Genomic DNA, 142,272 nt, shown 5'->3' with positions numbered 1-142,272 from the left:
GGAGAGATCTGTTGCACCATATGGGTAGCTCCCTGGCCGGGAATTGAACTCATGCTGCAGTGGCTGCGGTCAGCTTCATAGGTTGCGTCTTAACCCCTTGCGCCACCAGGGAGGCCCAATAACATGATTTTTAAATATAATAAACACACAAGGAATTGATAACATTGGCTGCCTCTAAGAAGTAAGAAACAGTTCACCATATACTCTTTTATGCCTTTCGAATTTTGCACTTCAAGCACCCATTATCTATTCAAAAAATAAATGATTTTTTAAAATTCAGTGTGGCAACCAAATAAAATGAGGGAGGGAGCTGATGGAGAAGCCCCCCAAAGGACAGCAAACCCTGATCTTCCGGGGAATCTATAAAATCCCTCAAGTGGTGGGTTACAGTTTCTGAATGTGCTCTGGATTCACTCTGATAGCGCTAGCCTCTTTCTGTCTCACCAGACAAGGAATGAGGCCTATACCCTGGAAGAAATGAGGTAGGGTCTAAAATAAACCAGGCTGCCAGCCAGAAATAACTTCATAATAATTTACAGCACAGCAACAGTAATGGCTCAGTTGAGTCCGTTTTCATACTTTTCAAAGTACTTTTCATCTCCCTTTGCTTCTCCAAATTTTCCTTGAGGCTACCTGCTGCTGTCAGGTTCCTGGGCAGGAGTGGATGGGGTCAAGGACTTGTCTAAAGAGCCATTGTTTGAAGCCAGTCTGAAAGATCCATGTTCCCCCAGGGTGAGGGATTGGGTCCCAGACAAGGGCCCTCTCTCTCTCCTTCCCTACTCCCATCTCTTCTGTCAGCACCCAGCTCCTATTGCCTGTCTCTGAGCCTGAGATTCCTAATTTGTAAAAGGACTGTCATCAGCCTTGCCCCAGAGACTGGCTGTGAAATGCGGGCAATGGTTGATGGACTATGTGGCAAAGGCACTGCCCAGTCAGAACAGTGAAACCCCAAAGCTGGAGCAGCTTTCTGGAGTACACAGTGGGTGGGGGAGGATCAGGACAAAGGGATGCAGGGGAGGGGGGTGTCTGAGGCCTGGGGCAACCACTATCAACCAGTGACAGATAGTTTCAACAAAATGTAGAACTAATATAAATGAGATGGTGTATGACTGTGTATGAAGACACAGGTAGCCCAGCCAGCTTAAAATGTGTTCCATAAAGCATCTACTCCCTCCCCAGAAAAACCTCCTCCCCTGACCCCCTCCAGCCCTGCCAGTTACCTCTTCTTCTCTGGGTTGCCCCAAGCTTCTGCCACTCATATATCTCCCGATATTGTAATCATATGCTTGTTTGAGAACACGGTCTTTCCAGACTGAGTTCCTTGAGAGCAGGATTTGTGACCAAATCATTTTGTATGTCACATAGTAGGTCCTCAGAAACTATTTGCTAAATGAGGAAGTGAGTGTTATTTATAGGCCACCTCTTTTTCCTGGACCCAGAGGCTGTCCGAAGACCTGAACTCACTCCAAACCAGACCAGAGAAGGTAGGGACGTAGAGACTGGGTGCACAGCATAGCGTGGGGGGAAGTGGACAGGGCCATGGTCCTGACCATGGACACTCAACTGCTCTGGGCTTAGTTCCTTCATCTACATATGATCACTATCTGGACCAAGGAATGACAAACCAAATGCCTAGAGAAGCCAGGAAAATAATAAAGAAAAGGAAGCACAAAGGAGGGGGGAACCAAAGCTAGGGAGTGGGCACTGCCCTTTAGTGCCAGCAGATCATGGTTAATTGAGTATAGGTCGAGTGTAGCAAGATCCTCTGAATTTTCAAAAGGAGACAGAAATCTAGGATTTTATGTGAAGTCTGAGGAGGTCAAACCCAAATCAATAGGCTATTTACAGTCTGGAGGCCACCAGCTTATGATCTGAACACCAGCTGACCCGTTACCTCCCTCCCAGCTCTTAAATTCTGTGTGGTCAAGAAAAGTGGGCAAAAGACTCATATCTTTCGGGGTAACAGTTTAAGGGCAAGACCAAATGCCCAAGTCTCATTCTGGTTTGCAGGACTCTGGCAACTGCTACCCTGATCCCCAAAATGCCGTTTTATGAAGTGCCGTGCCTCCTGATACCACTTCAAAACCCAAGTCTCTCTCTCACACACACATACACACATGCACTCGTGTGGAAACAAGGAGCCAATGATCATTTGCCCTTCAAGTTCTGCGCTTTAAAAAGCACCTGCCGCCTCCCCGGTGGCACAAGGGGTTAAGCACCACACTATGAATCAATCCACAGCCTCTGCAGCATGAGTTCCTTCCCCAGCCAGCCAGGGAGCAACCCACATGGCAAGGCAGACCTCTCCTGACTCGCCTGCTGCTCCCCTCAGCAGTGTATTTCAGTCAATCCGCCTGTTCTGTTCCCCACTCTCTCTCTGGTGAATCCTCTCACCCCCCGCATCCTAGCCTGTACCCCAGCTCTTGTGTGCATAAATGAATAAATCTTTAAAAAATAAAAATGAAAAATAAAAAGCACCTGCCCAGCCTCCCTGGCAGAGCAAGGGGTTAAGATGCAGGGCTATGAAACTATCAGCAGCCACTGCAGCATGAGTTCGATCCCCAGCCAGGGAGGTGACCCACATGGCACAGCAGACCTCTCCTGACTCACCCACTGCTCCCCTCAGCAGTGTATTTCAGTCAACCTGTCTGTTCTGCTCCCCACTGTCTCTGGTGAATCCTCTCACCCCCCACACCTCTGGCCTGTACCCCAGTTCTTGTAAGCATAAATAAATAAATCTTTAAAAAATAATAATAAAACAAGTGAATAAATAAAAAGCACCTGCCCTGCCCGCAGACCTAGGCCTAGGGAAAAACGTCCCACCTTCACCTTCACACACAGGGTCACACACACCCGCACCGGGGGACCCACCAGTGATACCGTCTCACCTAATAAATTCCTGTCAGAGAAGCTGTCAGGGCCTAGGAAATAAATAATGATATTTAACATTTTGTAATAACAACAATTAACCAGTAAATAATGTCCTTTAAACTGCAAACGCTGGAGTAAATTAATTCTTCTAATGAGCTGTCAGGCACGGGAAGAAAAAACGTACCCGTTTTCTTTGGTGCCACTCGGCTGGCGTGTGAGCAGCCGGGAAGCTCACCTCGGGCCCCGGGAGCTCATTACCGCCAGGCACGCGGAGCGGGTTTCCCGGGGAATCGGCCGGCCTCGCCGGCTCCCACGTGGGCACCCGGGCGCCGCCTGCCCCCGCCGCTCCCGGCGCCCGGGGGCCCGCTGCTCTCCGTGCCGCGCACCCGCCAGGTGCCTCTTGCAAACGAGCAGCGTGGAGAGCATTTCAATTAGGGACGCCCCCTCCAGAGCCTGCCCTCGCCTGGGCGGCTCTGCCTCGAGAGGGCTGGGGCAGGAGCCGGGACTGAAGAGGCGAGAAGCCAGCGCGCTTCCCTAGTCCTTGCTGCGTGACCTTGGAGAGCCTCCCTGCCCTCTCTGGGCGGTACGTTGTAAATGGAAATGTGCAGCTAATCAAAGCAGATGTGATTACTTCTGAGCTCCCGAGAAGCCTGTGACCATAAAAAGACACCTAAGAGGAAGGCAGCTCTTTATGTACTGATTCGGAGTAATCTCCAAGATATATTGTCAGGTGACAAAAGCAAGGCACAGAACAGTGTGCAGGGTATGCTACATCTTGTGTATTAAAAATAGGACTAAAGAAAGAGAATGTGTTCCTATTCGCTGTGTACTTCTAGACAGGAAGCCATAATGTTGCTCGCCTCTGGGGAGGGGAATGGGGAGACGGTAGGAGGGAGACTTCTCACTGAACAAGCTTCCATCACCCTGTTTTTGGAACCCTATGCAGGTGTTGCCTAGTCAATAAATAAAAGACAAAGCCACGCAACATCAGAGGTCATCTTGTCACTCAGTAGCTTTCAGGAGTGGGAGGGGTGGGGGCAGATGGACTGAGAGCCACCAGCATGCTGCCAGAGAGGTGTACTGCCCCCCTAATAACCTATCCAAAGACAAGATAATGAGTCAGGAAGTCCTTCCCAGTGTCGAATCCCATCCCGTTCTGCTGTAATTTGAGTTTCTCTGGTCCTGTTCTGTATTTGCTGGGTGAAAGGCCTGGTAATTCACGTAGAACAGAAGGTGGGGGGCGTTAGGAGCAGTCACTGTACTGAGAAGAGGGTACCCTGGCAATTCCAGCCATCTAGAGCTACATAGACCTGGATTTGAATCCACTTCTGGCACTTGCTATGTGGTATTGTATTATATGTCTCTGTCATTGCCTGGCTTCACAGTCCAGATGCCCCTGCTTCTCTTGGGGGGTGGGGGAGGATGGGACACAAGGTGTTGGGCCTGATGAACAGATGTTCACCTCCCACAAGAGTCAGCCTCAGGACAGGACAGGTGAGACAGAAAATGACCCCCTTCGTGATCCAGGACCATTTGACCCCAAATCTATGTTTCCCCAACCCCCAAAGGTAATGCACACATGGCCTCCCTATGGCCCACTTATCACCTAAATTGTCCTGTTCTCCATCCAGAACAGGCTCAGGGAGCTGGTGACTAAGAGATTGTGTGGGAGACAGAAATCCAGCCTCCAACACTTATGAGCTGTGTGCCTCAGGATTACTTACTTTACCTCTCTGACCGTTGGTTTCCTTCTCTGCAAAATGTGGATAATTGCTGCCTATCTCTTTGGACTGCTGTGGGAATTAAGAAGATGAGGTGTTTGAAGCACTTAGTATGGTTCCTGGACATAAAGTGAGCACCCGAGGAATGACTCTATCTGTCCTGATGGGCTTTTTCCTGCCCTGCTGAACAAACTCCATCTCCAAGACCAAGAAGGGCTATTTCTTGGTGCCTGAGGTACCTCTACAGCTCCTTGATTTGGGAGGCAGCCCAGCAGGGCCTCCAGGTTTGATTTTTGCAGAGGGCAGCAGAAAAATCAGAGCTGAAACCAGCAAAGCAAAGATCCCAGCAGCGGGTCTGAGTCAGCTTCTTGTGGGTCTGGGGGCTCAAGAGCCTTCCTGAAGGTTACAGCACTCTCTCAGTTACCCTGTCTTCCATGTGATTGCCCCCTTGGCCTGAGTCCTCCGAGGACCCTGGGCACTTGTGTGCATGGATCACCAGCCGGGAAAGAGGTGTTTCACCGGCCAGTGAGCAGAGGAAGCTGGGTCTCAGCCACACGGAAATTAAAACCAGCTTGCCCAGCGCTGAGTTACCATGTCGCTTGAAATCAGATTGATTTCTTGGGCTTGTTGTGACGGCAGTGTTGCAATTGATTCGTCTGGATGGCAGGGAGTTTATCTATTCGAAGCTGTCTGTCATTGATCTGAATAAGCTTCTAAAATAACCCAAATACCTGGTGAGGGTGAGGTCGCCACCAACCCAGCTCAATATTAATTATAATAATGAACAGGCATGAGGAGGGTTGGTTCATTGCCTGCCTTGCAGGGCTGGCCTCTGTGAGGTTTGGTGTTTAATATTCATTGCAGGGCAAACCATACAAAAGAGCTGGTAGGGCCTCCCTGGTGGTGCAAAGGGTTAAGTCAGAGCACTATGAAGCTATCTGCAGCCACTGCAGCTAGTTCAATCCCCAGCCAGCCAGGGAGTTAACCCACATGGCACAGCAGACCTCTCCTGTCTCACCCACTGCTCCCCTCAACAGTGTATTTCAGTCAATCCGCCTATTCTGCTCCCCAGTCTGTCTCTGTTGAATCCTCTCACCCCTAGCACCTCTGGCCTGTACCCCAGTTCTTGTGCGCATAAATAAATAAATCTTTAAAAAAAAAATAAAAAAGAGCTGGTAGACATCCCTAAACTGAGGGAAGTTTTGCAGGGGTGGTGCGGCTGTTCTCTGCTTCCAGAGAAGGAACTGGTCCTGCTGAAACAAGAAAGCTTTCAGTTACAGGCCTCCCTGGTGGCACAAGGGGGTAAGCACCGCAGTATGAAGCAATCTGCAGACTCTGCAGCACAAGTTCGATCCCTGGTCGGCCAGGGAGCAACCCATATGGCGAAGCAGACCTCTCCTGTCTCACCCGCTCTTGTATGCATAAATAAATAAATCTTAAAAAAAAAGGAAAAAGAAAAAAGAAAGGTTTCTGTAAGATCTCAAGAAGGACTTCCTAATCGCCAAAAGTGATTAGGATGAACATACAGCATCTTATTCACTTATCAGCCTGGGCAAGTTATTTCTCTCTATTTCTTCCTCTTTGAAGTGGTGGTTATAATACTTCTCAAAGCTGTCGCTTCTGCTGCTCCTAAAACATAAGACAAAACAACACTAGGGGCTTCTTCTGGGCTGTTTTCTGGTTCTGGGAGAAACAAAGGTGTCCTACACCTACATGTTACCTTTTGTCCTACAAAGGGTAACATAGCATCACCTTTCTCAAAATTTTTTAACATTTTTTATTTTTTTTTATTTATTTATACAAGAACTGGGGTACAGGCCAGAGGTGTGGGGGGTGAGGAGATTCACCAGAAACAGAGTAGGGAGCAGAACAGGCAGATTGACTGAAATACACTGCTGAGGAGAGCAGCGGGTGAGCCAGAAGTCTGGGATCGAACTCATGCTGAAGAGGCTGCAGACAGCCTCATAGGTTGCATCTTAACTCCTTGCACCACCAGAGAGGCTCAGGTTGCATCTAAACCTCTTGCACCACCAGGGAGGCCTGCCCTTCTCAATTTTGGCACAGAGTAAGAAAGAATTCAATCAATGGAGCTATTATTATTACTGTTGTTGCTGCTGATGTTACTATTACTATTATTATTGATTCAATGAATACTTATTTAGTGCCTGCTACATGCCTAACCCTGAGCAAAAAGAACTGACACCAAACGATGGTCGCCTGCCCTTGAGCAGATGACATCTGTTACATACGGGCAGGCATCCCCCTTGCTGGAGTCTCTCAGGAATAATGGGAAGCCCTATTTCTGAGAAACAGCTGGGAAACTGCTTCTGGAGACAGGCATATGGTCCTGAGGACCTCATGAGGGGGCTGCAGGTCCCAGGCAGTGTCACCTAGCAGAAGACAGCTCCCTGGAAATCAGTCAAAAAGAGCCCCTCCAGAATAACATTCTTCCAGGAAAAAGAGGATCCAGCCCTTAAAGGATCCAGACTTCAAGTCTGCAGGTGCAAAGATAACCAGCTGACTCCCACTGCCCTTGAAGCCAACAAATGAAATTGCAGCAAGAAACATGAGATTAAACCCACATGACATCCTGACAGAGGCCAGGAGAGCAGCAAAGGAGACCCTGGCTGGAGAGGCTCCCTCGTCTGCCTGGGAGCCTGATCTGCTGCCTCCTTTGTGACATTTCTTCCTCTGTTCCCACAGAGCTCTCCTCTCCCCTCCAGCTCAGCCGCACGGGAGACCCCCATGGCCAGCCTTAAGAGAAACATCAGAAGAAAGCTAATAGCGAAACGCTCTGGCGGATCTAATTGATTTTTTTCCTATTGGTTCCCTAATATAGGCAACACTGTTCCTGCCGCTTTTCTGGGCTGGAGATTATGTCATAAATAAAGAGATTTGCTCCCTATTTCCATGTGCTTATCTTTAATAAGTTAAGAACTCAACAAGCTTTAGGAGGACTTGAAATAAGCAAGAGATCCGGTGGTGGCTTCAGCTATGGAGGTGGGGGTGGCAGCTGCAGCTTTATTTCACTGTAGGGAGGAGGCAGATAACTGAGGCGGGTAAGGGGAGGATTTGCATTCTCTTGGCTGCATTGGGCCCAGGCTCAGAAGAAAAGAGGGCCAGGAGGGAGAACTGGAAGAGAATTCCATGGTGACTATTGTGACAAAATGGATGAACAGGGCTCTTGCGACCGGGGGTCCATGGATCAGTTTCTAGAACCAGGCAGCTAAGTTCGGATGTAAGCCCAGTCTTGCTTACTGGCTGTGTGACCTTGGGCAGGTTGCGTAGTCTATCTCCTTGCTTTAAAAATGCCTGATAGCATCACCTCATGGGTGATTGTGAGGATCAACAACAAGCAAAGTGCTCAAAACAGTACCAGTCATAGGGTATGTATAAAATATGCAGCCGTACAGTCCGTGGGTGTTGGGGACATTCTGCAGAGTCACCTGCACACCTTCAAGCCATCAGAGAACAGAAACTGAATGGCATGTGCAGAAACAGTCACTCAGGTCTGAGCATCCTGTCACTGTCCACTGTGTACTCCACGTGGGCCAAGCTGTGTTCTCTGCGGGCCTTGTTTAGTCCTTAGCTACCTAGGAGGACATTATCATTTCCCATTTTACTGTTAAAGAAACTGAGACAAAAAGAGTTTCGGTGATATGCTCCAAAGCCCACAGCTGGTAAGTATCAGGATTTGAACCCAGGCCCACTGACTTTACCCTGCTGGAAACCCTGCCCGTGTTCCTCACACTGTACCTACAAGCACAATGTAGCATACATAATATGGAAAAGTCTAGGCTAAGGACTGAGAGGACAGAAAAATGAATATGACCTGCATTTACGGAGCACCCACTGTGTGTCAAGTCTTCCTACTGGTTATCTCATTGAATATTTCTCAGAAAGGCCAGTGTTACCACTTTCCTGTTCTAGGCCCAGAGGTTCAAAAACTACCCTAAATCCTGGGCCTCCCTCATGGCGCAAGCACTACACTATGAAGAAATCCGCAGACTCTGCAGCATGAGTTAGATCCCTGGCCAGGCAGGGAGCAACCCACATGGCACAGCAGACCTCTCCAGTCTCTCCACTGCTCCCCTCAGCAGTGTATTTCAGTCACTCTGCCTGTTCCGCTCCCCACTCTGTCTCTGGTGAATCCTCTCACCCACGCCCCCACCCCGCCACATCTCTGACCGATACCCCAGCTCTTGTATGCATAAATAAATAAATCTTTAAAAAAAAAAAAAACTACCCTAAATCCAGAGGAAGACTGGGTGACTGGAATCCAGACCTGACTTTGAGCATGGACAGTGTCCAGGATGCCCCTCAGCCTCTGGATTAGCAGTATCCCTTTCCTGCTGTCATGCTTTTGCAAATCATGAACATGGCCTCAGAGCCCTTGCAGTCCTACCCACAAACACTCTGGGCACACATCTCACCCCTCTCTACTCCCAGCAACTTCTCTCTTATAAAAGCTGTGCAGGCCTAACAACATTAAGTCAATCTGTATAAGTCAGGAAACAACTTCTTAGCACCTTCACACCCTTCCTCATTCCTGATGGAGAAATCACAGTTCAAGTATGGGCCAGCCCCACCAAGTCAAGGGTCTGAGACCAGAGCCACGCTCCTACAGCCCCTTGCCAGAAGGACATGGGCCTAAGTCAGTAATCCCCTGTGGCAGACATGACTAAGTATATCCCTTTCATCTCTGTAGCCTCTCTGAGTCCACCTATATGAAGTTGTCCCTTCAGAAGCTGTTTCACAGGAGCTCAGTGTCAGTGTCGAAACTTGTCAGTGAGGGACAAGAACAAGAAGCTGGGCAAGAAGTGGAGCCCCTCCTCCCTTCTGTAGGCCCTGGGTGGCCTTCCCCATTTCCAGCAAGAGATGATTTCCATCTCAAGTCCCATTTTGTATTTTCCCTTGCTCCTCTAGGCCATTGTCAGGCCCCATGGGTTCTGTTGCTTTAAGGACTGGTGACCTCACAGCCGGTTGCCATAGAAACCATTATGATGTCACAAGCAGAGGACAGTAGTTCAAGGAGGAGTGGAGGGTGGGAATGCATGACTAGAATTGAGGGACAGTCAGGATTTCTGTCCTATTTTCATGCCCCAAAAAAGGAGGTATCTGAAGCTGGATTCTGATATCTGAGGGAGACCTGCCCAAGTCTCTCCTGGGACTGAGATGCCTCTGAGACCCAAAAGAAGGGTCACTGAAAACAAACATCAGAAATACTCCCTACCTGCAGCTATAGAAACAGACTGCTTTGTCACAGAAATGAATGAGGTTAGCCACCAGGAGGAACCATTTGGCTAGAAGGTCCCCCTGGGGGGCGATGCTGCCTGGCTTTAGGAAGCTTGAAATTTGGGAGACACTTAGCCTTTAGGGGTTTTGTTGCCCTCTGTGAGTATCTGGTAGAGATAAGCTACAGTACAGGTGCTAAGACTTTATTTCCCCTCCCTGGTCTGGGAGTACCTTGAGGGCTCTGCCTTTCTCGTAGCCAACTCAGGTCTTTTTTTTTTTTTTTTTTTTAAGATTTATTTATTTATTTATTTATATAAGAACCAAGGTACAGGCCAGGTGAGAGTATTCACCAGAGACAGAGTGGGGAACAGAACAGGCAGACAGATCGAAGACACTGCTGAAGGGAGCAGCGGACGAGACAGGAGAGGTCTGCCGTGCCATGTGGGTTGCTCCGTGGCCGGCGGGGATCGACCCAACACTGCAGAGGCTGTGGACAGCTTCACAGTGCGGCGCTCAACCGCCTGCGCCACCTGCGCCACCAGGGGAGGCCCCAACTCAGGTCTTGACACTCAGAAGGTGCTCAGTAAATGTTCCCTTATTCAGTAAACAACTGTGTGAGAGAGTGACAAGTGACTGGGGCGGCAGTTGGGTGAAGGATGAGTGAATGCATGGACAGATGAACAAATGTGCTCATGGGGAAGTGGGAGGCCTGAAGATCAAGCACAGCCCCCTGGGCTTTGTTGCTCTGCACCTGCCTGCCTCTCTGACTACATCCTCACAGTTTTTGTCCTGTCTCATCCAGCCACACTGACCATCTTAGTCGTGTCTACCACAAGACTTTGCATATACACTTCTCTTTGAATGGAATGCAGTTCTCTTCGGTCAAAATAACTCACACTCATCCTTTGGTTTTCTACTCAATCACTTCCTCCTCAGAGAAGCCTTTCCCAACTAGGTCAAACCGCTAGTGTAGGTTTCCATAGTCCTGCCCCAACATGGTTTTGCATTTACTCAGGAGGTTCTCTGTAAAGTGTCCCATTCCAGATGTTGAGCTCTGACAGGGAAGAAGATATTTATCTTTGTATCCTCAGTACTTAGCACAGTGGATACTTAACCGGAGGAGAACATCTAGGCACCAGAGGTCAGAGGTCAGAAGCCAGAGGTCTAGGGAAACTGAGATCCCTCTCACATTTGCTCCTGCAAAGGCCAACTTGTATCTATGACTTTCTGTTCTGCAAGATAGTGTATCTTGGTTTTACCACCAGCTGCAAATTGCTTACCTTCCAGAGCCTCAGTTTTCTTATCTGCACAATGGGAACAGTAAACCACACCTGACTCATGGGATTGTTGTAAGGATGTAGTTAAATTACCCAGCACAATACTCAATAGTAGGAAACAATAAATTATGCTATTATTCTTATTTTTATTTTTTAAAGGTTTATTTATTTATGCATACAGAGCTGGGGTACAGGCCAGAGATGCGGGCGTGAGAGGATTCACTAGAGACAGAGTGGGGAGCAGAACAGGCAGATCTACTGAAATACACTGCTGAGGGGAGCAGCAGGCGAGAAAGGAAAGGTCTGCTGCGCCATGTGGGTTGCTCCCTGGCTGGCCAGGGATCAAACTGGTGCTGAAGAGTCTGCGGATTGCTTCATAGTGCGGTGCTTAACCCCTTGCGCCATCAGGGTGGCCCTATTCTTATTTTTAGAGGTTAGGTATAGCCAGCTGGATTTAGGAGCTCATCTCCTATACATGAGAAATATACTAAATTTTTGTGAATCTGCACTAAGCGCATATGGCAATCTTTGTAAAGAGGAAATACATAAAAGTCTCCAGCAAAACTTGAGCCAGCTATGATTCTGTCCTCTATGGATTTCCAAAGTTTCATGCCTGTGTTTGCTCAAAGGGGAAAATTGAATTATTATTATTCAAAAATTATTATTATTCAGCACAACCTTTGTCTCAGGCATTAAAAAGTTGGGGGCAGCATGAGTTCGATCCCCGGCCAGGGAGCTGACACACATGGCACATCAGACCTCTCCTGTCTCACTTGCTGCTCCCCTCAGCAGTGTTTTTCAGTCAATCTGCCTGTTCTGCTCCCCACTCTGTCTCTAGTGAATCCTCTTACCCATCCCCAATACCTCTGGCCTACACGCCGGGTTCGTGTATGCATAAATAAATAATTAAAAAATAAATAAATAAAAAGTTGGAGGGTATAGGGCAGGGAAGAATTATTTTGCCCAGTGATGACTCGACCCAGAGTGTGAATACTGTCAGATACGGGGTCAAGAGGTCAGTCTGGCCAGAACATTTTGCTCACACGTTCCCCATCCAGCCTTAGTCCTTGGGAGGGAGAGGGGCTTGGGGGGCAGGTGGAAAGCTGGCTCTAGAATTCTGCAGGGTGAAAGGGCTTTGCCTGACAAAAGAAGAACAGCTTTTCCGTACTTGTCCTTCCCATAAATACTCTCAGACCTAGTGCCCAAGATTCGAGGTCAGAGCAACCAGGCAAGAAGCCAGTGGACCATCCCAGCTAACTCCACATGGAAAAAAAACTAAGATGCCTTTGAGGGGCATCCCAACCAGCCTGGGAAGCTCCCACCCCCAGCCCCAGTCACTGTAGCCCCCTCTGCCATGGGCAACCCACAGGATACCCCCTGAGGCGTGTCCCCATCTCCCAGGAGTTCACCCCACCTGGTAGCCCACTCCCTATCACTTGGTCATCATCTGGGTACCAAGTCCCCAGCCCCAGAACTGCACCACCATAAACCCAGTGCCTCTAGACAGATGTATTTTATGTAAGTTCAAGCACTGGAATTATTGAGTTCAGAGAATTTTATTTCTAGAGCCCTCTATATTTCTCTGGGATTATCACCTGTCTTTGTTTCGTCCCTCTCCTGGTTATTATCTTTGGACTCTTTCCAAGCCAAGCCGCTTGATTGCTTGGGGAGAAGGCTGCCAGCATCCTCCCAGAGTGTCCCTGGGTCTGATGAGAGTGACCTTGGGGGACCCTCCCTTCTTCGTCAGTGTAACTCTGCAGGTGGCCACACTGGCCACACTGCTCCGGCAGCTTTGGCTTTTTGGAGCTGACTTCACCAAGAGAACTCCCAAGTGCCTGGGAACATTGAGGGGTAGTAGAAGTGGAGGCTTCCTGATCAAAGTTAGGGAGGGCTATGGTCAGGGTAAACCTCAGGGTCCAGAGGGGAAGGTAAAGGCCAGCTGTTCTCTTTTCTACACTATGCCAAGCTAGCCGACACCAAATTAATAGCATTCAAATGAGATGCAAAGCATTATGCAAATCTAGAGAAAAAGGCCATCTCGCCAAGCCTCTGGGCTTTTGGAAGGCCAGCACCCTAAGCCCTTTTCCGGAGGACCCCAAGAACTCCCTCCAACTTCAACCCTCACTCCTGCAGCACCAGCTGTGTGAAGAATCCAGTGAGACAGGTGTGTGACTCTCTCAAGGTTTTCATATCCAAGTGTCCACTCTGGCCTTACCTGCAGGCTCTCAAGGCCTCTTCCATTTTGCAGTGATGCAGAGGCAGCACAGAAGGTGGCATAACCTCCCGCTGGATGCTAGGATTCCAGGTCCCCACTCATTAGCAATATATGCAAAGTAGATGCAGGGATTTTTTACATCTATTTAACTGTCCATTAAAAGGGTCCCATTCCCATCACCTCTGCACAGACCCAGGCTTCCAAATTGCCAGCCCCCCCTGCCTGTAAGCACCATGTGGTTCCTGTGCTTGGTAATTGCTGTGGTGTTTGTTGAGCTGTATTTGCATTTGATTGTCATTTAACTTTCCATCTTTCTCCTTCAATCAAACCGGGAGATTGGGCTTTTGCAATTGATTATTCATTTTATTTTCAGCCCCTTGGTGGGTTTTCAAAGAGTTTCCTTCAGTAGTGCTACAAACTTCAAGCCTGGAAATACTTCCTCCCACCCATCCCTGGGCTCCTACGTGAAAATAATCTAGCCAACATCTTAACTCTTAAGTCCTAGCCCCACTCTCTCTGTTCCAGCACCTGCGTCATTTCTGCCCAGCCGGTGGTATTAAAAATTTATGGAGCTGTGGAGGATCAAAGGCCTTATCTGGGGGTGGTGGCTGGCTGGAGGCCTTAGTTTGGAGATGGAAAGCAGCTCACACCAAACCACTTTCTGCTCCTCCCACCCTGGGTTTTTACTCCAACTAGTCTGCCCTGCTCCTGGAGGGGGTGTTCAGTGCCCCCAGGGTCTTCATCCTGCCTTGTGTCCTCCAGGAAGCCTGGCTGGAGTTGTAATGTCCCAGATGCTGCAAGTCTGGGAAACCCCTCGCAGGCATGGATTAAGGTGAATTGGCAGCTCTGTGCCCCTGAGAGCCTCTGGAGTAAGGTGGCAGCCCCTGCCCCTGCTTCTCTGAAACCTCCAAACCCCCTTTGTTTCACAGAAGATGTATCTCTGGTTTGAAAGCCATCTTGAAGGAAACTAATTTTCATCTCCTCTCGCTCAGAAAGCAAGTGTCATCCAGGCAGAGACTTCAGAATAAGTCACCAACGCGCCTGTAATCCAGCAAATTGATGGTTTGTTTGGAAGTGGAGAATTGAGGCTGGCTTCTCTGAGAATGTGGGCTAGATGTCTGGCACAGTCTGAGCAGAGGAGCCCCTTTTTCCCTCTCTCTAGCTCTCAGTCCTAGTGCAGTCTTTGTCACCCTGATACCCACCCCCCACCTACTGAGTCAGTAGTGAACCCTTCAGTTCCTAGCACTTTGCGGCATGCTTAAAAACCCACCTTAATAATTCCAGAACCCTTTATTTTGATGCAAATATCAAATAACCCATGATGGAATAACCCATCAGAGCAGCCACCAAGGATGCTCTGATGACCACAATCTTGGTCCCAGGATACTCCAACCCTTCTCCTATATCCCCAGGGAAGCCCTGCCCTACCAGAACTGCTCCTCTCACTAGCTCCAGTCTGTTCTGCATTTTCCAACACTTTTGCCTTGTACAAGCCACTCCCCCTACTTAGGGGGGGGCCTTTCCTTTTCCTCTCCACTAACTAAAACCTAAAACATATTTACCACTTGGTCCAGCCCACCCATCTGCTGTGTAAATCTTTCAATGAGCCTCCTCACCTCCGAAAGAAGCAATTGCTGGCCTCCCTGGTGGCAGAAGGGGTTAAGCACATCACTGTGAAGCACCCCGGCCAGGGAGCTACCCACACGGCACAGTAGACCTCTCCTATCTCGCCTGCTGCTCCCCTCAGCAGTATATTTCAGTCAATCCACCTGTTCTGTTCCCCACTCTGTCTTTGGTGAATTCTCTCACCACCTTGCACCTCTGACCTGTACCCCAGCTCTTGTATGCATAAATAAATCTTTTTTTTTTTTAAAGGCAGCAATTGCCCTCTTCTCCATTGTCTTAGAGTACTCATTTTGCATTAATGGCCTGCTTTGGACTTTAGACACTCCTATCCTCAAGTCCTGCCACATGCCATCATTTATTCACAAATATTTATTAAGCATCTACTATGTAGAGGCACTGGGCTAGGTTGGGAGTAGAGGAGACAGATATGGCCTTTGGCTTCAGAGTTGACAACAAATAGAGAAGATAGACAGTTAAGCCAGCAATTACTAGAAAAGGAAGATTTGGGATCCTTTGAGGTCAAAAATCCAGGTGGGGGACACAGAGAGAATGGGAGAAATGAGACTGGTGACAGGAGCCTTACAAGTCTCCCTGGGCTGACACTTTCAAATGTGTATATGACCTGAGCATGCCATAAACCTGCAACACAGAGCTGAATGTCCCCTAGGGCATTTTATTGTCCTCAACTTGTGGGTAATATTGAGGCCTGGGCAGAAAGAGTCCCTTGGTTGGCATGAGACGGGATACATGTCAGAACTCTACTGCCTCCCAGTTTGGCCCAGGCTCTGCCTTAACCTACTGGGAACTCATTGCTTAGAGGCCACCTTGACCATATTTAGGAAGGAAGAACATAATTCTTCCCATCATGCAATACAACCCATCCTCTGAGCTCAGGGCAGAATGCTGCATTCTGGGACTTGTAGTCTCCATTGGACCCCCCCCCCCAGACACACACCTGCACTTCTGAATGCCAAGGTTAGTTTGAGCAGTAGAGAGGGTGATATGGCAAATTCCTGGGTAGCTCCTTTTACCCTCCTTCTTGTGAGCTATTGCCCAGCCCATCAAGGAGCTTAGCTGCCAAGAGAGTCAGACAAGCCTGCCACCAGCCTCCAAATCTCCATGAATCATTCTGGCATAGGAGGTTCATCTCTGGGTCATGACTCATTCTCTGCTCAAGCTGCTTCATCCAGAAGGGTCTAGAATCAAGGAGGAGCCCAGGAATACCTTCTAAAAGGAAAGGAAGAATTTCACTCATATGCCAGTATTTCCCCCAGACTTCCCTCAGCTATTGGCAACTCTCCCCCTCCCCCCTTACAGTCTCTCCTGGCTTCCTCTCCTCACCACTGATCCTTTTTTCATCCCTCACCCCCTTCTGTCATCCTTCTGCTATGCCTTCTTTTTTACTCAGCTTCTGGAATACTGTCCAGAAATCCTCTCCCAGTGTCTCCCTCAGTTAATTCCGCATGCCACCTGCTTGCTGCCTAGGATTCTTTACAGCATTTGATGCTGCTCCCTAGAGCCTACGGGAAGGGATCTAGAAGGAATCTGATGAGCCGAGCTGGAAGACTGTGGAGGTAGTAAGGACCAAAAGATTCTCTGAGGGGTGAGACTTAGGAGCTGAATTCTTGCCACCTGCTTCCAGTGTGAGGTTAGGAAGCACATTGGACAATCACTGGGTCTGGAAGTTTTGGAGAGGAAGCAAGTTTATATGAATAGAAAACAGAAAGCTGTCCTTCCCCCTGGGGGCCACAGGGAAGTCAGAGCTCCTCTACAAGGAATAATAAAATCAGTCATTGTGCTCTCATTGTGGCCACTGAGGCTCTTCAAGTGAGTCCATGCATGGAGCCAAAACCCCCTGGGTCTAGACATCAGCTTCAGGGATGGCACAGCTGTAACTGCCCTCTTTGCTGGCCTGTGACTTGATGGGTTTCCTCAACCCAAGGAGAACCCTGGTAATTTATTTTTCCATGGCCTTGAATGTACAGCCTCCATAGCTGTTCCCCTGAGTACCTGCCAAGTCTCTATCTAATAGCCCCAGGAAAATATGCCTCCCTCTCATCATTCCCTGTGCCTGTCCCATTTTTTCGATGTGTTCCAGGAACATGGGCAGGCATAAGCATGAAGGGTCTGCTCTCACTGGTTGATACTGTGGTTTCTCTAGTCCTGAAGGCAACCAAAGTATGTATGGTCCTAGAGATCCAGGGCTACATGGAAATCCAGAATATTACCTTCCTAGGCCCAGGTTGGCCCAGGTTGCCTCCTGCCAAGTGAGGATGTCTTCCCAGGACGCAAGTACCACTGGCTTTTAACTATAATATCAGGATAATTAAGCTTTTCTGTGAGCACAGTTTGCTGCTGATGCAGCTGCCTGGAGCCCTGGCATTTATTGAGCACAAAGTAATAATTTATTGTCCTTTGTATGCTCAAAAGCCATCTTCATTATCTGCCCAGGACAGAACTGCCACAAGGGCACACAGGGTCTCACCAGCTGCCTCACTCACAGACGTCACCCTTGGAGCCCTGAGGGAAGAGAATGGGGTGGAGAGAGGTGGGGAAAGGGGTGCTCTCTCACGGAGACTCGGCTTAGAACCCCTCCTCCTTGGCAGGTTGCTAATGGGGGAGAAGGTGGCAGACTTAGCTGGGCGTAGGCGTTATAGAAGGGCGGGGGCCATGTGCCCACATTAGCAGGGCAATCCTTCCCCTTGAGCCGGCGGTGGCGCGGGAGCTCGTCCTCTTGCCGCTGGGTCTTCTGCGCCTTTGCTTGAGACTTTACGGTAAGCGCTCCTCCCGCGCCCCCGCCCCCAGCCCCGCGCGGCGATCCCCGGCGCCGACGCCAGGCGCTGGCCGTGGTGCTGATTCTGTCAGGCGCTGGCGGCGGCGGCGGCCGCGCTCCCGCTCCCTGGCCAGACCCAGCTCTGCTCCCCGCGTCCACGACCGGTCGAGCCCTCTGCCCTCCCGCCGCGGCCCCCGCCCGGGGCGCGGCCGCCACCAGCACCATGCGCCCGGCAGCCCTGCTGCTCCTTCCCTCGCTGTTGGCGCTCCTCGCTCACGGTAAGGGACCCCGGCGTCCAGCGACAGGACGGGGGCGGGGGCAGGGTCCCCAGGGGCAGGAGGAAGAACAGTTTTGGCTCACAGTTCCGCTCCTCTGGCCGCCCAGCCCAGGCACCGCGCTCCGCCGACTGTGTTGCCCCCGCGCCGGCCAAGCCGGGCGGGGCGCGGGCTCCGCGGGCGGGAAGCTGCGCGGCTCCCGCCATTCGCGCCCGGCCGAGACCTCGCCTTTAATCATCTCCCCGGATCTAATGGGATTTCTCTGCTGCAATTCATCACGCCACCCCCTCCCCGCACACACTCACGCGCCGCCCGCGCGCTACCTCGCCACACTCCAGGCGTCCAGGAGCGCCCGGGTGCGCGCGGGTGGGGGGAGGGCACCGGGCGGAGAGTCGGGACTGTCCTGTCGGAGCCCCGCGGTCCCGCCTACCGCTGCAGCCGCCAAACTTCCTCCGACTTTGCCGCCGTTTCCCGGGTCTCTCGCTTCCTCAGCGCGTAGGGACGGGGCCGACAGCGGCTGTAGCGGGATTGGAATGTTGCTCACCTCCCTCTGCTTTGGCGCTGGCACATCTGAACCACAACTTAGAATACAATTGCAGGGAGAAATTCGGGGGACCTGAGAAATTCGGGGGACCTTATCTGGTGCCTATCTCAGCCCTGGGCTGCAACTACTGAAGTCCTGGCAAAGATTCTGTCCTCCCGAAGTCCGTTCCTCGCGCTCCCCTGCACCTCCTCGCTAACGCCCAGGGCTACTCTTCCCTCTGGTCTGAGGTCCCGCTCAGCCGGGCCCACCGACAGGCCACACTCATAGCTGCAAGACCCTCACCTCACCCGTCGGCCCCGGGTCCTCGCTCACATTCCCGTCTCCACTTCACCAGTATGCGACCGGAGGAAAGCTTGGTCAGGGATTGACCAGCAAGGAGGTATTGGGGAAATGATGGGGGTTTGTGCCTCCTGGAGGGAAGGTTTCCAGCTCCCCAAGGGAACGTTCCACCCGGTGCAAACAAGCTCTCATCAACGCTCCTGATGCCGGGGCTTCTTCACTGCAGCCAGTGGGGTGGTGCAGTCTCGGGGAACTCGCTTGGAGTTGGGACCTGCTCTCTGTCAGCGTGGCTCTTAGTGCCCGACATAGAGAGGGAGAAGGTGGGAGTTTCTAACCTCCTCCTTCCATCCCTCCAGGCCAGGTCCGAGGGTCAGGACAGAGGGTCCAGTGCCAAAATTAGCCCCTGGATGGCAGTTTTCTTCGCTCTGTGTCAGGAAGGTGGAAGCTCCTCTCTGAGCCTCTAGCTCCAGTGCGTTAGAGCCTGATATTCTTGTCTCTCCCAATCCCACCCCAGAGCTGCCCAGACCGGGTCCTTCCCGAGGCACCCAGAACTCACAGCCTGTGTTGATACTGGGGAGTCCATAACCCCATTTAGCCAGGGGCAGGAAGACAGAGAAGTCGGCATACTGAACCTGCTGTTCTAGGATGACCCAGGGTGCTCAGGAACTGCCTTGGAGTAGGGCCACGTCCTTCCGCTGGACAGCTCCCCCGGGGCCTGCCTGCCTGTGTGTGTGTTGCCCCTTGACCATGTAGTTTGAAACCTCAGGTGTGGGTATTTGAGTGTGAACATAATCAAGGCCCAGGGTGTCTGGAGTGATGGGACCAAGCATGTCTGGACTTCAGGAGGTCTGGATGTTAGGAGATGCCTCAACCGGGAGTGGGTGTGAGAAGTGTGTAAGGCCAGCAGTGTGTGGTGCAGCCTCTGCCGGAGAGCGCCCTGCAGGGCTGGAGTGAGACTGCGAGTCTCCAGAAGGATGGCTGTCTTGTCCAGGAGTCCGGAGAGCCCTGCTGGGTTGGGTGTGGGTATGAGCGTTGGGAGGAATCTGTCTATTCTGTGACCAAGAGTCTGTGTCTCTCCTAGCCCCACCCAGTCCTCTCCAATGCCGTGAGGACCACCTGCCCAAGGGGTATGTGGGGTAGGTGTCTGTGTGCTGGAGAAGACCTTTATTTTCACCCTCCAAAAGAAAAAGGGAGAAGCCCTGCAGTGCCAGGCCTGAGGAGAAAGGGCCTGGAACTGGGCCAGCCCAGGTGTGCCCCTCCGTCCCAGCTGGGTTTTGAGGTCCCAGTCATTGGGGTACTGAGTCATCTCACTGGGAGGCATTGAATTCAGCCTTCCCTGGGCTGCTGGGGGCTTCAGCCTTGAGAAGTGAAGGCCTCTAGCTGTGAATTTTTGTGGGCTGGCAATACATCCGCTGCCTTGTGGCCTTGCCACGGGGCCCTCAGAGCTTTGTTCACACATAGACTGTCAAAAGCAGGCTTTGGCAAGCCACAGAGAGCATCTCAGAACCGTAGGCAGAGAAGTGGAGGACTTGGGGCAGGGGGAGATCTTGCAGGGCCTGGTTCAATCCCTGTTCCCTGCCATGGGGGTGGGGGTGCAACTGGCCTCAAGCTGAGTGACCAGTGGTCCTCCCAACCCAAGGGCAGTGTCTGGGTGATCCTGCCTTGGGGGGAGGGAAGTAATATGGGAGGGGTTGTGCCTAGCTAGCCTGCTGTGTCAGTTTAATGATTTTTAATGAGCAATTACCTTTAGTCATTCTCCTAATTTCTGAATATCAATAAAGTTAATTAAACTCTGCATGTGTGAACACGGCCTGGGGAGATTGTGAAGGTGGTAGCTGCTGAGACTGAGGTGGGGTTGGGCCTGGGGGCAAAGGCTGCCTCCCTGGCCGTGTGACCTTGGACCTCATACTCCACCTCTCCAAACTCCCTTCAAGTATACGTAGCAAGAGGCAGGGAGGAGATAGCAAGTATGGGTTGCTCATTCTGCCAAGAACACAGAGATGATGTGTGAGAGGCAAGGCCCGGAGGAAGAAAAAGAGAAGCCAAAGGATTTGGCATCTAGAGCCCCAGCACTGCAAGGGTTAACAAATCAGGGCTGCTTTAACCTAAAATGGTAATTGTTGCTTCCTGCAGACTCTGCGCAGTAGGTGCAAGAATCTGACTATACATTCCTGAGTCTGGGGGCAGCAACTAAATCTGATACCAGGTCCTGCTCCCTGTCTCCCTCCCTGGCACTTTGGGGTCAGAAAACAGGTATTGGGGACAAGGCCCATGGGAGACAATCCAGAGTCCACTTAGAACCCGGAAAAGTTGACATGGTGAGCGGGAGGCTGCTCTGGGTTTCTGAGGAAACTGGAGAACTCAGAGATTTCACGGACTGGAGGGGAAGTGTGGGCTGGCTTCTTTCTTGCCCCTCGAGCACCCAAGCTCAGAAGATTTGGCAGGCCCTGGCGGCAGTCCCAGCCTCCTCAGCAGGGTGGCAGCTTAAAAATGCCTTGGGGACACTGTGGGGTGCTAATGGGGAGTGAGGAGACACGGGGGCTCGGCTTAATTAGAAACTGGGCTTAATTAGAGCTTCCATGCCCCTCCCACCATGGCTGCCTGAATTGCAAGAGGCATATATATACTCGAAAGCCGATTTCCTTAGCCCTTGCATCCACCCATCCCTTGGTACCCAAGCCCTCCTGTCTCCTCCCACCCTCCTAGTCTCCCCCTCTCCAAGCCCTTTCAGGCCCCTTTTGCCAGGTGCTAGGCTCAGCTCAGGGATGTTGCGCCCCCACCTGGGCAGATCTGGCAGAGTTTATATCCCCCTAGAAAGAGGGTGTGGAAAAGGGTCTATAGGTAGGGGTTACTTGAATGAAGGAAACACTCAGCTCAGATGGTTCAAGACCCAGGCTCCCTGTCTACCTCAGGCATGCCTCTGCCCTCTCTGTGTCTCTACTATCAGGAGCCTTCAAAGTAAGGCTGCACCAACTTGCCAAACTGGGAGTACACCAAGGCCTCCAAGGGCTTATCAAGCCGCGTAGATTTCTGGGTCCCAGGCTTACCCACCTGCTTTCAGGGAGGAAGAACCAAGGTCTGTATGTAAGAGGCTGAGAAGGGAATGAAAGATGATGCTGAAAGCTCTGGTAGCAGTTGGGAGGTGGGGAACAGCACTAGGAGATCTCCAAGGCCCCTTCCAGACTAATGCCAGCAGGAAACTTGACTCACCAGCCAGGCCAATCCACTCCCCAAACTAGCCTTGTTTTCAAGGCTCTTGTTTCTTTGCCTGAAATTCGTTTTCATCTCTTGGGCCATCCTGGCTCATTCCTCTTCATGCTTCTCTGGCACTTCATGCAGTTCTTCAGCATGTATTTATGGGACATTTACTGTATAGTTCCTCAGGGGGGCGCTTCCCCTCCACCCTGAGTCAGGGGCCTCTTTTGTGCTCCCACAATCACCAGAAGTCCCCCAAGAGACACCCATCTTGCTTGGTAGTGAGTGCCTGATTGCTGGCTGCTCCTCTCTGGAAGCAAGACGGAACTCAGAAAGCAGGCCACCCAGTCTTTTTCTCAGCCCTCTATTTTTGGGCAGTGCTAGAATTCCTATTTGGAGGAAGTTTAGGGTCAGCTGCCTGTTTAGAAAAGAGAGGTGGGTGCATGGCAGCTGGGACTGCATTTTGAAGCTGAGTTTGCGTAGCAAGCACACTATTTTTACATAGATTGTATGTTAGGATTTTTTTTTCTTTTTCCTAACGGTTGGCCAATTATCCCAACTGTAAATTATAGCCTTTGCTTAGTTTTTTCCTTCCACAAATTAAGCTGTCATGCTGTCAGCCGGAGGTGGCTTGGGGGTGGGGTGACGGTGGCCATTCTGAGAAGGGTAAAGCCTCTCCAGCGACCCCTTAATGCCACCACTGCTTGGGTCCCCAGTGGCACAGACTTTAGCACATGTTGAATAAATAGAAGAGAGTTGTGCAGGTAGACAGTGGCAAAGTGAAGTCAGAGCCCAGGCTTCTTCCCTCCCTCCCAAAGCACTTACCCACTGCCTCTGCTGGTCGGAACTGCCCTGTATGAACTTAAGGACTAAGAAAAGGGAGGGCCAACCCCATGTCATCTGGTTTCATAGCCCCTTACCCATCTCAGCTTCAGACACCCTCACGGAACTTAGAAGGATCAATAGGAAACCCTGGGACCACCTCCCAGCCTGGCACCCTTGAATGAGATGGCAGAGGCCGAGAAGTCATCCAGGACCACACAATTCATGTCCATGAACCTTTCACAGCTCCAAAGAAAATCAGCCCTCAGGGCATCCATCCACCATTCATTCATTCTACCATTCACTCATTGATTCATTTCACAAGCATGTATGCAGATGTGAGGCCTGGCCTAGAACCTGTAGGGGTCAGGTCTTCGAGTGCCTTTTCTAATATTCCTATCAAAGACTAGTTATCCCCACTTTACAGATGGGAACACTGAATTTTCACAGAGATTCAACTCACTCTACATTTCACAGCCAATAAGTAGTAAGACTACTCCAAATTGCCCACTTTGCAAAAGCTTCAGTAAGTAAAAGCAAATGGGAACCCAAGAGAAAAAATCATTATCCTAATAATAATAACAGCAACAATAGCAAACATTTATTAGATACCAAATATCTATCAGGCAGTATACTTAGTGTCCTATAAACATCAGCTTATGTAGTCTTCATATCATCTCTATGAGATAAAAGCTATTATCTGAATTTTGTAGGCCAAGTTTAAGCCCAGATATATCTAAGACATAGATGGACCCTAACTTTCTTCTAGCATATTTCTATGGCAGTAGGTTTTCTTCCTGATGTCTAGTTTAGTCCGTACTGCTGTAGATTAGGAACACTTTACTTTGCTCACTCTTTAGTGGCAAAGGAATAAAATATTTTTCTAACACTTGGAAGTCAGTTTTCTGACTTTCTGAGCATGGGGCTGGGAGGCAAATGCACCCTGAAGTCCTGGCTCAGAGGTCAGTGACCTTGGGTGACCCTTCAGGAAACTTGGTGAAGAAGAGGAGCATTTTCTTCTGTCCTAGCTTCCTAGACTGCCCCCCTGAACTCCTCAGCTCCCACTCAGGCCCAGCCCCCAGGTGGGAAGGCCTAAAGCTCAGCTTGTGGGCAGAGCTGGGCATAAAGCCTGCCCCAGCTGCCTGCCTACCTGCTGCCCAGCTGCCAGCCCTGGGAGGGGAGGATCGATGCTGCAGCCGCCGGCAATGTTGTTGGCCATTGATTGTTGAGATTTCTCAGAGGGCTCCGGAGCAAACAAACCTGCTGCTTCTCCAACAACAATCCGGGTTTCCAGGCTGCAGAGTCTTCCAGTTGCAGAGTCTGAGACCTTGCTGGCAGGCAAGCTGGTGGGAAGGCAGGGAGGTAGGGGTTGGTCCTGACTGGCCAGCAGGAATAGGGAAGGAACATGCAGGACATGAGAAAGAAGTGAGTGGTCTGGGAAAGGACAATGGCGAGACTAGGTGAGGATTCGAGGGTGACCCTTAGACACTATGCGTGCCTTGTTTGGTCCAACATCCACATTTTGCTCAGCTTTTTTCCATACCTGGGGCCTTCTGCTTATTTCAGTTTTCCCATCCTTTCTTCTCCTGATCACCCAGCCAGAGGGTTCTCTATGTCCTCTTAACACTAGCACTCCCCAGAAACGCAGCCTGTGTCCATCCTTCATCCGCCCCTCCATTCTCCACACAACACCCCTGCTAATTCATCATCTCTCTTGGGTGCTCTCAGCCAAGAGTACAACAAAATACCTGCCCTTAAGGAACTCAGTTTGGAGGGGGAACTGCCTTCTTAATAAGCTCAGCTGTGACAGCCTCCCCAGCTATGCCAGGCACCCTCTGATATTAATTAAATGTAATACAAATGAGATGCCAAACAGCACCTACATCATATAGCCATTTGCCTTCAGAAGGACAGGAAGCTCCTGGCGGGGACTCGTTCCAAGTCTTTCTCTTCAACAGCAAGAACACTCACCTTTGGTTCTTTGAGGGCCCTGTAAGCCTCTAGATCCCTAGGTCGGTCATGCTGGGTGCTCTGCATCACCACTCTTCCCATCTCTTCTGTGTCTTGGGGTCCCCCTAAGCCTCCAACAGACATAGAAGGTGTAGGGCCCCTCGTAACACCCAATCTCCTGTGCTACAGAATCAAGCAGTGGATGTCTCCCCTCCCCCAGTGCAGCCACCACGGCCTTGACCAGAATCTTGACACTCCGGCATCAGCTTCAGCATCTCCCTCGGTCTCTCATTCCTTCCCTCCCCCTTGGGCGTCTCTTTTTATCCTCAGTACCCTCCTTCCAGCTGGTCATCACACTGGGGAGGCAGAACTGCTGGGCCCCGGTGAAAAGTGCCAGGGCCACTGAGTACCCCCCACAGATGCTCATTTGTATGCTGATTTACCCCCTTTGCTTGCTGGCTCCTTACTAAAGGCACAGAAGCAGATCCTGCCCCTCCCCACTCCCAGCCCAGATCTGAGATCCCTCCATACTCCCCCAGAGCTTCTCCCTCCCTCCCTCTCCCCGGCCTGCAGCTGAGCACCAGCTCCTTTGTCCCCCAAGCAGCCACCTGCTGAGTGTCTGGCCTGGGTCCCACCAACCAGCAGGTGCCTAGGGAGTCCCAAAGCCTGGGGGGAGGGAGGGTAAGAGGCAGTGCTGGGAGCCAAGTTATGCCTCAGGGAGGAGGGGGAAGCCCCAAAGGAAGAACTCCCACAGGGAGAATGCCAGTCAGGGAGCCAAGACCCCAGGGTTTATACCCAGTACTGGCTCTTGCTGCGGGGGTGACCTTGGGCAAATAGTGTTGCCTTCCTGTGCCTCAGTTTCCTTGGAAATTCATGGTGCCTATCCCACCTCCTTCATGGAACAGCATCAGGATCTCAGGAAATCAGAGGGGATGGTGACAGGGAAGAAACTATTGGGGACCTCCAATAGCCAGAGCTGCCTGGGACCCAGAGGGGCTGATGTTCAGCTGTTCGGTCTCCTGTGGGGCTGCATCAGAAGCCAGAGAAACCCAGGCCTGGACTGTGGAGACAGGCGTGGGGAATGAGCCCCAGCTGGCCCAGGTCTGACTAAGAAGGTGAGGCCAGCAGTACAGAGACAGAGATGAAGGCTGGGTTCAGGGTGCTCCTACACACCGCCACCGGGCCCACTGCTCTGGTGGACAGTGCTTTAGACAAGCTTGCAGCCAACAAAGGGGTGTGCTGGTGATTGGAAACATCTGGTCTGGCACTTGACATAGCCCTCCTGTTGTGTGGCCCTATTTTCTGGCTGGTTTGAGAAAATGGGAGAGAGAGACTTTTTTTTTTTTTTTGAGGATAGAAAAGCCCCTGGCATCTCCAGGCAAAGACATGAAGATGGGATCAAACAAGGCATGCAAGAGAGGCCACTTGTGCATTTACTTATCCAGCCTCATCTTGACCCCTCCCTACTGAGTACTTGCCCATCTCCCCACAGAGGCCTAGTCTGCCCTACTGGGTCCAGCCACTTTCCTCCCCTTCTCTCTGCCTGTCAGCCCCTGCTAGGAAGAGATCTGTTGCTCAGGTTGGGGTTGGATTCCTGAGGCCCCAACCACTTGGGTGGTACCCTGAGTTTTGTCCCTGTTGTACTGAATCTTCAGTGCTACTTCTGGTACTCCTAGATCTTCCTTGCCCTGGGACAAGAGGAAAACCTCTCTCACTTTTTTTTTTTTAAGATTTATTGATCTGGGCCTCCCCAGTGGCGCAGCGGTTGAGCGCTGGGTTGCGAAGCTGCCTGCAGCCTCTGCAGCGCCAGTTCGATCCCCGGCTGCTCCCCGGCCACCGGAGGAGGGTCCCACATGGCGCGCAGACCTCTCCTGCCGCCCGCTGCTCCCCTCAGCAGTGTACCTCGGTCCTTCTGCCTGCTCTGCTCCCCTCTCTGGCTCTGGTGAATTCTCTCACCCTCCCGCGCTTCTGACTGTACCCAGTGCATGTATAAACGAAACAAACAAACAAACAAATAAATACATAAATAAAAAGCATGCCTCTATAAAAAAAATTAAAAAAAAAAGATTTATTGATCTATGCATGCAAGAACTGGGGTACAGGCCAGAGGTACAGAGAGTGAGAGGCTTCACCAGAGACAGAGCAGGGAACAGAACAGGCAGATTGACTGAAATACAGTGCTGAGGGGAGCAGCGGGCGGCGGGCGAGGCAGGAGAGGTCTGCTGTGCCATGTGAGTAGCTCCCTGGCTGGCTGGGGATCGAACTCCTGCTGCAGAGGCTGAAGACAGCTTCATAGGTTGTGTTTTAACCCCTTGCACCACCAGGGAGGCCTGAGGAAAACGCTCTCATTCAAGGTGTCCACTTGGCCAACTTGGCAGGGTCCTTAGATGTCAAAGAAAGGGAGCAAGGGCGAGGCCTGAGGGGTTAGGGGCTATGGAGCCGGGTCTATGTCAGGTCTTGGGGAGAAGTCCCATGTCAGTGTGCTTCTCTGCCTGCTTTGTCCATTACCCCTAGGTATCTGTGTCCATATGTCCATACAGATCCATGTCCTTCTGTCCCTGTAACCAGGAACTGTGGTGAACTGTGGTCCTAGGCCGGGCAGTTGACATAGCCCTAGGCAGTAGGCACAGCAGGCCCCAGTTAAAGTTGTCTATCAGCCCCCACCCCCCACCACCACAGCTCCCTCTACTCTTCTTCCTCAATCTTGGGCTGCACTGACCCCTCAAGGAGATTCATAGCTTGAGCTACTGCTGCTATTTTTAACAGGACAGGATTGGGGAGCCTCACAGAATGGAGTGCTGGGCAAGTAAGACTTTTTTCTTCAATCCCACAAGGTCATGGAAGCAAGGGGGGCCGGGGCTTGTCCACAGGTGCAGGGCCCAGGCCCTGGGGCAGGTTAGGCTCCATCCCACCTGCATGGATCTGGAAGAGGTCCTAGGATGAACTGCTTCTGCACCCCTAGTCCCTAAGGGCAGAACCCAGGCCTCAAGTGACTCTTCTCCCTCTTCCATAAGGCCAGAGCACCTGGGTCTCCTCTATAGAAGTGGGAGAAAAGGTCTCAAAGTGTCAGCAGTAGCTGGGTCCAGTCGCCCCCACCAGGCTCCGGTACTCCCCCGAGGGTTTTCAGGACCCTGCTATAACTCAATTTTGCAGAAAGATCACCATCTGAGACACTTGCACTCCACAGAAAGACCACAGAATTTGGGGGCTACCGGCTCAGAGGTGGATACAGGTGCTAGGAGCAACCTCAGTGATGTTGGTTTGTCAACTTTAGGGTGAGGTCTGGGTGGGAGAGCTCAGAGATGCTGATCTGGGTCCTAGGTAGGTACCTACTCTGGCCCTGGCACCTTTTGGCCTTATCTCACTGGGCTCAGGGGTTGGAAAGGAATGTCCTTGGCAGGTCCCTGGAATAGGATGGAGGGAGCTGGGGGTGTGAGGAGTAATAAACAGGACTGGGCTGAGCTGGCCATGGTATCAGCTCAAGGGAGAATTTAGTTCCTGCCTTTGTACCCTTCCTCATCCCTCCTGAGATTTCTAAGGTCTTCCATCTGCTGCTGACAAGGTGGTGGGGGGAGCTGTTCACATTGGGGGAGACCTACCTGAACACCTAAGTCAGGGCCGTATCCCCCGCTGTCCTGGCCACACTACTTGGAGTTGGCATAATCAGCAGATTGATTAGTTACCAGGTTGGTGAAGGAGGTGATGCTAAAGGAGGGTCCTGCTGCTCCTCCCACTCCTCCTAACTTATCCCCAGAGTGGGGGTCAATTCTACTGCCCTCGCCTCCTAGGCCACCCCCCTCTCTCCCCTATGCCCCAGTTCAGGCCTCCCAGCTCCTGTAACACCTGTCCAGTCTCAGGAGCTGTGGGCAGGCAGGGCTATGGTCCAGATCCCCAGGGCCAGCGGGCAGGCAGGAGGGGAGAAGGTAGGGCCACAGGGGAAGGTGTAGAGCGCAGCAGGTGACGCTGCAGCAGAGGCCTCATTAATCACCTCTCCAGCCCCTAGCTCTGCAGTGGTGAGACCATATTAGATTTTAAATTGGAAAGTGAAGAACATGGCAGTTAGCTGGGAGCTCCCTCTACCCTGGGCCCCTGGTCACTGCCTCACAAGAGGAAGAGGGTAGTGGGAAGGAGACTGGCCCAGCTGCAGCCCAGACCCCTGTCCCCCTCTCCTGCCAGCCAGAACCTTAGGAGCTGCCCAGACCTCCCGGCTCTAGGAAAGATAGCAATAGGGCCCAGGGAGGGGGCAGAATGAAAGAGGGAGTAGAGCTGCTGTCTTGGGGAGAAGGCATCCTTTCTGGGGGGTGGGGCTTGAGGACTGTGGGAAGCCATCTCCAGGGTATGGTGTCTGTGCATGTGCTTGAAGCTGTGTGCGCACACACACACACACACACACACACACACACACACGGCATCAACCCATCACAGCAAAAAATTTGAACCCAGGACCCATCACAGCAAAAAATTTGAACCCAGGCTATGGAACAGGCAGACCCAGTTCAAACCCCTCATTTGCCACTTTCTTATATGAACAAGGATGATTTGCTTTGCCTGTCAGCCTCAGTTTCCTCATGTGTAAAGGCTGAAATACTGAATTGTGAACACCAAAGCTGCTTCTCTAGGGCAAAAACAGCTCTCTTAAGAGGGTCTATGCCTGAACCATAGAGGGTACTCAAAAGATGTGGGTGCCCTCCCCCGGCCCCAAGGCCAGGCTGCTGCAGTAGCCCAGGGGTAGGGACTGGTCAGGCACCTTCTCCTCTTCCCCCTCCCCCACTCCCACTGGACAGTGAAGTAGAGGAAGTCAACAGAGCATAGCAGGCATTGCCACAGGACAGCTTTATACTCTAGCCCGTCCTGCGCCAAATCACATGAGCCATCCCAGCTGCCCTACACCCAGAAGATCCTAAATTGGTTCTGCCTGAGCTCCTTCCCCTCAGGATACCAGTGCTGGCCCAAGGCCGGAAGCAGACATTACAGGTGGCTGGCACTAATCTTCCCCTAGGAGTGAGTGGCTGATAGGCCCAGCTCTGCTGAGGCCTTTATGGAGAACCTTAAGTACCAAGGCTCCTTGTCAACCCCAGTCCCCAGTTGTTCCAGGTCAAATGAGGCGAGCAGACACTGCCGCCCCATCTAACTCTTCTCCAGGATTCCTCACCCTGAGCTCTCATCTGAGAGGTGAATACTGCAGGGGTGACAGGTCAGGTTACTATGGAGTTGTGCTTTCCATTAAGGTTGCCACTAGCCACATGTGGCTCTTTAAATAAATTCATAGATATGAAATAAATCTTTTAAAGAGTTATATATTCATGCATACAAGAGCTGGAGTACAGGCCAGAGGTGTGGAGGGTGAGAGGATTCACCAGAGACAGAGTGGGGAGCAGAACAGGCAGATTGACTGAGATACACTGCTGAGGGGAGCAGCGGGCGAGACAGGAGAGGTCTGCTGCGCCATGTGGGTTGATCCCTGGCCGGCCGGGGATCAAACTCATGCTGCAGAGGCTGTAGACAGTTTCATAGGTTGCGTCTTAACCCCTTGCGCCACCAGGGAAGCCCCACTCTTTTTTTTTAAAAAAAAGATTTATTTATGCATGCATGCAAGAACTGGAATACAAGCCAGAGGTGCCAGGGGTTAGGGGGTGTATGAGGATTCACCAGAGACAGAGTGGGGAACAGAGCAGGCAGAATGACTGAAATACACTGCTGAGGGGAGCAGGGGGCGAGGCAGGAGAGGTCTGCTGTGCCGTGTGGGTAGCTTCCTGGCCAGGGATCAAACTTATGCTGCAGTGGCTGCAGATAGCTTTATAGGTTGCATCTTAACCCCTTGCTCCACCAGGGAGGCCTGGAGTCTTCATTCTTTAGAGCCATTGGGACAGATGCTCTCTGAGCCCCAACTTTTGAATCCCAGTCCTAACCCCAGTTTGCTGTAAGACCTGGGAAAACCCTCTGTACTCAGTTTCTCCTGCATAAGTGAGGAAGAGATGAGATGCTCACAAAGGCTAGAAGGGCTCAGATACCGGGGCCCAGCTACTTTCATGTCTGGAGGCTGGCCAGGAGGAGGTGCCCCTATTCAAGTTTACATTCCAGCCTTGACTGAACAGCCAGGGGTTGACCCAGAGAGGATGTGATGGGGGGAGGGTGGTCCTTGACAGGGAAAAGAGGGTAGTCTGGGACTAGGGGACCCACCAGCTTGTGCAAGCAGATACTTTTCATCAATTGTCAGGTGAGGCTATGCTGGGGCACTCACTGTCAAGAGCTGGCTGCCCATCTCCCAGCAGAACCCACCCTGTCCATACCAGCTGGCCAAGGGCCAGGAGCCTTGGGAAGCAGGGAGCATTTCCAGTGTGCAGGGGGCAGAATTCCAGCTTGGAAATGCTGTTCCTGAGCCCATCCTTCACTGTGCCTAGCACTAGGGGTCAGTATTGTGGGCAGATGTGGAAAGAGATGCCTAGTGCTGGATCCTCCCAGAAATATGTGCTGAGGAACCACCCACAAATGCCCCCAGAGTTCAGAGGAGAGAGCTTTTGCCACCTATCAGGGCAGGCAGGGATGGCTCTGTAGAAGGGAGAAGTTCCCCGTAAGGACTGGTAGATGGGGTGGGTTTGAAGAGATGAGTAATCTTGTAGGCAAATGGGACAGAGGGAAAACACTATTGAAGCAGAGAAGGTCCCTTTGGGTATATGTCTGTGCCCACCCAATGACTACCCCTCCAGGGCGTCACCAGGTCTTCCTTCCCATCACTCTGACTGCAGGGCTCCCAATACGAGTGCCCCTGGATAGTGGTGGCCAGGCTGGCTACAGATGAGGGTTATTCCAAGAAGTAGACAGAACTTAGCTGTAGAGTGGCCCAGCTCTAGGTTCTAGTCCCAGGCTTACCACTCATTAGCTGTGTGACTTTGGACAAGTTGTTTAATCATCTGCCCTCTGCGTCTTTATCTCTGGGGATAAAGACCTAGTCTCCCTAGAGTAAGGAAGGATAAGAGATTATGTGTAAATGTGCTGAGTGCTCTGTTGGGCCACAGTGAGCCTAAGGAGCCTAAGCTGATACCAGTCCCAGCTGCCTGGCTCGAGACCACAGAAGAATGTGTCTACTCTGGTTCTGATATATTTTCTGGGTGATATTGGAGAAGCCATACCCATGCTCTCAGCCTCAATTTCACCACCTGATATATGGGATTTATAATGATTTCCCTATTTCTACCAGTAGTTTCATAGCAGTAAACCCACCTCAGATGCGGTCACATGGTGTGGTAATTATTACAGAAGCACATGGAACTGGAAGCCTCTAAAACTAGATCTTAGGGCCTCCTTGGTGGCTCAAGGGGTTAAGACACAATCTATAAAGCTGTCTACAGCACAAGTTCTATCCCCAGGCCGGCCAGGGAACAACCCACATGGCGCAACAGACCTCTTCTGACCCGCCCGCTGCTCTCCTCAGCAGTGCATTTCTGTCAGTCTGCCTGTAGTGTTCCCTACTCTGTCTCTGGCCCCCACATCCTCTCACCCCCCACATTTCTGGCCTGTACCCCAGCTCTTCTATGCATAAATAAATAATCTTTAAAAAACAAACCTAGGGACCCATATGGGATCCCTTCTAACCTGAGATCCTTCAGAGCTGGGCCCAGTGGAATTGTCACTGTAGAGCTCAGACTCTGGTTCTGGGGGTCCAGGCACTCTCATTCCCAGGGCTTTCCTTCCCTTCTTCGGGTCCTGGGATAATGGGGTCTTACAGGGACCAGGCCCTCACTAATCCCCTATTAAAACTTGAAAGGGGCCAAAGAACCTCCAGAATAAACTCATTAACTTTTATGGGATAATAAATGGATCCCATTAAATTCTCATTCTCCCTATGCTGGGCCAGCTTAACCTCTGGAACGCTGAGGGGTGGGCTTCCCGCCCACTGTAACTCCCAGGCTCTCCTTTGTACTCACCGCTGTCACCCCCTAAGATGTGAGTTGCTGTGGCCATAATGTGGATCAAGCCTAACTTCATCTCAGAACTCTGGGCTCCATCCCTCCACTACCTCCCTTTCCAGTGCCCACCTCCAAGGGGCTATCTGTCAAGGAACACCTGGCCAGAGTGACAGGCAGCCCCTCCTGCACTAGCAGAAGATGGGGGGCTGGGGAGGCTGGCATGTCCCCACCCTGCAGATGAAGAAACAGAGGCTTGAGAATGCTGCCACCTGCCCAGGGCACAAGGCTAGTGAGCCATAAACTTGGATTTGAAAACCTGAGGGTATCTGGTTGTCTAATGCAAAAGATCTGCAGAAACAATAGCAGCGAGGGGGCAGGTCAATTGCCCTGAGGTGGCATCTGCTGGTATAGCAGTTCCCCCAGGCAGGGACACCGCCAACCCTTCATCACTGCCTCTTCACAACCCACCAGAGCTGTGACCCCTGACAGCCTCCCAGGCTGCACGCAGTCTCAGTTTCCCCAACTATAAGACGGTTAGAGTTACTGCTGTGAAGAGTTCCCAGTCATTGACTTCCCTTAAACAGAGGTTAGACATCACCCACCGCTCCCCATGGAGGTCCGTGGGGGACACAGCGCTTGGGCCCTCACCTCTACCCTTACCCAGCTGGACCACAGGGTGGAGGTGGCAGGACACGCCACCGCCCTCGCGAGCCCCTGCCTGGAGCGCGGGGATCGGGCGTGCAATCCCTAGAGGGGCCACGGGGGCCGGGGGGAGGGGGACGGAGCGGGCCGGGAGGCGGGAGCGGGAGTGAATCCACCGGGGAGGCATCCTGAATGGCTCATTAGTGCCGATGAAAGCCTTTTTTCATTTCGTCTAAATACTTTAAACAGGGCTCCCTCCGATGTCTATTTGCATAGCTTAAGAGCTAATGCGGGGGGAGGGCCTAGGCGGCGGGGGGAGGGCCCAGGCGGCGTCGGGGCCACGCCAGCGTTGGGGCCTTCCGGGAAGCTCCTGGCCTCCTGCAGGCTGGGAATTGCGGTGGAGAAGGGGCTGGGTGTTTCCCAAAACCAGCGGGGGAAGCGGCAGCCCGTGCCGGACCCACGGCCCCTGAGGAGGGAGGACGGAGGAGCGGCCGGGAGAGTACATCCCGGTGTTCTGGCACCTGGGCAACCGACAGGTGGGGATCGTGGAGGGCTGTCTCACTGTGGGCCAAGGCCCTGGCCCCCACAGACCTTCAGGCCTTGAAGGCAGCTGCATTGGCACTGGTGGTGCAGTATTACCCTTGTTTCGCAGAGAAGGCTAGCATGCTCCAGGGTCTGTCTCTCTCTCTCTCTCTCTCTCTCTCTCTCTCTCTCTCTCTCTCTCTCTTTCTCTCTCTCTCTCTCTCACCACACACACACACACACACACACACACACGCACGCACGCACGCACACACACTACCACACAACAAGTAACATAGTCCCCCACAGAGAAGTCTGGCCCTCCCAGCCCCAGGCCTGCTTCAGTGTTGCCCTGGCAGGTTCTGCCCAGCCTAGGAATGTAACCTCTCCCTCAGGTCCCTGGAAACTGCTATTCAAAACCATCAGATTCTCATAAACCCCCTCCAGAGTGCCTGTTTTACAACTGAGGACACAAAGACTCTGAGGCAACTTGTCAAGCTCATGTGACTTTCAAATGACAAAGAACCAGGTATGTGTGATGGGTTGTGCCAGAGCCCTGAGGCTCAGTGAGACTGGTTAGGGTCCCAGTCTCAGATGCGCTTTGGACATGAGTTGTGGGCCCATTGGGTCCCACCCTAACACTTCCTGTGGACCTGGTTCCACTCAGGCTCAACTCAGGTCCCAGCTGACAGACTCAGGTGCCAGCTCCTCCTACCGGCATGAGACCCTGGACAAGGCCATTCCCCTCTCTGGGCCTTGGTTTCCTCTATGGTCTAGAGTGTTCTCTGCTGTGTAGTTATTGTCTTCTCCTGAGGATCACACTGATATGGAAAGACTAAGGCTTTCAAGCCAGACTACATGGGTTCAAATCCCAGATCCACCACTGTGAGACTGGGCAAGTCTTCATCTCACCTTTTTGAGCTTCAGGGTCTTTGTATTGTGGGAACAAGATTCCCATCTCTCAGAGTTGTCATGTCAAATAATACAAAATCTGGAAATGGCCTGCCTTGGTGTCTAGCATACAGTAGGTGCCTGATGAGACTGGGCACCCAGGCCCCTGAGAATAGCATCCCATTCTCGCCCTTTGTCAGCCTCTGCACCTTTGAACTGTTAACCTAAGCAGAGAGAACCCTAGGAGCCTTGGGCTGGGATGGAAGACCACAGGGCCTCAGATTTCTAGGGTATATGAAGATGGCTTCTCCCCAAAAATGGCTTGTCTCCCAGAGATTATCTTACCCTCTCTGACAGTGGGTGGTACCCTCCGGGACCCAGTGGCAGCTGACTGCAGAATCAATTTGCTCCTTTGATATGCTATCTCGATCCCATTTAACCAAGTGCTCAGTCCCCCCAGATAACACAATCAGTGCAATCGACAGTGACAGGAGGTGCCCATTAGCTCTGCTCCATTGCCCAGCACCCACCTGGCAGCCAGCGGGAGGAGTTGTGCCCACTATGGTTCCTTTCCGAGGCAGAGGATCTCTTTGCATTCCCTCTCCCAATGAAGAATCCCACAGGTACCTGCCCTGGAACCATGAGCCATGGCTCTTATCTGGCAATCCTAGAAGGGAAAAGCTGAATGATGAGAAAGCCACCTCTTCCCGTGCCATACAAAGGCCACTGTCAGCTAGCCTGGCAAAGACTGTATGACATCTGGGGGGTGGGCAAAGAGAGTAGCCCTGTCCTGGCATGTCATGGGCACTGCATGGACCCTCCATCACTGACTCAGAAGAAAGACATAGGGCACTGGCACACCATCTGCTCTGGGGGGCATGGGCCTGTTTGGGCATCTAGTTTGGACACTGTGTTGTCAGTGTCTGGCACAGAATGCCAGGGCACAGATGGGCTGCTTTAGTGGGCATCTCAGGAGATAAGCACAGATCCTCGTTTCTCAGGACTTTAGGGGCATCCAGGTCCCTCTGACCCAGAGGAATGGAGAACCCTCTGACCTGTGAGCACCTCCCCCACCCCAGTTTCCTCCCTCCTCTCATTTGTCTGACACATCAGAGCTGCCATGGTCCCCTGAACAGAACGTAGGCCATCTGCCACTTCCTCACGCCTGCCAATCCATGGGGTGGGTGTGAGCCTGTGGAATGACAGCCTCACCACCAGACGTGCAGAGGAACCAACCTTCTCCTTGCAAACTGTTTTCTCGCCCTGGCTGTGTTTCCCTTCAAGTCCTCATGCAGCCATTTTGAGAACTGCTAGAATCCAAATATCTCCAGGTTTCTTGGAGCTGGAAAAATTCTATATGAGCCAAATCTGGAGCCAGCCTCCATTGACCTTTTTCTGACAGTTAAGGATCTGGGGAACCTAGTGGGCCTCAAGCAGAATACGCATCTTTTCTCCAGCTGTATGTCTGAATAAATTGACTTAATCAAAGCAGACCAACAAGAACAAAGGCGTTTCGTCTTCCATAGCCTATCTAATCAATTGATAGTGGCTGTCTGAATCACTGCTGAGGATTCCAAAGTCCTATGTGACCTTTGCAAGAAATAACCAAAATTGGTTAACAATGGCTGCCATGGATTGGGGGGATGGGTGGGGAGCTGGCCAGATGACCGTTCTATCCCTGCCTTACTCGGCCCTAGGTAGGCCCTGGCTAGCATCAAAAGAAAGATAAAGGGAATTGAGAGATACATATCAAATGGGGAGGGAAGTAATTTCATTCAGTTAATCCTAAAAAAAGAAACCCCATCTTACAGATGAGAAAACTAAGATTCAGAGAGCTTAGTTTATTTGCTCAAGATCACAGAACCCCAAAGTGATGAATGTGGGATGTAAAGTCACATCTGCCTTACTCCAGAGCTTGGCTAACAGTACCATTCTAGACGAACCAAAAACTAAACAAAACAGCAAAAAGAGTCAGAAGAAATGACTTTCTGAGAAGTGAGATAAACGGGCATAACAAGATCCTAAAACTCCCTGGTGATGCAAGGGGTTAAGTACCGCACTGGAAGCAATCCGCAGCCTCTGCAGCAAGAGTTTGATCCCCAGCCGGCCAGGGAGCAGCCCACATGGCGCAGCAGATCTCTCCTGACCCGCCCGCTGCTTCCCTCAGCAGTGTACTTGGGTCAATCTGCCTGTTCTGTTCCCTACTCTGTCTCTGATGAAATCTCTCAGCCTCACATCTCTGGCCTGTACCCCAGCTATTGTATGCATAAATTAATAAATCTTAAAAAAAAAAAAAAAAGATCCGGGCCTCCCCGGTGGCGCAGCGGTTGAGCGCTGGGTTGAGAAGCTGCCCGCGGCCTCTGCGGCGCCGGTTCCATCCCCGGCTGCTCCCCGGCCACCGGAGGAGGGTCCCACATGGCGCGCAGACCTCTCCTGCCGCCCGCTGCTCCCCTCAGCAGTGTACTTTGGTCCTTCTGCCTGCTCTGCTCCCCGCTCTGGCTCTGGTGAATTCTCTTACCCGCCCGCGTTTCTGACTGTACCCAGTGCTTGTATAAACAAAACAAACAAACAAACAAACAAATAAATAAATAAAAACATGCCTCTATTAAAAAAAAAAAAAGATCCTAACAAGATGTCATGTACCCATGAAAGAATATAAAAACCCAAATATAGGAAGCATTTCCAGCAAGTTCACTGAGAACAAAAAATAAATTTGAGTGCTCTATAATCCAAGGCATAAGTCCCTGTGTAGGGGGGCTCATTTCTGACTGACTGTGTGACTTTGAGTAAGTCACATCCTTTTTTTTTTTTTTTTGCATAGAAGAACTGGGGTGTAGGCCAGAGGTACAGGAGGTGAGAGGATTCACCAGAGACAGAGTAGGAAGTAGAACAGGCAGATTTACTGAAATCCACTGCTAAGGAGAGCAGTGGGCGAGACTGGAGAGGTCTGCTGTGCCATGTGGGTTAGCTCCCTGGCCGGGGATCAAACTCAGGCCATAGCAGTGATAGCGCTGAGACTTAACCCCTAGGACACCAAGGAAGCCCATCACTTCCTTTCTTTGTCCTGTTTCCACATCAGTAAGATGAGCAAAACCTAAGATCTTTGAGCTACATGAAGGATGGCAAATATTTATTTGTTATGTTGGTATGAAGCATCAGGCATATCTGCCTGAAATGCTGTATTAAGGAGGATTCCGAGGCTGAATCTGAGAATAGCAATGATATAGAATAGCAATGAAATAGTGCAATGATAGATTAGTAATGTCCACCTCTAATGTTAGAGGGGAAAGGATATCTCATGTGCCATCCTTGAAGTATGCGATATAATCTCACTTTCAGCTCTAAAATTCTATAGCTTCGTGATTTTCAACCGTGAGCACATCCCAAGGCTCCCTGTCAAAAAGGAGATGGATCTCCTACTGCCAGGACTAGGTGTGCGACTGCTCACGGTGGGGCTGGGGCAGGACATCTGATCATCCATTTATTATTTCAGGACTTTCCTCAGAGGCCCCAACCATGGGGGAGGGCCAGGTCCCAGGCTTCGAAGAGATGGATGGGGAGCTGACAGCGGCCCCCACACCTGAGCAGCCAGAACGAGGAGTCCACTTCGTCACGACGGCCCCTACACTGAAGCTGCTCAATCATCACCCACTGCTGGAGGAATTCTTACAAGAGGGGCTGGCGGGGGGTGAGGAAGAGCTGAGACCAGCACTGCCCTTCCAGCCTGACCCACTGACCCCCTTCACCCCAAGTCCCCTTCCCCGCTTGGCCAACCAGGACAGCCGCCCCGTCTTCACCAGCCCTACTCCAGCCATGGCTGCAGAGCCCACCCAGCCCCAGTCCAGGGAGGGACCCTGGAGCCTGGAGTCAGAACCTCCTGCACTTCATATCACAGCTCCCCTACCGCCAGGACCCAGCATGGCAGTGCCTACACCAGGCCCAGGGGAGAAGCCCCATACTGCACCCACTAGCAGAGCATGGACTCCAACCCAAGAAGGGCCCGGAGACATGGGCAGACCATGGACTCCAGACGTCATGTCCCAGAACACAGGGCTTGGGATCGAGGGGACCATCGCCACCTCTACAGCTTCAGGGGATGATGATGAGACCACCACCACCACCACCATTGTCACTACCACTATCACCACGGTCCAGCCACCAGGTCAGCTACCTGCTGGCTCCCAGATCTGGAAATGGGGATGCAGGGGGGTGGGGGAGTCTAAATTCCTCTGTCACTATGCAGCATGCCTTGTCCTTTGGCACCAAGGGTCAATCTTCAGGAGGCATGTGGAATGGAACCAGATAGACCTGGATTCAAATCCCAATTGGAAGGAACTGTAAGAGGCCTCAAGAATTTTATTAACCTCCTTGGAGCCTCACCTGTAAAATGGCGATAAGACCCACCTTATTGAGCTATTGTGAGAACTGAGATAAGATTGCACATAGTAGGTGCTCAAGAAAAGGCGGTTCCCTTCTTTCAACAAGGTAATAGATGAACCAAGAGATAGGCTTCAACATACACACACACATACACACACACACATCAACCTCAGTTGACTTAGTTGAACCTATTTTACCAGAGCTGGACTTAGCGTTGTCTCCTCCTGCCTCCCAGGCCCTTGTAGCTGGAATTTCTCAGGCCCAGAGGGCTCTCTGGACTCCCCCCCAGCAGCCAGCTTACCTGTTGACATCAGCCTGGACTGTTTCTACTACATCTCCGTCTATCCTGGATACGGTGTGGAAATCAAGGTTAGTGACCTGGATCTGGCCCGGGCCAAGCTGGCGCATCATCTTTCCCAAAAGGCACTGGCTATGGAGGAAGGGAGGGGTGCTCAGGGCTATCAGTTGGAGGGGATGCCTAGGGCTAGGGCTGGTGATGGACCTAAAACATGGTGGGATCCTGCCCTTTGTTTGCAGCAGAGAGTGGCAAGTGCTGCTGCTCCCCCTCAGCAATGCCCTAGGCTGAGATGGTCTCAGGGGGGGCATTAAAGCCCCAGGGCTTTAATGAGGGACCCAGAAGAACCTGCGGAGGCTCTAGACTCCACTGGGCAGGTGATTAAGCGAGTGTCTGGATCTATGCCGTTGAGTAGAGAGAATACAGGGCTACCTGGTTGGACCTGAGAGCCATGGAGCCTCATTCACTTATTCATCCCTTCAGCAAATACTCCCTGAGCAGCTCTTCTGGACCAGGCCCTGCACTGGCTTCTGGGGTGCAGAGATGGGAGAGATAGGCACAGCTGCACCATCAGAGAGGGGACCCATTGGTGGGAGTCAGACCTACAGCCCTAGCCGCCTGCCTCTGGCCTCCCTGGGCCACCTCATCCCTCTTACTCCTCTTAATTGCCAAACCTAAGCCTGAAGGTCCACTTGGGATGGGATGTCCCACTCTCCTTTCTGTTCCCTCAAACCTGCTTTCCACCCCAGTATCCTCAGAGACTGACCCCACACAGCCAGAAGCCTAGATAGAGCAGGCCACCACACCCAGCATGGACAGTGCTCCTGGAGACATGCAATTTGAGGTCAACTTGGGGCCCCAAGGTGAGAACTAAGATAAGATTGCACATAGTAGGTGCTCAAGAAAAGGTGGTCCCCTTCTTTCAACAAGGTAATAGATGAACCAAGAGGTAGGCTTCAACACACACACACACACACACACACACAGAGTTCTCTTTCTTTCCTAAGGCCTAGTGCCATAAGCCTCCTCAACACTCAGATCTGCCTACTTCTCTCCCTCCATTCCACACCTGCCACACGGTCCAGCCTCTATCATCCCTCCCCCAATGGTGCAGCGCATCTCACCTGTTGCCTCCTCCCAACCATTCTGCCACGACATGGCAGCCATTTTCTCAAAGGAAATCAGTCCCACTTCCCGTGCCTCCCCAGGGGCCTCTGCATCAAGGGGAGGCCTCTGGGCGCGGCTAGAGTAACTTCCCTCTCCTCTCCTTCCCTCTGTATGGAATAGCTCACAGCTAGCAGAATGGGCTAAGCTTGCTTTCCCCACAGGCTTCCTACCATCCCCTCCCATGGGACTCAAAAACCACCTCCATCACTTTCTCTGGAAATTCTCTCTTGATCCCCACAGCCTGGGACATCCCCCATCCTATCTCGCACCACTCAGCCTTCTGTCCACCTGCTTATAGCTGTCCGTCTCCCCAGCCAGAGTGTGAGCTCCTCCAGGAGTACCTTGGAGCATGGGGCCCAGAGTGGATTCTCCACAGTTGACTGAATGGATGAAGGAATGAGGAGGAAGGAATGAAGAGATGTCTGACCTGCCTCTGGAGACTGAGTGACGGGAGAGGGGAGAGGCCCTCCACCCAGCTGAGACAATCAGGCAGGCATCTCAAGAGCACAGGGAAGGGGCAGGTCAGTCCAGGGAACAGGGCAGTGCTGCCAGCTGCCCACTCCCAGCCTGCTCCCCACCCACCACAGTGCCCTGATCTGGGCCTAGAGCCCTCTACACCTGTCCTGGGCAGTGCCCTAGCCCCCCTCTGAGGGTACCAGGTCTCTCAGTCAGGCTGTGAGAGGAAGGGACCCTCTCCCACCACTGGTGATCTTGTCCCCTTCTGCAACTGTTTGCTCCTGCCCTGCCAGTTTCTATGCCCCTCACTCTGGGCTGACTGGAAAGGTAATTAGGAACAGTCCCCCCCCCCCACCAAGCCATTAGCACTCAGTGCAGCTTAATTAAAGTAATTAATGTAAAATTATCACCTAATGAGAGGTGGCACCGGCTGTGGCTCACAGGGTGGAAGGCGCCAGCTGCAGGTGTGGAGAACGGGGTGGGAAGGGGCAGATGCCAGTCTAGGTGTCCCCGTGCAGGTCTGTGCTGGCTCTGCCTGCCCCTCAAAGCCTACCCCTCTCTGAAGTCCACTGGGCCAGGCTGGACCCAGCTCTGGTATTCTCTATAATAAGGCAAGATGCTGGCTTGCCTGCCCCAGCCCTGGCCCAGGCACAGGCCCCACCTGGATGCTGACCCCCTACCCCACCTCCACATAAGCCCTGTGTCTGTTTGGTGCTGCCACATTTTTTTTCATCAAAATGCAAAAGCTGTTACCAGGCAACCTGGAGGCAAAGACCTGCCACAGCCCTGGATCACTATCAGGAAACGTGGTGGGCTGATCCCAGTCCCACCCTCCACCTCAGTGCCTTGGGGACAGGGCCCTTGGGGATCCTGTGGCCCCTGTTGGCCTGAGATAGAATCTGAGGCCATGGTAGGGAGAGGGTGAGGGACAGAATCAGCCAGGGCCAGAGCAAGATTTAAGGTTCTCCTTCTGGAATCAGTTCCACAACCCTTGTTTCCATCTAGGCCTCCTGGCTGTGCCACACTGGCCACTGGGACCTGAAGCATTACTGGCACTACTGACCTATACCCGCTGATTGGATCATTGGAAAAACCAACTATCCCAGGCAGGGAAAGGGAACTGTCCAAGGTCACACAGTTAATCATTAATGTTGTGCGCATGTGTGGGGGAAAGGGCTATACTTTGTATTTCTTTGTTTTGATGTGTGATTTTCTCTCTTTTTTTTGATGTGTGATTTTCAATAGAGCAATTACTCTCTATAAGAGATTAGGCTCTGGAGACACAGATCTACACAGTGGGGGAGAGAGAAATCATAAACTGTGAGCACAGAAGGCCCAGTGCTATTGAAGATGGAGGTGGGAAGCATAGAGGACTGTGGGGATTCCAGGGTGGGGCCCACTCCACCAGCCTGGGATGTCAGAGAAAGCTTCCTGGAGGTAATGACACCTGCTCTGAGGCCTGATGCACAAGCGACCAGCAGCTCAAGCAGACTGACCCTCATGGCACAGGAACAGTTCAGGCCTGAGAACACCTTTCTGTCTGGGGTTAGCAGCTAAGCCAGGCTGTGCTGGGAATTAGGGTTAGATCAGTGAGGCAGCTGGAAGGCCTAGAAGGCTGACCGTTGCTACTTCAGATTTGGGGAAAGGCTTGCATCATCTCCCCATTCTGGATAAGTCTCTGTCTGCTCCTCCATGAATTCCCAGTAGAATGGGATGGCATCTGGGCAAGGAGATGAGACCATTTTTTTTTTTAAAGATTTATTTATTTATGCATACAAGAACTGGGGTACAGGCCAGAGGTGTGGGGGGTGAGAGGATTCACCCAAGACAGTAGGGAACAGAACAGGCAGACTGACTGAAATACACTGCTGAGGGGAGCAGCAGGTGAGATAGGAGAGGTCTGCTCTGCCATGTGGTTAGCTCCCTGGCTGGAGATTGAATTCATGCTGCAGTGGCTGCCAATAGCTTCATGATTGCTGACACTTAACCCCTTGCACCACCAGGGAGGCCCTGGATGAGATCATCTTAAGGTCTCACAAATCACATCCCTGACACCATGCTGAGCCCCATGACGGCGGCAGCCCTTGCTAAAATCTGGGGCCCTGGGCAAAAACCTCTCCAAATTCCCCTCCCTTTTTTTTAAGATTTATTTATTTATTTATACAAGAACTGGGGTACAGGCCAGATTCACGGGAGGGTGAGAGGATTCACCAGAGACAGAGCAGGGAACAGAACAGGCAGACTGACGAAATACACTGCTGAGGGGAGCAGCAGGTGAAAAAGAAGAGGTCTGCCGCGCCATGTGGGACCCGACCCGGTAGGCCAGGATCGAACCTGCGCAGCAGAGGCTGCGGACAACTTCACAGCGCTGCGCTCAACCGCCTGCGCCATCAGGGGAGGCCCTCAATTCCCTTTTCATGAGGACCAACCTCACGGGCTCCAGAATCTCTAACAGCCCAGCTCTCCACAACTTGGACCACAGTCCCTCATAACCTGCTTCATTCCACACTTCCCACCTCACTTCAGGGTGCCCTCTGGGTTGAGGATCTGATCTGCCCACATAGAAGAGGCCAGGTCAGGCCCTCCATGATCAGAGGGGTGTTACCAGTTTCAGCCTGCACGGAGACACTAGGCAGGCTCTTTCTTGAGAGAGCCAGAGAAGTACCTTCAGGATGGGTGGACATGAACACCATGGCCCACATGGCTCTCATCCCCTATCCAGACAGCCAGTCTTCCCTGAGGGCTCCAGGCCTTTCTGGGCCTGGCACTTGCCTATCACTGCATTTGGCATTCCAAGTGCTTCCCACTGCCAGCCTCTATCTTGGCTTTAATGTTCTCTGTACCATCTGGAGCCTGGACATAGCTGCCCACAGCCCCTGCTTAGGCCCGAGGTGGCCCCAGTGGCACACACATTTCCCACACCAGACAAGCTGTCAGTGTGACAGCCAGATCACCCTGCCCTTCTAGACCAGGTCAGGACCAGGCTCGATGTGGGCACCAGGAAGAGAGTGGTAGGTCAGTGGGGGAGATATTTGGGGGATTTCTTCACTATTCCCAGAGGGGCCATCTGAGGGAGGCCACAGGGGTACATGCAGTTAGGCCCCTCTCTCCATCCCTCGAGCATCAGTTCAGGCAAGAGCACAGAAACTGTCAGAAAAGACTGGGGTTCCTGTCCTGTATCTGCACTTTACCCCTTGGTGTCTGGGCTAAGCCCCAGGCCTTCTCTGGCCTTCCTGTAAAAGCAGATTGAAGCCAGTCTCTTGAGTGACACTCCTTTTCTGGTTCAGGTAGCTCCCTTGTGGTTGAAATGGGCAGTGGCACCTCACCCCTCAACTTGGCTTCCTGCTCCCTAGCAGCTGCAGAACATGGGCCTGAGAGAGGTCAGTTCCCAGGTAGTCTCTAGCTGTGAGACCCAAGGGTGGGGTGGGTCCACAGTCAGCTGTCAACATGGCAAATGCCAGGGTTTTGCCGGGGTGGAGTCCAGGGTTCCCCAGGAAGGGAAAGAAGACTTCTAATGCTGTGCCCCCTCTGTGCTGAGCCCCTACAGTGGGGGTTGGGATATAATTTAATCCTTATAGCCCCATGAGGTAGGTTCTATTGTCCATTCCACAGGCAAAACTGGGGCTCAGAGTCCTTATGACTTGCCCAAGAACCTATGACCCAAAAACCTTTCAACCAGAAGATTATGGAGCTGGGATCTGATGTCAGGACTCAAGAGCTCCTGTTTTTCCCTGGTCCAGGAGGTTGACCTGGCAGGGGACAAATCCAGATAGGGAGTTCCAGCTGTGGAAAGGTGTCTGGGTTCTGCACCAACCTCTTTCCTCAGTAGGCCCCGCCTGCTCCTAAGGGACACCCACCTGGAATTCGCCCATTTTGGGGTGAGGCTTGGGATGCTGTGCAGGAGGCAAAGCCCAAACAAGGACTTGGTGCACCAGTTTTACCAGGATTTCCTGTGTGAGCCCAAAGAGGAGCTCTCCGCTTCTCTGGTTACAAGCTTCCCTTAGCCATAGCTTGGTGGTAAACCCTGCCTGTCCTGCCTGCCTTATTGTGGTTCATGAGAGCTGAGAGAACAATAGGTATGAAAGAGCTGTGAAAACTATCAAGGGTCTCATAGGAAAAGGTGCTATTACATCACTGTTGGCATGAGGGAGATGAAGAGTGTGAGGGAGTGCCTGTGCGGAGGACATGCCTGCACATGTGTTGGAGGGAAGGGTGCGCATGCAGCGAGCCCCTTGTCAGTTACACACGCCAGTGGCGGTGACCGGGCCTGCGGTGTGGAGCAGGGGCTGTGGTCAGGAGCCGAGACAGGAGACAGGGGGCTCAGATGCTGGAAGTGGTGCTGCACACAAGATACATCCTAGAGCTCATCTGCCCCTGCAGGGTTGCACTTGGGCAGCTGTGTGCAAAGACTGCGGCCCCATCCCACCTGTGAGTCATACCACTAGGCTGTGTTCCGAATACCTGACTGGCAGCTTCCTTGCGACAGTCAAGTTGGCAAAGGCAGCCTGACTCAGCCTCACCGCCCATCCAGGAAGGAGTCCATCCCCCTCACAATGGCTGTATTTCCTTCCCTGACCCTGTGCTTGGCTGGAAGTTGGCCGGGGTGAGATAACCCACAGTCTTATGGGAATTGTCCTCGGCTCCCCCTGCTTCTGTCTTTCTGCCTGGCCCCCTGGTCCCCTCCTGTCACTGGCTAAGGGTGTGGGAAGACGGCCCTTGTGAGCAGAACTGACATTTCAATCTGTCTCCCAAGCTCTTCAGATGCCTGCAAATTGCATCAAGACGTCCTCACCTCGTTGTCTAACACCCAGGCCTGTCTGGCCCCTGTCAGGCCTGGCCCTCACACAAGTGACAAATTACATTCCAGCCACAGCGGCAAGTCTGCAAGTGGGTGCTTGAAACCCTAGGGACCAGAGCTGAACAGACAGACTGGCTGAGAACCGGGTGCCTGCTGGGTCCAAGCCACCCAGACCCACTCCTTCCCACCTTCTGATCTTAATCCTCACCACCAGGGTCAAGAGCCAGGCAAACTTTGAGGGGGCCATGCCTCTCCCAGATTAGAGGAGCCCAGGCACCTCAGCTCCCAATTTTCTCAGCTTTATTGGCTTCTGAGGGGAAGGGTGACTGGTGGGAATATAAATCTACCATGTTAGACAATGTTTATATCCAAGATATAAACATTTTGGGAAAAACCAGGTCAGGCCAACACTCTGCTGCTAACCTGGAAGGCCTATGGCTGGGAATGAAGATGTCTAGAAGTCTGTTTCTGCAGGTGACATCACCAAGAGGTTGAGAGGGAAGGAGCTGCCTTTGCCTCCAGCAAGGCAAGACTCTGCAGCTTAACACCTGTATGACCTTTTGCAAGTTCCTTAGCCACTCTGAACCTCTGTTTACTTATGGGGATTTTACTACCTACCTTATAGAACAGTGCTAAGAATATGAAACAATATCTGTAAATAGTACAAGGCTTGACACATTGTGGGTGCTCTGTAAATGGTAATTATTTTTATTGCTGCTGCTGCTGCTGCTGTTCTGTTGCTGGCAAAGCAGCAGGGTCGGGAACTAGAAGCTAGAGGTAAAAAGGGTGTTTAAGGCAACTAGGGAAAAAAATGCCAAGTTCATCTCTACTTCTCTGCCTTCACTGCCTTAGTAATTTCCCTGCAGTGATGGCCTCTCTTCCTCCTCCTGTCCCCACCTCCCTTTAAGGCACTCCCAGCCCACCTGCTCCTGTGCTCTCAGAGCCTGCAGCTCCTCCACTCCCCCCCCCCCAGGACTCCTGCTGCAGGCATTCAGTGCCACTTAAGGCAGAATTATATGCTGCCTGGCATCTCTCGATAATTACAGATTCCACGTGTGTGAGTCTTGTTTGCCCAACTCTAGAATCAGAATCTCCAAGTTTGAAGGGACCTCATCCAGCCTCCGCCAGCCGTAGGAATTCCCTGGGGGACGTCCCTGGCAGATGGTCCAGCCGCCACCGCCCAAAGTGCTTTAGTAGGGAGCTCCTCACCGAAGGGTGTCACTTCAGTCCCAGCACCCTCCTTACATGTGCTCTTGGATCCCCAAGAACGCCCAGGTCTTTTCTCCCAAGCAAGGGCATCCCCAGGGCACATCTGTTCTCAGCACCCACAGTTGAGGGGCCCGGAGTCTAACACAGCTGTTTCTATGAACCTGGCTGTGCTCAGCATCCTCTGCACTTTCCAGCTCACAGGAATCAGGGGAGAAATGTACTTCCCATGGCCGCACTCTCTCCACACATCTTTATTGCAGCTGACTGGTGAAGAGGGTGTCGTGACCCAAAATGCCACCCTAGGTTTTAACAAAGAGATGGGGAGAGGACAGGCAGAGAAGGCTTAAAGCAAAGGAACTGACTGGCCTTGCTTGGGAAGCAGAGGTTGGTGACCCTAAGATCTGAAAGAATGACCAACTTCACTGGAAGGGAGGAAGGGAAGGCGTTCCCTGTGCGGCGCCATGCCCAGAGGGCTGGAATGGAGGTTTGGAGCCCAGAAGGATGCCCTAGGGACTGAGGGCAGAGGAGCTTGTGGCAGCTAAAGGGAAGAAGCCCAGGAAAGAGAGAACAGACTCATGGCTGGCGCGGGGAGGACATGATGTCGGGCCTGGTGCTGAGCAGGCAGCAGGGCCAAGTTTGCAGGGCCTTGAAGGCCACAGCAAAGAATCTGGGATAGATACTATGAGCTTTGTGCACTCACTGAAGAGCCACTGGAGGAGCTCAACAAGGAAGCACCATGATTAGCAACAGTTACGGCTCTTAACTGTCTGAGTTCAGAGAATACTGATGGGGGGAGGAGGGGGTCCAATCCTGCGGGCAGGGGGAGGCTGGCAGGAGAGTGCCGCATGACCTAGGCAAGCGATTACAGTGAAGAGTTGGGGAAGTGGCAGTGGGAGTAAAGAGTACTGAATAGATTTGGGGCCCAATTGACAACTGAGTGACTGATAGGTGTAAGGTATGAAGGAGGCAGCGAAATGCCAGTTTCTGACTTGGGCACGTGGATGATAAGGTCATTTTCTGAGTGAGGAGCCAAGGAAGCTGCTAGTTTGAGGGGAGAGAGCAGCTCATTATGAGGCAGGATGAGTGAGAGGTGCCGACAAAGCATCCAACAGGGCACCTACAAAAAAAAGCTGGGCACACAGATTTGATGCTTAAAACTTCACATTGTTGACCAGGCCCTCAAACATCACCTAGTTCAACACACCTACCCTGCCCCCACTTTATCGATGAGAAAACTGAACCCAGACAACTGAAGAGATGAGAAGCAGCTGTTGTAGTTGAAGAGCTTTGGAGACAGAAACATGCTTTTACAAATCCCAGATGTGCTAATCATCTCTCTGTGACCTTGGAAGCTTGACCCAGCTTCACATGCTCTATTCTACCCACAGGTGCAGAACATCAGCCTCCAGGAAGGGGAAACTGTGACTGTGGAGGGCCTGGGGGGACCTGACCCACTGCCCCTGGCCAACCAGTCTTTCATGCTGAGGGGTCAAGTCATCCGCAGTCCTACCCACCAGGCGGCTCTGAGGTTCCAGAGTCTTCCACCTCCTGCTGGGCCTGGCACCTTCCATTTCCACTACCAAGGTAGGCCTGGACAACTGAGGGAAGAACTAGCTCAGACTGGCTGTCATCCTCAGGCTCTCTGGTGTTATTAAACTCTGGGTGTGGGCGGGGGTGGGGGGAACAGGGAGAAACTAGGAAATACAGCACAGGTGCCCAGTGCAGCCCTGTAGAGTGGGAGGTGAGTAGGCACATCTGACACATCCGGGACCTTTCCTCCTCCACCTATCACCCTGCAGAGAACTGGTCCTGAAGGGGGGCTGACATAGGACCAGGTAGCCTCAGGTGTGTCCATTCCCACTCATTCATTCATTCATTGAGTAAATTTTTCCTAGGCATCTGCTCTTTGCCAAGTGATATCAAGGTAAACCAGCCAGGTCCTTCCCCTCCAGTTCACAATCTCCTGAGGAGGCAGACATTTAAATAGGCAATAAAGATAGAAACCTTCTCCCCAAAAGCAAGGGTGTCAAGGTCAAATGGGCCTGACAGTGACCATCTGGATGTCCTTAGCTACCAGTCTGACTTTCCTGAACTACCTCAGCCACCTTGGAGCTGGCCCATGCCCTCGTCAACCAATGGCATGATGTCACGGGGAAAATCACAGGTAGATGGATCAATCTGTTTAAATCAATCAACAGGAGATGGAGCAATCTGTTTAAATCTCCTTCCCACTGGTGTTGACCTTGAACAGGTCATTTGACCTTTCTAACCTTCCTTTTCCTCGGCCACAAAATGAGACTAAAACACCTACTCCACAAAGTTGCCCTGAGGATTAAACAAAATGGTATGTGTCAAGTGCTTAGCACATGCTCCATGAAAGAGCCTTAAAGAGCTGGCAGGATGGGGAAGGGAGGTATAGGGGCTGGGACTCTGTAATTCTCCCCTCAGAATCCCTTCTGGCCCCCCTTCTCCATGCCAAGTCTTTTTTTTTTAAAGATTTATTTATTGATTGATTTATACATACATGCATACAAGCACTGGGTACAGTCAGAAGCGCTGGAGGGTGAGAGAATTCACCAGAGCCAGAGCGGGGAGCAGAGCAGGCAGAAGGACCGAGGTACACGGCTGAGGGGAGCAGCGGGCGGCAGGAGAGGTCTGCGCGCCATGTGGGACCCTCCTCCGGTGGCCGGGGAGCAGCCGGGGATCGAACCAGCGCTGCAGAGGCCGCGGGCAGCTTCTCAACCCAGCGCTCAACCGCTGCGCCACCGGGGAGGCCCTTTTTGATCCCTGTAACCAGTTCAGATTGGGGAGTGCTAATGTGGAAATAATTGGTGTGAACAATCACAGCATTGCCTTAGGTTGTCACGGACTGCGGGGAGCCTGCACCACTGCAATCTGTCGAGCTATTTTCTCACTGGAGTCTGTTCTGGGGCAATTCGGTGCCAGGAATGTTCAGGAGGGAGAGGCAAATGCCTGGCAGGGCCCTGTGCATCCTCACCTGGGTTTGAGGAGGCTATGGAGGGGAGTTGGACCTTGCTCCTGACCATGAGGCCCTTGTGGCGGCCCATCCTCGTGACCTCTAGCATCATTTTGGGTGGCTGCCTCCTGTTCCCATCTCTGGGATCAGGCTAATTACAGCCTATAATTAGGAATTACACTCATTAAGGAAAGAGCTGATCATTGACAAAAACTGGGCCGTGGAGGGAGGGCTTAGGCAGCAAGTTGGAGGCCTGGAAAGGGGTGCAGACCCTAAGTGGGAAGCAGGATATCTGGCCCAGTGCTGCCTCCTTCTCAGCTCCCAGAAGCCCTCCCTCCACGGCCCAGTTTTTGTCAATGATCAGCTCTTTCCTTAATGAGTGTAATTCCCCTAATTATAGGCTGTAATTAGCCCTGATCCCAGAGATGGGAACAGGAGGAGCGTGTGCTTACACGCGCGTCTCCCTGGGCTGGAGAAAGAGGGTGCCAGAAGAGGGGGTGAGGAGCCTAGTATCCACACTCCTGCCAGAGCCACCCAAAATGATGCTAGAGGTCACGAGGATGGGCCGCCACAAGGGCCTCATGGTCAGGAGCAAGGTCCAACTCCCCTCCATAGCCTCCTCAAACCCAGGTGAGGATGCACAGGGCCCTGCCAGGCATTTGCCTCCTCCCTCCTGAACATTCCTGGCACCGAACTTGGCCCCAGAAACAGACGCCAGTGAGAAAATAGCTCGACAGATTGCAGTGGTGCAGGCTCCCCGGGAACGGTCGTCATGGCAACAGGAGGAAGCTCATCCTAGGAAGTGGCACTTTATCCACTGTGGAGTCTGGGGGTTTTGTCACCTGCCCCCAGCCTCCTGCTCTCACCTCATCCCAGCTCAATTTTCTAATCTAAAAATGGGGAACCTCCCTTTCCAGAGTTCTGACAAGAACCCATGAGGAAGATGTAAGTACTAGTGCTGTGCATGAGTCCTGGCTCATGACCTGGACCTCCCAGAGTGACAGACCATCTCCCTTCTGGGTGGAGTACCCCACACTCTGTTCTCCACCCTATCCTGGCCTGGGGTCTCTCTCAGTGGCCACCCTGCACAACCACTCAGTGCAAACTTGCCCGTTACTGTCAGGTTATGCTGACTCCTGAGTCCAAGTTTCTACTTCACCTGGAGGTGCAGGTGGGGAGGAGATAGAAAGCCAGCAGGGTCCAGCCGGAAGCATCAAGTGCCCACTCTGCCACTTACTGGCTATGAGACCAGGACAAATCATTCGGTCTCCCTGAACCATAGTTTTCCTCATTTGAAAATGAGTTAATAATAATAACTGAAAATGAGTTAATAATAATAATAATCCCTCCCTTACCTTCCTGCTTCCCAAACATGTTGTAGGCACCAAGTAGAATTGTAGAAGCTGCAAAGGGCATGCACATGTGAGGTGTAAGGTTGTTAAGGTTATTAAGGTTACAAACAGTAACATCATGCTGGCACATTCTTTTGTACTTGTTCTGTGCCAGGCACACATGTCCTCTCCACCTCTCACACAACTCGGGATGCAGTACTCCCAATGGGTATAAATAAGGAAACAGGGCCTCCCCAGGTGGCGCAGTGGTTGAGCACTGGACTGCGAGGCAGCCCGCAGCCTCTGCAGTGCCAGTTCGTTCCCCGGCCACTGGTGAGGGTCCCACAAAAAAAAAAAAAAAAGAAAGACATTAAAAAAAAAAAAAAAAAACAAGGAAACAGGTACAGAGAAGTCAGGTAAATTGCGGGGTGAGGAGGCACAGCCCCCTGGTGATAGAGGTGCCCAAGGTGAGCAAGTAGGGGTAGTAAGTAGAGCAAGTAGGGGAGTCTTATTCAAACCCAGGCAAGACCCCAGAGTCCACATCCTGACCTCTGCCCTGTACTGCCTGCTAATCACAATGAACCTCCCACTAGAGAGGGAAGAACAGGAATCATCTCCCCTTTCACAGACCTAGTAATAAAAGCCAGGACAGGTGACAATCACAAAACATGTTTCTGTACCCTGGTCTACCCAGAGGTATCCCCATTTTCTGTTCACACAAAGGCACACAGAAGTGCCGGTCTGCATCTGTCCCATCCATCCGCCTGTTGCCCCTCCCAACCCTCAAGTGGTTCCTCAGTTTAGACAGTCTCTCCCACTACTCCAACGGTCTTTGGGCTATAACCCATGACTTTGCTCAGCCTCCCTCCTCAACTTCTCCCATCTTTTTCCCCACCTCTCAGACCCAAGACCTGACCCCATTTTCAGTCAACTCTACTGTAACTGGGGTGGATATGCAGGTGGTTTTGTAGGATTTGCTGCCATCACTTGGTCAGACTTGGTATGACAATCCAAAGAGCTATCAGGTTTCCCAGGGCAAGTTGTCCCTCCTCCAACTTCCATGAAAGCAGACCCTGCCTCCCTACCCTCACCCCATCCTGTTGTTTTTTTTTTAAAGATTTATTTATTTATGCATACAAGCACTGGGGGACAGGCCAGAGGTGTGGAGGGGGGTGAGAGGATTCACCAGAGACAGAGTGGGGAACAGAACAGGCAGATTGACTGAAATACACTGCTGAGGGGAGCAGCGGGTGAGTCAGGAAAGGTCTGCTCACCATGTGAGTAGCTCCCTGGCTGGGGATCAAACTCGTGCTGCAGTGGCTGAGGAGAGCTTCATAGGTTGCATCTTAACCCCTTGCACCACCAGGGAGGCCCCAACCCTCACACTGTTTTTTAAAGAAGTCCATGGTCTTTGCCATCAAGCATTTTAGCATTTCTCATGAATAGTCGGAAGGCACTTACTGTCTGCCTTCAGTCTTTCCTGCTGCAATCATATTTGTCCTCTATAGGAAAAATATCAATATTTTACATCAGTATAGACTTCTCATTATTTCAAGTCCTTTTACATCTGTAAGTCATTCAACAAAAATTTCTTGAAAATGAACTATCAACTTGGTTCCAGGGATACCAAGTTGAATAAAATACTATCTCACTTATTCTCAAAATAACCCTGGTAGGGGGGTGGCTAGCATTTTGAAACTTATTTAACAAATAAGGAAGCTTAAGACATAGCAAGCCGGCCTCCCCGGTGGCACAGCAGTTGAGCACTGAGTTGCAAAGCTGCCCGCAGCCTCTGCAGCGCCGGTTCACTCCCCGGCTGCTCCCCGGCCACCGGAGGAGGGTCCCACATGGCGCGCAGACCTCTCCTGCCGCCCGCTGCTCCCCTCAGCAGTGTACTTCGGTCCCTCTGCCTACTCTGCTCCCTGCTCTGGCTCTGGTGAATTCTCTCACCCTCCAAGCTTCTGAGTGTACCCAGTGCTTGTAAAAATAAATAAATAAATCTTTAAAAAAAAAAAAAAAAGACACAGCAAGCCTAAGTAACTAGTCACAAAACTTGGACTAGAACCCAGAACTCCTAACTTTTAGCTCTGAGCTTACTCCACCAATCAGCCCAGGCTGCTGGAAATACCATTGGCACTCCTTGAATAGGGAACTGAATCTTTTCTAGAATACCTGCCCCCCATACACTCACCTATTCTCTCCCTGCAGCCTATCTCCTGAGCTGCCACTTCCCCCGACGTCCAACTTATGGAACTGTGACTGTCACCAGTCTCCACCCTGGGGGCAGTGCCCGCTTCAACTGTGCCACTGGCTATCAGCTGAAGGGTGCCAAGTTCCTTACCTGTCTGAATGCCACCCAGCCCTTCTGGGATTCCCAGGAGCCTACCTGCATTGGTAAGTGGCCCCAGGGGGATTCAATGCTGAGCAGAAGGGGAGGGACCTCTTACCTCTGCTCTGTTGCTGTCTGGCACCTTCATTTGCTCTCCAGCAGAAGCCAGGGAATGGTCACAGACCTCAGTGACATTTAGCTAACCTGTACTTATATAAAGGCACCACAGGTATACAAATTCGAATGAAACAGGATTGTGCCTTCAAAGAGCCAGTATTTCCAGGAAATGGGGGAAGAATAAAGAACATGGGCCACCAACTTCCAGAGCAGGAAGTAAAAAGTAGCAATGGAGAGACATAAAGTGACTGGAGAGGGAAGAAGCAATCATTCTTAGTTGATTCTGGGGGATGTAGCATTGAAAGTTTCACATCTCAGTGGAGGGAACAACATGGGAACTGACACAGAGGCAAGGAGGCGAGGGAGTGTATAGGGACACAGAAGACAGCCAGGTTCGACTGAGACATGTGGAGGGAGTAGTGGGCAGGCCTTGAACATCAGGCCAAGATGTGGGGTGCAGAGATATTGAGTTTTTTGAGAGGAAGATCAGAACTGTTCCTCAAGCAAGCCAGTCAGGTGGCTGTTGGGGGGCAAGCAAGCTAGCCAGGTAAGAGGATTTGAAGCTCAACAGTGACCTTGGGAAAGAGAGCGTGGACAGCAGGGAATAGGTTCCACAGGCATTGAGGCAAGAAAGAGGAAAGTAAAAGGAGACTCTGGTTCTGGGTGGTCAGGGAGTCTGGGATTGCTGCCAGGGTGTGGGGCTTGAGAGCAGAAAGAAGATGGAATGTTTGGTTTGCAGGGAGCAAAGCAACTTGGGTTTCTTCTTTTCTTTGGCTTGGGCTTTTGAACTTTATTTCATTCTGTAAACCTTTACTGGGTGCCAGGCAGAAGCCGAGATGAATAAAGCAGATGTGGTCTCTGCCCTCAAGGAGCTGTCTATCTTTTAGGAAGACAGGCAAACAGCTAAGCAAGTTGAGTATAGAAAGTGGTGAGTGGGGAAGACTCAAGGTAAGGTAGGGATCTGAGGAAGGGAGAGCTGCTCTAGAAAGAAAAGCTTCCTGAGGAGATGCATGAAAGCCGACATGAATGTCAGCTCAGGACAGTGGAGTCCTGGAACAGCCTGCACAAAGGGACACGTGGAGCAGCGTGGTATAGTGAGGATGGTCAGGCGTGCCTAAAGAAGAGGGTGTAGCGGAAAGAGTCACTTGAACGCCATCTCGCACTTCAGCCTGAGGGTAACTGGAAGTCACTGAATTACTCCAAGCAAAGGATGGGGCATGGTCATATTTGAAGGGCAGTTCCTCTCTGAGACAAAGCAGAAATGTGGGTCTGTCCTCTGCGGAGAAGAAACTCACCACATGCCCTCTCCAGGAGCTTTTTGGGTTAAAATATTCTGCTGTCTTTGTCTTGAGCATGTGGAGACAAAGGCACTATATTGGCCATAGCAGGCGGGTCTCTGAGAGTTCAGGCCTAGAGCTGTGTCTCCAGGAGAGAAAAGCGCTGCCTAAAACCAGTCACTCTCCTCTTGCCTAAGACCCCTTAACTGTCGAGACTTGTGACCCAGTAACCCAGCTGTCCTCACTGATGGGGGCTAGCTCCACCTCTCCTTGGACAGAGAGGACAGCCCGGGCCAGGGGTCAGTGCTGGAAAGGCCCTAAGGAGTCAGCTGAGGTGTGTGTCTGTGTCAGCAATGCTGTTTAAGTGTTCAAGGTCATCCCCTGGCTAGCAATGTCTGCTAAGGGCACAAGATTTGGAGACAGATGGCAGATGTTTGTCATCACTGGTCTAGTCCTATCTTCTTTTGTACATTCACTCACTCATTTTACTCAATAAACACTGAAGACCACCGCTGTGCCTGGTCTGAAAAGACCCCTGCCTGGGAGGGGGGCGGTCCTAGTTAAGGGGCATATCCAAGTAATAACTGCTTTTAAGGAAGTGTTACCAGGAGAAGAAACAGATGTACCCCACAGTCAGGTCTACCTAAGGTCAAGGGAGTTGCATATGAATAGTCCCAGAGGAGTAAAAGTCCAGAGGGGTAAAAGCTTAAGAGGTGGGATTCTAGAGTTCAGGCTGCCTAGAGCTGCTGGGTCGCAAGGCAGGACGCTGACCTTCGGGACCATGAAAACAAGATCCCTGGTGCGCCATGCAGAGGGTGCCAACCTGGACTGGACCAGAAGCCTTGTTAGGCTGCCTGGGATCCAGACAGGGGCCCAGACTGCACGCCTGTCCCTGTCTCACAGCTGCCTGCGGGGGGGTCATTCGCAATGCCACCACCGGCCGCATCGTCTCTCCTGGCTTCCCGGGCAACTATAGCAACAACCTCACCTGCCACTGGCTGCTTGAGGCTCCTGAGGGCCAGCGGCTGCACCTGCACTTTGAGAAGGTTTCCCTGGCAGAGGATGATGACAGGTGGGATGGAAGTGCCTGGCCTGGTAACACCCAGCTGGAAGCCGCACCCCATGCAGGTGGGAGACCATCCACACGCTGTCACTCTCCCCACCAGGCTCATCATCCGCAATGGGGACAATGTGGAGGCCCCACCTGTGTACGATTCCTACGAGGTGGAGTACCTGCCTATTGAGGGCCTGCTCAGTTCCAGCCGACACTTCTTTGTGGAGCTCAGTACCGACAGCAGTGGGGCAGCGGCAGGCATGGCCCTTCGCTATGAGGGTGAGCCTGCTGGGGTCTAACCAGGGAGGGGGGCTCCAGCAAGGGGCTTGGGGCTCTCACACCCTTCCCCTCTGCCTCCATTCTACGACCACTCCTTTCAATTCAGCCCTTGCCCACCTGGGGCCTCGTTTGCCCTCTCTCACCCTCTTCCCTCAAGTCCAGGATCCCTACCCCATCTTTGCAAAGGACCCCTGCCTGGACTCAGGCCCTCTGGTCTAAAAGAATGAATTCTCTAGAGCGAAAAAGGCCCCTACCACTAGGGAAGAATGGCTGCAAGAGACATTCTAGAGACAAACACATGTGTTATTAATTCATTGAGAAAAAAACATGTATTGTGCGCCTCTGTGCAGTAAGCACAAAAGTAGGCACTGGGAATACAATGGTAATCATGACAACTTCCTGCGCATAAGAAGGATGGATGCTCTGGGCTGTCCCAGGCCCCTGCTCCAGCCTGAGCATACATTTTTAGTCAGGAAGAGAAAGGCCCTGGGGAGGGCAGTAGGACATCTGCCCCATTTGCCCAAGTCAAGGCTGAGTTGGGCTGGGCCCTGTGGTTTACAGCTTTCCAGCAGGGCCATTGCTATGAGCCCTTTGTCAAATACGGCAACTTCAGCAGCAGCGCACCCTACTACCCTGTGGGTACCACTGTGGAGTTCAGCTGCGACCCTGGTTACACTCTGGAGCAGGGCTCCATCATCATCGAGTGTGTTGACCCCCACGACCCCCAGTGGAATGAGACAGAGCCAGCCTGCCGAGGTCAGTAGGCTCAACTGGATGGGTCTGCCAGGGCAGGGAGCAGGGAGGGTACCAGGGACCCAGCTGCAGACCCTGGAGCCACAGGCTCCTGTGATATGTGTGATTTAAAATGCCAGCTGAGAAGTTAGGGGTTCCCTCTAGCAATGGGTAGGCACTCTTGTGGGCAGATTGCAGCCCCAGGACATGGCACTGGGGGGGACACGGAGGGGACGCACCTCCCGGGCCTCCCCTGCCTTTCAGCCGTGTGCAGCGGAGAGATCACAGATTCAGCCGGCGTGGTGCTCTCCCCCAACTGGCCAGAGCCCTACAGCCGTGGGCAGGACTGCATCTGGGGTGTGCATGTGGAGGAGGACAAGCGCATCATGCTGGACATCCGAGTGTGAGTGGCCACTGGGCGAGGCCAAGCTGGCCTTTGAGCTCTGGGGTATCTCTTGCCCAGCCCATCCTGGGGTCCCCAGGCCTGCCTTCCTTGACAGACCTCCTCCACAGGCTACGCATTGGCCCTGGCGACGTACTTACCTTCTATGATGGGGATGACCTGACAGCCCGGGTCCTGGGTCAGTACTCAGGGCCCCGAGGCCACTTCAAGCTCTTTACCTCCATGGCCGACGTCACCATCCAGTTTCAGTCAGACCCCGGGGCCTCAGTGCTGGGCTATCAGCAGGGCTTTGTCATCCACTTTTTTGGTGAGCTTGCCCCTTTTCCATCCTGTTGCCTGGGGAAGAAGGGATGCCAGAAAGCAGACCCAAACCATGACAAGTCAGAAAGGCCAGGGTAACGAGGAGCCTGAATGCTCTTATCTGACGAGGGAAAGCTGGAGAAGCTCCAGGTGTCACCTGAAGGAATTTAGTCTTGTTCTCTATCTTCCCTGAGGGCCTAGGAGACAGAAGGAGGTTTTTGTTGCAAAAGGAGGGATTTAGGTAAGCAGAAGGAAAAAGATCATAACAAAAATAGGGAACTAAGGGAAGGTGCTTGTTTTCTCCCTTTCTGACAATCTTTAAGAGAAGTAATTTTCCCCACCCTACCTGGCCCCTCTCTCAGGAGTGAGGAATGGCCAAAATACTTTTAGAGGTAAAGCGAGAGCCTAGATCATACCCTGGAATCTAGAAAACAGGACCTGAGGCGGAGGCAAAGTGGGGCCCGGGAGTAGGGAGAAAAGTGTCACAGCCTGCCCAGGCCAAACGAAGCCCAGGCCAAAGTGGCAGGAGTGGGAGAGCCCTCAGGGTGAGGGAGGCTAGCACAGCTGCTCTGATGCTGAGAGCCTGCATCTTGTTGCCCTGTGCCCCCAGAGGTACCCCGAAATGACACGTGTCCAGAGCTACCTGAGATCCCCAACGGCTGGAAGAGCCCGTCACAGCCAGAGCTGGTACATGGCACCGTGGTCACCTACCAGTGCTACCCTGGCTACCAGGTGGTGGGACCCAGCGTCCTCATGTGCCAGTGGGACCTAAGTTGGAGTGAGGACCTGCCCTCTTGCCAGAGGGGTGAGTGTACCTGTTCCCCATGCTCCCCTCCCCAACACAACCTGCAAGCCTCTCCCTGGATTCTGAACCTGCATTAACTGGTATCTTTGAAGTTCCTTCATTTCTCATAGCCTCCATTTCCTCATCTATAAAATGGGATAATAGGGCCTTCCTGGTGGTGAAAGGGGTTAAGATGCAGCATTATGAAGCTGTCCGCAGCCACCGCAGCATGAGTTTGATCCTCAGCCAGGGAGCTACCCCCATGGCACGGCAGACCTCTCCTGTCTCGCCCACTGCTCCCCTCAACAGTGCATTTCAGTAGATCTGCCTGTTCTGTTCCCCACTCTGTCTCTGGTGAATCCTCTCACCCCCACCCACACCTCTGGCCTGCACCCCTGTTCTTGAATGCATAAATAAATAAATCTTCTAAAAAAAATGGGATAATACCTTTTCACAGGGTTATCCACAAATATTTTGTTCCTGATAGATGGTCCGTCAGAGTTCATTGACTCTGATGGATGGGAAGGGAACAAATTGGGGGGTGGGGGCAGTACATCAGCAAAATGGTAGGGACAGATAAATAGGTGGTGGAGCTATATGGCAGGAAGACGTTGACTGGCCTGGAATAAAGCCAGAGTGGCTTTTGCGGAGTTTGACTTGGGCTACTTCCTCCCATCATCCCTTACCCATAGTGACTTCCTGCCATGACCCTGGGGATGTGGAGCACAGCCGACGCCTCATTTCAAGCCCCAAGTTTCCTGTGGGGGCCACCGTGCAGTATATCTGCGACCAGGGTTTTGTGCTGACAGGAAGTGCCATCCTCACCTGCCATGATCGTCAAGCCAGCAGCCCCAAGTGGAGTGACCGAGCCCCCAAATGTCTCTGTAAGTGTCAACTGGGTGGAAGCCTCTGGTAGGAGATAAAAGATGCTGCGTCTGAAGGCAAGGGGCCTGGCGTGTTCACTGGGCTCTGACTGTTGCAGTGGAACAGCTCAAGCCATGTCATGGCCCCAATACCCCTGAGAATGGTGCCCGGAGTCCTGAGAAGCGGCTGCATCCAGCGGGGACTACTGTCCACTTTTCATGCGCCCCCGGCTATGTGCTGAAGGGCCAGGCTAGCATCAAGTGTGTGCCTGGGCACCCCTCACATTGGAGTGACCCCCCACCCATCTGTAGGGCTGGTGAGTATTCTGCCACCCCCAGAACCCTTGCCAAGGCAATAATGTCCAGTGTTAAGAACAGAATCCCCTACCCATGTCCCCTTGATCTCCCCAGTCTGCCAGATCCTTCTTAACTAGTGACTCCAAGACAAATCCTGGGCTGGGCTCTCCTTGGACAAATCCTTGCCATGATCAGCCCACTCCCTGCTTTAGTGGTTTGACCTACTGGGCTCACCCACTCCCCTTGGCCCTCCCCTCTTGTTCCAGCCTCTCTGGATGGATTCTACAGCGGCCGCAGCCTGGATGGTGAGCCCTCACCCTTGAGGGCCAGAGAAGTAGTCTCCCTGCCCCTGGTTCTCACAGCTCCCAGATCATGGGTTCCCCTAGGAGGGAGGGCAGAGAAAGAGAGAGATTGAGGACTAGCAGGGCACAAAGCTCCTTCCCGGCCCCCACTCTTTTAGAGGAACTCGTGGCCAGATGCCCTGGGAGGTGGGGAGGGGATGGAGCCCAGGGTGACAGGGACCTCTGCCCCGCTTCTATCTTCTGTTTTCAGTTGCCAAAGCACCTGCTGCCTCTGGCACCCTGGATGCTGCCCACATTGCAGCTGCCATCTTCCTGCCTCTGGTAGGGATGGCGCTCTTGGTGGGAGGTGTGTACCTTTACTTTTCCAGGTGAGTCTGGCTTCCCTTCCTACCCTTCCTACCCTACATACCTGAGCCACACCCACCCTGTGCTCCTGACTCACGGGCTTCTCTGCCCCACAGGTTCCAGGGTAAAAGCCCCCTGCAGCTGCCCCGAACACGCCCCCGCCCCTATGACCGGATCACCGTGGAGTCAGCGTTTGACAATCCCACTTATGAATCTGGAGTAAGTATTCATGCCGACCCTGACATCCTACCCAGGATCCAATTCTGTGCTCTCTGGGAGGGTATCCCTGAGGGTCTTGCCAAACCCCCTTCCATTTTCCCTTTTCTTTGGGCAGGTGGATTAGAGGCTGGCAAAGCTTATACAAGTTTCCAACTCCCAGCAGTCTCTTTCCTTTGCAGGAGACCAGAGAATATGAAGTCTCCATCTAGGTGGGGCAGCCTGTGGAAGCCAGCTGAGCCCTGCATCACAGCCCAGCAGCAAAGCTCCCAGCTTCCTGCTGTCCCTCCACCTCCTGTACATACCACCTGGGAAGAGACACTAGCAATCCCTCAAGAAGTTGTGCCCTTCCTGCAATGTCCACCTGGATCTATTTTCTTGGTCCCATTGCCTCTTAGGGCCCTTCCTTGGGCCCAAGTCAGGGGACATCTGACTGTGAACAGAATGCAGCTGGAACACGTGCATCAAGAACCAGCATTCTCCTGACCCTCCTTCCTGCCCTGGACCGCCAACCTGGAATTCACAGGCAGAGTGGGTGCACCTCCCTCCACATGACCACTATCCAGTCCTGGCACCCAGCAGCCTGCTGCAGGATCAACTTAGTGGTGGAAACTGCACCAGGGTGCTCCTCACAGGGCCTTCACCAGTGCCCAAACTGCTCTCAACAGTAGCCTCTGGGGAGGCCTGGCATGCTGACATCAGCCCCTCCAGGGAAGTCTCCAGTCTTTTTGCTAAGGCCCCAGGAATGGACATTTCTGCCTCCGGTCCCTTCCCAGTGGAGGCAATAATTCTAAGGGATCCTAAGGGGTTTAGGGGCCCTAATCGAAGCTCAGGTTGGGCTTCCCTAGGCACTCATGCTCCACACCAAAGCAGGATACCTCAGTGCTCCCCTGGCAGCCCTATGACCTAAGGAGAGGGAGACCCACCCCTAATGTCAATCTGGCTGTTGCAAACGTCCTCTTGCCCACCAACCTCAGCCACTTGCCAGGCTTCCCTTCTGGCCACTGTATTTTGGGATAAGGAGAGCAGAGCAGACATATTCTGGAGAGGAGCAGAGGTCCAAGGACCCAGGAATTTGGTCTGGAACAGGGAGGTCAGAGAGGCCCAGGAGCTAGCTGCAGGCCACTTTGTACATGTAATGTATTATATGGGGTCTGGGCTCCAGCCAGAGAACAATCTTCTATTTCTGTTGTTTCCTTATTAAAATGGTGTTTTTGAAAAAACCAAGTAAAGGCCCAGTGGATGGTGCTTTCTTGAAACACAGGGAGGTGGGAGAAAAATGGGATGTGGACTTCAGGACCAGAAGGCACACTGACCCACCAATTGACTGTCCCCAGATTTTATAAAAAACCAATTACATGCAAGTGCTGCAGGAACCACTGTCCCAACAAGGTTGGTGCAACAGATGGCAGGTAAAATGAAAGCCCCCAACCACAGGGCTGTGGGAGTCCAGGAATCTAACTACTTATCCACCCCAATGTCTCATTTCCTCCTCTTGGCTAGATTCAGAACTATAGGTTGGCACAGTCCCAATCCCCTTTCCAATGCCACTGTATTGCTGACAAGGCCCACGAAACCTCACACATCTTTCCACCCCCCTTTCCCAGTGAGGAAATTAGACTAGAAATCACAGATTGAACCCCCTGGACAAGAAGCCTAGGTTGTCTTTTTTTTTTTTTTAATTTTTATTGTCAACAGAGTCAAGTAGGCCAGAGGTGTTGGGTGGTGAGAGGATTCACCATAGCAGAGTAGGAAGTAGAACAGGCAGATTGACTGAAATACACTGCTGAGGGGAGCAGCAGGCGAGACAGGAGAGGTCTGCTGTGCCATGTGGGTTAGCTCCCTAGCCGGGAATTGAACTCAGGCTGCAATGGTGATAATAGCATGAGAGCTCTGAGACTTAACCCCTATACCACCAGGGAGACCCAAACCTAGTCTGTCTTGGCCTCAGAGAACATCCAAACTACCAGGCAAGGGGTTAATACAAATTAGGGGCTTGGATATTTTAGCAAAAGCCCTATCCACGGGCTCTGAAAAGAGCTGGCTGGAGAGGATCTGCCAAAGTTTGCCAGGTTTGGTTCCTCCAGCCCTTATACCACTACCCTTCGCCCCTGGCATCCACATCCATACTTAGAGGTGTGCTCTGCATGGCTGCTCTCCAGCTATGACCAAGAGGCAGGCAAAGAGGAGTTATGGGAACTCAGAAGCCAGCAGACACAATTTCTGAAAGAAATAACGGCAGCAACCAGCACCTTCTTCTAAGGTCTTAACAACTCACTGCTGGCCACCTGCAGGCTCTAGCATAGGCCACCGTGCCTGGATGGAGAGGTTCGTCATTGCAGAGTGCAGTGCCTAAATTAGCCACAAGAGGTCACTTACAAAGGCATCTGTATCCACCTACTCTCCTTAACCTCCCTTAAAAATTCTGGGCTGGATCTGGCCAAGATGGCACCAACTCCTGACACTCATGGAACACCCTCACCCTCCAGATTCCATAAGGAAGGTGTGTGGAGTGATTAGTTACCTTGGCACTTGCCAACAGAGTCAAGTATTATTTCCCTCATTACTCCATTACCTGTACCTGTTCTCAACTGCAACTGACAGTGTGGAACACAGCAAAGCCTCATTGGGAATGTGCCCTTGGCTTATCTGTCCCAAAATGCCTTCAGGCTGACACAGCACACAGCTGAGCCCTGAGCAGCAGGAAGGAAGTGAGAGAGGACACAAATTCTGAGAGTATGTGGCATGAAGTACAGCCTCAGAAGAAATTATGTCTGACCACTTCCAAACATCTAGCTCAGCCCTCTCTGAGAGCCACATCTCCGTCTGACTCATGGCTACTAAGATGTCTTGTTTGCTGAAGCTGGTAGAGGACGGAGAACAGCAGATTCACATGACATTTCCTCCCCCCACCACCTCCCTGCCTGGTCCCCACCAGAACAATACAAGCCATGCACTAAGAGAATCATCAGAAAAGTCAGAAAAACCGAAATCTAAAACCATACACTGACATTCCCTCTCTAACTAATTCTTCCTTCCTACTGTAACAATGGAAGGAGCAGCAACAACTCACAGTTAACATGGTGTAATGGACAGTGTCCTGGTCCGGAAGTCAAGAAATACGTTTTATTTCTAAGTCTGCCACAAAATCTTTATGTAAATTAGGCAATCACTGCTCCTCTCTGGAACCTAGAAATAACCTGGAAGTCAGAGGATTAACATAGATTGTGTGTAAGCCCTTTCCAGTTTTATGCCTCTGCGAACGCTAAGCATCCCTTAACATCAAAAGTGCGCAACACATAGCTACCTGGCAGCAATGCCAACTAAACACCTAGTGTCAGGCACAATGATGCCATTCCACTGCTTCATTTACAGTCGGGGGAGGGGCGGGAGCCGAGAAAGAAGTATGATCCCCGCCCAGAATGCGAGGTGAGACCTCCAGACTACAAATCCCAGAATACAGCACTTCAGCGATCATAAGTATTCCTTCCAGGCAGGCAAATCTTTTTGCCGGAGTCCATCCTACCGTACAGTGCAGTGCACGCACACGGAACTACGACTCCCACAATCCATCAGACCCATCGCGATTCTTGCTCCCAGATGCAATGCTCTCTCGCCCGCCCTTTGGCCTTCTTGCGCATTGCAAACTGGGATTTGAAGTCCACTGTAGGCAGGTAGCTGGGCGTTGTCATCATTACAAACTTCGCTTTTGGCTACCTCTTGAGGAGCAATTCTCGGGAACAAGAGAGTGTAGTGACAAGCAGGCGGAACTCTCCATGCCGCCATCACTACGCAAGGCAGGGATGCTCAGGCCAAAATTAACTTGGGAATGGTAAGCAAGTAGGAACGGCAGCCATCCAATCAGCCACCAAAAGCATCGTTTTCCGTCGCAATGTCTTTTTTTCTCTTTACTAATATGGCCGCCTGACCCAGCCACACCTGACACTGGAACGAAACAGTTCAATACAACATCCCTGAGTACTGCTGTCACCTACAGCCTACCAGCTCCAGGAAACACCACATTTTGCTCCTTTGTATACATGCTTGAGGACGCCAAGGACATAGTAGACTATATCCCATTACCAAAATGGCGAAAGGAGAAGCATTCTTGTGAGGGCCTGCGAGTGAGACTACGCCTGCGCAAGAAGCGGTTGTATTGTGGGGCGGGAGGGGATCTCCCCCCTCAACACGCCTGCGCGGGAACCAAATAGTCTTGGTCTCCACACAAACACCAATGGATGAAGCGTCCCCTTCTTACTGCGGCTGCGCTATGACCCTCATGCGTTCCCCCAGGCGCCTGCGTAAAACCTCGGGTCCAGCCTTTTTGTTTCAATACGCAGGCGCAGGGGAGAAAGGCGGGGCTTCAGAGCGCCAGACGAATGCCAGCGCGGCTGCGCGCTGGGGGGTATCACCTCACTGCGCCTGCGCAGGAGCCCCGCCGCCGGCTGTCACTGCGGTTGCGCGCGGCGAGCGGCAATCCCGGGGCGCCTGCGCGGGTGGCTTTGCGGGCGCTCGCGGTAAGTTTGCGCCAAGTGCGCGGCAGCCGGGACGCAGACGGCGGCGGCGGCGAGAGGCGGAGCCCGGGGACCACCCCCCATCACCCTCCCCCCCCAGTCACCTCACGTACCACAACCTCACCTAACCTCTCACCCCCCCTCCGATCCCCCCAACCCCGGGATGGCAGCACCCGCCAGCCTTCCCGACCGGACCAGCGGTCACCAGCGCCGGCTTTAGCCTGTGGGACTAGGCCCCGCCGAGGCCTGACCCCCGGAGCCGGGACTCACCGTGCAGCCAGCCGCCGGGCCGGGACTGAGGGGCCGCTCCCCCCTCACGGCCCGTGGGGAGGACGCTGCCGTCCCGGGGACTGGGGGCCGGGGGGTGGGGGGGAGCCAGGGCGAGGAAGTCGGGACCCGTGTTGGGGAAAAAGAAGGGGGACCGGGGTCAGGAGCGCCCCCTTCCCCCACTACCCCCCTCCCCCTGGGGTTGGGGGGGCCGAAGCAGAGAGCGCCCAGCCCGGGAGGTGGATGAATGTGGGAGAAAATGGAGACCAAGACGATCGTGTACGACTTGGACACGTCAGGGGGGCTGATGGAGGTAAGAGTGGCCCTCCTCATCCCCTTCCCCAAGCCCCGGGAGGGAACCTCCACCCTCCGCCCCACAAAGCCGGTCCTGAGTTCGCAGCGCAAGAAGGCCGGGGGAGGGGGGGATTCTTCCTCACCCACACTCTCTCCCATCTTTGCAATTCGGGGGACTGAGCTCAACCTCCGAAGACGTTTGCAGCAGTTTCACCTATCCTCCGCCCTCGATTCGCTCTCCCGAGGCACCAACCCACTCCATCTCCTTGCACCGGCGGGCCTCCCCACCCCCTTCTTGTCGGCCCCTTTGTGCTTCCCCCAGCACGTCCGGGTACCGGGCTTCAGGCCTCTCCCGAGCCCAGCTTTGGAGTCCCCCACTGTCCATACAAGGAAGTGGCGAGAAGGGAACCGCGCACCCTTCCCATCCCCCTATCCTGATCCTCCCCATTTGGAAGAAGCTGTTCTCGTTGTTGTGCCGTAGGAGCGGGATTAGGGTGGGCTCCCCGTGTTTCCGGGGGCTTAAAGGTTCTGGGAACAACCTGGATGGGAGGAAGAAGGACAAAAGGGGGGAGAGGGGTGGGTGACGGAGAAGCCCCGCGAGGGGGGCGACGGACCGCCCGGGAGCTCCGAGTGTGCACACACTCCGTTTGTATGTGTGTGCAGCAAATCCAAGCTCTGCTGGCTCCCCCCAAGACGGACGAGGCAGAAAAGCGGAGTCGGAAGCCTGAGAAGGAGCCCCGGAGAAGCGGCAGGGCCACCAACCACGACAGCTGCGATAGCTGCAAAGAAGGAGGGGATCTCTTGTGCTGTGACCACTGCCCGGCTGCCTTCCACCTCCAGTGCTGGTAAGTCTGGGGTCCCCTTTGGCGCCCCATTGGCTGACCCTTTCTGCACATTCCTTCACCCGGCCTACCCTGCCTGCCGAAATAACGGGCGCTTGCAGCCGCTAGCTGACTTTCTGCAGCCGCTGGGTGAGCGCCTCCCCGCCCCCAGGTGCCCGTCCAGATCTGGCCGTTTGGAGGGGGGATGGGGGAAGAGCAGTAATGGATCTGGACCCAAAGGTGGGGGTTGGGAGGAATGGAAAGAGCCCCATCTGGGATTGGAAGTCGCTGGGGAGACGGGACGTAGCCGGCCGGGCACAGCCCGCGGTGGCGGGGGAGGAAGGGGAGGAGCTCCGGGCCCTGTGCCGCGCGCCCGCGGCCCTCGGGCTCTTGCCGGGCTGGGCTCTTCGGGTGGGTGCGCGCAGTCCTCGGCCCCCCGAACTTCCCTGGACCGGACCCGGGGAACCGGGCACCCAGGTGCTTTCGGCTGTGGAAGAAATCATGGAGGGTGTCTCTCGAGTCCGTCCGAATCTTCTTTGCCTCTCTGTTTACAATATGGCGACCTGCCTTTAAATTATATTTTTATTCTCAGCGCCATTTTGGCTGTATATATGATTTGCAAACGTCTCACGGGAAACCATAGGATAGCCCTGGAGTCCTGTCTGCATAAGCTCCTTGAGGCCCGGGACTGGGATCTCGCCGTTTTGGTCCCCTTTCTCTGTCTCTGTTTGCCCCCTGTTACCTCCCAGAGCTGCCGCTTCCCTCCCTTCCCCTGCCGGAGCTGCTGCCTCTTAGGAAATCGGGCAGGGTTAGACAATTAAAATTGCCCTTGGGCGCCGATTTCACTTATCCGCTTGGGATGGGCGAGCTCTTCGCTGCAAAATTCTTTGCTGCCGGGACAGGATTGTGTGAGGTGGCTCCGCGAGGGCATTTTTAAGGAGCGGAGAGCTGGAGCGCTGTGCGCTTTTTTTTTTTCTTTTTTTTTTTTCCTCCTCACTGAACACGAGGGGAGGGGAGAGCCTGAAGAGAGAGGGAGGGACCTGGGTTGATCGCCCGCTGCCTGATCCTCCTCAGCAGCAAAACCCAGAACAATCCGACCTAGAAGAGTTTAAACTCCACAGTTTCTACCCGGAGAAATCACCTCTACCCGCCACAAAAATCCCATTTCTGCATCGGAAACCCAGGTTTCATCTTGTTCTGATGGGTCTGTTCTGTTGTTCAGCAACAGTTGACGGAGGCAGGGATTTGTGAAAGGAGAAGGGCTGGACTGGGCAGGAGAGCGGGAAGGAGAGGGGCCCGTCCTGTTTGTTCCCACCGGTTTTTTGACATTGTCTTATTTATAGCCGCCTGTTTGAAAAAAAAAAAAAAAGGTGAGATTTTCCTTAAACTCTCTACACAGCTCCATTCACATTCCTTCTCTCGGTTTATGGAGTAGTGCCTACTATATATTTGTACTAATTGCAGGTTTTGGAACACTTATTAGACAGATGACTGATACTGGCAAATTAAGTATGTGGTCAGAAGTTATGTAGGAAGCTCCCATTACCATTCCAAAGATATTTTTGCCCAGGAGGACACCCCCTCTTGCCTTATAATGTTGCAGAGACAAAAATTAATTATCCTAGAGGAAGGTTTGCTGCTGCTTTAAAATTTTTATTATGAAGTGACTAATGCCAGCAGGGTCTGTGGTTTTTAGGCTTTGCTTCCTATAAGGTGTAATTCAACTGCAGAAAACACCTTTGCTCAAGTTTCCTGTGCTATTCTTGAGCACCAAAGAAGTTTGCATCTGGATATCTTGTGTTGCTTACCAGTTATTCCCAGTTGCTAACAGTTTTTATTGTGTTTGTTCTAGTATACTAGAACCCAATTGTAGACTTCTGGATTTAAAATGTAGGTTGATGTTTTACCTCTAGGATGAAGCTAATGTTACCCAAGAATGGTAGCCATTCATTTCACCCATATTGTGTGAGAATTTTATAAACTCTGTTATCTTTAGCCTCATTTATTTCATAAAGTTGAAACGGTTTATTGGAAGTTTCAGACATAGAAAAAATGTGCTGTTTTGTGTAAGATTGGGCTTCTAGACTTTAAAATCTAACTTCTGAATCTTTTAACTGGATGTGTCTGAGTTCTTTCAAGTTATCACAATAGTTTCTGCTGAGCTGGAAAGAGAAAGTAAAGGACATTTAGCTGTTGGTAAGATTCAGACTTGCCCAGACTGCATTTCATTGATTACTTTTTTTTAGTCTATGAATGGGAACTGGTAATCAGAGATTTAAAAACCCTAGTAATTGAGGGAGGGCTTGTTTCACATCTCCAGTTCCTGCTTTGAAGATGTCAGTACTGAATGTACCATTCACTTGAGTTATTATAAATCACAAAACATTTTAGCTATTGGTACAAAGGCAGGAAGCCTTCTTTCAAGTGAGACTTATCCCACTTTCCTGCCTCCTACTCCACACTCTTTCCAGCACAAGTGAAGCACTTCATGAACCACCTCAACCAGTTGTTTGGTCAAACAGTTAAAATCTCAGAAATGTTTTATTCCTAAGTGTGCTCATACTCATTTCTCCCATTATTGCTTACTTGTGTCATGTAAGAGTGAGTTTAGGAGGTGTGACTGTATTTTTTCTTGCTTCCCTTTGTAAATAAGGTTGGATTATTTAAATACATATACTAATGATTGCTTTTCTTCCTCGAAAATGGGAGTTTTACAAAAACTGTAAATCATAATTACAGTACTCTTGATTCAAGGCGCTGTGATATAGCCCTTTTTTGGTCTCTCGTGTGCCTTGCCAGCTTGTCTCGCAGTGAACAGGGACCAGTAAAATATTCCAGAAGTGATTCTTCTAAGGCAAACTTTACCTCCTGGGCGTAGTGACACAGCCATAACCACAGGGGATTTTTCTAAGATAAACTACAGGAGGAAATGACTCGTCAAATAAGCTGTTTAAATTGCTTTGTCTTTTCTCAGGGGCCAGTGCTCTATAGGAGGAACAGCCATCTCTTCCCAATTAGACTGAGAGCCCTATTTCTGGGTTTTCTGTCATGATCCTCTGGGTGAGGTCATGAATTGTCCTGTGCTCAGTACCATCACCTCACTGAAGAGTTAAACTTGAGGAGCTAATATCTTTGTATTAAAGAGATAGTATAATCATTTTAATCCAAGTTTAACTGGTTTATCAATTATTCAAAGTGGTAGTAGGTGTTACTAAACCTACCACTGGAGAATTGGAAAGAGATATGGTTTTAAGTGTTCCCTGGTGAACCTGACCTTTATCATAATTGTGGTGCGGTAAGTTGAGCTTTTTGAAAATACTAATCTGGTATTTAGGACTGGTCCCTAAAAACTGGCTTAACAAAATTACAGTAACTGGTGGAACTCTAGTGCCACTGTCCCATCTTTCTGTTTAAGATGGATAGGATTATACTGTGATAAGGTGAATACCATAGGGCATCAGTAATGAAGCTGACTAAAAACTGATGATTTCCTCTGATTGCTTTCTGGTGACATTTTGCTCCAGACAGACTGCGGGACCAAAACAGTCTGATTGAGAAGTGCATCTACCTCAGCAGACCTCAGCATGGTCGCTTCCCGTCAGACAGATTTCTGTAGCATTTGCCTCCGCATGTTATATTTGGAATTGTTGGCCGGCTTTCCTCTCTCTGGTGTTGGCAGCAAGATCCAGAATGAGGTTTTCGAAGAATGAGAGTAAAAAGGTCTCTGTGCACAGGCAAAACTAAGCTCAGCTTGGAGTTTTGCATATTTAATTTACAGTGAGTCATAATAAGAAAGGTTTCACACATAGAGTAGAAAACTGCCTTGAGGAAAGTCTTTGCTGTTTAAACTCTTAGGGAGTTCATTTTTCTGATTTTGTTTAGTGTATTTAGAATAGTATCAGGCAAGTGATGAATTAAAATAGATTTCTTTTGACATTATCTTACTAATCTACTACTTCTGACATTGTAAGTGTTTCGAAGTCTGGAACTGAAGAACTAGAGTGCCTCCCCTCATCTTTCTCCCTCAATAGTAAAATGATTCAATAATAAACAAGCCTAATTTGGTTTTATGTGTATTTTGTCTGTTTATTTTTGCTGTGTGGCATTAGAATCTGTTTGTGGCATTGTTTTTATTTTTAATTTAATTTTTTTTTATAGAGGCATGCTTTTTTAAATTTATTTTATTTATTTATTTGTTTGTTTGTTTGTTTGTTTATACAAGCACTGGGTACAGTCAGAAGCGCGGGAGGGTGAGAGAATTCGCCAGAGCGGGGAGCAGAGCAGGCAGAAGGACCGAAGGACACTGCTGAGGGGAGCAGCGGGCGGCAGGGGAGGTCTGCACGCCATGTGGGACCCTCCTCCGGAGGCCGGGGAGCAGCCGGGGATGGAACTGGCGCTGCAGAGGCTGCGTGCAGCTTCGCAATTCAGCGCTCAACCGCTGCGCCACTGGGGAGGCCCATGGCTTTATTTTTAAATGGTCCACTCAAAAAGGAAGGGTCCAGAAATTCAATTTCACATACATGCTTTTAAATTTAATATGGGAGTCAGAGACTAATTCTTATGAAACAAGTGTTATAGTTCAAAGGTAAAAAAATTTCTTCAGAAATAGAAGATTAATATTTTGTGTGTTTATTTACTCATAAAATGTTTGTAATCCAGATAGCTTTGGTTAAGAAAGGAAGCATCAGAAATATTAAAAATGGAAAAGGCGGTAATAGTTTTCTTGTGACTTAAGAGAAGTGGTACTGCTGTGGGAAATATTTTATTTGGGGCCTGTCCCAAAAATAGTTACCATGCTCAGTGAAAGGTAGGATGCAGTTATAATCACATCATTCGCCTGCTTTTCCATAAGGCTCTCAAAGTATCTTTTTTTTTTTTTTTTTAAGGATTTATTTATTTATGCATGCAAGCACTGGGTACAGTCAGAAGCGCAGGAGGGTGAGAGAATTCACCAGAGCCAGAGCCGGGAGCAGAACAGGCAGAAGGACTGAAGTACACTGCTGAGGGGAGCAGCGCTGGGGCAGCAGGAGAGGTCTGCGCGCCATGTGGGACCCTCACCCAGTGGCTGGGGATCGAATCGGCGTTGCAGAGGCTGCGGGCAGCTTCGCAGCCCAGCACTCAAAACACTGCACCACCAGGGGAGGCCCTCAAAGTACTTTTTAGATGGACTCCCCTTGATACTACTTTCATGTTAATCTTGGATTGGGATTCATGTTGCTCTGTTTTAAATTTTTAATCAGGTGTGTCTCCAAGAGAATTTTCTTTTCAGTCAAATCATAAAGATGATTTGCCTATTTGAATTGAAGAGATTCAACAGTCTATTGTGTGTGTAATGAAACACTGGTTCTTAGTAAGCTGAATGAAGGCACAAGTGATACTTGCCAGATTTATCAGTATACTTCATTCCTTTTTATGGCTGAATACTATTCCATGTATGGCTGTGTAACATTTTGTTTAACCATTCATCAGTTGATGGATGTTTGGGCTGTTTTCACTTTTGCTGTTGTGAATTATGTCATATACATTGTGTGCAAGCTTTTGTGTGGATATCTGTTCATTCATTTCTGCTAGGGTATATGCCTAGGAGTGGAATTGCTGGCTCATATGGTGACTTAGATTTAAGAGAACTGCAAGGCTAGGTCCCAAACTGGCTGCGCCATTTTATATTCCCACCAGCAGTGTATGAGGATTCCAGTTTCTCCACCAAACACTTGGTATTATCTGTCTTTTTTTTTTTTTTTTAAAGATTATTTATACATATAAGAACTGGGGTGGGTACAGGCCAGAGTTGTGGGAGGTGAGAGGATTCACCAGTTATAGAGTAGGGAACAGAACAGGCAGATTGACTGAAAATACACTGTTGAGGGGACCAGCAGGCGAGACAGGAGTGGTCTGCTGCACCATGTGGGTAGCTCTCTGCCCGGGGATTGAACTCGTGCTGTAGTGGCTGCTGATAGCTTCATAGGTTGCTTCTTAACCCCTTGCGCCACCAGGGAGGCCCTATCTGTCTTCTTGATTAAAGTTATACTATAGATGCAAAGAATTATCTCGTTTTTATTTGCATTTCCCTGATGATTAGTGATATTGAACATGTTTCCATGTGGGCATATTTTCTTGGAAAAATGTTCTGTCCAGTTTGAATTGGGTTATTTGGTTTTGTTTTTGTTTCGAGTTGTTAGAGTTCTTTATAGATTCTAGATACAAATCCCTTGTTAGATACATGGTTCGCAAGCATTTTCTTCTTCTGTGGATTATCTTTTCACTTCCCCTATATTTTTATTTTTTAATTTTTGAGTTTCACCTAGTAAAAGTTGATTGGCTTAAGCACATTTTAATGTTTGTTCCTGTTTTATGAGTTCGAGTCAGGATGGTGCATCTCAGTGGAGAAAACTTTGCAATGTGATTTGTTATGTTGCTGTTTCAACTTTTCTGGGTGGACCCTTCCTAGCAAAGATGTCTAAGGCTGGAAGTTACCTTAGAGAAAATGTTCAGAATCCCACTTTCTGCCTTTAGACTGGATGCCCACTCAGCACTCACTAGCAACAATAGGAAATTTCTGCATCTAGGCACTTATACATAGAGGTCTCAACGTTAAGAAGGAAGATTTTAATTGCCTCAGTTTGATAACAGCTTAGTAAAAAATAGCTGCAGATCCATTTTGAACCTGTTAACAAGAACAAAAAGGTTGGTTGTACACTGCAGTGACCTCGCTTCTTTATGTGTGTCTTTATATAAGCCCAGATAGCAGTAGTAGGAAGACAGAGTACAGAGATTATTTGCCTAGAGGTTTTATATAGCTCATAAAAAGAAACAACAGTCTGCTTTGAAGCTCCCAAGAGGATTTTTGCTACCTAGAAATGCATGTGTCCTGCTTCTTCATAGAAATGGGTGCATCTTTTCTCCTCTAAGTGACAAGGGTATTAGAAAATAGTTGAAACTGTGTATTCTTTGCTTCTGATTTAAGGGTAAGAGTGTTGAAATCCATCTCTGAACTTTCTTGTCCCACTCCCAGCAAATATACAATTCCTTGGGTATATAGTTAAGCAAGCCATTCTGTTAGAAGATTCTGGTTGGGTTTATGATGGTACTTTTTTTTTTTTTTTAATATAAAGTCACGGATACATATATTTCATTTAATTTTTTTAAATTAAATTATTTATTTATACAAGCACTGGGTACAGTCAGAAGCACGGGAGGGTGAGAGAATTCACCAGAGTCAGAGCGGAGAGCAGAGCAGGCAGACTGACGAAGTACACTGCTGAGGGGAGCAGCAGGTGGCAGGAGAGGTCTGCGTGCCTTGTGGGACCCTCACCTGGTGACCGGGGATCGAACCTGGGATGCAGAGGCTGCGGGCAGCTTCGCAACCCAGCGCTCAACCGTTGCGCCACTGGGGAGGCCCTGTGATGGTACTTAATACATTAATGCAGCATAGGCTTCTGAAAATGCATTATTGTTTTGTCTATTGAAGTGACACTGCATAGATTTCAGTTGTAGTTTCTCACCTGAGCAACTGTATATACCATACCACCCCTCCCACAAAATGTCCTGTCACCATCATTTGGCCCCTTTACCCAGTTCCCCCACCACCACCCCCTGGTAACCACTGTTCTGTTGTCAGTCAGCATTTTATTTTTGTTTTATTTGTTTGCTTGCCTTTTTTTCCCCTTTATATTCCACACTTGAGTGGAATACTTGCCTTTTTCCTTCCAACTTATTTCACTTAGCATAATCTCCTCAATGTCCATCCATAGCACAGCGGTACATTATTGTTTTAAGGTGCCAGAGTTTTTTGGGTTTTTTTTTAAAAGACTTCTTTTTATTTATGCATACAAGAACTGGGATGCAGGCCAGAGGTGGGGGGGTGAGGGGACTCACCAGAAACAGAGTAGGGAGCAGAACAGGTCGATCTACTGAAATACACTGCTGAGAGGAGCAGCAGGTGAGACCAGAGAGGTCTGCTGTGCCATGTGGGTTAGCTCCCTGGCCAGGGATCGAACTCATGCCACAGTGGCTAATGGTAGCTTGATAGTGCTCAGACTTCAACCCCTGCGCCACCAGGGAGGCCCCAAGGTAACAGAGTTTTAAATCACCAGAGCAGGGAGAAAAATATTTTCTTCCCAACCCCTCCACTGTGCACTTCTTTCACTTAGAGTCCCCAGGGAGTACAACATGGCCAGCTGCATTGCCATGAGTGACACTTATAAGAGCACCTCAGCATAATGCTAACCTCCCAAGAGACAGGACAGGAGTATAGCTGTTCTCCTGCCAGTTTCCTGAAAGAGGAGGACATTGTATTCAGTGCAAGTCCCAGACCAAATTTCAGAACGGCACTTTGGTATTGCAGATTTGTCACCATGCCCAGGACGCATGCACAGGTCACACTAGATGATTGCTTTTCCCATGACTCAGGAGCAGTTAAGAAGAATAAAAAGGTGACTGCTTTTTCTGACTGCTATTCCCAGTTATCACAATCTTCATTCTTTAAACCTATGGTTATTTCTAAATGTAGAGGTCAGCAGAATAAAAATAAAGATGAAGTTTTAGCACATTTGTGTAGGAAGCAAAAGACACTGAGCGGTACAATAGACACTGATAAAGGAAAAATCACTGATTTGGCCCACCAGCCGAAAGAAACTTGGCTACCACATGGTACTGTTGTTGAATTCATATCCAGCAGATTCTAAGCACACCTTGCAGATTGCTGAAATTTACTAAGTTATGGAATACTTGGCTCATTCAAGTTTCATAGTCATGTACTAAGTGCTCAGTAACTACTTGAAAGCCAAAGTCATTTCTTCTGCTGACTGCTGCAGTGTACCTAGTGATGTTACAAGTGAAAGGTGAACAAAAATAAACACTGGCTGGAGAACAGAAATGATGGGAGGCATGGGAGCCTTCCTTGTGGCGCAAGGGGTTAAGCACCTCACTATGAATAATCCACAGCCTCTGCAGAAGAGTTAGATCCCCAGGGGGTCAAAGAGAAATGCACATGGCGCAGCAGACCTCTCCAGCCTCGCCTGCTGCTCCCCTCAGCAGTGTATTTCAGTCAGTCTGCCTGTTCTGTTCCCTGCTCTGTCTCTGGTGATCCTCTCATCCCCCCGCATCTCTGGCCTGTACCCCAGCTCTTGTATGCATAAATAAATAAATAAATCTTTTTTTTAAAAAAAGAAATGATGCATGTGTTTTTCCACATGGATAGTATCTTTGTTAGCACAAACACATAGTGACCATCCTTTCCCCCAATTATGTTTGCTTTCCTGTGTTAATAGTTTTCGTGTTTAATGTACACCCTTACCTCTTTTAGAAGAATTATGTAGTTATATCTCCCAGGAAATGTTTCCCTTTCTTGAAAGGACAAAAGATATATTGAGTTACAGCGGGAAGGAGAGAAGGGGGCATGGGGATTCCATGCCTGAACCTAGTAACAGTCTTTCCCACTGCTCTGGGCTCTGCGTGAGGGGTTGGCGGGTGGGTTGGTTGGTTGGTTGGTTGGTTGGTTGGTTGGTTGGTTTGTTCGTTTTTTATGAGCTTGTGTGAGCAAGGGGACGCTCTCCAGTGTTTGAATTTAACCATAGCCCAAAGACTTCACTTTACCTCCAGGCCAGGCAGTGGGGAGGGAAGCTCTTAGAATTACTAGCTTGAGTTCCAGGGTAGAACCCTGTTTGTGGCAGCACAAGCACATTTACAGGCTTTTATCCAGCTGTGACCCTCAGAGGGATATTAAATATTATTTTCCTCCTCTCTGCATTTGTGCAGAGAACAGACCAGAAAATCTATTGAAACACACACAGCTTCAAGTGAGTTTAGATAAAACTGCATTACAAAACCAGGCAATGTGGAGCTACTTTGTTCTTTCCAACCACTATCTTGTGATGAGCTAGAAGCTTAAACCCATGTGCACTGAACTGTCAGATTTCTGCTGATTTTTTTTTAAAGATTTATTTATTTATGCATATAAGAATTGGGGTACAGGCCAGAGGTACAGGGTGGGAGGGTGAGAGGATTCACCAGAGACAGAGTGGGGAGCAGAACAGCAGACTGACTGAAATACACTGCTGAGGGGAGCAGTGGGTGAGACAGGAGAGTTCTGCACCATGTGGGTTAGCTCCCTGGCCAGGCATTGAACTCCGTCTAGTCTAACTCGTGCTGAGCTGGTTTTGCTGAACTGGTTCTGTGGTGGCTGCCTACAACTTCATAGTGCTGTGACTTAACCCTTTGCACCACCAGGGAGGCCCAGCTACTGATTCTTAATTTTAATGAAGTCCTAGAAACACTAGAGGGAAATTCTACAGTGAACTTTTTCTATTAATAATCATCAATGATCAGCAAACACCAGTGGTCAAAATACATCTTGAAAATTATACTCCCATTAAGTGTATCTATAATTTCTCATAAGTCTGTACATTGGTTGACTATTGAACCCTTTTGATCTCGCTTGCCATGTTTTGAAAGAGTACCTTAAATGTAGGGAGCACTCTGTTACTGATTTTGACCTTTTGATTAACATTGTTTTGTCATAATTTTAATTTTGTTTTATTTCACTTATGTTATCCTTGTGGTTTTGCCTGACATAGATGACACCTAGCCATTCTAACTTAATTCTAACAACTAATTCTATGATAGCAGACATCCAACTAGGCTGCAGTTAGTTGTTAATTGAAGCTGTAGAGTAAGAAAGTATCTGCCATTTTATTAAGCTTGTATGCTTGTTGTATATGTGCTTCAAATTTTACCATTTGTGTACACACATTTAGGCCTTAAGGATGATCATTCTTTGGTTAGGGGCCATCTGAGAGAAAAATAGACCAAAGGGGAAAATCATGGCACTCTGTCCCTGAGAAGTATGTTCAACTCCTAAATAGGTCACTGGGGGATATAACTGGAAGGTTTCAGAAGCCCAAGTCAGCACTTAGCTGTGGCATCAAACCACGACAGCACAGTTTGACAGCGTGCCCAGAAGATTACTTCAATCATGTAGGATGGGGAGCTTTGAGGTTTGTGAATAAAACTGGGGGAGGGGACAAGGGTAAAAGAAGGAGGGAATGAGCCCTATCTATGCTCTTTTGACCCAAATAATAGAATGATTCTCCCTCCCTCCCTCCTTTTAAGACCCTGTCAGAGGAAGGCAAATGAAGCAGAAATCCTCCTTAGGAAAAAGCAGCTGGGTCTTAAGTATTTTTTTGTTTTTGTGGGGTTTTTTGTTTTTTTGTCCTGGATCTAAAAACCTGCTCTCTGTGTTTGGTTGGATTTCAATTAAAGACACTGTCAATTTTGTTCGTTTTCCAAGTCATTATAGAATTTAAGTCCAATGTCTTTAAGATGTGAACTGGCCCAGATCCCTTGAACTATGTCTGCAAGAAGAGAGTAACCTGGGTATTTTCTTGTTCTTGCTAGTCCACTGAAATATGGGCATCAGACAGTACCGCATTTTACATACCTCCAAGACTCTTCTAATACACATCTGCAGTTGTTGGTTCTTCTTTCCAAGGGAATACTCTCTAAGAGTGTTAGAACAAGAATGTTGAGGCCAGAGTGACTCTTCCAAAATAGGGAATGAGAGGGCTTCAGCATCTCTCATGAGGCAAATGACTGAAACCCCTTTTTGCAACTAACCCAGTGTCTATAGTGGAAAATCCAGGATCACAAAAAAAGCCAAAACAGTGATAGATCAGACCCCGCTGCACCAGGCACAGCTTGCAGAGAAGTTTAACAGAGGCAAACACCTGGTGTAACTGTTGATGCTCTCCCCTCCCCCCCACCCCTTTCCCTAGCACTAACTTGTGACTCTCTTCTCCAGGTGTCCTTCATTGGGAGGATGCCATAAGCCAGCTCCACATAGCAGGCGATAAAATTTGAGGGCATAATCAGCTAGTTTGAAAGAATTGTACGCCTGTGGAAGTGACGCAACTAGTTCAGTTTCTCAATGGGGCATTTGTAATGGCCTGGCACTTCACTGGTTTCCTTGTTAACACTGCCACTACTGAGGCTTTGCATGAAAAAAACGGCAGTCCCTGTATTTTTTATATACTTTGTGGCATTAACTGTATTTGAGTTAGTAGCTGGGATGAAGGATGGCAAGGAATTAAGGTTCAGAAGCCCCATGAGCTTTCACTCTGCTTTCATCTCTCGGATATGACCATCCTCCCTGCCTTTGAAAAGTAGCCATGCTGGAATGGAAGATAAAAGCTGATGCCCACACAGGTGTCCAGAGGAAGCTTGCTATATCTGACATTTAAATTTCAATAAATTCTGTTCCCTCAAAACATAGACCATTAAATTTGGGGGTATTTATACACCTTTTAAAAGATCTTTTTAAATTAAACTTAACCCAGCACTTCTTAGCTTTTCCAGAACAAAAGCTGGTTTCAATTTATAAAAGGTCTGTTTTCTGTGCTTGAAGGCTCTTTACAGATCAAGATGGCTGCTGGGAGGCTGAGACCTGATTGTGGGCCTGTCAGCAATCACCTTCACTCCCATTTTGGCTGGTATAGCACATTTCCTGAGCTGGCTGAGGGCAGCTGGGCCATTCTGACCAAGAGTAGGCCTGTTCTGAGCATGTATTGTCTTTGTAGTTGGTCTTAAACAATGCCTTTAAATATAATGCAGGATTTTTTATCTGGTAGTGGACCTCAGATGAATGGATGGGATCCATGAACTGTGAAATTAAAAATCAAAATTGCACGGTGCTATTGTTTGCTCTTGAACACCTCCCTACCACCACCAAAAAGTGTGGGGGGAGGGGATATGGTTGGTGGGGGGACAGTGATATCTTTCTTAGTCTGGCATTTTATTTCAGTGTGCGTGTGTGTGCCTGTGTGTGTGTGTGTGTGTGTGTGTGTGTGTGTAGCTAGAGAACCTCTGATTCTTGGAGGATGGTGGGTTGTGACAGCAGGGACCCTAACAATTCATGCAACTGACCTCTTTTAGAAGAAGATCCAAGTTGGTATATTGTGTACAGATACACTGTTTGCATAGTGACCCTGTTCACTGTTTGTATTAAGTAGAATGTCAGTCCAGGAAAAGAAAACGGAATGTTTTGTTGTTTGTTTGTTTATTTATTTATTTATTTATTTTCCATCTACTTGCTTCCTTTTGTTCTAAGACTTACCATAGCTTTTAATTTGGTTAACTGGGGTTTTCATGTCACTTAGCCCACCTTTGGCTCAAGTTTAATGTCAGTGTCACTTAGCTGGATGGACAGTTGCAGACCATACATCAGTAACCTAACATTTAAAAAAAAAAAAAATGTCCAAAGCCCAAACCATCGTTATCTGCTTGTTAGAACACAGAAAAATAGATCTGAAATAAAAGGCAGTCTTTCTGCTTCCCTGTCTCCCTCTCTCCCTCCACCTCTCCCCTCCTCCCTTTGTTCTCTCATTCCCCTCCCCCTTCTCCCTTCCAGTTTCATATTGAAAAACTGCTTGTGCTGGATAGATAATTAACGCACAGCTATGGAGCAACAGGTCCCACTGGTGGCGACTAAATCTGAAGTAAATGTTAATATCGTGCAGGTTCACATGTATTAACAGGCGAGGGAGATGAATGAGGTTAGGCGCAGATCAACCACACAGTATATGACTTGAAATAGAGCCTTTTAATTAGAGAGCCAAGAACCATGACAACTACCAACATCTTCCACCTGCAGTGGTAATCTGCAGCCTCATTAGTGAATGAAAGGCATTCTAAATTAACACTGGACTCCCTCCTTTGCTGTGAGTGGGGATAATTTGGCTCTGGGCTTTGAATCTTTGACACTGACCGGAAGAGGTCTGTCATTGCAGGCATTACATTTAGTTGAGGGGTTGTGTGTTTGTGGTTTTCTCTTCGGTGACTCCAGAAGTAGATCCATATTGCCACCCACATCAACAATAGAGCCAGGTCATACGGGTTTGTTTTTTTTTTTTTTTTTTTTTTTTATGGGAATCTAGATGCTGGAGTCCTGCAGAGGTTCTTGACCAGCTTCCAGTTTGGTCTGTGTCCAGATGTTACTGTTAAGAGTTGGTAAGCCCTCTCAGGTGTCAGGGAAGACCGCCTCAAACTCTGAGACGAATGTTCTTCACTTGTACAATCTCTGAAGATATTATAAATTATCTTATATCTAACAGAATGTCTATAAGATTAGACAGTGGTTAAATAACAAGTTAGAAAACAGTGAACAGTCACTTTCTGGCTAGGAATTGCTAAGCAGGGCTTTAATCAATGATTTGGAAGAAAACATGCATATAGCATGAGCAAGGGAAGATACTCTGCAAGTTCATCCTCAGCCACTGTTCTTTACCTGTGGAAAGGAATTCCTGTTTTGGAGCATTTTAGGCCATATTATTTTGAAGCCAAAAAATAGAGGTCCTTGTCCCTTGTCCTGTTGGCTAAAGAGCTACCAATTTTGCAACACAAACCAGCTCACATATGGAAGACAACTATTCCAAGGTTCTCCTTCCTTCCCAGGACTTGGGTAGTTCTCAGAAGGAATCTAAACAGTCAAATACCACTGTGCTCTGGATATACTTAAGCATTCCTTTCCAGTAAAATATCCCCACTCCCAAAACCTTCCTTTCATCAGGTAGTTTTTCAAAATGAGAATGTCCAAAATACAGAAATATACCTGCTTCTAAAGTTATACTTTCCTCTTGAACATTTCGAGATCTTTAATCATCCCTGAAGGGTCACTGACTGATGAATTCCTTTTGTTGAACAGCTCTGAATTATGGAGAGAAACTGGGGGAGCTGTCATCACCTTCAAGTACCAAATAATCAAACTTCTTGCATTCTGCATTGAATCTGGAACCCATGAGGAGTTGAGTTTTATTTCAGTTTGTGTGGCAAGAGTCAGTTTGCAGTTAACTCTCTGTGGTCTCATTACCTCTTTTTCACACTGTCTCTAGCCTGTGATCTCTGAGGGCAAGGATCATATCTCAAATCTTACCACTTAGCACATTGCCTAACATTGTGTCCAGTAGATGCTCAAGTGTATGGATGAAGTTGGTCCTCTCTTCCAAAGGCTGTGTTTCTTGATGTGGTAAATCCATAAACTAATCACTTTGTGTTCGTCCTCCAGTATGGTACCTGCAGTATAGCATTGCAGTGAGAATTCAATAAATATTGACTGATACATAAGGAAATGCTCAACCTTGAGGTTGAGGAAGATAATCCTGATGGATATTCTGTTGTGTTCGCTAGAGCTAAGCAGCTATCAAAGGTTCTTTTAAATACAAAGTGGGCTCAAGATTTGAAGGAGCCACATGGCTTTGATTTGGGTTCCAATTCTGCTAGTTACTCTCACTGACTTTTGAGTGTACAGTTTCCTCACCTGTACTGTGGGAATAAGAATTATTGCACAGGGCCTCCCCGGTGGCGCAGTGGTTGAGTGCTGGGTTGCGAAGCTGCCGGCGACCTCTGCGGTGCCGGTTCGATCCCCGGCTGCTCCCCGGCCACCTGAGGAGGGTCCCACATGGCGCGCAGACCTCTCCTGCCGCCCGCTGCTCCCCTCAGCAGTGTACTTCGGTCCTTCTGCCTGCTCTGCTCCCCGCTCTGGCTCTGGTGAATTCTCTCACCCTCCCGCGCTTCTGACTGTACCCAGTGCTTGTATAAACAAACAAATAAATAAATAAATAAAATGCCTCTATTTAAAAAAAAAAAATCCTCAAAAAAAAAAAACTATCTTAAAAAAAAAAAAAGAATTATTGCACAGTATAGTGATGCTCATATAAGAACACTTGTGAAAACATATTGTGAGCTAAAGTACACTCTCTAAATGTAAAATGAGATTATCACTCTGTTATTTCTAAGCTTTGGTGATTAGGAAGCATATTGATGTCTTTACAGCAGTACTGGTTCATCATAGTGTTTTCACTGCTAAGCAGCAGAAACTGAGAAGTAATTTCATCATCAACTGACTTTTTTTTTTTTTTAAGATTTATTTATTTATGCATACAAGAACTGGGGTTTAGGCCAGAGGTGCAGGGGATGAGAAGATTCACCAGCGATAGGGTGGGGAGCAGAACAGGCAGATGTACTGAAATACACTGCTGAGGGAAACAGTGGGTGAGACAGGAGAGGTCTGCTGCACCATGTGTTTAGCTCCCTAGCCTGGGATTGAATGCAGGCTGCAATGACTGGTGATAGATTGATAGCGCTGTGTCTCTAACCCCTGCATCACAAGGGAGGCCCCCTGACTTGTTTTAATGATTTCCTTTTGTAGAAGATGGCCCTCAGCATCTTGTCTTTATTGATATATGGGGACTAGTGGCGGCTTGGACATAGCCTTGTTTTTCTTGATTTAAGGATTCTGATATGTATATAATTGTTTCAGAGTTGCACACTAAACTGATGGGAATATAATTCTTATAGGGTAAGGAGCTTTGGGATAGGGAAGTCCTCAGAATGTGTACCTGAGTACCCCACTGCTGCAGAATACCCTCTCTCCCTGGAATCCTGTTAGTATTTCTGATATGGAGCAAAATTAGTCTGTTTGCAAAACAGTTTCTGTGTGTATTACTCCGTGGAACCATTTCATGAATCCTTTTCCTCTATATCTTTGAATTTGAGTAACTTGAAAGGAATTGCAAGGAACAAAGAGGAAACATGAGAAAGCTTTATGATGTCTTCCACTTATGCCAGTGATGATCATTTCCTAAAAACTTAGACCTTTCTTCCTTATCATCCCTTCTTAGATATTACTGCCTTTTCTGAAGATTCCACATTTTCAAATTTCAAAAATGCATGTTATGTCTCTAAGAAAGCAGCAGGTCCCAACACGAAGAGATGGCCTCACTCTTCTGTGTTCTATGTTAATCCTGGAGATGAGACTCTGATGTACCCCTGCTGCTCTCTAAACTCATAGCCTTCATCCCATACTTTAGGGCAGACAAGAGGAGACTGTGGTCATAATCTGGAATTCTGAGAAGTTTGTGTTCTTAAACTTGGGTTTCCTATTCTTTAGAAACCAACCAGGAGCTATTTTTGAGAGTCTCTTAATATAAGTCCTAAGTATTTTATCCCTGTGTTGAGAAAGAAAAGTGAGATTAAAAATCAGATTGTTAAAGATTAGAATGAATAAGGTGGGGTATGAAGTTCAGGTTACAACTGTCGACTTTGCCTCCAGTGTGGTCTTTTTGTTTTGTAACTTAGAAAACAAGTGATTTCATGTGTAATTTAACCACCAAAGCAAGTGCCTGCCCAGTTACATTGCTTTGTCTCATGACTTTGGAGGAATTACACTCACTTCCTAGAAACCATTATTTTTTTCCCCCCAGTGTTCCCTAGTTCTTTAAAGCTTTATTGAGTGACTACTATGTGGCAGGCATTGTGCAACGTGTGGAGGTACAAAGATAAATGAGGTATAGAGAAGGGGCTTGGGAGTATAATAGTTTTAGTAGAATGTGACACAGACGTGCTATGGAGAATAAGCGAGAGAGAAGACTTTCTGGGTATCATACCTGACTTGAGCCCCAAAAGATAAAGGAGTTCACCAGGTGAAGGAGTGGGGAAAGGCTCAACCTACATGTCATGGTTGTAGGTAGTGACTGAAATGAACAGAGGTGCAGCGTTGAAAAGCAGTCTGAATTGTGTAGACTAATGGAGCTACTAATGTAGACTAATGGGAAAAGAACCAGGATTTTGGCCACAGGTCTTATCTGAAATACTGAGAAGCTTGAACTTCATGCTGTAATAGATGGGATAGGGGCAATATTGAAAGGCTTTTTAATTAGGAGAATGATCATCAGTTTATATTTGAAATAAATGATTCTGCCAGCAGGGTTGGGAATAGATTGAGGAAGCAGTGAAGGGTGAGCAAGAAGTCGCTCACATCTTGGTCAAATAATCTAAGCCCATATACCATTTTGTCTCTTCTTTCTCTGACCTGTTTGGTATAAGGTATCTTTATACAAAGTAGTTGGGCAGATGAAAAGAAATGATGAGAAACAGAATTAAAGGTGACAGCCTTTTCAGGCTTAATTTGAATGTGACAGCTGCTGACGCATCGCAAAGTCTGTGGACCTGTGCAAATTACATGCGTACACTTCATTAGTTTGGATGTGGTCTCTGCAGAAATACTTTGTAGAGAACTAAGGAAGATTTCACAGGTGACGTTCATCTGTGGTCCTCCAGGACTTGAAGGCCTGTCCCAACAGGCCACTCTGTTTCCAGTTTTCTGCTTCCTAGTAAGAATCCTCCTGAGACTCCACCAAGGAAACAGGAGGAAAGGAAGCAGTGAGCTGTGAGGACTTAGTTGGCATCCACCGTGTGTGCTCAAGGCTCCAAAAAAAAATGGCAAAGCAGGAACTAAGAAAATTTGCCAAACCAACTGCTGTTTTAGGTGGGAACAATAAATCAGCTTAGCTTTAAGCCCTGGGACTTAAATGAGAGTTCTCATATATTCAACCCTTAAGTTGAAATTTTTTAGTATTTCTCACATTCTTTGAAGAAAAAATTACTCCTTTCCATTCCAAGTAGGTGACTCCCAGGAACCAAATGTAAGAATTTTAAGTATAAATACAGCCTTACCCTCTATAGTATTGGTTTTTAAACTTGGGTGCTTAGCAGAATCACCTGCTGAGCTTGTTAAACACAAACGAACCCCACCCCTGGAATTTCTGATTTAGTAAGAAATTAGTAAGTCACCAGATGATGCTGAAATAGTTGATCTGGGGACCACACTTGGTGAACCGTTGCTGTCACATTATCAGTGTGACCCTACCAAGTATTTCATATTGCTTTTGGTATAAGCTTAATAGAATTAGTGATCTGGAGGATTAGTAATGCCACCTACACAGCTTGAATTTTGATTCAGTATTGACTTACTGAGTGACTACTGTGTGCAGTCTCTATAGTACAAAGATAAAAAGAGGGAAGAGATCCAGTCCTTGTCTTGGTCCCTCTTAATGACAGAAATAAGAGAACTGACACATAAAGGAAAGCATGAGAAGTTCTCAAAGAAAACTAAATCATGTGACAAGAGATTCCAGATGTCTGAGTGATCTGGGAAGACCTCATGGAGGAGCTATGCTCAGTTATCTATGGTTGTATAACAGACTACCCCAAAACTCAGTGACTTGGCAGTAGTTATTATCTCTTACAATTCTAAGGGTTAACTGGGCTCAGCTGGATGGTTTTTCTGTTCAGCACGTTTGGTACTGTGGTTATTTGGAGGGTCAACTTAGCCGGCATGGTCCAAGATGATTCAGTCACATAGAAATAGTTACTGGCTTTTGACTTGGAATTCAGGAATAACTGTTGTTTGGAGTGCCTTAAGTCTCTTGTGTTTGGCAGGAAAGACAACAGGGCTCTGAGATGGAACTTTCCAAACATGTAAAAACTTAATCTGCTGGTCACTAAAGGCCCGCCTTAGAAATTATAATATTTTTCACCTCAGCTGCATTTTTTAAAATAAGATTTATTTATTTATGCATACAAGAATGGGGACATAGGCCAGAGGTGGGGGGTGGGGTGAGAGGATTCACCAGAGAGTGGGGAACAGAACAAGCAGATTGACTGAAATACACTGCTGAGGGGAGCAGCGGGCGAGTCAGGAGAGGTCTGGTGTGCCATGTGGGTCACCTCTCTGACTGGGGATCGAACTCGTGTTGCAGTAACTGCAGATAGCTTCATAGTGCTGTCTTTTTTTTTTTTAATAGAGGCATGCTTTCTTTATTTGTTTGCTGGTTTGTTTGTTTTGTTTATACATGCACTGGGTACAGTCAGAAGCGCGGGAGGGTGAGAGAATTCACCAGAGCCAGAGCGGGGAGCAGAGCAGGCAGAAGGACCGAAGTACACTGCTGAGGGGAGCAGCGGGCGGCAGGAGAGGTCTGCACGCCATGTGGGACCCTCCTCAGGTGGCCGGGGAGCAGCCGGGGATCGAACCGGCGCCGCAGAGGCCATGCGCAGTTTCGCAACCCAGCGCTCAACCGCTGCGCCACCGGGGAGGCCCTCATAGTGCTGTCTTAACTCCTTGCGCCACCAAGGAGGCCCCTCAGCTGCAAAACAAGTCAAAAGACAAACCCAATCCAAGAGAAAGGACATGGACTTCCTCTGGATGCAAGGAATAGCAAAGAATTTGAAGCCACCTTTAATCCATCACAGGAACAATGTGAAGGACCTATAAGTGATTTTCTTAAGCATGCGGCAAAATTCAGGAATGACTCTCAAACTAGATCTTTATGTCTTTACCTGTTGTAAGCCCAGTGTTAATAGCTCTGAATTTGGCTTCTCTTTCTCAGATGTGGGAAAGGAAAATGTTGCCAAGTAAGCATTTTAAAGGATGTGAGAACCCTAGCAGTGCTGTAGAACTAGTCAAAATAAGAGTTAAAGGACATGCAACTTTGTGCCAAACCTACCTAGCCTTTTCCTGCCTCATCAAAGGGTTAATTACTTAGTCTTGCCCTGTCTTTTCCCCTCTCCATGCAGTAACCCACCGCTGAGTGAAGAGATGTTGCCTCCTGGGGAGTGGATGTGTCACCGGTGCACTGTTCGCCGAAAGGTAATAATGCTGTTTTTGGTTTTTGTTTTTTTTTTAATATTTATTTATTTATGCAAGCACTGGGTACAGTCAGAGGCACGGGAGGGTGAGAGAATTCACCAGAGCCAGAACAGAGAGTAGAACAGGCAGAGTGACGAAGTACACTGCTAAGGGGAGCAGCGGGCAGCAGGAGAGGTTAGGGTCTGCGCGCCATGTGGGATCCTCACCCGGTGGCCAGGGATCGAACCAGTGCTGCAGAGGCTGCGGGCAGCTTCACAACCCAGCGCTCAACCGCTGCACCACCGGGGAGGCCCAATAATTTTGTTTTTTAATGACTTTCCTCAGAATGCTAGAACACTGAATTCTAGAACTAAGATGACCTGATCCTGAAGACATTTTCGTCCCTTCTTCTTATCTCTTCTCAGCCCTGGAATCACCCCTACTCTTCCCATGGTGACTGGAATCCAGTAGGGCCTAAAATTCAAACATAGACTGCTGAAATTGGCAGAAGAGGTGTGTTAATTTACTGAGCCATGTTCATTCACTGGTGACAGGAGTAGTCTGATCTCCATGTAGACCTCCTGATAAGTGGCCTGAATATGGCGGCTATATCCATGACTGAAAGTAGCTAAAGAAAAAGAAAGCTGCTTCTCCAGCTTGATGAAAAAAGGATTTTCCTCACCCCAAGGTATCCAGAGACTTAGCAGTTATATGATGGGGGGAACCTATTTGAACCCCAAGTGTCTAATCTCTCTTTAGCTCCCCTCTCAGTACTAACTTTGAGAATATGGTTCGTTATTTCTGAGAACTTTTGTTCTGTTGTTTTGTGGCATGTAAAAGCTAAATTCTCCCTTATCAAAAAGGAAGTGGGTGTGTTTCCATCTAGATTATGAGTGACCCAATACTCAAATTATAGCTTATGGATTAGAATTTGTCTGTGAATTATAAACCATCTACCCTCCCCACATTAATTATACACCAAGCAACTTTCCTTTGTTGTGACATCACCTGTTTTTTTGGCCCCTGAACATGATGTCACAATGACTGATGACTTCCTTGATTGCAGAAACAGGATGAGATGATTCAGATTGTGGTTTATGTATGCATCAGTTTTTAGCCTTTAAGAAGAAGGCAAACAGGCAGACATTTTTCAATGTGTGCACAAGTGTTCCTATTAAAAAGCAAACCAAGGCCAAGTCAGCCACCTAACCACAGCTATTGTTTGATTTCTCCAAAAGTCCACAAACCAGGCTGTCCTCCAGCCTTCCCACCTCCCAAATTCTCCTCTGTGCATCCCCATTTAGGTTACAGCCAGGCCAATTAGAGGTACCCGCCTACAGGAAGCCTTTAGAAATTTGCCATTAAAAGAAACTGGATCCAAAAGGGTTGGAAACAGCTGAGGGAGAAGAGGAGCAGCCAGAAAAAAAGAGAGTGGAGAAGAGGAACGTTTTAGTGCCCATCACATGCCAGATATTTTACTTACGTCATCCCATTTATTTATTTTTAAAATTTATATATTTATGCATACAAGAACTGGGGTATAGGCCAGAGGTGTGCGGGTGAGAGGATCACCAGAGACAGAGTGGGGAACAGAGCAGGCAGACTGACTGAAATACAGAGCAGTGGGTGAGAGAGAAGAGGTCTGCTGTGCCATGTGGGTAGCTCCCTGGCTGGCCAGGTATCGAACTCATGCTGCAGAGTCTACAGATAGCTTCACAGTGCTGTGCTTAACAACTTGTGCCACCAGGGAGGCCCCCCGTCATCCCATTTAATCCATACAGTCTATGGGTGTCAGTGGTAGAAACCAGGTTTAAGAAAGGAAGGAACTGAGACTAACAAATGTAGAATAACTTTCCCAAGGACTCAGGAATTGACGACCAAGATATGAACCATACTCTGTCTCACTCAAGCACTATTACCTCTTCACCAGTTTTCTAGAAGCAGAGCTACTTGCTAGGAATTAGAGTATGCCTTTTTCTAATATGGTATATTTCTCCTGAGATGCAACTCTGACCTGCTCTCAGGTGCACCTTTTTACCTACCAGTGCCAAATTTGCCTTTTCTACCACCACCTTTTCTCTCCTTTGGCTTTCTATTCTCACATGGAAATGGGTTGAAATGATAAATCCTCTGGGCCTCCATCAGCCTCAGATCCTATTCTTAGTGGAGGCTAGATCTTTCTCCAACTCAGAACCATCCCTTCATATATATATGATCTTTATATCCACCATCTCCCTGAAATGAGAGAAAAAAATGTTGTACTAGTCTCACTTTACAAATAAATTACTAATACCAGCCTGAGTCACTCAAGGTCATGGGGAATTAGTGGCAGAACTGGAACAAGATCCCAGGTCTTTTGCAGAAGACCAGTGACCCCACACTATTTAGAGTCTTGGCGGAAAATATATTATCAGTCTTCCAGTCCTACTAAGCACACTTAGTCTTTTTCACATTTCTCCACCTCGCATTTGAACAAGTGTCACTTTCAGAGTTCTAGTTAAATTTGAAACCTGAAGTCACCATTTTTGAACGCCATGATTCTAGGTTGCTACCCCACACACTATTTAGAATCTTGGCGGAAAATATATCATCAGTCTTCCAGTCCTACTAAGTACACTTAGTCTTTTTCTTTTTTTTTTTTCTTTTTTTTTCTTTTTTTTTTTTTTTTAAATAGGCATGCTTTATTTATTTGTTTGTTTGTTTTGTTTATACATGCACTGGGTACAGTCAGAAGTGCGGGAGGGTGAGAGAATTCACCAGAGCCAGAGCGGGGAACAGAGCAGGCAGAAGGACCGAAGTACACTGCTGAGGGGAGCAGCGGGCAGCAGGAGAGGTCTGCGCACCATGTGGGACCCTCCTCCGGTGGCCAGGGAGCAGCCGGGGATCGAACCGGCGCTGCAGAGGCTGCGGGCAGCTTCGCAACCCAGCGCTCAACCGCTGCGCCACCGGGGAGGCCCCACTTAGTCTTTTTCTTATTTCTCCACCTCGCATTTGAACAAGTGTCACTTTCAGAGTTCTAGTTAAATTTGAAACCTGAAATCACCATTTTTGAACGCCATGATTGCTAGGTTGCTACCCTCCACACAGAGCCTTTCTTTCTATCTTACAGTGTGGTTATGCTTCTTTGCCAGCACCCAACTTCCTTGGACTGGCCTATTTTACCATTTATCCTTACTTTTGTGGACTTCATATTGAGCAAAATTTTTTAAACCAGCCAGAAGGTCAGAATGCTCTGAAGCAAACTACACTGACTCATAATTGTGTTAACTATTTTATCCCTTTACTACTTTACTTTGTATGAAAATGCTGCATATTATATGATGATTTAGCGTAAACAATGGGTAATTTATATAAACCTTTCTAACTCTTTTGGTAATTCCCTGCTGAAATAATTTTGCCATTTTAATCAACTTTAGAAGATGAAGTTGTTGTCAGTCACCAAGTAGATGAGTCTGATATGTTAGAGACTTATAATTTTGGTTAGTGATCTAACAGGACTTTGCAGCATCCATCTCTTTCTACTTTGTGGTACTTTATGTGATGGGCCCACCTGTTCATTTGCACAGAAACGAGAGCAGAAAAAGGAGTTGGGCCATGTCAATGGACTGGTGGACAAATCTGGCAAGCGGACTACATCTCCCAGCAGTGACACGGACTTGTTGGACAGATCAACTAGCAAAACTGAACTCAAGGCCATTGCCCATGCCCGGATCCTGGAGAGGAGAGCCAGCCGGCCTGGCACACCCACATCCAATGCCAGCACAGAGACCCCCACTTCTGAGCAGAACGATGTCGACGAGGACATCATTGATGTGGACGAGGAACCAGTGGCAGCAGAACCGGACTATGTGCAGCCCCAACTAAGGCGGCCTTTTGAGCTGCTGATTGCTGCCGCCATGGAGCGGAATCCTACCCAATTTCAATTGCCCAATGAATTGACTTGTACCACTGCACTACCAGGTTAGCCAAACTATCATATCCCTTCCCCCACTCTGGCTTCCTGAAAGGATTATTATTGTCCAGCCAAAGGGCAGTGCTTCTTGTGGGTTCGGTGTCTATATAGCCACTGTTTCAGGTTCTTATTGTTGGTTCTTCCACCAGAGATCTTTGAAGATTTTAGCAGTGTTTACTCAATTTTCCATTCTTCCTCGTATTGCTTTAAAAAAAAAAAAAGGTACAATTTTTTTAAGATTTATTTTTATTTATGCATATAAGAACTGGGGTATAGGTCAGAGGTGAGGTAAGAGGGACCTTAAGAGGATTTACCAGAGACAAAGTGGGGAGCAGAACAGGCAGACTGACTGAAGTACACTGCTGAGGGGAGCAGCGGGCAAGACAGGAGAGGTATGCTGCGCCATGTGGGGTTAGCTCCCTGGCCAGGGATCAAACTCATGCTGCAGTGGCTGGCGATAGCTTAATAGTACTGAGACAACTGTTTGCCCCAGGGGACCCCAATATTTTCACATGGTTCAAAAATCAAAAAATATAAAAAGGCTTACTGTGAAAAATTTCCCTCCCCCTCTGCCTGCCATTTGCCTAGTTTCCACCCTCCTACCTCACACAGATAACCATTGTTTGGTTCTTGTGTATACACTAGAATTTCTTCATATCTGAGCAAATACAGATATGTGCTCATTATTTTTCCCTGAAATAGCTTTCTTGATATACAGATATATCTTATTTTGTGTTATTTATAAATTGAACTTTACCATGCCTATGTATGTATAGGAAAAGGCATTGTATATATAGGATTCATTGAGGTGAGCGTCCGTGGTTTCAAGCATCCCCTGAGGGTCCTGGAACGTATCACCCTTAGATCAAGGGAAACTACCGTGATATTCTACACCTTGCTTTTATCACTTTACAATATGCTTGAGAACTTCCCATATTAATACAAATATTCCTGGGTTGTTTTTTTTAATGGTTACATAATGGTCTATTTACATGTAGATGTACTATGATTTATTTAACCAATTTCCTATTAATGGACTTTTCTTGTTTTTTATTGCTACAGTAATGTTTCAAAGAATAATTTTGTAAATACATTACATGTATGTGATCATATCCATAAGATAAATTTCTAGTGAACTGTTGAGTCTAAACTATACACTTACAGTTTTGATAGACAGTACCAAATTGACTTCCTCTTTGTTTGTAATCATGACTTCTACTTGAAACCACAAAGTTTCTACGTCTTATTTTCTTCCCAGAGAAAGTGAAATTGACAGACTTAAAGTCAGTAGGGTGTGTGTGGAATCAAAATTTTTCTGATTTCTATAAAAATACAGTGAAGTTCTAGTCTTCCTTAGTCACCTCCACAAAGTAGTAGCCTTTGTTGATCCTTTGACTTGGACATTTATATTTCTTAGATTGCTAGTATTTAACCTAGGCTTCTGACCACTTCATTCTTGCATAAAATTTAATATCTCCCACATAGGTGACTTCTGATCATGCTTCTGACCATGTGTCTTGGTCTCCCTTTTCTTCCTTTCTCATTCTTTCTCTCACTTGAAGTTTGCCCAGGGAACCCAAGAAAAACATCTATGTCTAGACCATGGCACATGTTTTTATTAAGATTTGTTCCTTTTGATTACTCTTGTTTTCAATATCCCAGACTAGGAGTTCTGCATCCAAGAATAGTTTAAAACCACCAATTTCTCTTCTAGGTTCTAGCAAAAGGAGAAGAAAGGAAGAAACCACAGGGAAAAATGTTAAGAAGACACAGCATGAGTTAGATCACAATGGTCTTGTTCCCTTACCAGTCAAAGTCTGCTTCACGTGTAACAGGTATTTTTCTTCTACATTGAGGGGTTCTTCCTCGTAGTCAGAAAGTAATGTTTTTCTCTCTCTTCCATTACCTCTGCCAAGCCATGTGTGTTAAATGTGGATAGCCCATATTCTAATGGTATGAATACAGAGAGACTGAGTGATTAAAGTCTTCACCAGTGGTCTTAAATGTCTTAGGTTTTCTGAAGAATTACAGTACAGAAGTACTTTAAGCTGTGTTTATAGAGATTAAAGTGAGAGAGATTGGAGTTGGACTTAAGCAGAAACGAAACATGAAATATTTAGACTGGCTAGCAGAAACATTCCTGTGAATTTCAAGTTCTGAAAAAGGCAAATTGTTTTTAAGTCATTAAAGATAAGTTAGTTAAAAGTGTAGTACAGGTGTCCCTGGAAGCTGGTATGCATAGAACTGGATGGATACTGCTCTAGGCTGCCCCAGCAGTATATTTCCTAGGACACTGGTTGGCTTAGATATGTTAGAAGAGTTAGGTAGCAGGAAAAAATAGCTATCTAAAAAAAAAAAAAAAAAATGTTCCACAGCAGAAGTTAAAGCAAACTAGATAAACAGAATCTTAATAGGGCCCAGACTGGCTCCAGTACATCTCAAGGACCCAAGAAGTATCATAGTTACAAATCATAATTGGCATTTCTTTATGCCCCCTTGTTTAAATCATGCTTACATAAATACATTACAGAATCATTTTTCTAGCCCAGTTTCTAGTTATTCATTTTGCTGTGTGCTTCATGCAAAAGAAAAATCTTTCCTTGCTGTCCTATAACACTATGAAGGTTATTAGTGATTCCTTTTTTTTAATGAGGTAGTAACTATTTTCATTTAAGGAGTAGAAAGATCAGTGCAGAATTTGCTGTCTTCCCCCAGTGGGTATTGAGCATTGATCATTCCTGCTCTGACAGCCACTTTAACTATACTCAAAATAAACATCCACTTCCCTATTAGATGCATTCCTCTTAAAAGAGAGAATAATGGAGAGCCTAATGGTAACCCCCAGCTTCATCTGTCTTCCTAACCGCGAATGTAACTGGATAATTAGGGACAGAGGATGTGGGAGAACGTTGTTAGGATCAAGTCTGTTCCATAGTACAGGTTGGTGTCAATTCTCCTATCTTGCCACAGAAATAGCCTATATTTCTTTTGCAGGAGTTGCCGTGTGGCCCCTCTCATCCAGTGTGACTATTGTCCCCTCCTGTTCCACATGGACTGCCTCGAGCCACCGCTCACTGCCATGCCCCTGGGCAGATGGATGTGTCCGAATCACATCGAACATGTGGTGGTAAGCACAGCAGTGTCCCGTCAGTCCTCTGTGGGCATAGCTGGGGCATGGACTGATTAAGTAAAAAACAATGTAAGGTCAACTTTGTAATAGTTCATTATAATCTCCCAGATACTGGTATCTGTAGACCATTCTACTGAATTCTGATTATTTTGACATACCTCAGCTGTGTATTTTGCACTGTATTTGTCACAGTGCCTTGTTTTAGCTGTGTAGGCAGACTTAACCCACTAATGCCTGTTGGTGAATAATTGGAAGTTTATTCTCATAGGAATTAGCACTGGCAGTTAACTGCCCAGTAACTTCAGAGAATTGAAGAATTTACAGGGATAACAGTATTCCAGAGAACCATTTTATTAAACACCTAGTGTGTCCTGGACACCAAATAAGCCTGTTGACCTTCTCTCACCCTTTGTAGCCATCTTGTTGTGGCATTAATAGGTGTTCAGTAAGTAAGTTGAATGAATGAGTAATATGAGGGTGCTGTTAACTTTATCTCCCAGGAGTCTTGGGATCATTTTCCAGACTGCTTCCTGAGACTAGAACAGAGCCATTGTTTACTATTTCCTTTCAAAAGAGGTTTAGAACATTTCCTTATAGGCAGCTAACAGTCACTCACAAACTTAGTGGGAGAGGGTTTCAAGAGGAGCAGCGCTCTCATAAAAGCAACCTTCTCAGATTGAAAGGTTATTGCTTATGACATTGTCAAATATGATAACCATGGATTGACTATTGACCCTCAGCATGACAGTATGCTCCCTGCCATGCACTGAGGGGGACCTTGGTCATAAGTATGGACACATAGAAAGATGAGTTGCTTTGCCTTCTTTCTTTGACTAATGCCACTCAGAAAGGTTTGCTAGGAGAAAGTGTTCTGAAACTCAGTGTGAATGTTTTGTTTTGCCTCCTATAGAACCAGAAGAAAACAACCGCGAGCAGTCTATCCAAATATGATACTTCAGAGCAGCTTTCTACCAAATGAGAAATTACTAGTGGGGTGGGTTTTTTTTCCTAGCCTTAGGGGTTTTGCCTAATAAAGTAATTTGGAACTGCCACATCATTCTTTTCTTTTGAACTGAAGTGTAGGGAACCAGACATAGAAGAGGAAAGGTGGCATAACCTTCTGTATGATACTGTAGAAACTTCTTTTCTCCCTTCCTTTGGCCTCCAAGAGTAGTCCAGATGGGTTTACTAATGCTTCCTAGTACCACAAAGGAAGAATAGGCAAGGCACACAGGATTCTGGTGATCTTAGCTGTCAACCAGATTCATAATAGGAAACAGTTCTGCTTCCTGTTGGGAAGAACCTTTTACTGGGAAGAGAGTCTGGGTCTCCTGTGGGCAAACGCCTTTGTCTCCTCTGAAACGTGTTCAATTAGGGTATGTTGACAAAGGTTGCTATGAGTTAGACAGGAGACTGTTAGAGGAAGGGCATTCCTGTGAATTTCTAGTTTTCTGTTCCCTCCTCAAGTCGTCTTCAGGAATAGGAATATACCAGCTTTCCCTTGCTGGGCAGGACAGGACTGAGGGAGAAAGTTTCATCCATGTTCCCCTATCCTCTAATAAGAACATTGACATAGTATCCTCTAATAAGAATGTTGACATAAGAACGTTCCTTCCCCTGATGGAAGAAACTCATTTGACCAAGGGCTTCTGTCTAAGTTAGCTAAGGGGGTATGCCATTTGAGGCTCATCACACGAGTGTATTTGTTTTGTCCCTAGCTGAACCAGAAGAATATGACACTGAGCAATCGGTGCCAGGTGTTTGACCGTTTCCAGGACACCATTTCCCAGCATGTCATCAAAGTGGACTTCCTAAACCGAATTCATAAGAAGCACCCTCCTAACCGCCGTGTGCTCCAGTCAGTCAAAAGAAGAAGCCTGAAGGTGAGTCATAAAGTGGTGCAGGCAGGATGGGGGTCTCTGATTGCCTTTATGGACTGGACAGTGGATCATGGTCCCGATTTTACAGATAGGAAGACTGCGGCCTCTGAAATTTGTCTGTGGGGTCTCGGCAAGTAATGTGCATTTTAATATTTGAGGCAAGTGGTCAGGATTGTAAGGGCCAAACCCCAAGTAGGCCTTCAAATCCTGCAAGTCTCTAGTTCTGAGGATGAGCACCTGTTTAGTCCATTCCACCAAACTTACATGTGCTCTGTTGTTACTGGCTCCCATGCTATCTGTTCCTATTAGATGGTCTCTTTCCCAGACCTGTCTGGTGAGGTGAAGGTGGGGGTGATTAAGCAGAGGGACCTGTGCAAAGTTTTTCGAGACTTCTGTTAAATGTATTGCTGATACTTCAAATTGTGGCATTGCTGTAATGATAACCTAACATTTGTATGCATTTAACATTGTATATCCACAGAGATTGACAAAAATTTCCATTGTTGAAAAGCGTTTTTTGACATTGAGGCTGCTTCTCATAAGCCATTCAATCCTCTTGTTCAGCAAAAGAGCCCAACAGTAGATACTCACAAATAAATTTTTTTTTTCTCTTAAAATCTTCTGTCCCAGTGAAAGCCAGCAATTCTCAAATATGACCACTTGGTGGCAGCCACACTTTAAAATCACTCACACTACTCTGATCACTTTCAGTGGGTGTCAGCGCCAGCTAGATGTTAACTCTTGAAAATTGTGTAACAAAATTTTAACTGTGTAAATAGTTATACTTCAGTGAAAACACAAGTTTTCTAAAATTAAATCAAGGTGTTTTTGGTTGTGGGTAGGATATCTCAGAGGTGGCATGCCTTATACCTTGAACAGATGTAAGAGTAACTTAGACTGTGTAAAATTCATCAAGCAGTTTTTAGAAAAGAGCCTCGCTGCTGAAATGGACAGGCCAGGAAGTCTTGATAAAATTCCATTGCTTTGTGATACACCCCTCTTCCCTTTTTTAAACATTTCCCTATTCTTAGGAAAATTCAAGGGTGATCATTGCCTGAAAAACATTTTGTAGTTGGATAATTTGAGAACGAAATAAGGGCTGTAGCACCAGAGGACAGTAGTGGAGAACTGCTCCAGCTCTGCTGGAACATTGGCCTTTGTCCTTGACATATGGCAGTGGGGACAAATTGGTCAAGAACTTTTTTCTTTTCCCCATACTCCATCACTCCCCAGCCACTGACCAGCCCACTGCTCCATTCCTCCCCCTCCCATTCCTGACCCCAGACAAGCCCGCTACTATAATGGGGTTGACTCAGTTGATGCAATTCCTTACCTTTCTCCTCATATCCGCCTGCCCATTCCACAGACACCTGTCTCAACCTGCCTAAAGCCAAAAGTCTTCTGCCTGTAAATCTGCTCTTTCTCTTATATTTCCTATGTCAGTGAATGACAGCAATCTCCACTGAGTCCTTCATGCCAAAATTCAGGGAGCTATTTTTAGCTCTTCTCTTATCCTCCATGAGAACTTGGTTACCAAATCTGTTCGTTCTCCAAATATTGTCCAGCTCTGCCAGGTGCATTATGTGCCTTACGTGCCTTACGTGCCTTACGTGCCTTACGTGCCTTATGTGCTGCCTTGGGCCGGTGAACACAGAAGTGAAAGCCAATAGCCCACCGGCATCTTTGTTACCTTTGTCTGTCTGGAAGTTCCTTGTCATCTTCCAAGTCTCGGTGCAAATACTGCCTTCTTATAAAATCTTCCCTAATCCCTAAGCTCCTGTCCCCCCTAACAGAAATAAGTTCTTGTCTCTGTGTTTTTTAAAGCTCCATAGCTTCAGCTGTATAGCTTCAGCTCTTTCGCTGAACAATCTCCATAGCTATGACTCTTTTTCTAGGACCCATTGCATTGTATTGAGATGTTTCTGTGTCTTAGCTCCCTACTAGATTGTGAGCTCCTTGGGGGCAAGGTTTAAATTTTATTTATCTCTGGATCTCTAGGATTTGGCACAGTGCCCAGACTCAGGGGGTGCTCAATAAATGTTGGTTGAATGTATGAATGACTCTTTGCTTATATGGCTCTTTCATTCTCACATGGTGTTTATTCAGATATGCTTTCTGTCTTTATGCAACTAAGAGGTCTGTAATTATTTCATGAGTCATGAATGAATGGATGAAGAAAACAGACATTGAGTGAGTGCTTTTCAGGAGCCAAACCACAGGCGGAGCATTTCCAACATGACTGTGACTTCATTTTACTTTTTGTCTCTCAGATACTGCTCAATTACCTCCCAGATTTGATGCAATCAGAGCCTAAGACTGGAAGCCCTTTTCAGTGTTGGTCTTACACCAGCACCAGTGTTGGTCTTTTACTTTTTAGGTGAAAGCAAAAGGCAGCCTACAGTGGTTTCTGACTCCTGTGAGTCTTAGACCTTAGTGAAGAAAAATGAGGGCTATGCCTGTTCATTTCCTTACCTCCTTAGGCTAGTTCAGGAGAGGGGCGGGGCAAGTGAGTAAAAGAGATGAGGGCTCAGAGCATTTGTAGCCCACTGAGCTGCCTTCTCAGTGGACTCTAGAGTGGATGGTGGTCCTTTGAACATCAGCACCGTGGACAGAAGAGCATGGCCAGGGCAGAATCCATTGGACATGTTGGTACTATCTCCGTCTCCTTCCTCCTTTCTATCCTGAACAGGTTCCTGACGCTATAAAATCTCAGTACCAGTTTCCACCCCCTCTCATTGCTCCTGCGGCTATTCGGGATGGGGAACTGATCTGCAATGGGATCCCTGAGGAATCGCAGACGCACCTTTTGAACTCTGAGCACTTAGCCACCCAGGCAGAGCAGCAAGAGGTGAGTGAAGGCAGGGCTGGGATTCTAAATCCAATCTTCAGTCTCACCACAGCTGTAACTGGAAGTAACCTATGTCATTCCCATCCCCATCTTTTACAACCCCATCCCCTCACCACCTCCTCCCCCCTCCCCCCCCCCCCCCCCCCCCCCGCCAAGAGTTGAACGTTCCAGAGAGAACCTCTGGCTCAGATCCTGAGGCAAGTAAGAGAAAATTACAGAGTCGACCGTCTGCTTCTTTACAACGGTCCCCCAATGCGCTGTGAGATTGGCAAATCTGTCTTGTAGAAAGAGATCAGTAGACCCTTAAAGAGGTCAGGTGATAGTGCTGGACAGCAGGTGCTTTTAGGGTACTTGTTGAATATTGTTCACAAGGTGAGCCTTAGGAGCAGAGCCAGCACAGGAATCCCAAGCTCTGCTGACCAGGGTATATAGCCTGCTGAGTATACCAACAAGTCTTGCCTGGGAATGGAAATGAAATCCTATCAGAAGTCAAGCATACTCTTTCTGGGCATTGAGATGGGACCTCGGAAACAGTGCTTGTCAGCTCTGCTGTAGCCTTGGCCGCTGTGGCAGGAAGGACCTGCGCCTCCCAGGCCTCTCACCCTCCTCTCCTCTCCTCTCCTTCCATTGCAGTGGCTCTGTAGTGTTGTTGCGCTCCAGTGCAGCATATTGAAACATTTATCTGCTAAGCAGATGCCTTCGCATTGGGACTCTGAACAGACAGAGAAGGCTGATATTAAGCCTGTTATTGTGACTGACAGCTCAATCACCACCTCCCTGCAAACAGCTGACAAGGCACCTACACCTTCCCACTACCCCTTGCCCTGCCCCTCAGGGATTAGCACCCAGAATTCCCTGAGCTGCTCACCACCCCACCAGCCCCCAGCCCTAGAGGACATCAGCTGCAGTTCTTGTGCGGAAAAATCCAAGAAACCCCCCTGTGGGACTGCCAATGGGCCAGTGAACACAGAGGTAAAAGCCAATGGCCCACACCTCTACAGCAGCCCCACTGATTCCACGGATCCCCGGCGACTTCCAGGCGCCAGCACCCCCCTACCAGGCCTCTCACACCGGCAAGGCTGGCCCCGGCCCCTCACGCCACCAGCAGCTGGGGGGCTTCAGAACCACACCGTCGGCATCATTGTGAAGACAGAGAATGCCACTGGCCCCAGCTCTTGCCCCCAGAGGAGTTTGGTTCCTGTCCCAAGCCTGCCCCCTTCCATTCCCAGCTCTTGTGCCAGCATCGAGAACACCAGCACTTTGCAAAGAAAGACTGTCCAATCACAGATAGGACCTCCGTTGACAGATTCAAGGCCACTGGGCTCACCCCCAAATGCCACCCGGGTGCTCACTCCCCCCCAAGCAGCAGGAGATGGTATCTTGGCCACAGGAGCCAACCAGCGATTCTGCTCACCAGCGCCATCATCAGGTGAGTACTGTTCAGCCTTGGGATGATTTGTAATAATTTTATGCTCTTCCTGGCAAAGAAGATTTAAAGTTAAAAAAAAAATTTCTGAATGTTTCAAAGGACTTTGATGTCATATTATTTGTCCAGCTCCCACCCACCTGACCCTATTTCTCTGATAGAAGAAAAGGCATGTGTTAAGTGGGGCTGCTTAGGCTCTGAAAGCTTAAGTGATTTTCTTAAGGTAACCCACTGAGGCAGTAGCAGGATTGGAACTACAGCCTGGGTCACCTGACTCCACCTTACCAAATCTTGCAGGCTTAGTGTTCTGCCTGTTTTGTCTCATCACCCTAGAGAAAGTCAGCATGCTCTGGAGCCACTGTGGTCAGCCTGAGGTTCTAGGGGATGACTGCAGGATTTCACCATCTATACCAGAAACTAGGTCCACATCTGATCCTGATCCTTAGAGCTAGCTTATGTGGAAAAACTTCCATGTCAGGGGAAATGGGATAGAAAGCAACACTGCCTTTCAAAATAGTTGTAGAGTAGGATGCCCAGAGGTTGGGCCAGAAGCTTGCCCTCATACCACATGCCAAAAAGCATGTCCCTTACATTATGACTTGACTTAGTAATGAACCTGCTCTCAACTGTCCCTAGTCAGCACTCAAGACCTCAAGGTTGCTGACCCCAGCATCTGAACCAGGTTTCAGATGCTGCTGGAACCCCCTGTGGTCTCTCCTGTCGACCTGAAGCTGGCCTCCTAGTCAGCTGGGAGTCTCGGTAACCAGGTGACTGTGACTTCTCTGCATGGGGGCCCCTGTTCCCAGGATGGCCCATACTTTTCAGGCTCTTTACCTGTCTTTCTCAATATCAACCTGGACAGGTTTTGCACCCTGTGAATTGAACTTCAGTAGGCAGGAATTGCAGGAAAGGCAGCACTTGCTTGAATGAATAGAGGCAGCAGGAAGCTAGTTACATACCAGAGAATGAAGCTAACCCATTACGTTCCCCAGAGCAGTAGATGTCACTGGTTGTCAGTGCTCTGGAGACTCCTGCGTGCCCGGGTGCATTGTTGTTCCATCTGCCCTTCCTCACCACACGTTTTTAGCTCTAGGAGTTCCAGAGCCTATGGGGTGAGAATCAAGAAGGGAACATCACCTTGGGTCCGAAATCCAGACCTGTCTCAGCAGTGGGGGATTGGACCGGTGGGTTTCCCTCAGGCGACGTAAGTAACAGTCTTCCTGCTCCGTCCCCAGATGGCAAGGTCAGCCCCGGCACGTTATCCATAGGAAGCGCTTTAACCGTACCCTCTTTCCCAGCCAACTCTACTGCCATGGTGGACCTCACCAACTCACTTCGAGCATATATGGATGTCAATGGAGGTGAGTGAGTGAGCTGCTCTTCTGCCAGCTGCCATGGTGAAGGTGCTGTCCCTACGCAGCATTCAATTCTTTTCAAAAAGGGACAGTAGGGATGCCTGATCCCAGAGGGCTGGGGAGTTGGGTGGGGAGTGGGGCACCTGTGTCTGGCTTATTCATGTGCCAGACATCTAGACCCTCGCCCATGGACAGATAAGTGGTATATTTGGTTCTACCTTTCCAAGACCATTTTATCTGAAAATCTACCAACTACAGGCATCATCTGCACAGGCTATATTTGGGGCCCACTTTTTACTGTAAATAGCTAGTGGGATGCCCACATACAAGTCCTCGTACCACTTTGTACTCTATAATGGTTCATAAAAATCACGTGACTGGATTTTTAGAAATGCTGGAGTATTTGTTCTGCGACACACACAGACACCCTCGCCTACTTCCATCCTCCTTTTCCTCCTCAGTTGCTTTTTAACCTTTCTCTTTGGTTAATAGAAATCGAGATAAATATGCTGGACGAGAAGCTGATCAAGTTTCTGGCCTTGCAGAGAATACATCAGCTTTTCCCCTCCCGGGTCCAAGCTTCACCGGGCAGTGCAGTAGCACATCCACTGGCTTCTGGAGGGCACCACACAGAAGGTGCGCATGCCCACATCAACCACCACACCATCACATCTCCCCTCTATGTGGGTAAATGGCCAGCTCCCTTAGATGGAGAACCTCAGCTTTCAATATCTTACTCCTCCATGTGTACCTTTAGTGAGCTTAGTAAAACACTATTTCCTTTCTCAGAAAGCAGGGGCAAAACAGCAACCACAGGTTTCAGATCAGACTTGGAGCAGTCTCTTGCAATTTTCATAGACGTATGTCTACTTTGTTGCTTTCAAATATTTATATTACAAGGGTTTTCCCATCCTGGGGGAGTTTTTCAAGTTGAAGATGAGAAACAGAATAACAATTGGGCTAGCGTCCTGAAAATCCTTCCCAAGAATTCTGCATAGGCATTAGCCATTAAGATTCTTGCTGCTTAAAAGTATGGTCCCCAAACCAGCAGAAGCAGCATTACCTAAGGGCTTGTTAGATATGCAGAGCTTATACTTACAGAATCAGAATCTGCATTTTAACAACATCTCTAGGTGATTCATGCACATTAAAGTTTGAGAAGTTCTAGTGTGTTCCTTTTTTTTTTTTTTAATATTTATTTATGCATACAAGAACTGGGGTGCAGGCCGCGGGGGGGGGGAGGATTCACTAGAGACAGAGTGGGGAGCAGAACAGGCAGACTGGCTGAAATACACTGCTGAGGGGAGCAGCGGGCGAGACGAGAGGTCTGCTATGCCATGTGGGTTGCTTCTTGGCCAGGGATCGAATTCGTGCTGCAGAGGCTGCGGCTAGCTTCAAAGTGCTGCATCTTAACCCCTTGCACCACCAGGGAGGCCCGGTCTTTGTATTTGTACAGCCTCCAAGTAGTATCACTTGGTACTTGTGCCACCTGGGCTATAACTGGTACCAGCAAGCAACTTAGGGACTTAAGTACTATCATCCTTGAATTCTGTGACTCTTTAAAGAGAGCTTATCTTACCCCATGTTAAAAATGCTGTGGGTGAGAAGAGAAAGACTTACCCTGAAGCAACCCTGTGCCGGGTATCAGTTTAGATGGCTCTTTATTTTCTCAACTTGAGCCAGAGGTTCAGGTTCTATTGGTTTGTGTTTGGGTCACATATTCTGAGTTTCTGAATGCTCCTATGTCCATGTTTGTCTTACAGTGCAAAGAAAGGAAGTACAGGCCCGAGCTGTGTTCTACCCTCTCTTAGGGTTGGGAGGAGCTGTGAACATGTGCTATCGAACCCTCTACATCGGAACGGGTGAGCCAATGGGAGAAGTGTTGAATCTGTTCAGTCCTAAAGAGCGGCACCCTGACCCCCAGGCCAGAAAGGGGTGAGGGAAGCCTTCTCCAGGTTTAACTCAGTGGGTATCTGGAGAAGAAGAACTAAGAAAAGAGACAGTGAGGTGCTTGTCTTCCCTGACTTTGTGTCCTGTGTGGCATCGGGAGAGATCAGGGTCAACTCTTCTGCTCGGTGAGGCATTTTAGACATTGCAGGAACTACCAGAGAAAAGGGCAAAGGCTTTGTCCTTAGGAGCCACACATACCTAACTTTTAGTCAGCCCTATATCTGGTACAAAAAGACAGATAAGATTAGCCCATAGATAACGTTCCCTTTCTTTTAAATGATACGATTTGTGGACCTTTCATCCTATTTTGTTACCTCATAGGAACATCCCATCCTTTTCAGTGGCTCACTGTACCTCCTCAGGGTAGGAATCACATGTTCTAAAGCAGATCAGGTGGCAGGGACATCTGTTCCTTAGCAGGGGATTGAAAAAGACATCAATTTTGGTTCAAAAACACATGGAGAGAGTCCTGTGCCACCCACCCCTTGAGGTTTCTACTAGTACCTGCCCAGAAGCTAATTCCCACCCCCCTCAACTCCCCCACACATGCACCTTACAGTCTGTTCTCTGTCTTCCTCTTTCTCTACTCCTGCCACCTTGCAGGAGCTGACATGGACGTGTGCCTTACAAACTATGGTCACTGTAACTACGTGTCCGGGAAACACGCCTGCATATTCTACGATGAGGTGAGGGGTGGGGATGGGGTGGGAGGGAGCTCTCCCAGCCTGAGGCACTGTTTTTTGGTTCAGTGCCATAGAGTGAGAGGAAGGGGATTAGGGGGTCCTCTCCTTTTCTTCCCTCCTTGTCATTCCTGGAGGAAAAGAGTAGTGGTGTGAAACGGCATCCTACCGTGGCTGCTTGCTCCTGAGGAGCAAGGCTACCGTTTCTCCTAAGGTTAGTCACAGGCACAGCAAGAGAAGCCCATGGCAAGGGAATGGGAGGCCAACATAGGATAGAAACCAAGCCTTCTGGGAGTGTCCCTGGGAGTTTTATCACCATTATGTGCCAGTGAATATCATTTCAACAGGAAACAGTGCTGAGGAGGCAGAGAAAAGGGGGAAGGGAGGGAGGACTAGGAAGGAAGGCTTCTCTGAGGAGGTGACTTTCAGACCGCATTCTCAAGGAATGGGGAAGGAGGGGCACAATTAGGGGAGAAAGTGAGCTCCCCAGGTAGAGCAGCCGAGCCTGTTGCAAATGTCCTCTCTCCCCTTAGTCCAGGCCCCACGCAGCAGACCACACATCTTATCTTCCCTCCTCCTCCTCAGAATACCAAACATTATGAGCTGTTAAACTACAGTGAGCACGGGACAACGGTGGACAATGTGCTGTATTCATGTGACTTCTCTGAGAAGACCCCGCCAACCCCCCCAAGCAGTATTGTTGCCAAAGTGCAGAGTGTCATCAGTAAGTTGGAGCAGAGGCCTATGGCCACAAAAGCTGCCATTTTTTGGACACATTCTCTTAGGCCCCAGTCAGGGTAGCCCTGGCTTGTTGCCAATGACCTGCCATCTCTTGCCTCCCCAGTCCTGTTGGCCAGGCTGTCCTTGCTCGTGGGTCCAGGGCAGGCCACGGAGAAGCAAGTGCTATACACCCACATGTATACACATCTACTTGGGGACCTGAGACTCTGTCAGTCCTTTCTGAGTGTCCCTCATCATCCCTAGTGGTGCAGCAGCTAGAATGGGGCAGTGCCATGGCCCAACCCTGGCGTACAGCCCAGAGGGGTTCACTGTTCACTGTGACCATCCCCCCTCTTTTTCTAGGGCGCCACAGGCACCAGAAACAAGATGAAGAGCCAAGTGAGGAGGCAGCCATGATGAGCTCACAGGCCCAAGGGCCGCAGCGGAGACCCTGCAACTGCAAAGCCAGCAGCTCAAGCTTGATTGGGGGCAGTGGGGCCGGCTGGGAAGGCACGGCCTTACTGCACCATGGCAGCTACATCAAGCTGGGGTGCCTGCAGTTTGTCTTCAGCATCACTGAGTTTGCGACCAAACAGCCCAAAGGCGATGCCGGCCCACTTCAGGATGGGGTGTTGGCCGAAAAGCTCTCTCTCAAGCCCCACCAGGGCCCAGTGCTGCGCTCCAACTCCGTTCCCTAGGACCGGCGGCTGCCCCACCACCCGCCTGTCCACCTAACCCAAGACTCCTGCAATGCAAAAATGTACACAAACCAAGCCCGGGTTTTTTCTATACTCCGCCAGAAACCCTTCAACTACAATCTTTGCATGAAATGAAGAAAATCTTTTGACTGTTTTTTAAAAATTCTTTTTCTTTTCTCAAGTTCTAGGGGGCATTTGCACATATATTTGTACTCAACATTTCATGGGAAAGCGGCAGACCCGAGCTGAGGAACAGCATGGGCAGGGAGGAAAAGACCAATGGTCTGGACACTTCCTCCGACACAAAACCGTTCCCCACCCACCTCCTGCTCCCCTCCCTTCGCCCGCCGTTGTAAAATAATCAGAAACTTGTTCTATTTTGTGGCAGTGACAATAGTTTTATATTAAAAGAAAAAATACAGTTTTCATACAGCAAAATCTATACAATATCATTGTTTTATTTAATATAAAGATCGCTACCCACCCTCCTTCCATGGTTCCCACCCTCCAAGTTATTTTCCCTTTCTGCAGCGGTTGCACTACAGGTAGCTACTGTGTATTATGGACAAATGGGAAATGAATTCTTTTCTGGCTGTCCATCTATTTTATTTCAAATAAGGAAAAGTGTATTTGGATTTTGTATAAATACATCTAGTGATGACATTTTTTCAATGTTTTTAAAAACTGTGTACAGTACTACATGTGGTAGAATGTTTTCTTCAAATTGTCTATTGTAGCAAAAATGTTTTTGTCGTAAACCTGTTTTGTCTCCTTTTTTTGTTCTCTTGCCACTTCTTTCCTCTTTCTCCCAGCCCCTGCTCTGTCCTTCCACCCGACAACTAGTACCGATGTACATAGTAATTGTAATGTTTTAGACTTTACAGAAACTTTCCTGTATTCTGTATATAAAAAACAAAAATACTTCAAATTATGTTTTCTGCCTGTCTGTCCTCCCTGTCATCACCCTTAGAGGGGACCCTCCCTGAGATCCTGGACCCGCAGTCTGAGTAGGTCTCATTCCCAGACACGCAGTCCCCAGTGGAAGTCAGCATGTGAGAGCATCAGAGGAAGTGAGCCTCAGGTAGGTGGAGAGAAATGGAAGGGAGGTTCCATCTGCCAAGGAGGGCTGTTGTGTGGCTATTGTGGATAAGTGTTCTTGATCATTTGACATGACCAGATTTTGTAAGATTTTGAGAGTACAGGTCCCTACTCTTACAGTCCCCAAAACCAAGACATTACAGCAGGAGTTGGCATGAGATCTCTGCATTCTGGTCTAGACACTTCAGTTAGGAGCTGAGCTGCCTCTGGTTCCAGTTGCTTGCTATAGTTTTTCATTCGTATTTTCAGGGAGAATTCATAAGGCCTGGTTTTGTCCTTCCTCATCAGTCTTTAAATGGGCACGGAGCAGTTCCTTTATTTACGTTCATCCTCTGCCTGGCCTTAGGTCATGGGTCTTGATCTGGCACTATAAGCAGTCAACAGTGCAGATGGCCCTGCCTCTTGGAGCTTAGAACGTAGTATAGGACAATTTGTTGATATCTGTGGTACAAAAGAAGGACTAGGGGAAATCCAATCTCTGGACCCAATCGTACCACAAAGTTATATGACTTGAAATCACCTATACAACTTAATTTCCTCCCCTTAACAGAAGACAAGTCTACCGTATTACCTTATTTCTGAGGTCCTGTTAAAACTAAGTAAGCCAAACTCCATTCTTCAAAGATGTGAGGAGTCTTCTCTGGAAAGTTCTGAAGATTCTCCTGCTTGAAAAGCACCTCTGAGTGTCAGAATATTGCCTTATTGATGGAGAATGCATCTATTGTTTCATAATGCTTATTCCAATACCACACAGCATCTATGATTGAACCTTGAATGTACAGTGCAGCTGGTTAGGAAAGTTGCCCAGAATCTGGTCTATGCACTGTTTTGACCCACCAATCTCACTTGTCTCTACCTGTTCCCCTACTCTGAGGAGCCCCTTTAAGGGACAGAAGTTTATACATAGTTGCCAAGACGACTATGCTGGTTACACCATGAATGGGGGAGGGGGGTGCTAAATGGATTTATTAGGCAAGGCCCTTCTGGCAAGGCACCTGACTGAATACCTTTACACATGCCTTCCTAGCTATCCTCACCCACCTTGCCATCAGCATCACTTCTTCCATTGAGTTATACAGCTTCTTTACCTGTGAGAACCACTCCAGACAACTTTCCTCCTGAAGGTCAGATTACAGACTTTCCTCTCCTTGCGTCTTTTCAAAAAATGGCAGTGGGGTAGGGACAGGCGGAGAAATATAGACAGCTAATGAGTACGTGAATCCTGAAATCCCTTAATTGATGGTGCCACCCTGAACACATTTTCACCTCTCAGACTAATATGGAAGAACAAGGAAGATTCCTAGAAGCTGAGGGCTAGGTGTAAGAACTGGGAATTAAAGGACTTATTTATGGAAGGCGAGCCTGAGTAAAGGGACTCACAGCATTCACGTACATATTCATCCCCAAAAGGGAAGGGCTGCTACAGACACCCTGCAAACCCGCAACCTTATCCCAAGAGCCAGAGGTACACAAGAAGGGCGATCCTAGGCCCCCGGGGCACATTACACACCCAAAGTCCTTCACAAAGATTATGCGGGCGCCTGTACATACTTACAGGGCACTCCCAGGGTGCCCTTGCATTTAGGAGTTCACGCAAACACAATCCTAGAGGGCGCTCCCAGGGCACACACACAAAAAGACGCACTTAGGTGTTCGCCCAAGCACACGCCCAGAGGACGCAGGCGCACGCCTAGGGGGCGCTCGCCGGGCCCACGCGCACCCGCACGCACACACACCCCTGCCCAGCCTCGCGCCCGCCCCCGCCACCTCCTCCGCCCCCGCTTCTGCTTCGGGAGGCCGAGGCGCGCCCGGCGCCCTTCCAGGCCCGAGCGGAGCGCGCAGGCCGCCGCCGGGCAGCGATCCAGGGCGGTGCCGAGCCTGGGCGGGAGCCCTGAAGCGCAGCCGGCATGGAGGCGCTGCTGCTGGGCGCGGGCTTGCTGCTGGGCGCCTACGTGCTCCTCTACTACAACCTGGTGAAGGCCCCGCCGTGCGGCGGCATCGCCAGCCTGCGGGGCCGCACCGCCGTGGTCACGGGTGAGCGCTGACGGGCGCGGGGGCGGGCGCCGGGACGCGGGGCGGCGGGGTTGGAGACCCGCCTTGCTCAGCTCGGCTCGCGCCCGCCGCCCACAGGCGCCAACAGCGGCATCGGGAAGATGACGGCGCTGGAGCTGGCGCGCCGGGGCGCGCGCGTGGTGCTGGCCTGTCGCAGCCGGGAGCGCGGGGAAGCTGCCGCCTTCGACCTCCGCCAGGTGAGGGAGCGCGGGCAGGAGTAGGTCGGTGCGCAGAGGACAGACCCACCAGGACAAAAAGGGGTGAGCAGAGCAACTGCGAGGGATCCCGCCCCTAAGAGGAGAGAGGGGTTCTGTCCATTAAGTGCAGAAGAGAGGGGCACCAGACCCAAACTGAGGAGTGGGCTTCTTAAAGAAAGGAATTGCCTTTCTACGGGCAGCAGTGCTACTAATGAAAGACAGTAGGGGAGGGAACCGCATGTGCAAAGGTTGGAGGTAAGAAAGCTGGTTCCGATTTAAGGCACTGAAAAGATTTTTTCATGAGACAGGAGCACAAGAGCATGGGGGAAAGAGGCAAATGAAAGGGTTGGAGGTTCTGAGGCAGGATCAGGCTCTGCTGACCTAATAGACCCTGTTAAGGAGCTCGATAATGTAGGATCAGCAGTGGAAGTCCAATGAATGGTCCTCAGCAGGATCTGGACTAACTGAATAGCATTTTTGGAAGAATCCCTTGGTGGTTGTGAGATGCCTGGGCTCAAAGGGACAAGAGTGGGTAAGAGGAATCTGTTGTAGATTTTAATTTTAGGGTTAGTATTAATGGGCACAGAAAATAATAATAGTAATAATAGTGATCTAATATATATATTAGATCACTTAATCTTCACAGCAGCTTTACCAGCTAGGTAATATTATTATTCCCATTTTAGTGAGAGAAATGTAGTCCAGAGAGATTAAATATCTTGCTCAAGTTCACACTAGTAAAAGGCAAAGTAAGGATTTGCATCCAGAATCCACACACTTATCCACTACATTCTAATGCATAAGAGCAGATCTTAGTAAGAATAGAGGTAAACTCAGAATTTGGTGCCTGGGGAGAGGGAAGAGGTATCTGGTGACAAGCCCAGCCCTTGCCACCCCACAGGAGAGTGGGAACAATGAGGTCATCTTCATGGCCTTGGACTTGGCCAGTCTGGCCTCAGTGCGGGCCTTTGCCACTGCCTTCCTGAGCTCTGAGCCTCGGCTGGACATCCTCATCCACAATGCCGGTGAGGGGCACCAGGCCCTGCAGGGGGTTGGCGGGTGGCCAGGGCCAGCTGTCCCCTCCAGCCAGGTTTTGGAGGGGGGTTGGGCAGTGGACATGTGGGAATGATGCCCCCTGCCACCATCTCACAGATGGGGATGCCCAGGCCTGCGGGGATCCCTCCGGAGCAGTTACTCACACCTAGCCCCTGCCCCAGGGATCAGTTCCTGTGGCCAGACCCGAGAGCCCTTTAACCTGCTGCTGCGAGTGAACCACATCGGCCCCTTCCTGCTGACACATTTGCTACTGCCCCGGCTGAAGACATGTGCCCCTAGCCGCGTGGTGGTGGTATCCTCAGCTGCCCACCGCCGAGGGCGCCTCGACTTCACCCGCCTGGACCGCCCAGTGGTGGGCTGGCGGCAGGAGCTACGGGCATATGCTGACAGTAAGCTGGCGAATGTATTGTTTGCCCGGGAGCTCTCCACCCAGCTTGAAGGCACTGGCATTACCTGCTACGCAGCCCACCCAGGTAAGGCCGTGACTCCTCCTCCCATTCTTTCCCCAACCTGTCTCCCCCAGCCTCTCAGTGAGCCACAGAATCTCAGAGCAAGAAGGAAACATGATCTAGGAGACAACTATTCCTTGCTGCTGCTGAAACCAGGCTCTCCCTGTCTGGGTTCTTCCTCTTACACCACCAACCTGGATGCTGACTCCTGAGCAGGATATGGCAATGAATAATGCCCAGGTTCTTACCCCACGAGCCATCCATGTAAAGTGGCTATGATATGATAATGATGATGATAGCTAATAATTACTCATTTAAGAAGCATTTACTTAGTACCTACTATATTCTAGGCATTAATCTTGATGATGAGGATATAGCAGTGAACAAAACAAAGACTTTACCATGTAGAGTTTAGATTCTAGTTTAAGGGAAAGGAGACAGCTAATAAAGAAATATATGTGACAAGTGGTGACCAAGTGCTATGAAGAAAGATAAAACAAGGTAAGGGGAATATGAAATGACATGGGTGGTATTTTATCTTTGGCAGTTAAGACATATTTGAAAAGATGACATTTATGCAGGGACTTTCTGGGGAGAAGTGTGTGAAGAACAGAGCAAACAGGGCATCCCTGGTGGCCTGGGGGTTAAGTCTCAGCACTATCACTGCTAAGGCCTGTGTTCGATCTCAGGGAGCTAACACACATTTGGCACAGCAGACCTCTCCTGTCTCTCCCACTGCTCCCCTTAGCATGTATTTCAGTAAATCCATCTGCTCTGCTCCCCACTCTGTCTCTGTTGAATTCTCTCACCCCCACCCCCGCACCTTTGATCCACACTCCAGCTCTTCTACGCAAAAATAAATAAATAAAATCTTTAAAAAATAACAGAAGAGGGCCTCCCTGGTGGCCCAGGGGATTAAGTCTCAGCACTATGAAGCTATCACCAGCCACTGTGCACAAGTTCAATCCCCAGCCAGGGAGCTACCCACTTGGCACAGCAGACCTCCCCTGCCTCGCCCACTGCTCCCCTCAGCAGTGTATTTCAGTCAGTCTGCCTGTTCTGCTCCCCACTGTCTCTGGTGAATCCTCTCACTGCCCCTGCACCTCAGGCCTACACCCCAGCTCTTGTATGCATAAATAAATAAAATAAAATAAATCTTTTTTTTTTTTTTTTTTTTTTTTTAGTTTTTTTTTTTTTTTTTTTTTTTTTTTTATAGAGGCATGTTTTTATTTATTTATTTATTATATTTGTTTGTTTGTTTTGTTTATACATGCACTGGGTACAGTCAGAAGCGCGGGAGGGTGAGAGAATTCACCAGAGCCAGAGTGGGGAGCAGAGCAGGCAGAAGGACTGAAGTACACTGCTGAGGGGAGCAGCGGGTGGCAGGAGAGGTCTGCGCACCATGTGGGATCCTCCTCCGGGGCCGGGGAGCAGCCGGGGATCGAACCGGCGCCGCAGAGGCCGTGGGCAGCTTCGCAACCCAGCGCTCAACCGCTGCGCCACCGGGGAGGCCCTAAAATAAATCTTAAAAAAAAAAAAAAAAAAAAGAACAGAGCAAACAGCAAGTGTAAAGATGCTGAGGCAGATGTGCTCCGTGTGCTTGAGAAAGAACAGGGAGCCTGGAACTGAGAGGACAGTGGCACGAGACAAAGTCTAGACATTTTTGTTTTTAGTCTGAGTGAAACAACTGTTGAATAAGACCCATCCCTGCCTTCAGGGAACAGGTTACAGGATAACAAGATCTTCCCTCCATATCTTACCATACTGCATTTTAGATATTTACTGCCTGAGGCCCATTAATAATTATAATAGCCACAATAATAATGAACATAGCTTTTATGGGTCTTTATTATTCCCCACATTACTAACATCCAAAACGGTGACTGGCCTAACACAGGTGTTACTGAGATGTCTGCTAGTGAAACAAAGGAAGGTGAATTAAGCTTAAAAACAAAAAAAGATGGAGAAAGAATTGCTTGAGGCTTGGGACACAGTGTGGGCAAAACTGGGAGAAGGGGTTATACAAGCAGCTTGGATGAAGAGGAGACAGCTGGCTGTTGGAAATGACTGCGCCCTGAATGTCCTGGTTTTCCTAGAACTGAACTCTGTCCCCACTCCCATCTACCCCTGTTCTTGTTGCTCTTACCCTGGACCCTCCCCTGCTATCCTCCCAACTCCTTCCTTTCCCTTCACAGGGCCTGTGAATTCAGAGCTGTTCCTGCGCCATGTTCCAGGATGGCTGCGCCCACTATTGTGCCCACTGGCTTGGCTGGTGCTGCGGGCACCAAGAGGAGGTGCCCAGACACCCCTGTACTGCGCTCTACAGGAGGGCATTGAGCCTCTCAGTGGGAGATACTTTGCCAACTGCCGAGTGGAAGAGGTGCCCCCAGCTGCCAGAGACGACCGGGCAGCTCACTGGCTCTGGGAGGCCAGCAAAAAGCTGGCAGGGCTTGAGCCTGGGGAGGATGCTGAACCTGACGAAGATGTCCAGTCTGAAGACCCAGGGGCCTCGTCTTCTCTGAGCAGCCCCCACCTTGAGGAGCCCACAGTTTCTGAACCCCTCCCCAGCCCTCAGAGCGCACCAGACTTGTCTAAGGTCACACACCGAAGTCTGGTTAAAGCTGAAACTGTATCCCAAGCCTCTCATAACCCCTGACTAGGATGCTTTCTATGGAACTCGAAGGCCCAAGAAAATCATAGCTGCATGCCAGGCCAGGCCCTTAGCACTGAGGGCTTTGCAGTTTTGACCTCCAGGGTTACTTTCTGGGGCTTGAAGATGTGTCCTGGACAACTCTTTACCTGGTAGAAAGAACTAATGGTTGATCATTTCTTCCTGAAAGTAACAATAACCCCAGATTGTGAGGTAGGAAGGAGGTAATGTGCCAGACTCGGCTCAGCGGGAATGTTAATATCCTATTTTCAGGCCCCACCCTTGGTGATGCTGATCAGTTCTGAAGAAGGGCCTGGGAATTTGCAACTTAATGCACTGCCAACAATGAACTGGGCCCTTAGCAACCGTATAGCTAGGTAGGTAATTACCCCCATTTTGCAGAGGTGAGAGACTCACTCCAGGTCTCACCGCTAGTAGCGTTACAGGGCAGGGAGAGGGGCACCTCCCCTTTCCTGGGGACCACCCTGATGCAGTAGAAGGGGAGTTCCAGGGCCGACTACTGGGGGTGCTGGTGGGGCAGAGCGGTGGTTATTGAAGCGTACCGTGGGAACAGGGTGCGCCTTCCGGGGTGCTATAGGGCTGAGCCCAGCGATCCAGACCGCCGTGCAATAAAGCGTGTGGACAGCCGCGGCTCGCGCTCGTTCCTGCAGCTCGCGAGCCGGCCCCGCCCTCCGCCGCACACTTCCGGCGGGGCTGCGGGCGCGGAGGGGCGCGGGCGGGCGGCCGCTGGGGGTGGCGGGATAGGCTGGGCGCGGCTGGCGTGTAGGGTGCAGGCCGGCTGCTGCGGTCCGGGTCTCTGCGCTCCCCGAGGGCCCTCCGTCCCGCCGACGCCATGGGCAACTGCCACACCGTGGGGCCCAACGAGGCGCTGGTGGTTTCAGGTGAGGGGGCAGCGAGGTAGGTGGGCCTGAGGCGCCCAGCGCCGGGATGGTGTTCGGGGGCGGGCGCAGTGCCTGGAAAGGCGGGGGGAGGGCACTCGGGGTGGGTGCAGGGCTGAAGAACAAACGGGTAAGCCTGGGGTTACCGGGGTGCTGGGCCTGGCTCACGGCGCCCCCGCACCCCCTTTCCAGGAGGGACCCCCATACCACACCTTCAGTATCCCGCGCCCTCGCGCACCCACCTAGGGCTTCCGCTGCAACTGCGTGTTTTCTCGTGTTTATTCCCTCGTTTCTCCGCCTCCTCCCGAGGCAGGGTTCACACACACACACACACACACCCGCCGCTCCACTGTGCGGCCTTGGGGGTCCCGAACTGACGCTTTGGGGTTCCGGGAAGGAGGAGCCCCGCGGTTCCCAGAACACAGCGGTTTGGCTGGATTCCAATGCCAGGGACTGGCGGTGGTTCGCGCAGTTTTGGAGGGCAGGTGCCTGTATGGGGAAGGCCGCTGGGACTTGGATGCTTCCCCCGGCTCCGGCAGACCCGTTAATTCCGAGCAGGCTGGGGCTTGCTAGGGTTTCCGGGAATTGACAGCCAGGGAGTCGCGGGTGCGGCCTCTACAGGTTGAGAAACCCGGCTCTGCTCCGAGGCTGGATTGCAAAATTGTTGCAGGCTCCAGAATTTCTGTGAGCTTAGAAGTGGGGCTTGGGGACTGCAGCTTTGGAAAGGGGAGAGAGATCTTGCCTTAAGACTGCGATTTAATTTGTACACTGGATATCTTGAAGGGAGATGGCCACCAGTTTGTACCAGTTTGTACATCCCAGCCTGACAACTGCTGGGGAAGGGCTGTGTTTCCCGACAGCTTGGAGGCCTGTAGCTTCAGAATTCTTCATGTCTTCCCACTGTCAATGCCTATTTTCGGCTGTGTGCAGTTGTTAGGGCTGGCTGCAGAAATGGGTACAAGGGGCTGGGTTAGGTCAGGGTTTATTAGCTCCCCAGCCTTAAGATGTGTGATCAATCTGTTGGGAACTTTTAGCCCAGAATATGGCATTCGGCTCAGGTTGGACCTCAAAATCATTCTCCAAGGGACAGGAAATCGCACTCTCCCTGACCCTACTCCACTGAGGGAAGTGGAATATTTAACTTCTCTAAAGACCAGAGGTAGCCTTAGGGTCAGAGGAAGTGCCAAGCTGCTCTGCTTAACCACTGCAGCATGAGTTCAATCCCTGGTGGGCCAGGGAGCTGCCCACATAGCCCAGCAGACCTCCCTTTTCTCACCCACTGCTCCCCTCAGCAGTGTATTTCAGTCAGTCAGTCTGTTCTGTTCCCCGCTCTGTCTCTGGTGAATCCTCTTCCCCCTTCACACACCCCAGCTCTTGTATTCACAAATAAATAAATCTTTAGAAAATTAAAAATATAAAATGCTGCACTTGGCCATCTGTAAGACCTGGGCCTATCTCCCAGCTCCCCTCCCCAAAAAGGCTTTTAGAACCTGAATCTGCACCCCCAGTTTGTTTTTCTTTTTTTTTTTTAATAATTTTTTAAGATTTATTTATTTATACAAGCACTGGGTACAGTCAGAAGTGCGGGAGGGTGAGAGAATTCACCAGAGCCAGAGCGGGAAGCAGAGCAGGCAGAAGGACCGAGGCACACTGCTGAGGGGAGCAGCGGGCGGCAGGAGAGGTCTGCGCGCCATGTGGGACCCTCCTCCGGTGGCCGGGGAGCAGCCGGGGATCGAGCCTGCGCTGCAGAGGCTGTGGGCAGCTTCGCAACCCCGCGCTCAACAGCTGCGCCACCGGGGAGGCCCTCCCAGTTTGTTTTTCTTAAGGACTGTCTTTCTGGAAGCCTTCCACTGGACTGAGGAGACAAAAGCTCTCCAAGAGAGCCTTGAGGCGGAAGGGTAAGAAGAGCCCAAGAGCCCCTCCAGTTGCGGGGAACCTAGTCCTCTGGCCAGAAGCTGGTGCAGTGCTAGCTTCGAAGCTGTTTTAGGGGTGGAAAGTGGAGGCTGTGCTGAGAATTGGGGGTGCTGGAGTCAAGTAAGATTGGGAGAAAACTGGCAGGTATAATGCCTGGTGTATAGTACCTTGGGATTTGAGATGAGATGATTAAACTGAGATTCAGTGGACTCCCAAGAGGGCAGAGCAGCTATTCCTACCTGCCCGCACCTGGTTACTTAGACTGCATCTGAGTCCAGAGGCATCTCACTCAGCCCAGTTTCAGGAGGATGCTGATATATTTCATGGTCATCTTTTCCACCTGAAAAGTCTGGATACTCTTATTTTCCAACCTCCCTCCTTCCTTCTGTAATAAGAAACCTTTTTCTCTCTGTACTTCCAGGAATTTAAAGAGAATCCAAATATCATACATACACCTTTTTCTCATCTCTTCAAGAGGTCAGAGGTTTTTAACCTGGCTTTTGTGCATAGAATTTAGAGCTTTGTGCATTTGAATGGGGGGAAAGTTCATTTTAATTTTCACTAACTTTTTTTTTATATTTATTTAGTAGAATCGGGATGTAGGCCAGAGGTGGGGGGTGAGAGGAAATTAAGAAATTAATTAGAAATTGGGTCTCCCCGGTGGCGCAGCGGTTGAGCGCTGGGTTGCAAAGCTGCCCTCAGTCTGTGGTGCCGGTTCGATCCCCGGCTGCTCCCCGGCCACCGGAGGAGGGTTCCACATGGTGCGCAGACCTCTCCTGCCGCCCGCTGCTCCCCTCAGCAGTGTACTTCGGTCCTTCTGCCTGCTCTGCTCCCCGCTCTGGCTCTGGTGAATTCTCTCACCATCCCACGCTTCTGACTGTACCCAGTGCTTATATAAATAAATAAATCAATCTTTAAAAAAGAAAAAAAGAAAAGAAATTAATTAGAAACTAAGCTATTTATTAGATCTACCACTAGATCTTATTATTTGATGTACTAATAAAGAAGCACATATTACTGCTTGACATATTTGGCTATTTTGATAATTTAATCGAATGTTTCTTATGTATTTATAAACATTCTGAGATTTCCTGAAGTATGGTGAGAGAAGGCCACAAAATGGTCTATCTGGACTGGTAGGAAGAAGTAGAAGAGGGCAGAAAGGGAAGAATACAACTGTGTCAGGGCAGGAGCTGAGAGTTGGGTGGAAGTTACCCTGTGATTCTTCAGTTTGGTTGAGGACAAAGAAAAGGAAAGCAAGTTGGATTTTTAAAAGTGACAAAATTAGGAGAACTTCCAGGTCTCAAGACAGTGGGCACTAGGGAGGTCAAGGAAGACACACCTAAGTATCCTCTTTTAGGAGTGGTACTCAGGCTGTGTGACCTGGAAGTTGGAAGGAAGATGCCTTCTGGTGGGGAGCCAGTCGGGGGCAGGGCAGCCTAGCAGTCCAGCTTCCTGTTGTTGCTACCCTGGAACTTGGCCCTGTTGGCCACGGTTCAACTTGAGCTGTGGCAGTCGGCTCCCAAGGTCAGAGAATAAGCAAAAGGTAGAGTGCGCACTCGCCCCTGCCGCCACATCCTGCCGGAGCACACGGAGAATTACACTGGAGCTGGCTGGAGACAGCCGCGCCCAGCCCCCATCAGGCCAGAAGAAGTAGAACAAGCTGAGATTTTTGTCCCTCTTCCAGTTTCACTGGATCCCAAAGATGGTTTAGGTTTCAAATTAACTGCTTGTCCTTGGAGGCCTCCCTTGTCCTACTCCCCAGAGTAAAAAAGCCTGCAGTGACTTTCTTCTGAGCTACAACCTTCTGGACAGGTATTTCCACCACAAAGAAACTGAAATGACCTAAGACTTCCTCCTGCCCCTACTCTGGTGTAGGCCAGAGGTGGGGGGGGGGGGGGTAGGGTAGGACAGGGTTCACCAAAGACAGAATGGAAAGCAGAACAGGCAAATCTTGGCCTCCCTGATGGTACATGGGTTAAGGCACAGCACTATGAAGCTATCAGCAGCCACTGCAGCGCATGTTCAATCCCCAGCCAGGGAGGTGACCCACATGGCACAGCAAATCTCTCTTGTCTTGACCCTCAACAATGTATCTCAGTCAGTCCACCTCTTCTGCTCCCCACTCTGTGGTGAATCCTCATAAATAAATCTTAAAAAAAAAAAAAAAAAAAAAAAACCGCAGATCTACTGAAATACACTGCTGAAGAGAGCAGCAGAGGAAACAGGAGAGGTTTGCTGTGCCATGTGGGTCAGCTCCCTGGCCAGCTGCAGTGGCTGGCTGATAGCTTGATAGCTGTTTTTAACCCCTGCGCCACCAGGGAAGTCCTATACTTCCAGTTTGGTAGCACCTAGCCATGTGGCCATTTAAATTGAAATTAGTTAGGGCCTCCCAGGTGGCGCAGCTGTTGAGCGCTGGGTTGCGAAACTGCGCGCGGCCTCTGCGGCGCCGGTTCAATCCCCGGCTGCTCCCCGGCCACCAGAGGAGGGTCCCACATGGCGTGCAGACCTCTCCTGCCGCCCGCTGCTCCCCTCAGCAGTGTACTTCGGTCCTTCTGCCTGCTCTGCTCCCCGCTCTGGCTCTGGTGAATTCTCTCACCCTCCCGTGCTTCTGACTGTACCCAGTGCATGTATAAACAAAACAAACAAACAAACCAGCAAACAAATAAATAAAGCATGCCTCTATAAAAAAAAAAAAAATTTTAAAAAAAAAAAAATAAATTGAAATTAGTTAAATTAAAATTTTAGTTTCTTGGCCTCCCTGGTGGCGCATGGGGTTAAGCACCATGTAAGGGGTTAAGCACCGCACTATGAAGCAACCCGCAGCCTCTGCAGCACAAGTTTGATCCCCAGCCAGCCAGGGAGAAACCACATGGCGAAGCAGACCTCTCCTGTCTCGCCCACTGCTCCCCTCAACATTGTGCCTCAGTGTCAGTCTGCCTGTTCTGTTCCCCACTCTGTCTCTGGTGAATCCTCTCACCCCCCACATCTCTGGCCTGTAACCCAGCTCTCATGCCCCAGAAATAAATAAATCTTTAAAAAAATAAAATAAAATTTAAATTTCTCAGTACACCAGTCACATTTCCTGTGCTCAGTAGTCACAGGTGACTAGTGGCTGCATTACTGCACAGCACAACTGGAGAGCATTTTCATCCTTGCAGAAAGTTCCCTTGCACAAGACTAGAAGTACCTTCCCACATTACCCACCACATCAGCCTGGGTCACTCTAAGAGGCTTCTACCCATTCTCTCTGATGCCAGTATGTTCCCTTTGTGCAGTAGTGTTTCAGAAATACAAATGTAAGTTTGTATTTGTGGGAAAAAAAAAAAGAGGGGCCTCCCTGGTGGCACAAGAGATTAAGCACCACACCATGAAGCAATCTGCAGCCTCTGCAGCACAAGTTCGATCCCCGGCCAGCCAGGGAGCAACCCACATGGCACAGCAGACCTCTCCTGGCTCGCCTGCTGCTCCCCTCAGCAGTGTATTTCACTCAGTCTGCCTGTTCTGTTCCCCACTCTGTCTCTGTGGAGCCTCTCGCCCGCCCCCCGCCACCGCATCTCTGGGCTGCACCCCAGCTCTTATATATGCATAAATAAATAAATAAATCTTTAAAGAAAAAAAAAAGGCTTTTTTTTTTTTTGAGATTTATTTTATTGGGCCTCCCCTGGTGGCGCAGTGGTTGAGCGTTGGGCTGCAAAGCTGCCCGCAGCCTCTGCAGCACCGGTTCAATCCCCGGCCACCGGCAAGGATCCCACATGGCACGCAGACCTCTCCTGCCGCCCGCTGCTCCCCTCAGCAGTGTACTTCGGTCCTTCTGCCTGCTCTGCTCCCCGCTCTGGCTCTGGTGAATTCTCTCACTCTCCCGCACTTCTGACTGTACCCAGTGCTTGTATAAATAAATAAAAATAAATCCTTAAAAAAAAAGATTTATTTTATTTATTTATGCATACAAGAGCTTGGGTGCAGGTCCAGGGGTGCGGGGGGGGGGGGCAGAGTATGGGAGTTTCACTACATTATATCCCTGTGTTTTCTTCCTCTCTCTCTCTTTCTCTCTCTCTCTCCCCCCTCTCCCCCCTTGTATTGTGTGGTGCTCGCTCTCACCACACACACCCTGCTCCTTAGTCTAACATCTGAGACACTGATCTACCCTCTGCCCCATCACCCCACCTTGTTCCCTGATTCAGGTTCCCAGAGAGGCTATAATACAATTACGAATAACTAACTCAGACCTTTGACTTTGGGAGGCACATGCTCCAAGACTTTCCTGAAAACCCAGGTTTGTGAACATGGGAGTGATGACACCCATTGGCTTTTTCCCCCAATCTCATTTCCTTTGAACCATCTGTTGTCTGTACATTTCTTTGTGCTTCAACTTAACTGCCTCTCCAACTTTTACTAAAGTTTTCTTGAACTGGATAAGTAGTTTTGGCATTAGCAGGGAGGGTCATTACAAGAGTTTCGGGAATTGATATATGTTCATTCTGCATGGAGGGCATGCTGAACATGTCCATTGCTGCGCCATGTGGGTCAGCTCCCTGGCCAGTGACCTCATGCTGCAGTGGCTGCTGATAGCTTGATAGCCCTGGGTCGTGGCCACATGCAACATTCAGTTTGGCTAATATCTCGTTTCCAGGAACCATTTCCTTTTTAGATCCTTTCTCTTTCCTTCTCTTCTCTCATTGGTACGACCTTATCTCCCCCCATCTGTTTGGCCCATAAGAGGAACAGTTACCGTGAAGGGCCTGCGAATGGAGAACCTACCCCACCGGCTCCCATCTTCACCTGGAGACTCCCTCCTGTCAGCCTCCTAGTGTCAGGTCCCCTGCTTCCCTATCTGTGCCCTAACAAGCAAATCACATGATATTCCAGTTACCTCCAGGAAAGGTCCCTCCCAGTTGCATCTCCTCCTACAAGAGGTGTCTTCATATCTGTATCCTCTGCACAGAAAAATGCTCTGTTTTTGAGTGAATGCTTGGATAAAATATGGGCATTTTTCCTGTCCACTCCCACACACAGACTTCTCAACCTCTCATTGGAGAGCCTCCTTTTGCCTACCAAACTAGATTCCATGCCCCTAAAGGGCATGTCTCCCATTGATGTGTAACCTCAGCCCTGACCCCCAAAATGGGAGCTGTCAAGTGTTCAGAGCAGGTAAATGTCAAAGTTGCTGTGGGAGGGAGGGGAGAAAGGTCCAAGAACAGACTGACCAGCAGGGGTTTGTTTGCTTTGTTTCCAGGAGGCTGTTGTGGTTCTGACTATAAACAGTATGTGTTTGGTGGCTGGGCCTGGGCCTGGTGGTGTATCTCCGACACTCAGAGGTAAGGACCTGGAGTCTTGGGACCCTGGCGTCATGGTGGGCAAGGGAGAAAAGGACTTCTGGTGCTCCTGCCTTCACCCACCCGACAGCTAGAGCATCTGCCACTTGCCACATTCCATTCTGGAGGGTGGGGTCTCCTAAGAAGCAGGTGAAACGGGTGGCACAGGGAGGTCTGTCCATAGCCGCCATCTCCCCAGTGGCTGTGCTTTTTCCACTGGAGCCTGAATTCTACCCTAGAGAATTCAGGGTCATGCTCAGACAGAATCCCAGTTCCTGATTCTAGCTCAAAGTGTTAATTCTATACCCCAATGATAGTGGGTCTAAGGAGGGAGGGAACTGCTAAAGAGACATCTTTTTTTGTTTTTTCAAAGATTAATTTACTTGTACAAAAACTAGAGTATAGGCCAGAGGTGCAGGAGGATGAGAGAATTCACCAGAGACAGAGCAGGGAGCAGAACAGGCAGACAGGCAAAGGGGGCGAGGCTGGAGAGATCTACTGTGCCATGTGGGATTCTCCCTGGCCAGCCGGAAATCGAACCCGCGCTGCAGAGGCTGCGGACAGCTTCACAGCGCTGTGCTCAACCCACTGCGCCACCAGGGAGGCCCAAGAGACATCTTTTTTTTATTTTAAGTTTTATTTTATTTATGCATACAAGAGCTTGGGTGCAGGCCAGGGGTGCAGGGAGGGCAGAGTATGAGAGTTTTACCAGAGACAGAGTGGGGAGCAGAACAGGCAGATTGACTGAAATACACTGCTGAGGGGAGGAACGGGCAAGACAGGCGAGGTCTGCTGCATGTTGTGGGTTAGCATCATGTGGGATTGAACTCTTGCTGCAGTGGCTGCGAATAGCTTCATAGTGCTGAGACTTAACCCCTTGCGCCACCAGGGAGGCCCTGATGAGACATCTTATGCACAGCCTCACCTCACCTGTGCAAGCTCAGGGATAGTCCAGGCAGGGACTAAATACCAAAGATGTACAAGGTGAAGTGGCTTGTGACAACAATGTGTTAGAGACGGGGGTGGGGAATCCAAGAAATTGGTGCTGAGGTAGGACAGGCCAGTCCTGTGGACCTCCTCAGTCAGTCTGGAAAGACTTACTAGAGGAAGGGAGATTTCAGCTTCCCAGAGAGCCCACCATCAGGCTACACCTGCTGGCTCCCCCAGAGACCCCAGCAGGGCCAGGCTTGGACTGGCCTGTCCTGCCACCCTCATTGCCCACCCAAGAGAGATGAGTCATGCCAGCCACCTCCCCACTATCACCCCCTTCAAGATTTCAGATCGGGGGAGTGGCCTACATCCTTCCAACCAGGATCTAGAAAACGGGGACAGCAGAACTGGGGGAGTGGGAAGGGTTGGTCATCCCAAAAATGAAGCAATGGAGATTCCAGTGGAAATCCTCCACCAGTGGGTCGGGAGAAGCCCCACAGCCATACTGAACAGCTGGTACTTGAGGCTTCAAAGAGGCTGAGGGTGCCAGCTAGAGTAGCAGGTTGCAACTTTTAACTTTACTGATTTCCTAGTAACCTCCCTGCGTTCTCCCATCTCTCCCCGCACTTTGCCCTGAGTTGAGGGATGCTGGCTGACTCTTCTGGCCCAGGGCCAAAAGCATCTGAAAGTAATCAATACTGGCCAAACTTCCTCTCAGGAGACGTAGACACTCCTGAGTGGGACTGTTAGCCTGTCAGAAGCATGGGGTGTCCCCTCTAGAGACACTGCCACCACACCCCACATGCCAAAAGGTCCTGGGACAATAGAGAATCTAGTGCAAAGTACCGCCAGGCCCAGAGAGTTCCAGACTTAAAGCCTGTCCTGCATGGGCATCCACATTCTTGCTTCCCTTCCCATTTCTTACTCCAGGGAGCAAAGGGCCAGGACAGGAGGGCCAGGCTTCTCTGACAGCAGGTTTGGAAAGGGGCCTCATCTTAGGAAACTCAGTGTGCTGGGTGTGCTCCCTCTAGCCCCCTGACTGGTAGTCTGAGCCTGTAGTCCCTCCTCGTTAGGCCACTGCTCTGGGGACAACCCCTTTCCTGCCCCCTAGTTTAATCGGGGTCCCATCCACAGACTGAGGCATTTATTCCCCTAGGGCTGTAGGAACCTCTCAGGTCAGAGTAGAGGCTGCTAAAACCCAGTTGGATCCTCAAGGTACTTTCCACAGCCATCCTATGTCACCCACCCTCGGTGTCAGCCATGCTTCCTCCAGGCTCAGGGCATCCGTCCTCCTGCACTTTGTTGCTGCGTCCTGTACTCTCCTGAAGCCCTGATATGGACAGCTCTCTCCCCCTAGCTGAGCCATTCCTCTTCCCCTGGCATCTGAGCTGCAGCCTCCTGTCTTCTCTCCTTCCTTTCCCCCTCTCTCCCTCCTTCCCTCCTACTTCCCTCTCCTTCCCCGGAAGAGAGCTTGGTGGGTTCCTGTCTGAGCTGGGTCAACAGTCTTCAGGCCCAAGAGTGCCAGTGTTAGGGGCTCAAATGAAGGCAGCCTGTGCACCTCTGCATGATGGGGGCCCCCAGGACTGGCATTATAAGAGCTGAGGGGGCTCCAGATTGCCTGCTGCTTCCCACCCTCCACCCTCCCAGTTCACCTGCTTCTTCCTACTTCAGCCTCCCCTTCCACACTTTCCACAGCCCAGCCTTCGCCTGGCCCACCAGCCTGAGCGCACGTACACTCACACAGCCAAGGGGCCCAAGACGGATGGGCCTAGCAGCGTTTTCTACCATGATTCTTCTCTACCTGTGCCCAACTTTAGAAATCCCAGTGCATTACTCCGTCATCTTCCGCTTGTCCCTGTGACTACCCAGGCAGGGGCACGCTCTCTCCCCCAGCCTTCCTTGACACATACCACCCAGCCCCCAAGTCAAAAAGTCCAGAATCTTCTTTGGCCTTTTCTGGCCTTAAGTTGCCTTCCTACTGCCCTGAATAGGAGGAGCCAGTATTTATGGTGGCTCATTAATCCCCAGAGAAGCTTCCCCCTCCCAATTTCTGCAAACACAGGTTTGCCTGTGTTTAGAGGGTGGAGCTGAGGCTAAATGTCCCAAACTATGCCAGGAATCTCCTGTGAGAATGAGGTGGTGGCCCCAAGCCTTCCTACCTCAGGACATGGGCCCACCTCCCCAGCCCCCAACAGCTCCTCTTTAGAAGGGTTTGGGGGCTAGAGCAGAGACCCAGAGGGCTCAAGCCAGCATGGGGTTTTCTCTGTCTCCCTACAGCCCAATGCTGAGCTGGCAGTGGGGGTTGAAATATTGAGAGCGCCCCTGCCCGACCCCCAGGCATCAGGCATCGGTGCTTGTCTGGTAACCACTGTGTGTGTTTGCTGTGTCCCCTCCTACCCTTCCTGTCCCTACCTCTCCCTACCCACCCCTCCCCTGGCTGCTCCTCAGACTGTCTCTGGAGGTTATGACCATCCTGTGTCGCTGTGAGAATATTGAGACGTCGGAGGGGGTCCCGCTATTCGTAACTGGGGTTGCACAGGTAATAACCCACCTGCTTCCTCCCCTGTGTCTAACTTTCTCTCTTCCTGCTCTGCGGGGCCAGGCAGGCAGGAGCCAGATGGAGTCCTCTCCTGAGAGTGTGCCTCCCTCCCCTCTGCCCCCACCTCTGCTGCTCTGGGTGCCAGGATGGATCCCTAAATATCCTTAGCTTCCTTGCCCTCCCCGACTGGGGCTGCTACTGGGGAAAGAGCAAGGGATTCTGGAAGCTCTGCCCAAGTCGACCAGTTCTGATTATGTGACAGAGCTGGACATTCAGCAATGGGAGTTCAGTGCTAACTACTGCTAAGGGCCTAGTCCCCCAGGCACCACAGAAACCCTTGCTAGCCCCTTATCCAGCCTGATACTCCAGTGGCAGGCCCAGCCCTCCTTCCTACAAAGCCAGAAGTAGATTCCATGGCGACTTCTGTTCACCCAGCCCCTTGCCCCCTCCCATCTCCTTGACCAGCCTGAGAGTAAAGAGCCTCTACCATTCCCCTCTGCCAGGTCTTTTGTTGAGCCAGTCGTCTCTCGTCACTGGGCTACAGTTTCTCCATCTGGGAAGCGGGGAGGATCTTGCCCTCTTTGTGCCTGGTAGAGATATCAGAAAAGCAAGTAAAGTGATAGGAGGCTGCTCTAGGATTTTGGGGAAAGAAGTGCTAGAGAAACTGAAACTTGATCGTCGATAGGCTCTCCCTTTGACAAGCCAGTGATCTAGCATCTCACTCTCCGTTGCCATGCAGTCAGAGCTGGTGAAATCTACTCTTGAGCCAGGGCATTTAGTAATTTTTGTTAGTAACTTTAGGTGCTTTCTTGGTACTGTGTGGGTTCTCATCTCATTGCTCATTGCTCCATTCACCCACTCTCTGAACACCTGCTCAGTTCCAGACACTGTGGGCGCAGCAGTGAACATCAGAAAGCCCCTACCCCTCAGAGCTTGCATGTCATGGGTCTCCAGCTGGAAAAGACCTAAATGCCCTCTTCCCCATCCCTTCCCCTCTGCATGACATTGCCCTTCAGCCTTCTCTGGCAAAAGCCCTTCCTCTCACATCCTGCCCTCTCTGACTGGGGAAGGGACCTTCCCCACCTTGTAGCCATGGAGGGCAGGCTTCAGCGCAGAGACCTAAGAAGCTTGGAATACCCTGTCTGGAATGGGTAGGGCCACAGCCTCCCTTGCCACCTCCTGTAAAGTAGGCCTGTCCCCCTCCAAACCCACTACTCTGCATGAAACGACTGCAGATGCCCTGGTCCCTTTTAAATTGGGTGACGTGGACTCAGAATGTGTGGGCAGAACAGGTCTCTAGGATTAGTGCTGCTTTGCCAGAAGGCTGTAGTGTGACCCCAGCCTACATTCTCCACATGAACCACGTGGGCCCAACCCCAGAGGGTAGTCTTCAAGTCACAGCCTGCTGCCAAGTAGAGGGACCAGGAAGGGCTTCCCTGGCAAGGATCAGGGGCAGGATTGACCCCGTCTTGGCCCAGCAGAAGGTGTGTTCCCACATGAACTCTAGGCAGGGCTTTCTCGGCAGCCCCCTGCCGCATTTCTGGGTGCTCAGCAGATCCAGGAGATGGGTGAGGGCTACGGGGGTATTCAGATGGCATCCATGGATAGCCTGCATGGCTCTGTGCATGCCAGCACTTCCCTGCCTTCCACGGACATACACGCAGCTGTGCCTGGGCTTTCCCTAGCCCCTCCCAGCCCACACACCCACAGCCAAATCGTCTCGCCTGCCTTTCCCTCTCTTCAAGCCAGGCTGATTTAAGCAGAAACCATATGTGCACACGGGGGACACTTAGAAGACGCCTTCTCCTGGAGCCAGCTGTACCCACTCTACCCATCCTTCTCCTGGAGCCAGCTGTACCCTGCCACCCATCCCATGTCCTCACATACTCCCAGCTCTGACCCCTTGAAGAGTCCTCTCCACCCTCCTCAGCAATAGACCCCCTGGCCCGTCCCAGCCGCAGCAGTGCGATATTGGACTATCTCCCCACAGTCCCGGCCCTGGGTCCCCAGACCCATGCCCCTGTTTTGCGTTTTTTGGCAGGATTTCCCTAGAGATTATGACGTTGCAGCCCCGCTGCGAGGACGTAGAGACGGCCGAGGGGGTAGCTTTAACTGTGACGGGTGTCGCCCAGGTATAGTAACTCAGCAGCCCCACGCATGTCCATTGAGCCGCCTCGTCCCCGTGCTGGGGTTTGGGGGGAGGAGGAGAGGACGGCAGCCAGAGGCAGTCTCTCCAGAGCCCCTGCCCCTACCTCCTTCTTCCAGGAGAGGGTCGTTTTCACCACTGGAACGTACTCGCTCGCCCCTTGGCCACCCAGCAGGACTAACAGTCACCCTTCTCTCCTCAGCGGGCCTGCGAGGGACAGAAGCAGTTCAGAGGGCTCTTGTCTCACTAACCCCACCCCATTCTTTGCAGGTGTCAAAAATACCAAGCCCCAGAATCCAGATTCCCTGTTCCCTGGGTCGGGGCTGAAGGGGTGGGGCCGGAGGGTGAGCCCATCTGAGGCAGAAGAGCACTGGGCTCTGGAGGCAAGGCTTCGCTGTATTTCCAGCTCGGTGCCCGGGCGAGGGACTCCTTGCCCTTCCCACCTCTCAGCTTCACAGGGCAGTGAGGTTCGGCCATGTAATAGGCTTACTGGCTTAGTGCCTCGGAGGAAAGGCAGGAAGATGCCCACCCTCAGTGGCCACCCCCTGGACCAGTCTCCTGCCCTGTCTGGACTTTCTTCCCTAGTCTCTATCTGTCTGTTTCCCTGCTGCTCGTGCTCCTTTTTGCATTTTCTGTCCCTCGACCTGCAGGTCTCCCTACTGCAGGGAATCTGCAAAAGAGGAATTGGCTAATGAGGGAACAGTGGGATGGAAGGGCGGGGGGCAAGCCCCAAATGCCCATGGTGGTGCTCACTTCTCACTCTCAGTGATCTGCTATGTGTGGTGGGCCTCTGCCCACCCAGAGGCCATGCCAGGGCCCAGTGGGGCCAGTGAAGATGAAATTTCTCACAGTAAAAATTTCCATATGTCCATCCCACTAAAGGCCCCAGACAGACCCTGCCCCCTCCCAGCCCTAGGCCTCTAGGTCTGAGAAAGGAGGGAGGAGCACAGCATCACCCTCTAAACCTCTGGGCTGGGGCCTCCCTCTCCCTCCCCTCAACCTGACTCAGGGGCCTTTGTGACCATCGGCAGGTGAAGATCATGACGGAGAAGGAGCTCCTAGCTGTGGCTTGTGAGCAGTTCCTGGGCAAGAATGTGCAGGACATCAAGAACGTTGTCCTTCAGACCCTGGAGGGACACCTGCGCTCCATCCTCGGTGAGGCGCCCTGACCAGTCCCAGGGAGGGTTGCAGGGCTGGGCGGGGGGGGCTGTAAGTTCCACTCAGCTTTCTAGCTGAAAAGCTGAAATGTTTTCTTCCAGGTATTTCCTTTAAAACTTTGGGCAAATTGAATGAAGGGGAGGGCAACTGAGGGAGTTGGGGTTGTGTGGGACTGCCAATCTGGTGAGGCATCTGGTGCTGCTTAGGACCCTTTTCCTCATCCAACGTGGATGCTGCATAAGGAGACTCAGCATTAAACACTGTTAAGAAGAAACCCCAGGAAGACAGCTTAGACCACACGATCCTGCATACACTTAGACCTCTAGTGCAAGTATCCTCCCGGCTGGCTGGGGCCCTGGGGAGCCAACCTATGACGCTCTGCCCCTAGGAACCCTGACTGTGGAGCAGATCTATCAGGACCGGGACCAGTTTGCCAAACTGGTGCGGGAGGTGGCAGCCCCTGATGTGGGCCGCATGGGCATCGAGATCCTCAGCTTCACCATTAAGGTGCGGTGTGATGGGAAGGCTGTGGGCCCCAGCATCTGTCAAAGATGGGGGGCTTGGTGGGAAGGGCCTCTATGCCCTGTATACCTGTGACTGTTCCTCTTCCTTCCCCAGGATGTATATGACAAAGTGGACTATCTGAGCTCCCTGGGCAAGACCCAGACTGCTGTGGTACAGAGAGATGCCGACATCGGCGTGGCCGAGGCTGAGCGGGACGCTGGCATCCGGGTACGTGGGATTTCCTTCCTGCCCCCGAGGCAAGGAGTGCATGGGTAGTGAGACCTTGGTCACTCAGGGGACCCTCAGCACCCACCCCTTCGGTCCCCAGGAAGCCGAGTGCAAGAAGGAGATGCTGGATGTGAAGTTCATGGCAGATACCAAGATTGCCGACTCCAAGCGAGCCTTTGAGCTGCAAAAGTCAGCCTTCAGTGAGGAGGTCAACATCAAGGTGAGAAGCCACAGGGCATCCCAGGTTAGGGCTCAGGGCCCACGATTTGGTGACTAGCCCCTGATGTACTGATAACACTCCTGCTACAGACAGCCGAGGCTCAGCTGGCCTATGAACTACAAGGGGCCCGTGAGCAACAGAAGATCAGGCAAGAAGAGATTGAAATCGAGGTTGTGCAGCGCAAGAAGCAGATTGCAGTGGAGGCGCAGGAGATCTTGCGCACAGACAAGGAGCTCATCGCCACAGTGCGCCGCCCCGCCGAGGCCGAGGCCCACCGCATACAACAGATCGCCGAGGGGGAAAAGTGAGTGCCAGCCAGAGCCGAGGCTGGGGGTGAGCCAGCTCCTTTGCCACCCACGAGATCCCTCCAGCTTCCTGACCATAGCTTGGAAGCAGCTTCTAACACCAACCCTCCCGTCCCCAGTACTCACTGTGAAGGGACTGTTGTGAGGAAGACAAGTAAAGGGGGTAGTGCTTAGCACAGAGGGTGTGGTGCTCGTCCCCTCTCCCATTAGCACCTGGGAGCCAGTGGCTTCTCCCTGGCCAGAATCAAGTTGCCATGGCAGCCCCCACCATCATCCCCTCATTAACTTTACACCTGCCAGAACAGAGGGCTTGAGGGTTTGCTGACCCCCAAACTAAACTCGAGGGGACCCTGGCACTCCCCACTGATCCTGCCGGGCCTGAAACCCCCAGGGTGAAGCAGGTGCTCTTGGCGCAAGCAGAGGCTGAGAAGATCCGCAAAATTGGGGAGGCGGAGGCAGCAGTCATCGAGGCAATGGGCAAGGCAGAGGCTGAGCGGATGAAGCTCAAGGCTGAGGCCTACCAGAAATACGGGGACTCAGCCAAGATGGCCTTGGTGCTGGAGGCCCTCCCGCAGGTGAGGCTCCTTCACCCTGAGACTGGGGCTAGCTGGGCAAGTGCCACAACTCCTCTGGGCCTTGTCAGTAACATGACGACAGGCTGACTAGAAGCACTTAATGGGAGAATCCTTGGCAGGGGGCAAGAAACTGACAAGCCTGGGCTCGTATCTGGCTCATGGGGTCTCTCTGACCATGGCTTGCAAATAAGGGCCACCAGGCTGCTTTGGGGTTTGGGTGACATGCCTGCTGGGCAGGCAGGTAGACAGGGATACCAACCAAACTCTCTTCTCGCCCCATCTGCTAGATTGCTGCCAAAATTGCCGCCCCACTCACCAAAGTTGATGAGATCGTGGTCCTCAGTGGGGACAACAGCAAGGTGACGTCAGAAGTGAGCCGACTGCTGGCAGAGCTGCCTGCTTCTGTGCACGCCCTCACAGGCGTGGACCTGTCTAAGGTGTGTGCCTGGTGAGGGACGGGGGTGATCTGGCCGGCACGCTGTACTGGCTCAGGTGGAGGGTTGTGGGCCCCAGAGTCTGGACTTCATGGCTTCTTCCGTCTTTGCAGATACCCCTGATCAAGAAGGCCACCGGTGCACAGGTGTGAGACTCCAGAAGGCCTTCGTCCTTCAGCCGCCGCCCGCCCCTCCCTCCAGCACCCGTTTTAATACCACAGGGACAATGGGAACGTTACTGACTCTGGTGCCTTATTTTGTAGGGACCAGAAGTGCTGCCTGTTCAGGCCGTCTCTGGCTTTCTGCCCTCTCTCCCATCTCTGTCTCCCTCCTCTCCTCTGCCCCACACCCTCACTTTCACTGCCATATTCACCTGGTTTGTCTCTCTCACCCTCATCTGCCTGTGTGTTTCTTCCCCATTTTGTGTCTCTCTCAGCCTCTCTCCTTCCACCCTATATATATGTCGTGTGGTGTAAGCTCTGAAGATGTTTATTATAATCACTGTCTGCGGGGGGTGGCCCTGCTACTCCTCAGAATCCTGGTGCCTTGAAGTTCTCTGTGCATCTATCTGTCCGTCCTCCCTGTGGCCCTGGCCAGAGGTCAGCATGGGTGCAAGGGGTCTGGGTAAGATGGCCACCCTCCCCTCTCCTGGCCTGGTCTTCCCAACCCAAAACCCTGCCCCAGGAAGCCCCAGGCCTCAGACTTCAGCCCCTCTAGGCCTTGGTGGCTGTGGCCTACAGGCCCAGGGCTGTTGCCCTTCACTTTACCCCGCCCTAGCCCCAGGTCTGCTCTCATACCTGAAATCTTTCTCCCCCATCCCGGGGCACAAAGGTAAGGCCTCCTGTATACAGCAGCTCCCTCAGTTTACTACTGCCTTAGGAGGCTCCTTTGTGTGCTCAGGGAAGTCCCCTTCATGGACTTGCTCCTGCTGGGTGGAGTAGGGCTTGGTCCCAACTCTGCTAAACCTTTCTGGGATCAGGGTCTAGCCCTGTTGGGGACTCAGAAGTGTAGACCCTCTTCCCGGATATCGGGAATCTAGTGCTATAGACTGGCCAGCCAGACCCCTGTGCCATCTTTCTTCCTGGCCAGAGTGATAGGGTTCTAGCCATGGGAGGCAGCCCAGTCCTCTGTCTCCTTGCTGTAGTGGAGGCAGAAGCACCAAGGCCCAAACATCCTGGCAAGGATGCTGTGGGTGTCCTATGGTCCCAGTCCCCTACCCCTGGCCTTGCCCCAGCCTATGTAGCTGTTCCTGCATGTGGATGCTGCATGTCTGGTCTGGGGCTTGGATGCTGCACTGCCCCACTGCCTGACCCTTGTGATAAAATAAAGATGTTATGCCTACACCTGGCATTGTGTCTTCTGTGAGGGGAGAACCAACCAGGTTCCCCACCAACACGCTTTTCAGCCTCAAGCTGCACTTTACCTGTTCTTCCCTACCGTAGCCACTGGGGGGCATTAGTACACTGGCCTTGCCCCATTCATGGCCTGGGGCAGGGCCTTGATTCCCTGAAGAGCTGGACCTAAACCCTGGGAGAACTGGCCCCAGTGCAGGCAAAAGACAGAGGGAGTTGCTAGGTTTCCTTCACCTTTGTGTCTCCCTGAGCCTTAGTCAGTAATGGAGACCACTTCTCAAGAGGATGAACTCTGGCTGCTTGGGTTGAAATTTCAGCTCTGTTGTTTATTACCTGTATAATCTCAGGCAAGTAACTTAATCTTTTGGGTTTCAGTCTTCTTACTTTGCAAATGTATGTGCTTGCTATGTGCCAGGCATTGTCCTACATGCTGGGGAGACTGGTGAACAAAACAAATCCCTAGCTTTTAGAGCTTACATTCAGGTGGAAGAAACAAAAATTAAATATACAATATGCTAGATAATGGTATATGTGAGAAGAAAACAAAACAGGGAATGGTAGAGCTTCATTAAGAAAACACTGAGGAGGGCCTCCCTGGTGGCACAAGGGGTTAAGTCTCAGCACTATGAAGCTATCCACAGCCATTGCAGCATGAGTTTGATCCCCTGACAGGGAGGTGACCCACATGGCACAGCAGACCTCTCCTGTCTCTCCCACTGCTCCTCTCAGCAGTGTATTTCAGTCAATCCACATGTCCTCCCCACACTGTCTCTGGTGAGTCCTCTCACCCCCCACACCTCTGGCCTGTACCCCAGTTCTTGTAACCATAAATGAATAAATCTTTTTTTTATACCATATATTAGGCAATCTTTTATTTTATTTTTTTAAAATAATTTTATTTTTATATTCCCCCATACAATTGCAAATGCCCCATTCTGACCCCAATCCCTCCCCTCCCGGCCCCCACCTCCCAAAAAGTGTCTCTGGTTCATAGTTTTTTGTTGATTTTGATTTTCACTTTCTTATAGTTATTCACATAAATGAATAAATCTTTAAAAAAAAACACTTCTTTAAAAAGAAAGAAAACACTGAGGAAAATAAACAAGCCATATAGATACCTGAGGAAAGTGCTTTTCTTCTACAGACCCTGAGATGGAGTGTCTGGCATGATTAAAGAGCAGCAAGGAGGGCCTCCCTGGTGGCGCACGGGGTTAAGCACAGCACCATGAAGGAATCTGCAGCCTCTGCAGCATGAGTTCAATCCCCCAGCCAGCCAGGGAGCTACCCACATTGCTGAGCAGACCTCTCCTATTGTGCCTGCTGCTTCCCTCAGCAGTGTGTGTCAGTCTGCCTGTTATGCTCCCCATTCTGTCTCTGGTGAATCCTCTCACCGTCCCCGTCCCCCCGCACCATTGGCCTGTACCCCAGCTCTTGTATGCATAAAAAAATAAATCTTTAAAAAAAAAAACAGCTGAAGGGGGTCAATGTGTTGTTTTTTTTAAAGATTTACTTATGTATACAAGAACTAGGGTACAGGCCAGAAGTGCAGGGGGCGGGGGAGAGGATTCACCAGAGACAGAGTGGGAAACAGAACAGGCAGATCTACTGAAATACACTGCTGAGGGGAGCAGTGGGCGAGCCAGGAGAGGTCTGTACCATGTGGGTCACTTCCCTGGCCAGGAATCAAACAGATGATGCAGTGACTGCTAACAGCTTCATAGCGCTGCGACTTAACCCCTTGCACCACCAGGCAGGCCTTGGGGTCAGTGTGTTTGGAAATGAGGGAAAGTGGTAGTACATGAGATCAGGATGGAAACCTGCTTCCAGATCATGTAGAACCTTAATAGCGTACATTTTGTAGATGACTGGATCAAGAAGATGTGGTACATATACACCATGGAATATTACTCAGCATTCAAAAAAGATAAACACATGCAATTTGCAGCAACGTGGATGGCGCTGGAAGGGATCATGCTCAGCGAAATAAGCCAGAAAGAAAAAGAAAAATACCGGATGGTCTCACTCATAGCAGGAATCTAGAAAACTTAAATAAGGGACCAGGAAAAAGAATAACTATAAGAAAGTAAAAATCAAAATCAACAAACAACTATGACCCAGAGACACTCTATGGGGGGTGGGAGGTGGGGAGGGGAGGACTTGGGGTCAAAATAAGGGGGTTGCAATTGTATGGGAAATATAAAAATAAAATTTATAATTAAAAAAATAGCGTACATTTTGGTCTTTACTCTGAGATAGGAAGTACGTGGAGGGTTTCAGAGAGGAATGATGTGGTCTGACTCAGCTAAAGCGATCTTTAGAGGCCGTGAGACACTTCAAAGGAGAAAGGAAAAGCTTTTGAAAAGATGGTTCTCGAACATCAATGTAGGGAAAAAATTGAATCACAACCCATAATTCCATATACAAAATGTAGTTTGAGTTGGATCTTAGACAATATAAAAACTCAAACCATAAATCTTATACAATAACAGGGAAATTTTTTTTTTTTTTATGTTTTGAAAGTTTATTGTAGCTTTAGGATTGCCATTCAAATTAAAGCAATTCTAACACAGCAAGACATTTCTAAATTCAATTCTACAGTACTTTAGCAAATGAAAACTATATTTTCCATGAGTCATTTTTTTTTTTTACTGGACAAAGTGTATGTATTTAGATATAGATATAGATGATATAGACATAAATATAGATAAAAATCAGCCCAATAAACACAAAGTGCGAGTTCCATGGATTATGCCTTTTTTAATTCAATAGAGAAAGGATGTCTCTCAAACTGATGCATCTATTCCCATCTCCATATTCGGGTCTCCTAAGGTTTTAACTTCCCAGCATTTTCCTAGATCTCATTCTGACCACAAATCACTTCATAATAACTTTATTTGTGACACAATTTTGGAAAAATGTTTATCGAGACAACATGTTATTGAGCATGGTACTTTATGTTCTTTGAGATTCTCTTTGAACTCTGAAATTTGGCACAAATTTTCCCCCCTGTCAAAAATGTTCTACCTTCACTTTCTTTCTTTTTTTTTTTTAATTTATTTATTTATTTATTTATTTATAAATTTTATTGTTATATTCCCCATACAATTGCAGCCCCCCCATTCTGACCCCAATCCCTCCCCTCCCACCCCCGCCCCCCTAAAAGTGTCTCTGGTTCATAGTTTTTTGTTGATTTTGATTTTCACTTTCTTATATTCATTTTCCTGGTCCCTTATTTAAGTTTTCTAGATTCCTGCTATGAGTGAGACCATCCGGTATTTTTCTTTTTCTTTTTGGCTTATTTCGCTGAGCATGATCCCTTCCAGCGCCATCCATGTTGCTGCAAATTGCATGTGTTTATCTTTTTTGAATGCTGAGTAATATTAACAGGGAAATGTTTTTAAGAATTTGGCATATGGGCCTCCCTGATGGCACAAGGGGTTAAGCACAGCACTGTGAAGCTATCCACAGCCTCTGCAGCATGAGTTCAGTCCCCGAGTTCGATCCCCAGTCAGCCAGGGAGCTATCCACATGGCGCAGCAGACCTCTCCTGTTTCGCCCACTGCTCCCCTCAGCAGCGTATTTTCAGTAGATCTGCCTATTCTTCTCCCCACTCTGTATCTGGTGAATCCTCCTACCCCCACACCTCTGGCCTACACCCCAATTCTTGTATGCATAAATAAATAAGTCTTTAAAAAAAAAGAAAATGGAATGTTCTTAGTCAGAAAAATGTAATATATCAATCTAACAAAGGACTTGCCTCCCATATGTAAAAATTAGAGCTCATACAAAAGTTTTTTGTAACTATGTTTGGTGACAGATACACTGACTTACCGTGATGACCATATCACAATATATACAAATATCAAATTAAATTGTGTACACCTGATACTAATGTTATATGTCAATTATACCTTAATTTAATTTATTTTTATTTTTATTTTTTTGTTTCTTGGTCTTTTATATTCAAAAAGGCAAGTTTATTTTAAAAAGGGAAGGGAAGTCAAGGATGCTTGCACAGACACAAGCAGGCAGAAGGAGCTGCCCCTGAAAGGGACAGGTTTCTTAAAAGAGATGCCTGCACAGTCACAGGTGGACAGTGGCGGGGAGAGCTGCCTCTGCTGCTTTGCAAAGGGAGGAGGTTGGTGAAGAGAAACACCTGCATAGTCACAGGAGGGCAGGACTGCTGCCTGTGACTAGAAAAAGGCGCTCCTACAAATCACTGACAAGCGACAGGAACATCATTCTGAATGCCCGGCTGAGAATAGAATGAAGAGGCAAGGGAGGCAGCAGGAGACCAGTTTCTTCTCACCAGAATTGCAATAATACAGATGAAATATGTTGGCAACTTGAACTAAAGTTGGTGAGAAGCACTGGTATGTTTTGAAATAGCCAGCATTGCTGACATATTAGGGATGAGGGGAAAAAAAGAAAAAAGAAAAAATGCCACATCCAATATGCCACATCCATGAATTTGAAGATACCACTTCTCCCAACTGATCTATAGGTTCAATACAATCCCAATCAAAACCCCAAGTTGCTTTTTTTTTTTTTCAAAGATTTATTTATTTATTTATACATACAAGCACTGGGTACAATCAGAAGCACGGGAGGGTGAGAGAATTCACCAGAGCCAGAGAGGGGAGCAGAGCAGGCAGAAGGACCGAAGTACACTGCTGAGGGGAGCAGCGGGCGGCAGGAGAGGTCTGCGCGCCATGTGGGACCCTCCTCTGGTGGCCGGGGAGCAGCTGGGGATCGAACCGGTGCTGCAGAGGCTGTGGGCAGCTTCGCAACCCAGCACTCAACCGCTGCGCCACCGGGGAGGCCCAAAACCCCAAGATTTTTAAATAAATTAAATAAATTTTGACAAATTTATTCTGAAATTTAGAGAGAAATGCCAGGGGATCAAGAACAAGCACAACAAATTAAAACAAAGAACAAAGTTAGAGCATTTAAACTATCAGATATCAGGGCCTCCCTGGTGGCGAAAGGGGTTAAGATGCAACCCATGAAGTTGTCTCCAGCCACTGCAGCACGAGTTCGATCCCTGGCTGGCCAGGGAGCTACCCACATGGCACAGCAGACCTCTCCTGCCTCGCCCACTGCTCCCCTCAGCAGCATGTTTCAGTCAATCTGCCTGTTCTGTTCCCCACTATCTCTGGTGAATCCTCTCACCCCCACACCTCTGGCCTGTACCTCACTTCTTGTATGCATAAATAAATAAATCTTTGAAAAAACAACAGTGTATCACTGGCACACAGTAGACCAATGTGGTAGCATGGAGAATCCCGCAATAGATCCATTTGTTTTATGACAACAGTGCCATTGCAGAGATGGGGGGAAAGGACAGTCTTTTTGATAAAAGATAATGTATATCTATCTGTGTCAGGGGGAAAATATTACTAATCCTGAATCGCACACAGTACACACACAATCAATTCCAGATAAACTATAGATCTAAACGCAAAAAATAAAAGAATAAAATGTTAAAAATTACAACACACCTTCATGACCTTAGGGTAACCAAAGAGTTTTTATTTTTTTTTAAGATTTTATTTATTTATTTATTTATTTATTTATTTATTTATTTATGCGTAGAAGAACTGGGGTGTAGACCAGAGGAATGGGGGGGCGGTGAGAGGATTCACCAGAGACAGAGTGTGTTGCAGAACAGGCAGATCTACTGAAATACACTGCTGAGGGAAGCAGCAGGCACAACAGGAGAGGTCTGCTGCACCGTGTGTGTCGGCTCCCTGGCCGGGGATCAAAACTGCGCTGCAGTGGCTGCAGAGAGCTTCATAGGTTGCATCTTAACCCCTTGTGCCACCAGGGAGGGCCCCCCAAAGTGTTTTCAAATGAGGGGAAAATTAGTAACTACAAAATAAAATATTGATAAATTAGAACATTAAAATTAAGAACATCTGGACGTTTATCAAAAGGCAGGGCCTCCTCGGTGCCACACTGGGTTGAGCGCACTGCTGTGAAGCTGTTCATAGCCTCTGCAGTGTGGGTTTGATTGCTGGCCGGCCAGGGAGATTCCCACATGGCACAGCAGACCTCTCCTCCCTCTCCCGCTGCTCCCCTCAGCAGTGTCTTTGGTCCATCTGCCTGTTCTGCTCTCTGCTCTGTCTATGATGACTTCTCTCACCCTCCTGCGCCTCTGACCTGTACCCCATTTCTTGTATAAATAAATATAAAAATTTAAAAAAAAGGCAGACTAATCTCCCACATAGTATGCTGAGCAAAAAAAGGCAATCCCCAAATGTTACATACTCTATGATTCCATCATATTACTCATATTTTTAACTGTGATAAAATGCAGATAATCTAAAATTTACCAATTTAAGTGTACAGTTCAGTTATTAAATATTTTACATTGTTGTGCGACCATTACCACCACCCATCTCTAGAACTCTTTTCACCTTGTAAAATAGAAATTCTTTTTTTTTTTCTTTTTTCATTTTATTGAGGTAACATTGGTTCACAACACTGCATGTGATTCAGAGGCCTGGACACTCACCTCCTCAGATACATGTCTCCACAGCACATTCTCCACCTAGGCACTCCCAGCCCACCACCGTAGTCCCCTGGGCCCTGTCCCTCATTGTTTTCTCTTCTCCTGCTCTCCATCTTGTAGCCACAGTTTCACAGTCAGATTTCTCAGGATTGTTATTGGTTTGGCTTTTTCTTTCTGTTTGATTGTTTGTTTTGTTTTCTTGTTTTTTTCAAAGATTTATTTATTTATGCATACAAGAACTGGGGTACAAACCAGAGGTGTGGAGGGTGAGAGGATTCACCAGAGACAGAGTAGGGAACAGAACAAGTAGATCTACTGAAATACACTGCTGAGGGGAGCAGCGGGCGAGACAGGAAAGGTCTACTGCGCCATGTGGGTGACTCCCTGGCCTGCCAGGAATCAAACTCATGCTGCAGAGGTTGCGGATTGCTTCACAGTGCAGTGCTTAACCCCTTGTGCCACCAGGGAGGCCCAGGTTTGGCTTTTTCTTTTTTTTTTTTTATAGAGGCATGTTTTTTTATTTATTTATTATATTTGTTTGTTTGTTTTGTTTATACATGCACTGGGTACAGTCAGAAGCATGGGAGGGTGAGAGAATTCACCAGAGCCAGAGCAGGGAGCAGAGCAGGCAGAAGGACCGAAGTACACTGCTGAGGGGAGCAGCGGGCGGCAGGAGAGGTCTGCGCGCCATGTGGGACCCTCCTCTGGTGGCCGGGGAGCAGCTGGGGATCGAACCAGTGCTGCAGAGGCTGTGGGCAGCTTCGCAACCCAGCGCTCAACCGCTGCGCCACCGGGGAGGCCCCAGGTTTGGCTTTTTCTGATCCTTTGTTTTGTTTCTCCATACTCCACATATGTGTAACTGTTCCTCTGTATTGCATACATGTGTGATCCCATCCAAGACAGGTCTCTGTCCTTCAGACTTTTTTTTTGCTTAGTATTATTCCCTTTGGCAAAACTGAAATTCCATATTCATTAAACAACAACTCCCTGATGCCACTCCTCCCTCCCCTCAGCCCCTGGCACCCACCATCCTACTTTCTTTTCTTTTCTTTTTTTTAGATTTATTTATTATTTTTTAAAAAGATTTATTTATTTATGCATACAAGAACTGGGGTACAGGCGAGAGAGCGGGGGAGGGGGTGAGAGGATTCACCAGAGATAGAGTGGGGAACCGAACAGGCAGATCTACTGAAATACTGCTGAGCAGAGCAGCAGGTAAGACAGGAGAGGTCTGCTGTGCCATGTAGGTTGCTCCCTGACAAGCCAGGAATTGAACTCATGCTGCAGAGGCTTCGAATAGCTTCATAATGCTGTGCATAACCCCTTGTGCCACCAGGGAGGCCCCCATCCTACTTTTATCTCTATATTTGACTACTCTAGTCACCCCATAGAAGTATTTGCCTATATGTGAGTGGCTTCTTTCTCTTAGTAAACTGTCCTCAAGGTCTACCTATGTTGTAGCATATGTCATAATTACCTTCCTTTTTAAGGCTAAATAATATTACATAGTGGGCCTCCCTGGTGGCACATTGCTTCACCGCACTGTGAGGCAATCCGCAGCCTCTGCAGCACGAGTTCGATGCCCGGCCGGCCAGGGAGAAACCCACATGGCACAGAAGACCTCTCCTGTCTCGCCTGCAGCTCCCCTCAGCATTGTGTTTCAGTAAGTCTGCCTGTTCTGTTCCCCACTCTATCTCTGGATCCTCTCACCCTCCCTTGCATCTGGCCCGTACCCCGGTTCTTCTATAAATAAATAAATCTTAAAAAAATAAATAAATTGCATAGTATGTTCACGCTACATCCTGTTTATCCATTCATCTGCTAGTGGACACTGAGTTGCTTCCATGATTTAGCTGTTGTGAATAATGCTAATGCTACTGTGAACATAGGTAAATGAATATCTCTTTGAGAACTTCCTTTCAATCTTTGGGGTATATACCCAGAGGTGGCAATTGCTGGATCACTTGATAATTCTATTTTTAATTTTTTTAATGTACATATTTGTTTCTTAAGCAGTTCCTTTTTTTTTTTTTAAAGATTTATTTATTTATGCATATAAGAACTGGGGTATAGGCCAGAGGTGCAGGGGATGAGAGGACTCACCAGAGACAGAGTGAGGAGCAGACCAGGCAGACTGACTAAAATGCACTGCTGAGGGGAGCAGCGGGCGAGACAGGAGAGGTCTGCCTCACCATGTGGGTTAGCTCCCTGGATGACCAGGGATTGAACTTGTGCTACAGAGGCTGCAGACAGCTTCACAGTGTTGTTCTTAACCCCTTGCACCACCAGGGAGGCCTTATTTTTAATTTTTTGAGGACCCACCATACTGTTCTCCATAGTAACTATATTATTATATTCCCATCAACAGTATACAAGGGTTCCAATCTCCACATACTCACCAACTCTTGTTTTGTTTTGTTTTGTTTTTTGCTTTTTTTTTAACAATAGTCTTCCTAATGGACATTTGGTGTATATAACATTTTTGAAATGACAAAATTTTAGGACTGGAAACAAGTTGATGGCTGCTGGGGACAAGGACAGGGGTAGGTAGGTGGGGGTTGTAGGGGGAAGGTGGGTGGTTATAAACATTAAGGATCCTTACATTTGAACTATTCCATATCTTTACCATGGTGATGGCTACATGAACATGTGCAGGTGATGAAATTGTATAGGAATTAATACACATACAAATGAGCGAAGGAAATCTGAATAAAATGAGTGGATTATATTAATGTCAACACCCTGTGATATTTAGCTGTGGTTGTATTACACTGAAGTTTTGAAAAATGTCACCATTGGGGAAACTGAGCAAAGTGTGCAGAGGATATATCCATATTATTTCCTGTAACTGCTTATGAATCTATAACTATCACAATTAAAATTTCAGTTAATACACACACAAAAAGACCCATTAAGAGAATGCAAGCCCATTTGCAAAAGATGTTTGCAAGACCTATATCTGGAGAATATCCATCCAGAATATATTATACAAGTCAATAAGGAAAAACCAGATAACCCAGCAGAAAAAGAGACAAGTGATAGACTCAGGCACTGCGTAGAGTGGCCAATAGATATATGAAAATGTATGTGGCAGATTGTATTTTGCTTAGATAGCAGCAACAATATCTCCTACTCCACATGTTCCTCTGACAGTGTGACTTTCCAGAGTGAGAACCTACACCCCCTTCCCTTGAAACTTAGTGGACTTTTGTGATTATTTAGGTCAATAGAATATGGCAGAAATGGGGGCCTCCCTGGTGGTGCAAGGGGTTAAGACGCAACCTATGAAGCTCACCATAGCCACCACAGCACAAGTTCAATCCCTGGCCAGAGAGGTGACCCACATGGCACAGCAGAACCTCTCCTGACTAGCCAGCCCGCTGCTCCCCTCAGCAGTGTATTTCAGTCGATCTGCCTGTTCTGTTCCCCACTCTGTCTCTGGTGAATCCTCTCACCCCCCAAAACTCTGCCCTGTACCCCAGTTCCTGTATGCATAAATAAATAAATCTTTAAAAAAAAGAATATGGCAGAAAGGATGTTATGTGACTTCTGAGGACAGAGCATAAAGGCAAATGCAGCCCCTGTTTTCTCTGCTGGACTGTTCTGTCGTTAAGATTTCAGGCACCCTCTGAGCAGCCTGACTGGTCTAAGGCCAGTGGACTAGAGGAAGCCCACCTGGACAGGCCATGAGCCACACAAAGAGACAGATATCTAGCCAGCCCCCTCTGACTGCTTATGCAAGAGACACCAAGTCAATTGTGCTCAGCCAACCTCCTGAAACCCTGATCCCGGAAGCTATGCAGGATGATAGAAGGACTGTTGATTGATTGCTTAAGCTTCTAAGTTTGGGGATGATTTGTAAAACAGCAACGGATAATGGAAACAGCATCCCAAGCTTCATTAGTCACCAGGGAAATGCAAATTAATCCCGAAATTAGATATCACTATCCACTTCCAGAACAACTAAAGTGAAGAGGGACAATGCCACTTGTAAATGAGGAAGTGGGAGGCCTCCCTGGTGGCTCATGGGTTAAAGTCTCAGCAGCACTATCAAGCTATCACCAGTCACTGCAGCATGAGTTCGATTCCTG

General features: G+C 49.5%; 4 protein-coding genes across 8 annotated transcripts; all 4 read left to right on the top strand.

Moving 5' to 3' along the window:
* Positions 1–17,941: 17,941 nt before the first annotated feature.
* Positions 17,942–60,868, top strand: SEZ6 (seizure related 6 homolog; the record flags this gene model as incomplete). 4 transcript variants are annotated; one of them, XM_084239057.1, is made up of 17 exons in its annotated part: positions 17,942–17,996; positions 38,239–38,907; positions 39,361–39,494; positions 48,439–48,634; positions 53,567–53,752; positions 55,985–56,153; positions 56,248–56,414; positions 56,976–57,170; positions 57,411–57,549; positions 57,660–57,856; positions 58,460–58,654; positions 59,326–59,517; positions 59,616–59,813; positions 60,060–60,098; positions 60,346–60,463; positions 60,557–60,659; positions 60,839–60,868. In XM_084239057.1, the coding sequence occupies 17 exons, from the start codon at positions 17,942–17,944 to the stop codon at positions 60,866–60,868; spliced, it is 2,982 nt and encodes a 993-aa protein (XP_084095183.1). The 4 variants fall into 4 exon arrangements, with proteins under 4 accessions (XP_084095183.1, XP_084095182.1, XP_084095184.1 ...); XM_084239056.1 differs by having other exon boundaries at positions 60,823–60,855; XM_084239058.1 differs by lacking the exon at positions 60,839–60,868 and adding an exon at positions 60,775–60,783.
* A 4,816-nt stretch (positions 60,869–65,684) lies between these two features.
* On the top strand, positions 65,685–105,646 carry PHF12 (PHD finger protein 12; the record flags this gene model as incomplete). The annotated part of the gene is made up of 15 exons (XM_084238198.1): positions 65,685–65,750; positions 66,395–66,576; positions 86,956–87,028; positions 90,574–90,967; positions 92,674–92,794; positions 93,954–94,086; positions 95,808–95,972; positions 98,659–98,817; positions 99,451–100,246; positions 101,479–101,604; positions 102,091–102,234; positions 103,362–103,460; positions 104,152–104,234; positions 104,814–104,952; positions 105,312–105,646. 15 exons carry the CDS (start codon positions 65,685–65,687, stop codon positions 105,644–105,646), a joined length of 3,015 nt encoding a protein of 1,004 aa, XP_084094324.1.
* Positions 105,647–108,651: 3,005 nt separating this feature from the next.
* On the top strand, positions 108,652–113,154 carry DHRS13 (dehydrogenase/reductase 13; the record flags this gene model as incomplete). Its single annotated transcript, XM_084237849.1, has 5 exons — positions 108,652–108,778; positions 108,875–108,993; positions 109,895–110,018; positions 110,211–110,522; positions 112,694–113,154. 5 exons carry the CDS (start codon positions 108,652–108,654, stop codon positions 113,152–113,154), a joined length of 1,143 nt encoding a protein of 380 aa, XP_084093975.1.
* Positions 113,155–114,001: 847 nt separating this feature from the next.
* On the top strand, positions 114,002–130,467 carry FLOT2 (flotillin 2; the record flags this gene model as incomplete). 2 transcript variants are annotated; one of them, XM_084238622.1, is made up of 11 exons in its annotated part: positions 114,002–114,050; positions 121,198–121,279; positions 126,787–126,877; positions 127,923–128,046; positions 128,438–128,556; positions 128,668–128,781; positions 128,882–129,001; positions 129,091–129,305; positions 129,698–129,881; positions 130,169–130,318; positions 130,429–130,467. In XM_084238622.1, 11 exons carry the CDS (start codon positions 114,002–114,004, stop codon positions 130,465–130,467), a joined length of 1,287 nt encoding a protein of 428 aa, XP_084094748.1. The 2 variants fall into 2 exon arrangements, with proteins under 2 accessions (XP_084094748.1, XP_084094749.1); XM_084238623.1 differs by lacking the exon at positions 126,787–126,877 and adding an exon at positions 124,655–124,745.
* Positions 130,468–142,272: the final 11,805 nt, after the last annotated feature.

The sequence above is a fragment of the Talpa europaea genome, assembly GCF_964194135.1.
Source record: "Talpa europaea genome assembly, chromosome: 7".
NCBI classification, from domain to species: domain Eukaryota; kingdom Metazoa; phylum Chordata; class Mammalia; order Eulipotyphla; family Talpidae; genus Talpa; species Talpa europaea.
This window is presented reverse-complemented; position numbering and strand designations above follow the sequence as displayed.